Source organism: Schistocerca piceifrons, chromosome 3, assembly GCF_021461385.2.
Source record: "Schistocerca piceifrons isolate TAMUIC-IGC-003096 chromosome 3, iqSchPice1.1, whole genome shotgun sequence".
Lineage (NCBI taxonomy): Eukaryota > Metazoa > Arthropoda > Insecta > Orthoptera > Acrididae > Schistocerca > Schistocerca piceifrons.
In genome coordinates, this window is record NC_060140.1 from 808,828,483 (window position 1) to 808,972,661 (window position 144,179).

The 144,179-nt window shown below is 41.2% G+C and overlaps 2 protein-coding genes across 3 annotated transcripts; one reads left to right on the top strand and one right to left on the bottom strand.

The window, feature by feature from the left end:
* Positions 1-9,267: 9,267 nt before the first annotated feature.
* Positions 9,268-47,661, top strand: LOC124789080 (piggyBac transposable element-derived protein 3-like). The gene is made up of 3 exons (XM_047256370.1): positions 9,268-9,456; positions 9,778-11,352; positions 47,600-47,661. The coding sequence occupies exons 1-3, from the start codon at positions 9,327-9,329 to the stop codon at positions 47,659-47,661; spliced, it is 1,767 nt and encodes a 588-aa protein (XP_047112326.1). The 5' UTR covers positions 9,268-9,326.
* Positions 46,420-93,414, bottom strand: LOC124789797 (sodium/hydrogen exchanger 8). Of its 2 annotated transcripts, XM_047257274.1 has the most exons (6): positions 92,070-93,414; positions 85,248-85,559; positions 79,542-79,684; positions 67,437-67,517; positions 55,829-55,972; positions 46,420-50,078 (listed from the first exon to the last, which is right to left on the bottom strand). In XM_047257274.1, exons 1-6 carry the CDS (start codon positions 93,340-93,342, stop codon positions 49,965-49,967), a joined length of 2,067 nt encoding a protein of 688 aa, XP_047113230.1. In that variant the 5' UTR covers positions 93,343-93,414; the 3' UTR covers positions 46,420-49,964. The 2 variants fall into 2 exon arrangements, with proteins under 2 accessions (XP_047113230.1, XP_047113231.1); XM_047257275.1 differs by lacking the exon at positions 85,248-85,559.
* Positions 93,415-144,179: the final 50,765 nt, after the last annotated feature.

Consider the following 144,179-nt stretch of genomic DNA (forward strand, 5'->3'; position numbering starts at 1 on the left):
AATAAACTTGCTCTTCACCATAATTGGGATTTAAAGATCCACTAATAACTAAATACAAGGTGTCCCTCCCACCCCCCCCCCCCCCCCTTCCCCCAGGTGATTTGTATAATGCGCCCCACTACGGAATTCATCTCCTCTGTCAACCCGACCTGGTACGGATCCCACACTGATAAGCAATACTCAAGTATAGGTTGAACGAGTGTTTTGTAAACCACCTCTTTTGTTGATGGACTAAATTTTCTAAGGACTCTCCCAATGAATCTCAACCTGGCACCCGCCTTACCAACAATTAATTTTATATGATCATTCCACTTCAAATCGTTCTGCACACATACTCTGATATTTTGCAGAAGTAACTGCTACCAGTGTTTGTTCCGCTATCATACAATAAAGGATCCTTCTTTCTACGTATTAGCAATACATTACATTTATCTATGTTAAGGGTCAGTTGCCACTCCCTGCACCAAGTGCATATCCGCTGCAGATCTTCCTGCATTTCGCTACAATTTTCTAATGCTGCAACTTCTCTGTATACTACAGCATCGTCCACAAAAAGCCGCATGGAACTTCAGACACATCTACTAGGTCCTTTTTTATATATATTGTGAAAAGCAATGGTCCCATAACACTCACCTGTGGCATGCCGGAGGTTACTTTAACATCTGTAGACGTCTCTCCATTGAGAACAGCATGCTGTGTTCTGTTTGCTAAAAACTCTTCAATCCAGCCACACAGCTGGTCTGATATTCCGTAGGCTCTTACTTCGTTTATCAGGCGACAGTGCGAAACTGTATTGAACACCTTCCGGAAGTCAAGGAAAATTGCATCTACCTGGGAGCCTGTATCTAATATTTTCTGGGTCTCATGAACAAATAAAGCGAGTTGGGTCTCACACGATCGCTGTTTTTGGAATCCATGTTGATTCCTACAGAGTAGATTCTGGGTTCCCAGAAATGACATGATACGCGAGCAAAAAAACATGTTCTAAAATTCTACAACAGATTGATGTCAGAGATATAGGCCTATAGTTTTGCGCATCTGCTCGACGACCCTTCTTGAAAACTGGGACTACCTGTGCTCTTTTCCAATCATTTGGAACCTTCCGTTCCTCTAGAGACTTGCGGTACACAGCTGTTAGAAGGGGGGCAAGTTCTTTCACGTTCTCTGTGTAGAATCAAATTGGTATCCCGTCAGGTCCAGTGGACCTTCCTCTGTTGAGTGATTCCTGTTGCTTTTCTATTCCTTGGACACTTATTTCGATGTCAGCCATTTTTTCGTTTGTGCGAGAATTTAGAGAAGGAACTGCAGTGCAGTCTTCCTCTGTGAAACATCTTTGGAAAAAGGGGTTTAGTATTTCAGCTTTACGCGTGTCATCCTCTGTTTCAGTGCCATCATCATCCCAGAGTGTCTGGATATGCTAATTCGAGCCGCTCACTGATTTAACGTAAGACCAGAACTTCCTAGGATTTTCTATCAAGTCGGTACATAGAATTTTACTTTAGAGTTCACTGAACGCTTCACGCATAGCGCTCCTTATGCTAACTTTGACATCATTTAGCTTCTGTTTGTCTGAGAGGTTTTGGCTGTGTTTAAACTTGCAGTGAAGCTCTCTTTGCTTTCGCAGTAGTTTCCTAACTTTGTTGTTGAACCTCGGTGGGTTTTTACTTGGCACGTACCTGTCTAAAACCCATTTTACGATTGCCTTGAACTTTCTCCATAAACACTCAACATTGTCAGTGTCGGAATAGAAATTTTTGTTTTGATCTGTTAGATAGTCTGAAATCTGCCTTCTGTTACTCTTGCTAAACAGATAAACCTTCCTCCCCTTTTTATATTCCTATTCACCTCCATGTTCAGGGATGCTGCAACGGCCTTATGATCACTGATTCCCTGTTCTGCACTTACAGTCAAAAAGTTCGGGTCTGTTTGTTATCAGTAGGTCCAAGATGTTGTCTCCACGGGTCGGTTCTCTGTGTAATTGCTAGAGATAATTTTTCGGATAGTGCACTCAGTATAATGTCACTCGATGCTCTATCCCTACCATCCGTCCTAAACATCTGAGTGTCCCAGTCTATATCTGGTAAATTGAAATCTCCACCTAAGACTATAACATGCTGAGAAAATTTATGTGAAATGTATTCCAGATTTTCTCTCAGTTGTCTGCCACTAATGCTGCTGGGTCCGGAGGTCGGTAAAAGGAGCCAATTATTAACCCAGCTCGGTTGTTGAGTGTAACCTCCACCCATAATAATTCACAGGAACTATCCACTTCCACTTCACTACAGGATAAATTACTATTAACAGCGACAAATGCCCAACCACCAGTTGCATGCAATCTATCCTTTCTAAACACCGTCTGTGCCTTAGTAAAAATTTCGGCAGAATTTATCTCTGGCTTCAGCCAGCCTTCTGTACCTATAACGATTTCAGCTTCGGTGCTTTCTATCAGCGCTTGAAGTTCCGGTACTTTACCAACGCAGCTTTGACAGTTTACAATTACAGTACCGATTGCTGCTTGCTCCCCGCATGTCCTGACTTTTCCCCGCACCCTTTGAGGCTGTTGCCCTTTCTGTGCTTGCCCGAGGCCATCTAACCTAAAAAACTGCGCAGTCCACGCCACACAACCCCTGCTACCCGTGTAGCCGCCTGCTGTGTGTAGTGGACTCCTGACCTATCCAGTGGAACCCAAAACCCCACCACCCTATGGCGCAAGTCGAGGAATCTGCAGCCCACATGGTCGCAGAACCGTCTCAGCCTCTGATTCAGACCCTCCACTAGGCTCTGTACCAAAGGTCTGCTGTCAGTCCTGTCGATGATGCTGCAGATGGTGAGCTCTGCTTTCATCCCACTAGCGAGACTGGCAGTCTTCACCAAATCAGATAGCCACCAGAAGCCAGAGAGGGTTTCCTCCGATCCATAGCGACACACATCATTGGTGCCGACATGAGCGACCACCTACAGATGGGTGCACCCTGTACCCTTCACGGCACGGCATCCAGAAGGACCCTTTCCACATCCGGAATGACTCTCCCCGGTATGCACACAGAGTGCACATTGGTTTTCTTCCCCTCTCTTGCTGCCATATCCCTAAGAGGCCCCATTATGCGCTTGACGTTGGAGCTCCCAACTACCAGTAAGCCCCACCCTCTGCGACTGCCCGGATCTTGCAGACTGAGGGACAACCTCTGGAACAGGACAAGCAGCCATGTCCGGCCGAAGATCAGTATCAGCCAGAGACAGAGCCTGAAACCGGTTCATCAGACAAACTGGAGAGGCCTCCCATTCCAGCCCTCCGGAATGTCTTTGGCCCCCCTGCCACACCTCGAGACGACCTCCCACTCCACCATGGGTGAGGGGTCAGCCTCAATGTGGGCAGTATCCGAGGCACCCACAGCCGTAGTCCGATCGGGGGATGCGTGGGACTAGCTGGCCGACCCCGACAAACCCCCATCCGGACCCCCACAGTGATGCCCATTGGCAACAGCCTCAAGCTGTGTGACCGAAGCCAACACTGCCTGAAGCTGGGAGCGAAATTATGCAAGCTCAGCCCGCATCCGAACACAGCAGTCACAGTCCCTCTCCATGCTAAATACTGTTGTGCAAAGAACGTCTGAACTAATCTACAGAGAGCACAAACAATTCGACACAAAATTGAAACGGTTATTAAAATACAGGATTGCCTAGTAAATGCAGTAATGCTGCTACTTGCGCACTGCTGACACACTGCTCGGCGGCAGGAGGAGACTACGCGATTTTACACTATTCAGGTACTAAAATGCGATGCTACAACTTTCAAATACTATAATACAGCCGAAATTTATAAATTAAACAATGCAAGTGGAAATTGTAAAAGCATTACCATTCCATTCACAGTAATACAAATGGAATAAGGGTACATGAGGATTGCTCATATGTTTCTTTCTTGTATGTGATTAAGTGTGTTCTGTTGTCACTTTCTTTAGTATTACTTCTCTCTTCACCTTTTATCAGATACATTGACTGCAGTACTTACAGACGAATAAACTGAGTGGAACGATTTATTCAGTTTACAATTAATAGCTTGTAAAGGATCTTGTATCCCAACAGTCAGATATCGACAACTGAAGGGGGCTGGTGGTTAGCTGTGTGTCAGTGATGGTTAATTGTTTTAAAATTCACGTAATACAGAAGTGGAAGGGGGGGGGGGGGGAGTGTTTCCAATGGAACAGATGTTGAAGCAGCAACTGGATTGTTGTTAGAGATGGTTTGGATTGTATGACACCAGTTGTGTCTGTAATATAACTGGGTAGACAAAAAAATCTACTCTCCAGTGGCAGCAGGAGAAGACGCACAAAAAAGTGAAGGAAATGTGCCAGCTTTTGAAGCAAATGGCCCCTTCTCCTTGTAGAAAGATTGAAGGTGAAGGAAGAGGGATGAAGGAAAAGGACTGGTGAGGTTTATGAAATAGTAAGAATTCAAAAAAGTTGCTTTGGAACCCAGGTCAGGGGAGACTTACTGAATGTGATGAAAAGGAAAGATGGATTTTTGGGGACTGGACTTGAGAACCTGAGAGCTTCGAGAAGGAAGCTTTGAGAAGGAAGATACAGTAATAAGCAAGAGAGAGATTACTGCCAAAACATTGTGACAAGTTACGAGCAGAAATCTAAGTGTGTTATATGTGTAGACAGGAAGAGGGTGAGGATAAATAGATAGGCCTAGGTCAGAAAATAAAACATACAGAAAGCTAAAGAGAGCAAAGAAAAGAATAGTTATTGAAAAGAAATAATGAGACTGAAGAAGTAAATGTAAATTAAGGCCAGGGGAGAGGCAGGAACCAAGACATGTTGTAATTCCAGTTCCCACTTGTGTTTTAAGAAACTGGTTTTCGAGAAGAAATTCCAGTCGGTACATATTGTAAAGCAGGCACAAAGGTCAGGACTTTTGAGTTGTAGAATGTAGAGCTTGTTCTGCAACAAGACAGTGCATGTTGCCAGTATACACTATCTGTCTATGCTCTTAGTGACTTGGTGGTAGTCACACCAATGTAAAAGGCCGAGCAATATTTATGTAACAGCTGGTACACTGTGTGTCATTTCACAGGACTTGTATAGTTTGTGGTAGGAGGGTGCATAGTGCAAGTCTTACAGTTGGAAGGATCACAGGGGTAGGAGCAATTGAGTAAGGAAATGGGTGCAGGAGCAGCTTAGTGTCTGACCAGGATATTACTGAGATTTTTTTTTTTTTTTGGGGGGGGGGGGGGGGGGGGGTGGAGAAAGAGCTGTTCTTGATGTGTGAAAAAGATCAGACAGAGAATGGATGTCATTTCAGGGCTTGATTTTAGGAAGTCATATCCTTGTTAAAATAGCTGATTGATATATTTGATGTCATGACAGTACTGAGTGACAAGCAATGTTCTCCTGAGTTGCTTCTTTCTTTCTTGCTTTCTCTTTCTTTTTTTGTTTTGGGATCATCAGTAATAGAACTGGATGTGATAGCTGGGGAAATCTGCTTTTGAATAAGGCCACTGGGGTAATAATATGCTGTAAAGGCTGAGGTGAGAATGGTGGTGTATTGCTATAAAGTGTCTGCTTCTGGACAAATATGTTTGCCTCAAATGCCAGAGTTGTATGGGAGGAGACATTTGGCATGGAAAAGATGGCAACTGCCAAAATGTAACTACTGTTGTTATTAGCTTTAATGTGAAAAGAAGTGTTTAGCTTATAACACTACCGTCTGCTACTGCTATACCATAACCTCGAAACTGGAGGCAGTTTGCAAACAGAATTATTATGTTAAAGTAATTATGGTATAACGCAACAGAGCAGTGTTACCCTCCGAGAGGAATTTTGCTAGGTTGACCGTGCTGTACCTAACGGGACTGGCTTATCGAAAATGAGTCAGAATTACGTAAATATTTGAACAGTATGAACAAAATTTTGCCTATCTGTACTGTTCAACTGATAAAGAAAACGGTTGCCAGCCTAACTAGGCAAGAGAATGTTAACATTCTCGTTTAAGAAAATAGTTATTAGTAATTTTAACGAATAAACACAACCTATACTTGGTCACACGCGAGTGCAATGAACTCTGACATACATATGTTTACGGTAAGATTGCAACTAACAGTTAGAGCAGCAGAAACTATTTGCAAAATATAAGAGATACCGAAACACCCTATTACTTTCAGGCTTTAAAGAAATTATGGTTTTTTATAATTAGTGGTCTTTCCGTTACTAATTACCCAGCATTAATACAATAGACAAACTGTGGATCCTGTTATATTATTAATATGCACTTCCTATACACAAGAGAGACATACACTTAACAAACATGAGTATATAACGTTTCACAACTGCAGTTTTCCACTTTTACTACAGTGAAACACAATGTTGACAAAATTGCAAGAAACTGACTCACCTTTTTGAATTTACTACAGATATCAAGGTGATCATTTGCTAAGCAAAACTTTAGAAGCCTCAGTCTTAAGAACTTTTAGTTTTGCAGTTGGCAACAGCACTTTAATAAGCAGTTTTAATAGGAAAATTAGTTTCAGCAAACAACATTTACTTTAACTCACTCTCTAGCCACATTAACTTTAACTTTCTTTTTACTAAGTTCAAGAGGCATTAATTAGTATAACATTGGTCATAAATGTTCTTTCAGTAGGGACACTCGGTAATTACTTTAGTTCAAATGGAAAGGAACCTGAGAGGTGTTATGATAAAGAGAAAAATCAAGGTAGGTACATAAATTCAGATATAAATTACCTTATATTTGAGCACAATAACACATCCATTAAGCTGATCCTTCACTGTTATAGCATTCCGATGCAATGATTGCGCAATATGTTGGCAGCTGCATGTTGGTAGGTGGAATTGCAGGTAGAATTGCTGGACTCGGTCATTTCTTGGTGGCGACGACAGATACAAATTCCAGAATAGTTCCAGCTATTTATCCATCCATCCATCCGAGGCATTGGAAAGCGGCAGGAACAGCCTCTCTTGGAAACAGCACGATAGGCAACATTTACATGACAGTGCACAGTTTTGTAGCTCGTCCCCGACTGGTAGCTCGTCCCCGACTGACTATCAGTTCCACCTTTTCTACATAGGCCAACCACAATTTGCGCGCTACACAGTTCCGTTCCCAAGGGGAACCACTACACCGTTTACATACAAACTAACTAAGAACCCTAAGTGAGGATCAGCAATTTACATAACAGCAACCAAATGCATTAAATAAAACAAAACATTTACACATATTGACATCTCTACAAAAAATTATTCACACAAAATTACAATTATATACAGTAAGTTTTGTTCCCTCCAAATGGGACAAAGAGTTTAAATGAAAGATACACTACTTTGCATTGAACCAAACCATGACATCAAAGTTTGCATAAAGAAAGCAGTATACAATTTTGTGTTATCTGTTCAAACAAACATATTTACAGAAGCTCAACGATGTAATATTAAATAAAACAAAAGCAAAATAAATCAGTAGAGTATTAGAGCTATGGTGTTACAAGCTGACCCTTGGTGAGGTTGAAGTCAGTGTCAAGGAAATTGGCTTGGGATTTGGAATAGAACCATGTGAATTTTAATTGGGTGAATGTATTTAGGTTCCAAAAATTTTAACAGGCCAGCCTCACTTTGAGTCTATTTTGCAAAGATGTCATCAAAATACCTAAACCAAACCAGTGGCCGAAGGCTTGCGGATTCCAGGAAAGCCCCCTCTAAGCGACTCGTGAAAAGGTTGGCATAGGAAGGAGTGGAGCCTTCCTTGTTTCCATGGCCGTGCATGTAATCTGTTTGTATGCCTGCTCCTCAAAGCTAAAGTAGTTGTTCATAAGTATAAAGTTGATTGAGGTGAGTAGGAAGGACAACATAGGTTTGGAATCAGATGGGCACTGGTGGAGGTAATGTTCAGCAACAGAAAGACCATGAGCATGGGGGATGTTGGTACTGAGGGAGGTGGCGTCAGTGGTGACAAGCAAAGTGTGTGACGGGAGTGGGATGGACACAGATTTCACATCATCTTTGAAATGGTTGTCTTGAATGTAGAAGGGGAGTTTCTGTACTATAGGTTGCAGGCAGGCGTGTGTTCACTGGGTGCTGTGAAGCCAATAACTATGGGATGACCATGGTGATTGGGCTTGTGGAGCTTACGAAGATGGCAAAATGTGGGAGTGCATTGTTTTGGGAGGAAGGGGGTGACAAGAAGTTCCATGGATTGAGATGTTAGTCCTTGTGAGGGACCTGTGGTTTTAAGGTGGAACAGAAGGTAAGTTCGCATCATAGTGATGGGATCTTGATGCCAGATGCTGTAGATAGAAGTCTCTTCGCTGGTGTAGCTTGTGTGTTCCTGTCAGTCAAGTACCACAGTGGTAGATCTTTTGTTTGGCAGGAGGATAATAATGAAGTCATGTGGACTCTCCCTTACTGTTTCTCAAGTACCATTAATGGTAGATCCGTTGTCCACCAGCAGGTTAATGATGGCGTCATCTTTATTTACCCTCCTGACACCAGTTTCTCAGAACTCCACAGGTGCAAACTGGTGTTGCAACATGTCACTGGTTCTCACCACCCACCTGGCCTGAATTTACATTAATTTCAGTTTCAGAATTTATTTTCAGTAACTATTCCTTTCTTTGCTCCCTTTTAGTTTCCTATATATATTATTTTCAGACATGTCGGTTTTTCGCTGCCCCCTCCCACATCTATCACATACAGTGCACTAAGCTTTCTGCTCTTTTTAACTCTTGCATGATGTTTTGTCAGTAATCTCTGCTTTCTTGTTACTCTATCTTCCACCTCTAAGCTCTAAACTTCTATGTGTGTTTTGTCTTCCACCTGGTGAGTATATTGTTTTGTCCATCCAATTATAAATTTTCCAAGGACATATGTAGGGTGCAATCTTCTTAACCCTCTATTGCACTGTGTATATTTAAATATACATATTTTCAGAACTCTGTACTGGCTCATATAATGTAACTGTGCCACTGACGTGCACTGTATACTCAGATGTACATCTGTATTTTTCGTGTATCACGTCAGATGGCAGCATCTGCTTACGGCAGTTGAGTAAAAGTTTGCAGAACTGTTGGTATGTCTAAAAGGCTGTGGGTCTCCGGGCGTGCGATTGTTTGTATTTATTTATTCATGAGTGACGTGTCTTTTGAGCTTTTCTTTCGTCGTGTTTCTATTGGAAGAATCTACAAAAGCTATAAACGTATTGTTTCTTTCGAAATAATTGTTTCTTTGCTTTTTATTCAAACTTTTGTGTGTGTGTGTATCTGAATGAACAGTGTGCAGTAAAGGTAAAAGTGGACAATTCGTGAAGGAAACATGGATACCCGTTTATTTTACCGAAAAAGACAAGGGAGAAGCTACATTCCTCCAGAAAGCAGTGACGAGGACTGTTTGGACAGTGATGACAGTGATCTGGATAAAACCTACGTTCCTGAACGACTTACAGGTGAGTTAGAAATTGACTAGCAATTTTCATAAAAAAATCATGTAAAGAGTTACATCAGTATAAGAAGTTGATTGGATTTTCGCTACAGTGGCAACTTTTACTTGCTCTAATATACAACTCTTTACAGTTCTTTTCATGTGTGTTCTTTTTCTCGTGACAATATATCAATTGTTGTTGTCCCAAATGTGTTTCATGCTTTTTATCTAAAAAATTGTGACTGTGACTTAGACCAGCATTGTAGCCTAGTCAGCTTTATATAGTTTCCCAGCACCATCTCTTGTTCAGTTTCTGATGACAAGTAATTCACACTCTACTTTTCAGGCTCACAATCAGGTGACAGTAGCAGCAGCGAAGAAAACTGTGATGAGCCAGATGAAGTGGGAGTGCCTTGTGTTTCAAACACAGAGCAGATAGTTGAACCTGAAGTTGGTGATAATCTTCCTCAGGCACAATCTCCATCTCGTTGTAATGTGCCGAAATTGAACCTTCTTTGGAAGAGGAACACGGTAAAATCTGTATTTCCTTCTCCTGTTTGGACTGGAGAAATTCCACCATCTACAGAAGTATTTTCACCACTAACGTACTTCAAAAAGATTTTTGACTCAAGTATCATTGACTACATATGTCAACAAACGAATCTGTATTCGAAGCAGTGTGATGTGGCCAACACCTTCAGTGTTACCTCTACCGAAATTGAACAATTTATTGGTATTGCATTCTACATGTCACTGATTGCTATACCTGGGAACAGAAGATACTGGAACAAGAAATGTGGTGTGAAACAAGTGTCTGATGTAATGACACTACGCAGATGGGAACAAATAAAGAGATATTTACATTTTGCTGACAATACTCAGCAACATTCTGCACCTGACAGACTGTTCAAGGTTAGAATGGTAAGCGACATGCTGCGAAAAAATTTATCAAAAATACCAATTGAAGAACACCTTGCAGTGGACGAACAAATTGTGCCATTCAAAGGTCACAGTAGCTTGAAACAGTATAATCCCAAGAAACCAAAAAAGTGGGGCTACAAAATATATTGCATAGCAGGTGCCAGTGGTATTATTTATGATTTCGAAGTCTATTCTGGACCTGTCAATCAACCCAGTCATCTTCCTAATGTAAACGCCAGTGGAAATGTAGTGCTCAGATTGGCTGAAAGAATACCAAAGTACAAAAATCATAAACTGTTCTATGATAACTGGTTCTGCAGTCCAGAGCTTCAAGTTGAGCTGGTAAAATGTGGTATTCACAGTCTGGGAACAGTACAATCGAATAGAGTGAGAAACAATAAGATGCCTTCTGATGCTGAAATGAAAAAGCAGGGAAGAGGCACATCTGTTGAATCCACTGCATCTGTTTCTGGATATGACCTGATTCTTGTGAAATGGCAAGACAACAGGTGTGTCAGCCTTCTGGGCACCTTTTCAGGTACTCACCCAGAAAGCCAGGTTGCAAGATATGACAAAAAAACAAAGCAACGTATCCAAATAAAATGCCCAAAGATTGTGAAGGAGTACAACAAGTTTATGGGAGGTGTTGACACTATTGACTCCTTATTAGCTCTGTACAGAACGAAAATCAGGTCAAAGAAATATTACATGAGACTGTTCTTCCATTTATTGGACATGAGTTGTGTTGTTGCTTGGCTACTTTATAAGAGAGCCTGTCATGAAGATAGTATTGAAGAGAAAACCCAGATGGCTTTGTTTGATTTCAAGCTTGATATTGCTGAATCCTTATGCTGGTCAGGAAAACCATCCAAGAGACAGTCGCTGGATAGCTCACCAGGCAGTGGCACCAAAAAGAGAAGGCAGCCAAATACAGCAAATGCTGACATCAGGAAGGACAGAATCGATCACTGGCCTAACTACTGTGAAAAATCTGCCAGATGTAAATATAATAAATGTCAAAAAATAACAAAAATAATGTGTACCAAATGTAACACCAATTTGTGTTTTGTACCAGATAGAAATTGTTTCTACAATTTTCACAATGTATAAATTCTGGAAATATGTAACTGCATAGTAGTGACATTTTGCTAACTGATGTATACCCAACTTTTATAATGTTTTTTTATTTTTGTTTTTTGAATAAAATTTAATTTAAAGTCTTAATTTGTGGATGTACCATAAATTTTGAACTGTGTTCTCCAAAAATTTAGTACCTTATACGAACTAATATAAACGTACTCATTACATCCGTATTTGCGCAGTGTATATTTGAACATACAGAGTGATATTTTCCAAAATATATATACTAGAAAGTTTATCATCTATTTTTCATTCATGGGCACTATGAAGTATAAATCCAAAGTTGTTATTTGAAAATTCTTAGTTTTACTGTTCTTGTGCAATAGAGGGTTAAGGAGTAAGGAGGGCTTAGGGGTTATCTGGGATTTCGCATTGATTGGGTTGTGGGCAGCTTTAATCTTTATCTTGGGCCATAGTTGTGGATTTTGATGATGTGGGTAAGAGTGGGTGCCAACTGGATACTATGTCTGGTTAATAGTGTATGATAGATTTGTTGTTATCGTTGAAACAAATTACAATGAAATAAATTTCCAATGTAGCTGAGGAGAATATGTTAGAAATAGTTAAATATTAAGATTTTATGAAACATTGCATTAATTACCTATTTTCAGTTACAGATAACACAGTACCCACAAGCTCGAGGTCATGTTCCCATGTGACCTCTGACATTTTCAGTGAGAGGACAGCATCCAGTCCATCATCAAATCAGCACACTGCTTCAAAGGCTACAGCAGAGAAGAGTCCTGAAATAAGCTCTACATCCGTACAGGATCTTCTTTCAGCACAGAACGTTAGTGCAGTTGACATTGATCCAGCAGTAATTATGTATTCAAAACCATTCATGAAGGATGCGTCATGTCAGACAATTGTGACAGGAGACATCTTGTCTTTGAATTTCTTTCAAGGCGATGGTTGCTTGATGGATAGAGAATGGACATCATTTAGTGATGTATTTTCTGTTCTTATGAGAAATGGAAATTCCGATTTGTATATTTGACAGTTGTTTAATTAAAGATAAAAATATTTCTCAGTTTTCACTTTAATGCAACTATGAATGGAGTATTTTTGTGGTAGTTGAGACATGTTGTGACATGTTGAAGATTCCTATATTTTATTGGATATTTAATTTTAAAATTTGAATGATACCAAAAGTCATATTCCTGTTACGTGACTGCCTGTTCGCTAATACTGTCATTATGGCTGTGATTTCGTGAATACAAAGTTTTCTAACTATACTTTTTTTACTGTTTATTGTACTGAAATGATTAAAAGTGTATAATGCTTTTGTAAGAGGATTGGGCACAAAAGCATTTTCAGTACATCTGCATTTTCACAAAGTTGTTGTAATTTAGTAGTGTGGTGCAGCATACCATGACCTGTAAGAGAGGAGATTGTGTCTAATATTTTTCTACTTAAATGATTCACAATAAACTGTTAACAAGCATATTTCTCCTGCTTTCATTTTTATGCCTTTTTCTTGGAGAAACCAGTCAACATTTAAACTGACATCAGAAACACCCAATTTAAGAGAAGATGTATTTTAGGAAAGACAACATATTTTGGGAAACATGGTGTAACATTATAGCCTTTCGTTTTTTCTTTGTTTTATATGAAATCTTGTAAATAATGTTAGTTTAAATTAAGTAAAAAAAATCACTATCAGTAAAATTGAAGCTGTAACAGCAAAAACAATTCAGTAGTGGACTAATTATGCTAAGAAACGAACTATTAGATTTAACAGTTAATAGGCCTCTGGTGGGAAGTACCTTTACCTTCACCATCACCTGGAATCAAGCACTGGCTGCCATTAAGCTAAAACAGAAGAAATAAGAACTTCTGATTTATGACTTGATGCAGTGCGGTGCTGAGATTTAATTCAGCTGTTAACACAGGAATGTGTGGCAGCATAGTCATTGCCCACAACACTCACATGGAAGGCCACCCCCCTTGACCCCCACCCCATACTAAGATTCAAGGTGCGCTCTGTAACAGGCCTCCATATGGAGCTAGTGACAGCCATCTATAAAAAGTAGATCACTTCTAAATATCTCTCATATAAATAATTTCACTGTCAATAATTATACGTTTTCACTGGCAACTGTCTCTGGTTGGCTTTTGTAAAGAATTCTATACAAAGAAAGCCAAATATGAACTAAAAAGAATCCTAGCAAAACTTGACAGCATAAACTTTTGATTCATGTGGAGTGGAAACATAACCATTGTGGTGTCCACCAACAATGAGCGTGTATCTTTTTAGCCATCACTCACCACTCTGTGCCCACTGTCATCAACCTTTGACGGTTCATTTCCTGGAAGAATGCCCTTTTTTTAACCACATATGTACTAATGTTTGCCGTCAGAGCTGTTGGCCATTTTAGCAAAAAACGCATAGGCTGTTGACCACATTTTACTTTTTATTTATGATAGTGATATGGAGAAGGACACTTTCATTCGATAATCGCATTATCCATGACAACCATGTGCTCTTCTATGCCTCGTGCAGACAACGTATCCTTACCCCCTCCACGCAGACCCCTGGCAATGCACCACTTCATGGGTCTGCAGCACCTCTGCCATCGCCACACTGCTACTCACCTTTCCTGTGATGCGGCAACAGGTGCCTGTTGACGTTTTCCTTGACTGCTGCCCCAAAATGTGGTTTGCCTTGATTGATAACCTGTAGGACATCCATTGAACTCTGTCAATACACACTTTGTATGGTTGTTTAGCCACATAAATGACGAATCAGACCTCATTAGCAACCTGCTGCTGAATATGCTCTCAAAACATAAATATGCAACAGCTCGGTCCTGCAATATCGAGTGCCTGTTGTGCCCTCCTGCTTAATGTAAAACTGCAGGATCATACTCCATCTCAATTATTGTATCATCTCCACACCAAGGTAACGCCCAAATGGCTGTCTGATGTTGCACTCTGGACCCTATGGCTAGTTAAATTGCGGTCTGCTCTTCAATACATCTCCTGTCTCACAAATTTGATGTTTTACAGGAGAAACTGAGCAGGTGTAGAGTATTATTTGGCATCGCCAGCTCCTCCCTCCAGTAGCACTCATGTGAATTTAGAGGTTGGCAACACGCCTCCAGACCCAGTCCAGGTATTGCCTCGCCTGGCAGTTAGAGGTTGTGCTCATGGTATGCGCTTCCAGCAGGTACCTCACATGCCACCTGACAATTAACCTTCTGCACTACCTGTGCCACTGGCACCTACTCCCTGCTTTTCTCCTGTGGCTGAGCAAGAATGCAGGGCGTCCTGCAACTCGGTTAATGTGCAGTGGATGCCACATCCTCCATACCTATTATGTTGGTACCGCCCTACATTCGGTGAGATCTCACTATCTTGTCCTCCATTTGCATACCAAAACTCCAGCCACGACTTTTAAATGCTGTGGCTCTTGGTGACACTACAGGGCTCCGTTCCACTACTGTCATCTGACATGCTGGCTCTGCCCCAGAGCATGGTCTAAATTTCTGATCCCACTAGCACTCGCAACTTACTCATCAGCACTGGTAACCCCCTGCGGGTCTGGGGATTACAATAGGTCCCAGGTATTCCTGCCTGTTGTAAGAGGCAACTAAAAGTCTCACATGTTTTGTCCTTTATGTGATGGTCCTCAGTAGGGTTTGACCTCCATCCTCCTAAATTTTCCCGAAGAGTGAGCCAATTGGGGAAGGGCACCTTACATGGTGCATTGTGTCCATCATGCGCTGAGACCTCTCGCATCCTTCATCAACGTGGATCTGCACTTCTCCAGCTGTTGGGTGAGGTCACCCTCCTGGATGCATTTTCCTCCATCCACTGTGCAGTATAGCTTTCTGCGCTGACGTCGATAATGGACTACTTAGCTCGTTTGCACCTGATATCCAGCATGGTAGCCAGTCCCTTGTGGTGGGTCCGCCATGTATCCTGTTGGTTGTAGCCCCCCTACCACACAGGGATTGTTCTGCTGATGCCTGCACCATTAACTCCCCACGTATGCCAAGGAGTAGATGCCTGATTCCCTAGGGCATTGGGACTCCCGGTAATGGCCATCATGCCAGGTGGCCTTTGCTGTGGATGGGTGGTGCCTGGGGAGGACCCTTGGTCAGAGTGGATTGCATCGGGGCAGATGACATGCAATGAAGTGTAGTACATCTCTTGCTGGTGGTCAAACAGCAGCAGTCTCTTAAGCATATATGGGCTCAATTCAGTGCACAGAAGTAGACCCCAAATCGTTCCCCTCCCTGGACACACCATGGGAGGAATGCCAGGCTAAGGATGGCAGCGCATCTTATTTGCCTCGGTACCTTGTATGTTCGAGAGCTGATGGGGATTCTTTCATGATGATGAAGCTTCAGTTTTTTGTTGAGCATTTAGAGCACAAGTTTGGGGAGGTTGAGGGATTGTCCAAAATGTGATCTGGGTCGGTCTTCATCAAAACAGCATTCTCTGCACAGGCACTGGCATTACTCGCTTGTGACAAGCTGGGGGATGTTCTCCGTTTCCATCACACCCCATAAGAGATGAAATATGGTCCAGGTATCATATTTCACAGGGACCTTCTTTTGCAGTCTGACAATGAGCTGCGTGCCAATTCAGAGTGGTAGGTGTTCATTTCAACCAGCACGTCAATTGGGGTCTCAGGGATAATCGGGTTGCCACCGGTGTCTTCATCTTGGCCTTCGAGGATGACACATTAACTGAGAAGGTCAGGGTGGTGGTGATCTGCCACTGTGATGTAAAGCAATATATGCCTTCCCCCAATGTCGTGCTTTAAGTGCTGGAAGTTCGGCCATATGTCTTCCCGCTGTACTTCCAGCACCACCTGTTGGGATTGTGGACGTCCTTCACATCCCAATACTCCATGTGCCCTGCCTCCCATCTGTTTCAGCTGCGGAGAGTACCATTCGCTTTGCTCACCAGACTGCAGGATTCTCCAGAAAGGTAGGAAAATAATGGAATACAAGACCCTGGACCGGCTGACGTACACTGAGGCTACGAGGAAATTTGAATGCCTACATCCTGTATGTATGACATCGTCTTAAGCCGCAATTACAACAGTTCTACTCCCTAGGGGGCTCGCAGTCCTTTCATGACTATGTGTGTGGTGAGCATGGGGCCCCGAGCTATTGCAGCCTTCCTTCTTTCCCATTCTGCATTTCCTTTCCCTTCCCCTCCTTTCCTGCCCTTGCTCCTTCCCCTCCGCCCTCGCCTCTCATCTTTGTGTCCTTGCTTATGTTGACCCCGCTATTGTCCTGGTTGTGTTGACTTTGCAATTTGATTTTGTTGAATGATTACCTCATCATTTTGGAATCCTCTGGTCCCCCTCTGGGTTTGACCTCCATTACTAGATTTCTATCCTGTAGTGTGAGCCATTTAGGGAAGACCACCTTACCTAGTGTCTCCCACACGTGCCCTCCTAGTTCCTTCCATCTTTTCCTTCACGTTATTGTCTGATGCTAGGGTGCATAGCCAGCACAGTAGCCAGCCCGTGTGGTGGGTCCGCTGTGTACCCTTTTGGTTAAGCCCCTTGAAAACACAGGGTTCACGTTTCTGATACCTGAGCTGTCACCACCTCATGTAAGCCTTAGGAGTGGTTGCTTGTCATCCTGGAGCACCAGAACTACCAGCAATGGGTGCTGTGCCAGACAGCCTTTGCCGTGGCTGGGTGGCACCCATGGGGAGATCCTCTGATCGAAGTGGGTGGTATCAGGGCGGACACTATGCAAATGAAACGCATGCGGGTCCAGAACTCTGGCCGTTCTGCTACAGCCGTCTCTTTGAATGGAACTGATTCTTTTAGTGCTCCTTCTGGCCCTTTGGCCTTCCGTTCATGGCTACCCACTGGGAGGAGGGTCAGGCTCGTCAGCTAAGGGGCGAAACCTTTCCCCCGCTATCTGGTTTGCATCAGGACTGATGGGGATACTTTCACCAATACCAAACCTTTATTTTTTGTGGAACAAATAGAAGATAAGTTTGGCGAAGTGGACACTCTGAGCAAGATGCGGTCGGGTTCATTGTTGTTCAAAACTGCTTCAGCTACCCAGTCTGTGGCCCTTTGTGCCTGTGACCATCTTGGCACAATTCCTGTTGTGGGGCGGCTGGTAGTAAATTTACTGTTGTATAAAATGTTTTGTGATGTAGAAAAGATGCATTTCCCGGCCGATTAACCATATGTGCGGCAGCGGGTGGAATTATTGTTGTTAAATGTTCCTATTATTTATGCTGTCTTTTGCCGTTCTCAACACTGGCGCTCTAACTATAATACTGGCAACCAGAAAGTGATTAGCAAAACATGAAGCCTGTAATTAGAATTCCTAGTGCCCACTTCATCTGAGAAACACACTTATAGCTGCAGCTTATAGCTCTGAGAAATTAGGAAATTGTCTGGGATTCATAATCAAAAACGATTTTCTAAAAATTCTCTGTATTCTGAAAGTCACAGATGAAAAGAAAAAGAAAAATCCACACAATCTAACAGAGCCGTTCAGAGTCTATGCGCTGATGCAACTATAACTGTTCAAATTAAATGTTTAAGTGAATGCTCGCCACAATTTGATGATAATGTCTGTCCCGCAGCGGCACGTGAAATTTTGACATACGCAAACTGAAGATAGATAATTAAAGTCATCCCAGAATTAACACTTCACTCGAAAATGATTTCATGGTTACGCGTATCCCGAGTAACTTATTACGGCATCCGAGGCTGTTTATAGCAATGATACCGACGCGACGCGACTCCCAGCGCAGGTGGTTCACTAATCAGCGTCTGGAGAGAACTGGGGCCTTTTTCTCTTGCGCTGCGTTCTTATATATTAAGCCGCGGTGCGGACGGCTAAGGGAACGCCTGATCAAATCCGCTCTCCCGACTAGCCGCTGGGCTAGTAATGCACCACTTTAAATTATCGAATAAATCATTGCTTCCTTTGCTGATGGCCGATGAAGCTCTCAATTTAAATGTGCATTCAGCACACAGGTAAGTAATCATAATAAAAGTTTGACATGGCTAAGTTAAATATTTTGGGCGAGAGAATTAATTTAATTACACTGCACTCAGTAGACGAGCTCTGAGCGTGCCCTTTGGAGATACGCTATCGCTTCCTTTGCTGATGGCCGATGCTCTCAATTTAAATGTCCATTCAGCACACAGGTAAGTAATCATAATAAAAATTTGACATGGCTAAATGTCCATTCAGCACACAGGTAAGTAATCATAATAAAAGTTTGACATGGCTAAGTTAAATATTTTGGGCGAGAGAATTAATTTAATTACACTGCACTCAGTAGACGAGCTCTGAGCTTGCCCTTTGGAGATACGCTATCGCTATAGTTTTATAGTTACTCAAATGAAACTTCTCACATCTTTATGGTTATAGCGGATCTCCATTCTACTTAAATTTAAACATCCTAGCTTTATTTATTCGCCTACTTAATCTATCTTGCTTCCTTAATTTTTAAGACAAAAACCAGAAAATCATGAATTTCAACTAAAATCTTAATTTGTGAGATCCAGAAGACTGTTTGTATTAAATTATTATGAAAAAGGAATCTAAACATAAATTTTTAAGTCTCTAGCTCTTTTCTGTTGCGCCAATGATTTTTACAGAAAAAGTCCAAATTTCGAAAATGGTTAAAGTTATCGAACTGATATTCAACACACATTAATTTAGTATTATTCCTGACATGCTAGAAACATTTCACATTATTTACTTGATTTTTAAAGTATTGCGGAACATTTATGACGTCAGAGCTAGTTACAGCGGACTAGGCTGGCACACATTGGAAAGACTGATGTGAAATTACTACGGCGTGAGTAGGCTGCTTCCCTACACTGTGTCCATTACCCTCCACCAGTCTTTGAATATGGTTCAAGGTGTAATTTTTCACAGGTACCTCTTCCTTCAAACTGACGAGGAACTTAAGGTCAGTCTAGGATGGCCAGGTGTTAACGTCGTTCGGCCAGAAGGGCCCGAAGGACAATCGCATTGATACTGGTGCCTTTATTCTGGCCTTTGAAGGGGATACCCTCCCTTAGAAGGTCAAGATTATGGTTTATCGATGAAACGTGAAGCCGTACATCCCACCACCTATGAGATGTTTTAAGTGCTTGCGCTTTGGACACGTCTTCCCACTGTTCGCAGACCCCTCTCTCTGGTGACTGTGGACGTCCACTCCATGAGGGGAGTTCCTATGTCCCCCCTCCTGTGTGTGTTAATTGTCATGGCAATCATTCTCCATGCTCACTGGATTGCCTGGCTTGTAAGAAGGAAAATAAGATACAGGAGTGTAAGACCCTTGATCGTCTGATCTACACTAAGGCTCGTAAGAAGTATGCACCTCTTCATCCTGTGTCAATGACATCTAGCTATGCTTTAGTTAAGTCTTCCTCCCCCTTCCTTACCCCAGTCCCGAACACTTCTCCTCCCCCCTTCCCCTGCAGTTCCCACACCCTCCCCTCCAGGCGCCGCTCCCCCTCCCCCCTCCTCCCCAGCTGGAGAAGTGTCCCACTTCTTTGGAGTCTGCTGATCGAGGGCGCCCCTCTCGGGACCCCCCCTCCCCCCTTCCCTACACCTTCCAGGCCATAGGTCTGCTGCCACATGACAGTCACAAGAACTACGGTCTGTGGGCCACAAGGTCACCCGCTCTCTTTCTGATCAAGATCTTCCTGCAGCTGACTCCCTTTTGCAGTGCAGCCCTCCTTAACCCCAAACAGAAAAGAAGAAGAATCATCATAAGTCTCAGGACAAGGAGCCTCTGGTGTCGCCCGTCCCCACCTTCGCAACCTGACTCTGACTTGCTGTTCATGGATTTTGCCTCCTCCTTGTCGTTGGTGGTGGATGGTGACCCGGTGGCATGACTGGCTTTAGCCTGTTCACCCCCCCCCCCCCCCCCCCCCCATTTGAATCATCGTTCTGTGGTTATCCAATGGAATTGTAATGGATATTTGGATATTACCATCACCTTCCATAGATGAAATCCTTTATTTTTTTTACTCTGCAGCTTGTGTGGTTCTACAGGAACCTCATTTTACTGATGATTACTCACCGATTCTCTGTGGGTTCCGTGCTTTCTGCCGAATTCGGGTTAGACCCCTACGGGCCTCTGGTGGTGGTTGTACGTTGGTCCATACGGACATTGCTAGCACGTGGATTCCTCTTCAAACTACATTGGAAGCGGTTGCTGTTAGGGTCCACCTGGACTCTGGGGTCACAGTTGGCAATCTTTATCTCCCTCCTGACAGGACTCTTACACCTGCTGCCTTAACTGCCATTCTTCAGCAACTTCCTCCTCCCTTCTTCCTTCTCAGGGATTTTAATGCTTATCATCCTTTGTGGGGCAGTGCATTTCCGTCTAGTCGGGGTCTTCTCATAGACCAGTTTCTTGCAGACCACGACTTGTGCCTTCTTAATGATGACTCCACTACCCATTTCAGTGCTGGTCATGTTGCCTTTTCTGCCATTGATCTTTCTCTTTCTTCTCCCTCCTGCCTCCCTTCATTACACTAATTGCCACACGACGAAATTTGCGATAATGACCATTTCCCGTTGATTCCCTCGGGCAGGTTTACCGATTGGGCTTCGCTGTGATTTACAGCTTCCTTCATTGTCCTGTCTCCCATGTTCCCTCCCCGACACCCCCCCCCCCCCCCCCCTCACGGTTAGTTCCTTGGCCCTGGATTCGGATGGATCCCCGTCAAGGTCCAAAAGATTCTGTTCCCTCAATGGTGTTCCATTGTTTTTTCCGCCACATTTTGTTACATACAGACTCCATGAGTGGCCATCACGCTATTGATAAGTATTTTTCCCACCATCCCTTGGTCTCGGCCATCTATGACAGTCTTGCTGATCTTCACCACGCTGCTTGTTCCGTTGATTTCCTTTGGGTCCCTGGCCATGTGAGTATCCCAGGTAGTGAGCTCGCTGATCGTTTGGCTGGGGGAGCAGTCACTTACCCCTCCCCTTGCCCCGCCCCCTCCTCTGTAACCCCTCCTGCAGCGGATTTACGGCTTCATATCAATCCCACTTTGCACAATCATGGGCCAACTCTTGGGAGGCTACCTATCTGTCTAATAAACTTTGTGTGATTAAGGTGACACCTGTCCCATGGTGTTCTTCCTTCCACCTCTCCCAGAAGGATTCGACCACCCTGTGTCATCTCTGCATCAGCCATACCAGGCTGACCCACGGTTTTCTTTTGTGTAATGAGCCACCCCCACTATGTGGTTGTGGAGCCTTCCAATCAGTAGCCCATATTTTGGTGGAATGCCCCCTTCTTTTGGCTCTGCGTACTAAGTACAGACTTACCTGCACTTTACCTTTAATAGTGGATGACAATCCTGGACGGTTGAACTGGTTCTCGGTTTCCTCCGTGAAAGTGGTTTTTATTATCAGTTCTAAGGTTTTTAATCTCCCTCTGGAGTAGGGGCGGGGCAGTGAGGGTTGGGGTGTCTCTCACTGTAAGCTGTGTTTAGAGATTCCCAACTTCCGTCGCTGGCCAAGATCCTCTTTTTCCCTCCCTTTTACTCTGTTTTTATCGCTTTTCAGATTTGGTTAATCTCCTTTTACAATACGTACTTTTACATTCTAGCGGTTGAACACTCTTGAATAGCAGGTGGTCTTGCCTGTACTGCATCAGAGGTGGGATATTTCCTGCCTCTAGCATAGCCTGGGGGGTTGCCCACTTGCTGACTTCCCTCCTTTTGCTTTCGCCATTGACAACATGACTGCACTTTTACTTTTTTTACCTTCTATCGTTATGACTCTTCTGAGATGTAAATCCATCCGAATGGACCACCTTTGACGCAAGGGACTGATGACCTTGCTGTTAGGTCCCTTAAACCCCAATCAACCAACCAACAACAGTTCTAGCCATATCAAATCCACAAACTCCAGGCACCTCTCAGAGCCAGGAGACTACACCTGTGCCCCCTTGATGGTGGGGGGCACTTCCCTCCCTGTTGCTCCTGCATCACCTACTTCAGGAGCACTACCCCCCCCCCCCCCCCAACCATCGGGGACACCTGTCCGCACTTCTCAGCTGGAGAAGTGTCAGTCTTCTTCAGCTCCTCTCGCTAGGAAGGAGTTCCTTGTGTAACTCCCTTCCCAGGTTTCTACTAGTGGGAAAAATGACACCCCGCCAATGGCTGAAGTGCCCAAAAGCAGCTGGTCATAGGGCTTCATGATCATCCTCAGTCCCGGAGACTGAATCAGTGAAGCCCTCAGCCAGACAAACCCAAGGAGCAGCAAGAGAAATCAAAAAAGAAGACCCCCAAGACCAAGGGAATTGCGGTGGCACCCACACCACTGCTACCTACAAGCTCAGCATCTGAGGATGAGGTGAAGATTCTGGCATTCGCAGAGGACCTAGATCTCGCTGGACCCTCTCGGACACAATGGGTATAGACTGCTCAGGAAATAAGTTGGTGGTAGCAGGTGAGGCTGAGGCATAAACTGCCTCACTGAATGTTCCATGCCTTCCCAGCCTCTTGATCATGTCATCCTCCAGTGGAATTGGGCGGTTTTTTCTACCACCTGGATGAACTACGGCAACTGTCAAGCTTTACTGTTGGTTTCTGCATTGCCCTCCAGGAAAACTGGCTCCCAGCAATGTGGAGCCCTACGCTTCGCCGCTACAGGGGATATTACAGATTAGATTAGATTAGATTAGATTAATACTAGTTCCATGGATTATGAATACGATATTTCGTAATGATGTGGAACGAGTCGAATTTTCCAATACATGACATAATTAGGTTAATTTAACAACATACTTAAGTTAATATAACAACTTTATTTTTTGTGTTTTTTGTTTTTCTTTTTTATTTTTTTAATTTTTTTTCTTAATTTATATCTAAAAATTATTCTATGGAGTAGAAGGAGTTGTCATTCAGAAATTCTTTTAATTTCTTCTTAAATACTTGTTGGTTATCTGTCAGACTTTTGATACTATTTGGTAAGTGACCAAAGACTTTAGTGCCAGTATAATTCACCCCTTTCTGTGCCAAAGTTAGATTTAATCTTGAATAGTGAAGATCGTCCTTTCTCCTAGTATTGTAGTTATGCACACTGCTATTACTTTTGAATTGGGTTTGGTTGTTAATAACAAATTTCATAGGAGAGTATATATACTGAGAAGCTACTGTGAATATCCCTAGATCCTTAAATAAATGTCCGCAGGATGATCTTGGGTGGACTCCAGCTATTATTCTGATTACACGCTTTTGTGCAATAAATACTTTATTCCTCAGTGATGAATTACCCCAAAATATGATGCCATATGAAAGCAATGAGTGAAAATAGGCGTAGTAAGCTAATTTACTAAGATGTTTATCACCAAAATTTGCAATGACCCTTATTGCATAAGTAGCTGAACTCAAACGTTTCAGCAGATCATCAATGTGTTTCTTCCAATTTAATCTCTCATCAATGGACATACCTAAAAATTTGGAATATTCTACCTTAGCTATTTGCTTCTGATTAAGGTCTATATTTATTAATGGTGTCATACCATTCACTGTACGGAACTGTATGTACTGTGTCTTATCAAAATTCAGTGAGAGTCCGTTTACAAGGAACCACTTAGTAATTTTCTGAAAGACAGTATTGACAATTTCATCAGTTAATTCTTGTTTCTCAGGTGTGATTACTATACTTGTATCATCAGCGAAGAGAACTAACTTTGCCTCTTCATGAATATAGAATGGCAAGTCATTAATATATAATAAGAACAACAAAGGACCCAAGATTGACCCTTGTGGAACCCCATTCTTGATAGTTCCCCAGTTTGAGGAATGTGCTGATCTTTGCATGTTACGAGAACTACTTATTTCAACTTTCTGCACTCTTCCAGTTAGGTACGAATTAAACCATTTGTGCACTGTCCCACTCATGCCACAATACTTGAGCTTGTCTAGCAGAATTTCATGATTTACACAATCAAAAGCCTTTGAGAGATCACAAAAAATCCCAATGGGTGGTGTTCGGTTATTCAGATCATTCAAAATTTGACTGGTGAAAGCATATATGGCATTTTCTGTTGAAAAACCTTTCTGGAAACCAAACTGACATTTTGTTAGTACTTCATTTTTACAGATATGTGAAGCTACTCTTGAATACATTACTTTCTCAAAAATTTTGGATAAAGCTGTTAGAAGGGAGATTGGACGGTAATTGTTGACATCAGATCTATCCCCCTTTTTATGCAAAGGTATAACAATAGCATATTTCAGTCTATCAGGGAAAATGCCCTGTTCCAGAGAGCTATTACACACGTGGCTGAGAATCTTACTTATCTGTTGAGAACAAGCTTTTAGTATTTTGCTGGAAATGCCATCAATTCCATGTGAGTTTTTGCTTTTAAGCAAGTTTATTATTTTCCTAATTTCAGAGGGAGAAGTGGGTGAGATTTCAATTGTATCAAATTGCATAGGTATGGCCTCTTCCATTAACAGCCTAGCATCTTCTAATGAACACCTGGATCCTACTATATCCACAACATTTAGAAAATGATTATTAAAAATATTTTCAACTTCTGACTTTTTGTTCGTAAAGTTTTCATTCAATTTGATGGTAATACTGTCTTCCTCTGCTCTTGGTTGACCTGTTTCTCTTTTAATAATATTCCAAATTGTTTTAATTTTATTATCAGAGTTGCTGATTTCAGACATGATACACATACTCCTGGATTTTTTAATAACTTTTCTTAATATAACACAGTAGTTTTTATAATTTTTGATAGTTTCTGGGTCACTACTCTTTCTTGCGAATATAATAGTGTCAGGTGCAGTTTGTGTCTAAGTACTGAACTCGGTATGTAGTGAATCTGTGCCCCTTCAAACTCCTCTTGAAGCTTTGGCTGTCAGGAGATGGACAACACAGGAAATAACTGGCTGCAACATGTATCTCCCACCAGATGGTGCAGTACACGTGAACGTATTCGCTGCACTGATTGATCAACTCCCTAAACCTTTCCTACTCTTGGGAGATTTTAACGCGCATAACCCCATGTGGGGTGGCACTGTGCTGACTGGTTGAGGTAGAGATGTCGAAAATTTACTGTCACAACTCGACCTCTGCCTCTTAAATACAGGTGCCCCCACACATTTGTGTGTGGCACATGGCACATATTCGGCCATTGATCTCTTGGTCTGCAGTCCTGGCCTCCTCCCATCTGTCCAGTGGAGAGCTCATGAAGACCTATGTGGTAGTGACCACTTCCCCATCTTACTGTCACTCTCCCGGCGTCATGCCCACAGACGCCTACCAAGATGGGCTATAAACAAGGCAGACTGGGTAGCCTTCACCTCTACTGTCACCGTTTAATCTCCCCCACATGGTGCCATGGATGTTGTGGTTGAGCAGGTCACTACAACTATCGTTTCTGCGGCAGAAAATGTGATCCCTCGTTCTTTAGGGTGCCCCCAGCGAAAGACAATCCCTTGGTGGTTACCGGAAATCGCTGAGGCAATTAAAGAGCATCGGCATGCTCTACAGCAACATAAGCAGCACCCTTCCCTGGATCACCTAATCACCTAGTGGCTCCATACCCGCATTCACCAGCTTATAAAACGATGGAAATAGGAGTGTTGGGAGAGGTACGTGTCGACCATTGGGGTGCCATACATCACCTTCCCAAGTGTGGACAAAGGTTTTTGGGTGCCAGACCCCAACAGGTGTCCCTGGTGTTAATATCAATGGCGTGTTATCTACTGATGCAAACGCATTGCCGAGCACTTCGTTGAGTGCTATACTCGAGCCTCTGCATCGGACAACTAGCCTCCAGCCTTTCGCACCCTCAAATGGCGGATGGAAAATCCTCTCGTTCACTACATGCAACAGTGAATCCTATAACGCCCCATTTACAGAGTGGGAGCTTCTCAGTGCACTTGCACATTGCCCCGACACAGGTCCTGGGCCGGATCAGATACACAATCAGATGATTAAACATCTCTCCTCTGACTACAAACGATATCTCCTTGTCATCTTCAACCCGATCTGTTGCAATGGTGTCTTTCCATCACAATGGCAGGAGAGCACAATCATTCCGGTGCCCAAACTCGGTAAAAACCAATGTGATGTGGATAGCTACTGGCCCATCAGCCTCACCAACGTTCTTTGTAAGTTGCTGGAATGTATGGTGTGTCGGCAGTTGGTGTGGGTCCTGGAGTCACATGGCCTATTGGCTCTATGTCAGGGTGGTGACTACCACCAGGGTCGCACTAAGACTGATAAACTTGTGTCTCTTGAGTCTGTCACCTGAACAGCTTTTTGCAGACACCAACACCTGGTTGCCATCTTTTTTGACTTAGGTAAAGCATACAACATGACCTGGCAACATCATATCCTTGCCACATTGTATGAGTGGTGTCTCTGGGGTCCGCTCCCAATTTTTATCCAAAACTTCCTGTCACTCCAGACTTTCCATGTCCAAGTTGGTGCCTCCTATAGTTTCCCCCTTATTCAGGAGAATGGCGTTCCACAGGGCTCCATATAGAGTGTCTCTCCATTTTTAGTGGCTATTAACGGTCTAGCAGCAGCTGTAGAGCTGGCGGTCTCATCTTCTCTGTATGCTGATGGCTTCTGCATTTCGTACTGCTCCTCCAGTACTGGTGTTGCTGAGTGGCACCTACAGGGAGCCATTCACAAAGTGCAGTCATGGGCTCTAGCCCATGGCTTCCAGGTTTCAACTGCAAAATCGTGTGTTATGCACTTCTGTCGGCATCGCACCGTTCATCCAGAACCAGAATTTTATCTTAATGTCGATCCACTTACTGTAGTGGAGACATATTGTTTCTTAGGACTGGTTTTCGACACCCGATTGACTTGGATACCTCACCTTTGTCAGCTTAAGCAGAAGTGCTGGCAGCACCTCAATGCCTTCCGCTGTCTGAGCAACACCAACTGGTGTGCAGATCGCTCTACGCTGCTGCAGCTCTACAGAGCCCTTGTTCAATCCCACCTTGACTGTGGGAGTCTGGTTTACAGTTCGGTGGTGTCCTCAGCATTGCACCTAGCGACATGAGCTTTTAGAACAAGTCCAGTGACCTCCATTGCAGATCTGACATGCACAGCTGCTCGCCAGTTATGTTGTACACATTTACAGTTCTTCTGAGCGTCCGAGTTACCGTCTCCCTTTCCCCACCCGTGGCAGTTCGTCTTCCTCACCGGCGGCCCCCACCAGGGCTAACGATTGTGGTTCATGTGTGATCCCTTCTGTCTGAACTGGAGTCCTTCCTTTTACCACCTCTACTTGAGGTCCATTCGCGTACACCTCCATGGTGTACACCTTGGCCGAAGCTTCGTCTGGACCTTTTACATGGCCCTAAGGATTCTGTTTACCCCGCTGTTACTTCCTCTCAATTCTTGACATGTTCCAGGGCTCTGAAGTTGTTTACACCAATGGCTTGATGGCTGATGGTAATGTTGGCTTCGCCTATGTCCACAGAGGCCATATCGAACAGCATTCCTTGCCCGCTGGCTGCAGTGTATTCACTGCAGAGCTTGTGGCCATATCTTGTGCTCTTCAGTACATCCATTCCTGTTCTGGTGAGTTGTTTCTTCTCTGTTCTGACTCCTTGAGCCACTTGCAAGCTATCAACCAGTGCTACCCTCGCCATCCTATGGTACCGACCTTGCAGGAAACCATCTCTGCCCTGGAATGGTCCAGTCATTCAGTGGTGTTTGTGTGGACACTAGGACACGTCAGAATCCCAGACAATGAACTTGTTGACAGGCTGGCCAAACAGGCTAAGCAGAAACTGCTATTTGGAGATGGTCATCTCTGAAACTGACCTGCATTCTGTCTTATGCTGCAAGGTTTTTCGGCTTTGGGAGACAGAATGGCATAACAGTATGCACAACAAACTGCATGTGATTAAGGAGACTATGAATGTGTGGAAGTCTTCCCTGCGGGCTTCTCACAGGGAATCAGTTGTCATTTGTTAGCTCCGCATTCGCCATACGTGACTAACACATGGTTACCTCCTCCATCACGAGAACCCACCTCAGTGTTGCTGCGGCTCACAAATGACGATCGTCCACCTCTTGGTGGACTGCCCTCTTTTAGTCGCTCTGTGACTTTCCCAGCACCCTACCATTGGTGTTGGGCAACAATGCCTCAGCAGCAGCTTTAGTGTTACATTTTATTCATAAAGGTGGGTTTTTATCATTTGATCTAAGTTTTAGTGCATGTCGTTTGTCCCTCTGTGTCCTCCACCCATGTGCTTTCAGGGTGGAGGTTTTAATGTACTGCAGAGTGGCTGGCTTCTCCTTTTTATTCTCATGGACAGCCAGCCATGGTAATCTGCTTTCTTGTTTTAATCTCTTCTATCTCTTTCTTGCATATGTCTGTGGTTTTCTTGTACTCTTTTGTTCTTTGTAGTGTTGTCTTTCTGTCGTTCTTGTTGTATTTCCTTCCTTTCGGTATTGTGCTCTACATCTCGTTTTTCTTCTTTCCCCTGTGCGATTGTTTTAACAGGAACGAGGGACTTATGACCAAGCAGTTTGATATCTTTCCCCCCTTTTAAACCAACCAACCAGCCAGCACTGGTACCAATGCCAGCTTCATCTTACTGTCATGTGTTACTTCGAGCCTTGTGCCTGCATCACTGCTACTTCATGCAGCCAACAACTCCGACATACCTGTCCACAGCTCAGCTGACCTTCATCTCCAGCTTGTTTCTGTCCTACTCTTTCTTTGGGTGTGTCAGATTGCTGACTTCAACAGCCACATACTTAGGATCGATTTTCTGAAACATTTTGCACTCTCACTGACCTTCAATTGGCCGCAGTGTTTCACCACGCATTGCCTCGTGCATTCCAGATACCTTTGCCCCCCTCACCACCCTCCTCTTGACATTTGAATAGTGCTACATACCTTATGGTCTCAAAAATGCCGTGCACAAATGGCAATGTTTTAATGACTACTTTTTGTTTTTCCCTCATTTTGCTGTGCATCCACTCCTCCACTGGAGAACAGAAGCTCCATTTATCTTGAATTCTCAAAGCACTTACGGACAATGGTGGTTACATAAACTATAATAAATCTTAGCACGTGCTACCAGGTGCCATACTGTCTTCGCTGACTCTATTCACCCCAAGTCTTGTGGCATCGCATTCATCTGCAATTTGCCATTATGTAAGACATTCTGTGACATTCTTCATTTTCTTGGAATGATTAATTTTTTCAGGCATCATATTTCACATGCTGCATCTTTGCAAGCCCTTCTGATAAACACCTTGGCAGGCAAAAGCACTTGTGGCACCTGCCCCCCAGGGGCTCCCAGTTCTCTTGTGAGTTCATGCGTGGCCATCATGGGTCCCCGAGCTATTGCAACCCATTCGTCCTTCCCAGGCTGCATTTCCTTCAAAGTGCCACTACCTCCCTCCCCATCCTGGCTCCTTCCGTCTGGCTCCCTGTATTCCACGCAGTTTTGTTCCTTTTGCCTGTTCTTTCATCCTTTCTGGCATTTTTGGTCCCCCCTTGGGGCTTGACCTCAACTTTTAAATTTTCTGTCCTTAGTGTGAGCTACTTGGAAAAGAACTTCCTCCCTAGCTTCTATGGCATGGATTCCTCTCTCCCTTTCTTCCCCACCATAGGTCCCATCTGCTCTGCTAGTCACCAGCATGTGTAGCAATTCCGTGTGGTGGGGCTGTTGTGTACCCATCTGGCTGAGCCCTCTAACAACACAGGGATCATACTACTGATATCTGAGCTACTCCCTTCCCTTGTATGCCAAGGAGTGGTTGCTTGTCATCCTGGAGCACTGGAAGTCCCAGCAATGGCCGCCATGTCAGACAGCTGTTGCTGTGGCTGGGTGGTGCCCATGGGGAGAGGATCGGGTGGTATCAGGGCGATGCTTGGTGCATGAAGTGTATCAAGCTGCAAAAATCTGGCTGTTCTCAATCGACCATTTCTTCAAGTGGTAGCGGATTGTTGAATGCTGCTTCATAGGTAGCCTTCTGTGGCTACACCCTGGGAGGAGGGCCAGGCTCACCGTCTTGGGCTGAAACACTTTCCCCGCTACCTGGTTTGTATTAGGACAGACGGGGACACATTCACCACCACAAAGCCATTGTTTTTTGTGGAGAATATCGAGAAAAGTTTGGCGAAGTGGAGTGCCTCAGTAAGATGTGGTTGTGTTCCCTGTTGATCGAAGCTTCTTGTCCCACTAACCTTCGTGCTTGTGACCCCTTTGGTGATGTCCCTGTGTCTATTACCCGTCATCAGTCTCTGAATATGGTCCAGGGAGTGATTTTTCATAGGGACCTCATCTTGCAAACTGATGAACTCTCGGCTAATCTGGAGCAACAAGGCATTAATTTTGTTCGACATGTGCAGAAGGGTCATGAAGACAACTGCGCTGATACTGGCACCTTTATTCTGGCTTTCGACGGGACTACCATCCCTAAGAAGGTGAAGGTTGCTTGTTACTGCTGTGTCAGGAAGCTGTATGTCCCACCATCTATGAGGTGTTTTCTGTAGTTGCATTCTGGGCATATGTTTTCCTGCTGTACGGCGGACCCTCTGTGTGAAGACTGTGGTTACCCACTCCATGAGAGAAGCCTCTGTGTTCCGCCATCTGCGTATGTCAACTGTCATGACTGCCACTCCCTATACTCACCAGATTGACCAGTTTACAAGAAAGAAAAGAAGATCCAAGAGTAAAAGTCCCTGGATCATCCACCTTATGCTGAGGCTTGCCAAAAATACGACTGAGTCCACCCAGCAACGACTTCTTCTACTCTTGCATCTATTACACCCTTTCCCCTCTTACCTCTTCATTACCCTAGCCCTGTCCCCCTGTCATCTCCCCCTCCCCTGGGATTCCCACACCCTTCCCCGCTGGGTGCTACTCCCTCCCAGGTCGAAGAAGTGCCCCTCTTCTTTGTCATCCGCTGGTGATGGGGATGGAGCTTCCACCCCTCCCCGCCCCCCCCATGACCCCCCTCCCCCCCCCATGAGCACTCCTCCCGCTGTCTCTCAGGCCGGAGGCCTGCTACCACAGCTTGGCCATGGTATGCGCTGTCTGTGCACCCCAAGGTTGACTGCTCTCTTTTAGTTTTGGATCTTGCAGAAACCTGTTCTCACTCTGTGCCCTGCCCACCTTAACCTCTGAAAGAGAAGAAGAAGAATAAGAATAAGAAGAGAAAGAAAAAGGAATGTAAGTCCCAGGACAAGGCCCTCCTGGTGCTCCCAGAGGTGCTGTCTCCCTCTTTGCAACCTGAGTCCAACATTTTATTTATGGATGTCACCCCATCCTCGTCAGTGACTACCACTGACCCAGTGACATGATCTCACAGCTACTTTATGTCTAACATGGACTCTTGCCACACGATAATCCAGTAGATTTGCGATTGATATTACCATCACCTACCAGAAATACAACAATTTATTTCCTCTTACTCTGCATTCAATTTTGCTCTATAAGAAATGCACTTCTGCGATGACCACTCTCAAACTTGTTGTGGTTATCGAGCATTCTGTTGGAACCGTACTGGCCCTGGGATAGCGTCTGGAGAGGTCTGCACTTTGGTTTGCGCTGATGTCGTTAGTGACTGGAGCTCCTTTCATATCAATATGGAAGCAATAGCAGCACAAGTGCGAATGATGCTAGCAATCATCATTTGCAGTGTCTACATCCCTCCAGGTAGGCCACTTCCTTATGTTGACCTCCCTACTTTAATTCAGAAACTCCTGCCCCACACCCCCTTCTCATGGACTTCAATGCAGACCACCCCTGTGGAAGAGTGCCACTTCAACAGATAGGGGTGTTCTAGCTGACCATCTTATTACGGTCTTTGATTTGTGTCCTCTCAATAATGGTTCCCTACTCACTTCAATACCACTCATGGCACATTTCCTGCATAAATCTCATGATGTCCTCCCCTGGTTCTATGATTTCCCTACATTGCTCACCCCCTGATGATATTTGTGACAGTGACAACTTTCTGGTGATTCTGTCATTCCCCTGCCACCGCCAGGCAGGCAGGCCCCCATGTTGGGTATTCCACAGTGCCAACTGGCCTTTTCATGTGTCTGCTGTGTGCGTAGACACCTTTCTCTCGAATTGCATTGATGCAGTTGTGCAAGATGTCTCTGCCACTATTTTACATACTGCTGGCTGGCACTGCTATCCCCCTACTGCTTGTGGGTGCATACATGGATGAGGTGGGTAGGGCAGATAGGTACAGTTGTGAGGTTAGACAGAAAGGGGGGTTGTGGAAAAATACAGAAGTGGCTGCATTGCTGGAATAGAGGGCTGTGTAGTGCTGGAATGGAAAGAGGCTAGATGGATAAGGACAATGGCTAATGAGGGTTGAGGCCAGGAGGGTTATGGGAACAGGATATATCGGAAGGATGAGGCCAGGAGGTTTAAAGGAATGTAGGATATATTGCAGGGAGAGTTCCCACCTGCGCAATTCAGAAAAGCTGGCATTGGTGGGAAGGATCCAGATGCCACAGGCTGTGAAGCAGTTATTGAGATGAAGAACATCATGTTGGGCAGCATGCTCAGCAATGGGGTGGTCCAGCTGTTCCTTGGCCATAGTTCGTCAGTGGCCATTGATGCGGACAGACAGCTTGTTGGTTGTCACACCCAAATAGAATACGGCACAGTAGTTGCAGCTTAGCTTGTAGATCACGATTGGTTTCACAGGTAGCCCTGCTTTTGATGGGATGGGACAACACTTGCATTTAGGTCTATTGCAGGGATATGAGCTATGAGGCAAGGTGTTTGGAACAGGGGTTGTGTAGGGATGGATGAGAACATTGTGCAGGTTTGGTGAACAGTGGAATACCACTGTGGAAGGGCTGGGAAGGATAGTGAGTAGGACACTCCTCATTTCAGGGCATGATGAGAGGTAGTCAAAACCCTGGCGGAGAACGTGATTCAGCTGCTACAGTCCTTGGTACTACTGAGTCACAAGGAATGCTCCTCTGTGGCCAGATGGTGGGACTTTGGGAGATGGTGAGTGACTGATGAGGTAAGGCATAGGAGATCTGTTTCTGTACGAGGTTGAGAGGGTAATTACATTTTGTGAAGGCCTGAGTGAGACCCACGGTATATTTTGAGAGGGGCTGCTCATCACAACAGATGCAACAGGTGGCTAAGCGTTAGGGAAGGGACTTCTTGGTGAGGAATGGATGGCAGCTGTCAAATTGGGGGTATTGCTGGAGGTTGGGAGGTACTGCTGTAACCACTTTTGAGGTGGAGGTCAATGTCAAGGAAGGTTGCTTGTTGGGTTGTGTAGGACCTGGTGAAGTTAATGGGGAAAAAGTGTTGAGGTTCTGGAGGAATGTCGACAGGGTGTCCTCACCCTCAATCCAGATCATGAACATGTCATTGATGAAACCGAACCAGATGAGAGGTTTTGGATTCTGAGTGTTTCAGGAGATTTCCTGTAGGTGTCTCATGAACAGATTGGCATAGGATGGTGCCTTGCAGGTGCCCATAGCCATACCCATACCCTGAATTGGTTTGTAGCTAACGCTTTCAAAGAGAAGTAATTGTGGGTGAGGATATAGTTGGTTATGGTGACTAGGAAGGAATTGTAGCTTTGGAATCTGTTGGGCGCGGGGAAAGGTACACTATGTAATCAAAAGTATCTGGACACCCCCAAAAAACAGAAGTTTTTTCATATTAGGTGCATGTGCTGCCACCTACAGTCAGGTACTCCATATCAGCGACCTCAGTAGTCATTAGACATCATGAGAGAGCAGAATGGGGCACTCCGCAGAACTCACGGACTTTGAACATGGTCAGGTAATAGGGTGTCAGTTGTGTCATACATATGTACACAAGATTTCTACACTCCTAAACATCCCTAGGTCCACTGTTTCCGATGCGATAGTGAAGCGTAAATGTGAAGGGACACATACAGCACAAAAGCGTACAGGCCAACCTCGTCTGTTGACTGACGTTCGTTTTATATTAATAGCATATAATAAATAACATAATTATCTCTAATATATTTATTATATCATTTAATCTTTGTTTATTGGTATAGAAAAGAAAGATTAGATAGAAAGATATAATATAATACATTTATTGGTATGCAGGTTGAATATTTATCTTCGTTTATATATATTGGAGAAGTTGTTGTGGTCATGAACAGGCGTGCGGTTCTTATTATTTGCCCCAAGTTGAAGACTGTCGTAATGCATAATAGGGAGACATCTAGCCAGACCATCACACAGGAATTCCAAACTGCATCAGGATCCACTGCAAGTACTATGACAGTTAGGTGGGAGGTGAGAAAACCTGGATTTCATGGTCGAGCAGCTGCTCATAAGCCACACATCATGCCAGTAAATGCCGAACGACACCTCGCTTGGTGTAAGGGGCATAAACATTAGATGACTGAACTGTGAAACAATGTTGTGTGGAGTGATGAATACTGGTACATAATGTGGCGATCCAATGGCAGGGTGTGGGTATGGCTAATGCCCAGTGAATGTCATCTGCTAGCGTGTGTGGTGCCATCAGTAAAATTCGGAGGTGGTAGTGTTATGGCATGGTCGTGTTTTTCATGGAGGAGGCTTGCGCCACTTGTTTTGCATAGCACAATCACAGCACAGGCCTACATTGATGTTTTAAGCACCTTCTTGCTTCCCACTGTTGAATAGAAATTCGGGGATGGGGACTGCATCTTTCAACAGATCGAGCACCTGTTCATAGTGCATGGCCTGTGGTGGAGTGATTACATGACAATAACATCCCTGTAATGGGCTGGCCTGCACAGAGTCATGACCTGAATTCTATAGAACACCTTCTGGATGTTTTTGAATACTGACTTCATGCCAGGCCTCACCGACCGTCATCGATACCTCTCCTCAGTGCAGCACTCCATGAAGAATGGGGTGCCATTTCCCAAGAAACCTTCGAGCACCTGATTGAACAAATGCTTGTGAGAGTGGAAGCTGTCATCAAGGCCAAGGGTGGGCCAACACCATATTGAATTCCATCATTATTGATGGAGGGCTCCACGAACTTGTAAGTCATTTTCAGCCAGATGTCCAGATGCTTTTGATCACATAGTGTAGTTTTCAATAGCAGTAAGGCCATGGGCATTAGGGATGTTAGTGTAAATGGAGGTGGCATCAATAGTGATGAGCAGGACATTATGTAATAAAGGAACAGGAACTGTGGAGAGTCAATGGAGAAAATGGTTGGTATCTTTTTTATACGTGGGTAGGTTGCGGGTATAAGCTGAAGGTTTTGGTCTACGAGAGCAGAGATTCTCTCAGTGGGGACACAATAACCTGCCACAATGGGGTGTCCTGGATGGTTGGGTTTATGGACTTTAGGAAGCATGTAGAAGGTAGGAGTGCAGGGAATGGTAGGGGTGAGGGGCGAGATGGGCTCTGGGGAGAGGTTCTGGCATGAGCCTAAGGAGTTGAGGAGAGACTGGAGATCCTGCTGGATTTCTGGAATTGAGTCACTGTGGTAGAGTTTGTTGATTGATGAATGTGACGGAGTGTAGGGTCCTCCTGTCAGGAAATCCTTGTGCTTCAAAACAACAGCGGTGGAACATTCGTCAGTAGATGAACCATGGACCTTGTGTTGGTGGGGAGGCTTGTGTGCCTCAGCGATACAGATGGCCGTACTGTAGGTGCAACCACAACGGAGGGGTATCTGTTGAGAGGCCAGACAAACGTGTGGTTCCTGAAGAGGGGCAGCAGCCTTTTCAGTAGTTGCAGGGGCAAAAGTCTGGATGATTGACTGATCTGGCCTTGTAATGCTAACCAAAACGGCTTTGCTGTGCTGGTACTGTGAACAGCTGAAAGCAAGGGGAAACTACAGCCATAATTTTTCCCGAGGGCATGCAGCTTTACTGTATGGTTAAATGGTGATGGCGTCCTCTTGGGTAAAATATTCCGGAGGTAAAATAGTCCTCCATTCGGATCTCCGAGCAGGGACTACTCAGGAGGACGTCGTTATCAGGAGAAAGAAAACTGGCGTTCTACGGATCGGAGCGTGGAATGTCAGATCCCTTAATCGGGCAGGTAGGTTACGAAATTTAAACAGGGAAATGGATAGGTTAAAGTTAGATATAGTGGGGATTAGTGAAGTTCGGTGGCAGGAGGAACAAGACTTTTGGTCAGGTGAATACAGGGTTATAAATACAAAATCAAATAGAGGTAATGCAGGAGTAGTTTTAATAATGAATAAAAAAATAGGAGTGCGGGTAAGCTACTACAAACAGCATAGTGAACGCATTATTGCGGCTATGATAGACATGAAGCCCACGCCTACTACAGTAGTACAAGTTTATATGCCAACTAGCTCTGCAGAGGATGAAGAAATTGATGAAATGTATGATGAGATAAAAGAAATTATTCAGGTAGTGAAGGGAGAAGAAAATTTAATAGCCATGGGTGACTGGAATTCGAGAGTAGGAAAAGGGAGAGAAGGAAACATAGCAGGTGAATATGGATTGGGGTTAAGAAATGAAAGAGGAACCCGCCTGATAGAATTTTGCACAGAGCATAACTTAATCATAGCTAACACTTGGTTCAAGAATCATGAAAGAAGGTTGTATACATGGAAGAATCCTGGAGATACTAGGAGGTATCAGATAGATTATATAATGGTAAGAGAGAATTTAGGAACCAGGTTTTAAATTGTAAGACATTTCCAGGGGCAGATGTGGACTCTGACCACAATCTATTGGTTATGAACTGCAGATTAAAATTGAAGAAACTGCAAAAAGGTGGGAATTTAAGGAGATGGGATCTGGATAATCTGACTAAACCAGAGGTTGTACAGAGTTTCAAGGAGAGCATATGGGAACAATTGACAGGAATTGGGGAAAGAAATACAGTAGAAGAAGAATGGGTAGCTTTGAGGGATGAAGTAGTGAAGACAGCAGAGGACCTAGTAGGTAAAAAGATGAGGGCTAGTAGAAATCCTTGGGTAACAGAAGAATTATTGAGTTTAATTGATGAAAGGAGAAAATATAAAAACGCAGTAAATGAAACAGGCAAAAAGGAATACAGACATCTCAAAAATGAGATCGACAGGAAGTGCAAAATGGCTAAGCAGGGATGGCTAGAGGACAAATGTAAGGATGTAGAGGCTTATCTCACTAGGGGCAAGATAGATACTGCCTACAGGAAAATTAAAAAGACCTTTGGAGAAAAGAGAGCCACTTGTATGAATATCAAGAGCTCAGATGGAAACCCAGTTCTAAGCAAAGAAGGGAAAGCGGAAAGGTGGAAGGAGTATATAGAGGGTCTATACAAGGGTGATGTGCTTGAGGACAATATTATGGAAATGGAAGACGATGTAGATGAAGATGAAATGGGAGATACGATACTGCGTGAAAAGTTTGACAGAGCACTGAAAGACCTATGTCGAAATATGGCCCCGGGAGTAGACAACGTTCCATTAGAACTACCGACGGCCTTGGGAGAGCCAGTCCTGGCAAAACTCTACCATCTGGTGAGCAAGATGTATGAGACAGGAAAAATACCCTCAGACTTCAAGAAGAATATAGTAATTCCAATCCCAAAGAAAGCAGGTGTTGACAGATGGTGCACCATCAATGTGAGGAGAGAGAAGAGGTCTTATTAGATCAATAAGGAAGAAATTAGTATTTATTGGACCTCATTTACATGATGCAGTTCATCACTTGATACTTCAAGTAATGCTATGTGCCAAGTCAGCTACAATAAATGCTACAATGGAGATACTTGTCCATACAGTGAACTATATTCAGCCACACAGATTGGTACATCATACACTTAAGGAATCGTTGGCTGATGTTGAAGTTGAACCTACCATTGTTCCATACCACTCTAGAATAAACTCGTTAAGTCACATACAAGCCCCTAAGAGGTTCCTTAATATGCAAGAAGGGGTCACAACATCTCTAGAGATGAGTGACAAAAAGGACAAGCATCTCTGTGATTCTTTGTTGAATTGCTGACCTTGCTATTGTGATCATCACTAATTATATGAATCCAATAAGTCTCTCAGCACAAGAGAATGATCACTTGATATGAGATATGGCATATAAGATTGATGCTTTTCAACAAAAATTAAACCAATGAAAAAAGAAAGAAAAGAGCTTCAGGTTCATGACATGGAGCATTTCCCAGAACTCAAAGCAGTCAGTTGTGGACCAGACATGACTGACAATGTTTCAACAATTGAAACACTTCATACTAAGTTCTCAAATAATGATGATGTTTGGTTTGTGGGGCACTCAACTGTACAGTCATCAGTGCCTGTACAAGTTTACATTCTGTACACAGTCCAATCTAGCCACTTTCACAAATGATGATGGAATGATGAGGACAACACAAACACCCAATCCCCAGGCAGAGAAAATCCCCAACTCAGTCGGGAATCGAACCTGGGAGCCCGTGATGCAGAGGTAGCAATGCTAGCCACTAGACCACAAGTTATGCACTAAGTTCTCAAAGAGATTGCAAGACATTACATCACTGAATACTGAGTTTCAAACAAAGAGAACTCCAGGCTGATGTATCAACAATATTAGGAAAAGGATAGAGTGCTACTCACCATAAAGATGACCTGTTGTGTTGCAGATAGGCACAACAAAAAGAAGGTTACACATATAGCTTTTTGCCAGAGCCTTCTTCGGCAAAGAAAACACACACATGTTCACACAAGCAAATGCACCTCTTGCACACTTGACCACTACAACTACCGCTCTAAACAGTCAGAGCTGCCATTGCTAGGGGTCATGTTTTCATGAGGTGTATTTGGTTGTGTGAATTTGTGTGCACTTCCTTTGCTGAAGAAGGATTTGGCCGATACCTGTAATGTGTAATATTCTTTTCATTGTGCCTGTCTGCAACTCAGCATGTCATCTTTACACTGATTAGCCATCTATCCTTTTTCTGCTGAAAAGACTGCTGATGCACCTCATCACTTGCAACTTGAGCTGATAGACCTACAGTGTAGCACCAAGTGCAATGGTCTGTTTGTCCAATTCAGGAATTTACAAGGCATTTATAAAGTGTTACCCTAAGAACGACATCACTGACTGCACAGACAATTTGCAAAAGTTATTTCAGTGTTCATTTCAACATGTGTGCAAGCATTCTTTCTGTTATGAAACTGACAGTCCCACTAATATTCAGGTTTAACAGTTTTTTAATCTGTATTACTCTCTCCATCATGATATATTACATATTATAAAACTGTTGTAGGAAAGTTCTCATAGAATGACCATGGCATTGCCGCTATCAAGCACTACCTCTCTAAATGCCCTTCATGCTTCAAACCCACCACCTTATTTCTTATACATGTTACCAACTATATCCTGACATGCAACTACTTTTCCTTTGAAGGGAAGGCTCACAAACAAATTCACGGCACGGCCATGGGCACCCACATGGCACCCTCCTGTGCCAACCTATCCACATTCCTTCACAACCTCAACACCTTTCATCCCATCTGTTTCACGTGATCCTCTTCTACCCAACATGCCACCTTCCTGAATGTTGACCTCAATCTTGCTAATAGCTCCATCCCCACCCCTGTCCACATCAAACCCATGACCACCAACAGTACCTGCAGCTGCCATCTCTTCTACTCCAAAAAATCCCTCCCATATAATTTGTCCACCCATGGACAACATATCTGCAGTGATGAGAATTCCCTTTCCCAGTATACCTAAGGCATCACATAGACATCCATAGACAGGCAATACTCCCCAAACCTAGCCAACAAACAAGTTTCCCATGCCATATTCTCACACACCCCTGAACCTCCCACAAGCTCCAAGAATCAGTACAAAGGAGCATCTCTCTCAAAACCTAGTATTACCCTGGATTGGAACAACTTAACCGTATCCTTCACCAGGGCTTTGATTCTCTCTCATCCTGCCGTGAAATGAAGTACATCCTGCCCGAGGTCCTTCCACCCCTCCTAAAGTGGTGTTCCAACACCCAGCTAACCTACATAACATCCTAGTCCATCCTTATCCCACTTCCACTCCCAAACCCTTGCCACAGTGAACATATCTTGTGGCAGACAAAGGTGCAAGACCTGCCTAATGCACCCACCCAAATCCTCATACTCCAGTTCTGTCACAGGCTTATCCTACCCTATCATAGGCCAGGCCACCTGTGAAAGCAACCAAGTTGTATACCAACTCTGCTGCAAACACTGCACATCCTTTTGTGTTGGTGTGACTATGAATCAGCTGTCCAGCAAGATAATTGGTCACTATCAAACTGTTGTCAAGAACGAAGTTGACCACCTGATGGCACAACGTTCAGCAAAGCACAACATGCTCAATTTCAATGGTCGCTTCATAACCCGAGCCATCTGGATGCTTCCCTTCCCCAGCTTTTCTGAACTATGCAGATGGAATTTATACCTGCAACACATCCTCCTAGCTTCAGTCTCAGGTAACCCATTGACCCTGCACCATCCATCCAACAATTAACCATTCCCATGGCCTTTCACATCTCCTGGTTCATGTCCCCATGTAGTCTTCAGTGTCTACCTTTTCCTCCTGCATTCCTAGCAGTCTCTCTCCTTACCTACCACCTCCTTCTCCTCTACCCATTCTGTCAATACAACCCCCCCAAAAACCAACACATCTGTCACAAAACAGCATTGGCACTGACATTGTAGCTGGCACCATGTGGGGGCATAGTCATGTGTCAAAGGGTAACTCGAAAAGCTACCATGTTTTAACTCTTGTGTGTCTGCCTATCAACGACTCATTATCATAAAACTGAACTGTATAAGAATTTATAAATGTCACAACTTAATGATAAATGCCTATATAGCATCTTCAGATTTTGTAGTCCTGTCATCCACTGGTGCATGCAATAATACAGTATGTTATTACTTTGGAACTATTTAATTGTAACTGAGTAAGTCTCAATTTTTGTGCCATATGTGTGTCATCTTTATTGCTTACAAGATGTCTTCAGTGGTCTGGAATACATCCATATTTTTGTTTACACTATTTAGTTTACATTTAGGACATTGTATATTGAGGTTATAAGCATTTCTTGCTTATCTATTACCGGTATTTATAGCATTTTGTTTAATAAAAAGAATGTGTAGTTCTTATCATATTAGCACTATCTAATGTGGTTATTTGAGTTAGTAATAAAGTAATTGCTGTGCAGAAGGAGAAAATGGTGAAAACAAACACTAGTGATAAAATACTGCTTGTAAAAGTATGCTGCAAGCCCCTTTGAATTAGTCCCACTGTGTTACATACATGTCTTCCTATGTTTCCTGCTTGTGCAGTCTTCAGCACATAGCTGTATTACTCACAAACCAGCACAAAGCACTGTAGAGATCGAAGTCAGAATGCTGGGCAGACTTAGCAAGGGCTGACTGATACCTTCAATACCTTGTGTGGTATTACTTATGAAATATCATTATTTTCATTATTAACTACCTGTGTTTCTGATTCATCTCTTCATCTATACAATAATTTAAAAAATGCTTGAATGTTTGAAAAATTCTCTTTTGTTTGTTGCTCTGGCATCTGTCATTTTAAGCTATGAAATGTGTTGTCTACCCAACATATACTTCTGTCTTGTTTTCTTTATACTGTTCTAGATTTAAAGTGCTTCTCATGGCAGAGTTTCATTTTGTCTCCTTGAATACATTTTTCATTAGTTTTACTTGATTCAATATATCATATTCTTGTTAATGTTTGCTTACAGCTCTCACCTTCTTCTTTAGTAGTTGGCACATTGGAGTTTTTCTTTTGCTTTATTTGAATCTGGGACATCTTTCACTAATTACACGAACACCTTCATTACGTAACTTACACTTTTTTCTATGCCTATAACATCCTCAGATTTTAGGAAGTGTCACTTGTTGCTTGATTTAGCCTGCTATGCTTTCCTGCAATTAAAAGCTCTGATAATCTATATTTCTGATTTTCTATTATATGCTTCATCATTTACCAGTTTTGTATCTAATTCTACTGTTTATCGCACTAGTCTACGTTCTTCGGATATTCTAAAGAAATTTAAGATTAACATACTTTATAGTTTCTTTCTTGTCTGATAAAATTTAGTTAGTTTCATTTTTAGTTTCCAACATCATAAAATAAAAAAAAAAAAAATTGCTACTCACGACATAAAGGAGGTCTCAAGTCACAGGTACATACAATGAAAAAAATAAATAAAATAAATAAATAATGATAATAATAATAATAATAATTTCTAGAAACATTTCAGCATTTAGACAAAGTCCTCCTTCAAAAGTAGAAAAAAATATTTCCTCAGAAGTAGAAAAAACACACACACACACACACACACACGGCCATTGTCTTCAGGTGCTAAGGCCTGACTTTTTCTATCCCACCAGTGCACCTTCAGCATTTCCTCCCCAGCACAGCCTTACAATGCTGCAGCCCTGTCCTGTCCCTGCAGGCTTCCACAGGGAGCACTTGTATCTTCTACCATCCCTACCCTACTACCCATCCCCATCCCTGTCCTATGCGTCTTTCCCACTACCCACCCCAGCTAGACTGGTGCTCACATCAGGCACAGTTCCAGTTGAGCAGTGAATTTGTTTGAGTTTTCTACTTCTAAAGGATTTTATTCAAAAGCTGAAATATTTTTAGCATTCTGCCTGTCTGCGACTCATTTATAGATCCATTTGATCTTTGCCAAATCCATTTTCTATTTGTACTGTCCTGGAAGAATGTGTTAAGGACAGACATTGGAAAATCTGGGATAGAATGCAACAATATTGTGAAAAGGAAAGTTGCTACTCACCATATAGCGGAGATGCTGAGTCGCAGGTAGGCACAACATAAAGACTGTCGCACATAATAGCTTTTGGCCAGTAAAGCCTTCGTCAGAATTAGATGGCCAGCACACACACAGGTTGGCACAGGATGTTGCCATGAGGGTACCCATAGCCATACTGTGGATTTGTTTGTAGGCAATGCCTTCATGATGTTTCATGGGTCGTCTAGAGGAATCCTTCCTAAGCACCCAGAATCCTAAACCCCTCACCTTGTTCAGATTCATTGATGATATCTTTGTTATCCGTACAAGGGTGAGGACACCCTATCCACATTCCTCCAGAATCTCAACAACTTCTCCTCTATTTGCTTCATGTGATCCTACTCAACCTAAGAAGACACCTTCCTAGATGTCGACCTCCACCTCTCAAAGATGGCTACATCAGTATCTCCATCCATATCAAACCTACTAACCACCAGAAATATCTCCACATTGACTGCTGCCACCCATTCCATGCTAAGAAGTCCCAAGTCCCTTCCATACAGCCTAGCCACCCATGGTCATAACATCTGCAGTGATGAGCAGTCCCTCTCGAAATATACTGAGGGTCTCACTGAAGCCTTCACAAAAAAAAAAACCCTCCCATGTCTCATCTTTCCAGTCTCCCACCACCTCACAAAGTCCCACTGTCCAGCCACAGAGGAGCATTCCTCGTAACTCAGTACCACCCAGGACTGGAGCAACTGAATTACATTCTCCGCCAGGGTTTCGAGTACCTCTTGTTGTGCCCTGAAATGAGGGATGTCCTGCCCACTATCCTTCCCACCCCTCCCACAATGGTATTCCACTGTCCACCCAACCTACACAATATACTTGTTCATCCCTGCACAACCCCTGCTCCCAACCCCTTACCTCATGGCTCATACCCCTGTAATTGACCTAGATGAAAGTCCTATCCTATACATCCTCCCACCACTGCCTACTCCAGCCCAGTCACAAACATCACCTATCCCATCAAAGGCAGGGCTACCTGTGAGACTAGTCATGTGACCTACAAGCTAAGCTGCAACCACTGTGCTTGCTGCTTTTTTGTTTGGGGATAACAACCAACAAGCTGTCCGACCGCATGAATGACCAACGACAAACTGTGGCCAAGAAACAAGTGGACCACCCTGTTGCTGAGCCCGTTGCCAAACATGGCATCCTTCATTTCAATTACTGCTTCATAGCGTGTGCCACATGGATCCTTCCCACCAACACCAGCTTTTCTGAATTGCCCATGTGAGAACTTTCCCTGCGATATATCCTACGTTCCCATAACCCTCCTGGCCTCAACCATCATTAGTCATTGTCCTCTCCCATTCAGCCCCTCCTCTGTTTCCATTCCAGCACTAGACAGCCTTCATTCCTCCATCACATGCAGTCTTTTTACTTCTCTCCTTTTGCGGTATCCCCTTCATCTCTCCGCTCCCTCCATCTAACCTCCCGACTACACACAACTGCTCTACCCTCTTTCCACATTGTCCCTCCGCACTCTGCAACAGCATGTCGCTGTCTGCCACCCAGTCGCCACTCCCATCATGCACCAGTGCTGTTGCTCGCAGGGTGGCCTCAATTGCCTGAGACTGCACGTGTGTGTGTGTACGAGTGTGTTTGCTGTCTAATTTTGATGAGGGCTTTACTGGCTGAAAGCTATTATTTGTGACAGTCTTTTTGCTGTGCCTGTCTGGGACTCAGCATCTCTGCTTTCCTTTTCACAGTACTGTTAAGGACAGACATGTTGTTCTTGGAAATTTCTACTAATGTGTGACATTGTGTCCTTTCTAGTGTCCATTTGAAGACTCATTCAATCATTTCTGTCTTGTCAAATTAAACTCCCACCATATTATATTGTAATGTGATGTCTTGCTCATTTCTGTAACTCTTTGACGAGGTCTTTACCTCATCATGGATGCTTAGGAATAATGAGAAATGTCAGTCAATCACATGTAGGTAAATTCATTGTAATGTATCTACAAAAAATGTATCAAAATGACAACTTGTCACATGTGTTGAACGAAATATGCTTCATAAAATTATGTCTGGGTTCCTGTTTTTCTTCCTGTGATTTACATTTAGTACAGACATTTCTTATAGATTGCTATGTTCGTTAAAAATTGAAACCTCTTTGGAATTATATACACCTGCTTCCACAACTCTAGCAAAAGCTAAATAAAAATGAATTTCCATTTCATAACTAGCTTTGCAGATATCTGAACATAAGTCAGTGAAAATTTTTTCCAGAAGACACAGGATCAATGATAAGGAAGGAAATAACACAAAATTTCATCACGGTCTGAATAATTTATTAGCTTCCAAAAAATAGTTTGTTGAATTCTCAATATATGGATGATGCTGAATCTTTTACAAATCTTTGAAGTGAGCTGATTTTCAGTCAGCAAAAATACAAATAAATAACATTTATTTTCAGTAATTTAAAATAAGTTCCTTTTGTTCAGTCATCGACAAATATAATACTGATATTCTTTGTATTTTAGCAACAGAGAGAAGTTGTATTAACTGTAAACAGTTTGGCAGATAGGAAACATTCACAATATTATTAATACTCATTAATTTGTTGTAATAACCAACAAATAAACTCAAGCTTTACACTGATGTTTACAGTTCTGCATTATATGGTAATAAAATAATATGTGTCTCCATAATTAATGAAACACTGACCAGCAGAACAAGTAGAATATGTCAAATAACATTTTATAACAGCATGAATATAATAGAGGGAAACATTCCACGTGGGAAAAATATATCTAAAAACAAAGATGATGTAACTTACCAAACGAAAGTGCTGGCATGTTGATACACACACAAACATACACACAAAATTCAAGCTTTCGCAACCAACGGTTGCTTCATCAGGGAAGAGGGAAGGAGAGGGAAAGACAAAAGTATGTGGGTTTTAAGGGAGAGGGTAAGGAGTCATTCCAATCCCGGGAGCGGAAAGACTTACCTTAGGGGGAAAAAAAAGGACATGTATACACTCGCGCGCGCGCCCACACACACACACACACACACACACACACACACACACACACACACACAAACACAAACACACACAGGTGTGTGTGCGCGAGTGTATACCTGTCCTTTTTTCCCCCTAAGGTAAGTCTTTCCGCTCCCGGGATTGGAATGACTCCTTACCCTCTCCCTTAAAACCCACATCCTTTCGCCTTTCCCTCTCCTTCCCTTTAAGCTAGAATTTTGTGTGTATGTTTGTGTGTCTATCAACATGCCAGCGCTTTCGTTTGGTAAGTTACATCATCTTTGTTTTTAGATATACTTTATAACAGCATATAGACACTGTTTAATACTAGGTAATGAGTGTTGATACTGCAGAAATTTTTAAACCTTCTACAAAACAGTTATTCACTGATCAGATGACAGTATATTTTGAATTCATATTGTGACTAAATGATTCTTTATATTTTGTGGTAGTGACCCCCCAACAAAAATTCCTGACCTATCCAACTCTTCTACACAAGAAAGGAACTATTAGTTTCAAAAGCTAGAAAGTTTATCACTTTCATATGTATCAATATGCAGTACTATACATTTCAAATGTTGAAGGTTTCGATTGAATTTTCCTTTGATACAATTAATCTCAGGAATGAATGATCTCTAGGGCACAACTCATTTTGAATAGTAACAGAAATAATGAGGAAAGGCATGGTGAGGTAACAGTTCATTATCCTGTCTTGGGTGAACTGTGCAACTATTGCTCCACATAATACAAGCTGAATGCTCATGTTCTTGAGGAGGAAGTGATAGTGGTTGAATAGGAGTTACAGCACTGACAAAATAAGTAAGTACTGAAAATCGGATACAAAGAAATTATTTATTGCAGTGTGACAAACAGCCTGCTACTTTGGTCTTACCCTATGAAGTTCAGTTAATTACACCATTTGAGAAAATTTTTGGTGACTACTATTCTGGGAAACAATTTGATTACTTCTTTGTCATTTCCCAAAACTTATTCAGTTGTAAATTGAGGTGGGTTTCTAATACGAACCATATGTACTATTTACCTAATAAATTCTTTCAACTATTTATGATAAGTTTGAGTTAAAAAAACTGTAAATATGGAGCTACAAAAAGAGGCAACAAATCATCTTACTACCTGCTAACTCTTCTTGTTGCCACGGTGACTTATCCTTTCTCCCATTACCTTTTTCTATTTTATGTACATTTCCATGTTGCTCTATTTACATACATCTACAGAAAGAAAAACTCTTGATTTCAAAAGTTCATGAATGTTTCAGATTACTGTTTGCACTATGGCTACTTCTACCGGTAGGAAGAAAATTGTTCTGGATAAATGATAAAACATAACATTACATTGGCAGTGGAAGTCCAGATCATCATACTGGATTCCAGGGAACAAAAGAGAAAGAGAGTGAGTGAGTGAGTGAGTGAGTGAGTGAGTGAGAGAGAGAGAGAGAGAGAGAGAGAGAGAGAATATCCACCGAAGGGGTTACACACTACAAGCCTGAAGTCTTTTGCTTTAGACTGAAATACTGAGTGGTAATGGAAAAGTGAAGGGATAATATTTTGTCTACTTATTTTCTATATCTTCTATGTATTTTTAATTAATTATTTACTTTATTATCAAATAAATTTGTATATGTTCACACAGATATAATTTAGTCACCTAGCAAATGACACTAAGCAGCAGCCTGAGATACAATAGTATATAGTTTAATTTCATGGTATTAGACTTGACAGCGAATTTTGTTTTGATAACATTTACTTATACTTTGGCCAATATGTTGACATAGAAACAACAACATTTGCATATAGTTACATATAACAGTTTGATAATCCATTTACTTATTTTAAGAAAAGGTAATAAAGTTGAAATCATGGTCCCTCGATTCACATTTAGCTTCTCATATTAATATGTGCGCACAAGACATCACAGACTGAATTATAGGCACTATAATTAATAAAATACCTGCAGTAATCTATTAAAGGTGTGCTTCCTTGCCCACTTCCTACAAAGCAATTACAAAACTCAATACATTTACAGTACTAAAAATGACTGCACACTTCACATATGAAAATAGCTACACTCTACAGAAGCAAGAAGATTGTACAGATCTTTCATATCACACTTTTGTTGTAGCAAATATTGCTAAATTCCAACATGTCTCTCTGCTTTTCTTAAAACTACTAGACCTAGATAAACATAAATATTCTTTTAAGTACTGCATAAGGTTCTTACAAAAACACATGTTCATAAATACTGCAATCATGTTTTATACCTAAGTGACACTTATTGTAAGAAATTTAACATGTCTGATGTAAACATGTCAATCACAGAATTTTTGCTGTAAATATTATGCCTGTGCACCATCTTAATTTCAGTGTTTGCGTAGTAGTTTCAATCTGAGCTTGTTGTTCTGCTGAAGTATTTGAAAACAAATATCTGTCTCTCTGATCTGAAGCACTCTTTGTGGCACAGTAACATTTCTGAAGATTGAGCTATCTGTCTTTCAAAAATGTAAATACAACTATGCTTTTTAGATAGTAATAGCAATGTGGAAAGGATAGATTCCTACTCATCACATAGAGGTAGCACTGAGTCAGACAGGCAAGTGAAAAAAGATGCTAGAATATTTCTAGCATTCTATTGTATTGTGCCTGTCTGACTCAATACCTCCTCTATGTGGTGACTAGCAATCTATCCTTTCCACATACTTATTTTCCTGCCCTGGACTTTCCATTGTTTGATTTTTTGACTTCATGTAATGATCCATTTGGAACACAATTACAAGTGAGCCCACAATCAATGAAAGTTGTATGTGGCTGGTTAAACAAAAGGGATATTTTGTTTGGTTGGTTTAGTTACAGAAATTAATTTACTGGAAAGACAGTGGTTTAGACTGAATTTTCAAAGAGATGTTTACTAAGAACTGGAGAAAATTTATTTGTGGTCAGTAATGCTCTTCAGTTTTTTTTTTTTTTGAGTTTACTCTCAAGTGTCAAAGAGATGAATCAGATTGTGAGACATCTGTTTAGCAAAAAATGTGGAAAGTAAAAAGATGAAGATACTGTACACTGAATGGTTCCCACATTTTAGCACTATTGTTTGAGCTTTAACAATGTCGTTTACTTCAGTTTATTTTCTAGAAAGATTCATAGTAATATTTCATCCACACAGATTTGTAAATCTTGTCACACAAAAGAAAATAAATAATGAGATTTTCGAAAACAAGTGGGAGCAGATTTGTTACACATCCAGAAAAGGAATTTCCTTGTATGATCTGAACCAAATTAATGGTATCACTTTCTGCAATTAGTGATGTATTATAAAACAAGATGCAGAATCCATATATAACACCATAGACAGAAATTTTACCTTAAGCATTTCAGTCACACATATATAAATAAAACACTGAACAACACAAAAAACATTCACTTTCTGGTAACTATCAAAAATCACAAAAAAGAACTTACAATAGAGGAGTACTGAAAAGTCTATTCAGTTTCAGAAAACTGTGTTCAGGTGAGACCAAGTTCTACTCTGACAACGTGAAAAACAAAGAAAGTAATTCATAGAACTCGGGAAAACAGTGACAACTTTACTCTCTCATTGCACACACTGTTCAATGCCTATCAGTTTCTGCTAAATAAAAATCTGCTCCTGTACTGGAATTTCTGTTTTATATATACAAGAAATACAATTATGATGGCATTATACAGGAAATTTTACTGCCGTGATGCCGTAGTAGATTCATCATCTGTTTCTGTGGGCGATATACGAATTGCTTGATACCACTGATTTGTTAAATCTGTCATTTGACTTTTGCAGTCCTTCAGCTCCTGGAAATTGTTGAGTTCATTAATACATAAACTATGCTACAAAAAGTGTTTGTAGGTATTCTTGCTTTAGCAGAATAGCAAGCAAAATAAAAATGACAACAGCAAACTATATTTTTATAAATTGCACCAAGTGGAAAAAAGTTCATTATTAAATGAGAAACTTAAGGTCTAAATAACAATAATTTCACACACACACACACACACACACACACGGTAAGAGGGAGAGTGGGAGGGTGTGGAGAGGGACAGATGGTGAGGTAGAGAGAAGGGGTTGGATGGAGGGGAAGGGTGGGAGGGGCACAGGTAGGGGGAGGGTGGTAAGGGCACAGGAAGGGGAAGGGTGGGAGGGGTGGGGAGGGTGTGGGGAGGGGTGGGTGAGGAGGGGTGGGTGGGGGTGGGGTGGGGAGGGGGCAGGGCGGGAGGGGTGGAGAGGGGGCAGAGAGGGAAGGGTGGGGAGGGGGCAGGGAGGGAAGGATGGGGAAGGGGCATGTAGGGAGGGGGCAGGGAGGGAAGGATGGGGAGGGGGCATGTAGGGAGGGGGCAGGGAGGGAAGGATGGGGAGGGGGCAGGTATGTGGGGTGGGAGGAGACAGGGAGGGAGGGAGGGAGAGTGGGGCAGGGAAGAGTGGGGAGGGAGGTAAAGGGAGGGTGAGGTGGAGGGGGAAGAATGGGGGAGGGCGGGAGGAGGATGAGGGGTGCGCACGGGGGGGGGGGGCAGGAGTGGGTGCGCACGGGGAGCGGGAGTGGGTGCGCACGAGGGGGGGATGGGAGAAGTAGGAGAGGAGGAGGGGGCAGTGATTGGCGTGAGAAGAGGAGGAGGAGGGGTTGGTGGAGAGGGGGAGGGCGAGAGTGTGGATGGACGCGGGGGGGGGGGGGGGAGGGAGGAGGGGTAGCCACTGCTGGCTGTGAGATTGAAACAATGCCTCATTTATTCAAGGTAAAGTGGTAATTGTTCCATTCTACAATTTTCTTTATTACTTGCAAATGATTCATGATGTCAGCAAAGCCTGATCATTAGACTGTGCATCCACTGGTTGGCAGAAACGGGAAAGCTCATCGGTTGAGTGGCTAAAAGCTATCAGATGGCAGGAGGGAAATAAAATACCTTCTGTGGATCAAGGCTGGAGGAAAAAGAAAACTCGGTTATCAAATTCAAATCGGGAGATTCTCAAACATATTCAGGGGTGAGATTCAGGGCTGTGGTGCATGTTGTTGGGGCATGCATCCGAGACACACAAAACTGGTCAATTGCAAGACTAGGTGTCCAAGGATTGCTACAGCAAGTTTTCAGAAAGTAATCAACTGTAAAATTGAAAGCCAAATTTTATACTAATTAAGAGACACTATATGAAAAGGAAGATTGAAAAGGCCATCACATTCCCTAAAGCAAGAATATGGATGCGATAAATGCTAGTGTGTACTTCTTAAATGATGGCAAAATGTGCAGCATTCTGTCATTACAAAAAAGTGCATATTGCTATCTGCATTATTGATACTATGATGGAATGTACTGCTGAATTAAGCATGATTATAGAAAGATGTTGTAAATATATGCTGAGTACAAGTAATAAAATGAAAAGAGACTATGTAAAGGTGGACTGAGGAAAATTTCAAACTGATTTCAATGGAACAGGCAAAAGTAAAAATGAAGTCTGAATAATATTGGGCAAACACGTGAGCGATAAAGTGGTAGAAATATTCTTAAAGAGTGACCTGCACAGCTGAGTAACGATGTGTCCCTTCTCTCTGGCACTAGTCATGAGGGCCACTGAGACCCTGTATGGTCCCTTGAATACATTGATTCCCTACTCATATGGCACTAGTGGTATCCTGATCAATGCAAGCAGCAATGAATTGATGTCTCAGTAGGGGTGTGGTCTTGCCACCATGCTGGTAGACGTTACTCTTTCTTACATGAAACGTAACATGGTCTTGTCACAACCTGCCAACATAAAATGTGATTTTTGAATCAGAAACCTACTGCATAATTTTTATTTACAGAACGAGTGCAGATGATGTTACTTTGCCCTACTTTGTGTGGTAGTTTTGGAATGCTACTTATTTGCATATACAAGCATGTAGAACACTTGTCGCCAATTTGAGATTTGTTGCATACCACCTATGTGCTGTTTCAATTTTGGTCAACTGCGTACATGTGCCTTCGGGCAGTACTTGAAATTTTGCATCCTGGTAATAAGTTTTAGCCAGCCATTCTCTCCCCTTTAATATGCATGAATGCACACATACAGGAAACTGTCAGCACTGATATATGGAAATACAGAACTATTTGAAAATAATTCCACATATTGGATTGCACCTCAATAAATAGCAGTAACTGCAAAGCAAGAGGGGAAAATTACATTTAGCTTTATTAAAGTTTAAGTCAGGTGTGTCCAAGCTACGGCCCATGGGCTGCATGCAACCCAAAGCAAGTATTAATCTGGCCCAAGAAGTGAACATTTCTCACACAACTGGTAACAAAAATAAATCCATTTAGTCAAGCTATGATAAATTGAAACATTATCATAAAGATGGGATGAAATACACTGTCATACTTTTAGACTTGATGCAAGAAAAAAAATTATTTCAACATTTTTCAAAAAATACTCAAAATTTTTGTATTTAAGTGATACCTTTTACAAACAATATATCCCTCACTGCCAAGTCATGTGTTACACATGTCATCTTTTTTTTTTTGGAAGCACATACATGTGTGAAGAGTTATTTTTAGGAGTAAAGCACACAAAGAGTACAAACAGAAGCAAAATCTCAGACAAACAAGTTGGGAACGCCTTGAAAATAGCAATACTTCTATGATTTGTAATTACTTACATGTAAAATTATTAATGAAATCTCATAAATAAAATGCCAAATTAATTGCATCTTGCTTGTTTAGAATAAAGAATCATAAATTAATAAACTCTAACTTACTTAAATGTCGTAACTATATATCTCTGACCAGCCTTTTTTTCTGGTTATTGTTAGTGTTAAGTATATTATGTGCAGCCCAATACTCATCTTTCAGTGTGGCTCAGGTAAGCTAAAAGGCTGGATCCCCAGGCGTAAGTATTATACCTCTGGAGTCAGTGCTATTGAAAAAGTCCAAAGAGGTAACATCTACAGTATGTAAGTGGAAACACTGGTTTATTGGGCATTCCTGGAAGATGTAACAGGGCCGGTATTTTTGGAAAATTCATTTTTTTTTAATGATTAGATGTATATTTAAAAGGTTTTCAAGCTATGTGCCTGAAACTGTGTTACTTTTCTTTCTTTTTTTATGAAGTGTGGTGATCAGGAACTATGTGACTGGATGTTTACTTTTGCAGAAACTTCAATAATTTTTTTTTTTTCCAAAGTGGTTTTTTTTCTCTTTCTTTTTGCTCTATTTTATTCTGCTGAGAAGCAGCAGCATTCTTGTGCAGGTGAACAGATTGCTTTGTTGATTTAAAGTGGTTTTTTTTTCATTTTTTTTCTTTTCCTGCCCAAATCAATAATTAAAAAAATTGCAGAACATTGATATCTTCCTTTCATGGGCATTCATAACATTCCAACCCATACTCAACAACACTACTTATACAACCAATAAGGTACTTACATGGAAGTAGAACTTAAATTAGTCTATTCACATGTTAGGGGAAGACTTTTGGTGTGACCAAAGATTGACAGGTTTTGTTACCCGGAGTTTAGTGCTGAGTGTGAACACTATAAACAGGCACTTGGCCATGAGTGTAAACAAACTAGAATTATGACCACTGGAGGAGGAGGAGGAGGAGCAGTGAGGAGAAACATGCCCTACCCCCTCTCATAAGATAGACAGTCTTCACTTGTGTTGTATGTTTCTGCAAAAGAAAATTGTCAAACAGTCATAGGAATCGCAGATCCTTTCTGGTGTTTAACAATCATAACAGAACTCTGTGATGGACCAGAATTAGTCTCTTTACTCATTTCAAAAGTGGAAGACAATGATCAATGCACAACAGAAAGCTTTCAGTAATGGCTGCCATGTAACAGCTTGCTAAGGTTGGCTCTGTCAAACATGGTAATTGAGGTCCGACCTCCACCAGTATTAGATGCACTTAAATTCAAAACACTCAACACCTAAACCTGCCATTTTAAAAGCATCCACATTATACTAACTTCTGAACTTCAGAAATCAGACAAAAGTACATGTTTCTTTATACTAAGACACTAGGTCCCATGGCAGAGTCTTATGTTACATTTGGTGGAGATTATTCAGCTGGATACAACTGACTTGGCACCAAAGCATAAAACACACTGACCCACTGTTGTATATGTGCACTTTTTTTCTGCAAACACATTCTTGTGCACATTATCTTTCCAACGTGGGCTGCACCAGATGATGTGCAATACCAGTAACTATAAATTGATTACATTTTTGATACTTATATACAGAAAATAAAGCTATTTCAGACTATCTTTGTTGAAATAGTTTGTCTGCATACATTTCTCTATGAAGTAGGTTTTATTTGGTAATTTTACATTTTGTGACAGAGTCCACAACTATATTTGCATTTATCACAAAAAGTGAATTTTTCAGATTACTAGTAATGATTATTATTGGAAAATTTACAACAGAATCTTTGAACAAAAGACTGTTCTTCGCATTAAAGTTTGTTGATTGAATTTAGACAAATGGTAGTTGAGATAGCCTATAGAATATTTTTGTTGGCTCTACAATATTCTGAAAAGGATAGTTGCTACTCACTACTAGGGTGTCCCAGCTATCTTGTCCACCCAAAATATCTCTGGAACAATAACAGCTATTGGAAAACGACTTTCACCAGTATCAATGTAGGGCTGGGGCCCATGAATGTACATATTTGGAAACATTCTAAAACGAAAGCATGTGTGTTTTTTAACACAAACTTATGTTTTCTAAATGGACCTCCTATATTTTTTCTTCAGCAATCCATAGCATGACAAAGCACATACACAATGGCGTCGATTGCATCGCAATATTCCCATTACATCCCAATACACTGAGACACGAAGTTGACGCTTGAAACACCCGACATGCGCTGCTAGCGCACGTCCTGAGGCTCAGGCGTGAACCCCATGCTGCCCGTAATTGCGATAGTGGAGAGGCTGAGTCACAGACAGGCACAACAAAAAGAGTGTCACAAAATAAGCTTATGGCCAATAAGGCCTTTGTGTGTGTCTCTATTTTTGGCACACACACACACACACACACACACACACACACACACACACACAACTCACCACAGTCTGTGGCAGCTGAAGTCACTAAGTCACTGCCTGAGAATGTGGTCGTGTGTTATTTTTCCATCGAGGATTTTCCATTGTTTCATTTTGTAGGCTCTATTATATATCTTGTATGGAGACAATTAGTTAGGTTAGGACACATACAGCGGCATACAATCACTGATTCTTAAACCATCCCATTTTCACACGGGACAAGAAAAGAGGGGAGGGAGGGGGGGGGGGGGGAGAGAGAGAGAGAGAGAGAGAGAGAGAGAGAGAGAGAGAGAGAGAGAGAGAGAGAGAGAGAGAGAGTAGTACAATGTATGATCTGTCCTTCAATAAATAACAGTGATTGAATGTATACAGAATAGTGGATACAGATGAAGACTAACATCCACAGTATGTCGCTTTGTCGACCTCCACACAGTTTGTTATTGTCTGTGCTATGTTAAATCAACTTAGTACAACACATACAGGTACTATTAAGAGTTTACAATAGCAGAATAAGAATAATGTAAAAGCAATTACCTGTTGAGTGAATCTCCGAGTGAAAAATGGAATAAAATATTTTATGTCACATTTTGCAAACCCTTTTATCCTAGACTGAATGAAGCTAACTTCCATCTCTTCTTCTGTGTATTCAGATAAATGTTCTGAATCAATTGTTTGCCCCTGAAAATTTTTAAAAAGCTTAGATTATTGTTTTCCAAAATACGAACACACACACACACACACACACACACACACACACACACACACACACCCTCTCTCTCTCTCTCTCTCTCTCTCTCTCTCTCTCTCTCTCTCTCGATATTTGTCACATATTTTTACATTTCATCAAATAGAGGAGATGGTTGGTTAGCAATGCCACCATACTGTTCCACAATGTATTCAAATTACTTTTATCTTATTACTTCATATTCTTTTGAGAGAAAAATTTATTACATTTTTCATTGTATAATTAAATCTGCATAATTTAGAATTACCTCTTTTTATACTCAGTGAAGCTCATGTTTGGTATTAGAACAATGGAAATAACTAGACAGAAAAATTTTTCATACCCTAATGATAGACAATCACTCACTAGCAGATGAATTGTGCATGATGCATATCCACACACAGATAAGGTAAAGGCTTAAGTCATACTTATCTGATCTGTCTGCATGCTCAGTCACCACCAATGATTTACCTATGACAATTATATGGAATTTTACAAATAGCAAAAAAGTTCATTGAAGATAGTTCCACCTCATACTACTATGCCAGCTCCTTTTCCATTTCTCTCACTACACACCTGGGGCACTTTTCAAATAAATGTAACATGCTAGCTGGTTACTGCCTGTACTGTCTCTTGTCACTTATTTCCCTTGAACATCTATGACTTAACTAAATTATCTTAATCAGTAAGCCATTATATGTGCAGCTTACTGAGTTATTAATACTGGACTTTAGAAGAAAGTATCATATATCTGTTGCATTTATAGTAACATTAAACTAACAGTTTGTTGAAAGGTCAATTGCATTACAAGATGAACAGAAGAAGAAATTAAGTCCCACTATTAAGCGGACAAAGGCAGGAGGGAAGGAGGGAAGATTAGTGTTTGATGTCCCATCTACAATGACGTAATCAGAGATGGAGCACAGGGTCAGATTTGTGAACAATTGGAAAGAAAATTAGTTGTTTTCTATCCTGTCATTTACCTAAAGTGATTTCCCTAAATTGTGAGAAACCTATGTCTGGATGGAGATTTGAATGATCATCTTGAATGCAAGTCCAGTGTGCTAACCACTGCGCCAACTCACTAAGTCTCAGTGAAGAAAGTGTCATTTCATGCTTCGGCTGACTTCATCTTATGAACCCATTGTACTCATTAATCAGTGAACTAAATCAATCTGACAGTCGTTTTTGTTAAAATGAGGCAGAATAAAAGTAGAAGACAAGACCATCCATGTGCTAACGAGATGCTGCCCTACCTGAGGTAATGCAACCTATGTTTCTGATTAGAACAACAAATAAGTGCATAGATAAATGTTGTTGTTGTTGTTGTTGTTGTTGTTGTTGTTGTTGTCTTCAGTCCTGAGACTGGTTTGATGCAGCTCTCCATGCTACTCTATCCTGTGCAAGCTTTTTCATCTCCCAGTACCTACTGCAACCTACATCTTTCTGAATCTGCTTAGTGTATTCATCTCTTGGTCTCCCTCTACGATTTTTACCCTCCACGCTGCCCTCCAATACTAAATTGGTGATCCCTTGATGCCTCGGAACATGTCCTACCAACCGATCCCTTCTTCTGGTCAAGTTGTGCCACAAACTTCTCTTCTCCCCAATCCTATTCAATACTTCCTCATTAGTTATGTGATCTACCCATCTAATCTTCAGCATTCTTCTGTAGCACCACATTTTGAAAGCTTCTATTCTCTTCTTGTCCAAACTATTTATCGTCCATGTTTCACTTCCATACATGGCTACACTCCATATGAATACTTTCAGAAATGACTTCCTGACACTTAAATCAATACTGGATGTTAACAAATTTCTCTTCTTCAGAAACGCTTTCCTTGCCATTGCCAGCCTACATTTTATATCCTCTCTACTTCGACCATCATCAGTTATTTTGCTCCCCAAATAGCAAAACTCCTTTACTACTTTAAGTGCCTCATTCCCTAATCTAATTCCCTCAGCATCACCCGACTTAATTCGACTACATTCCATTATCCTTGTTTTGCTTTTGTTGATGTTCATCTTATATCCTCCTTTCAAGACACTGTCCATTCCATTCAACTGCTCTTCCAAGTCCTTTGCTGTCTCTGACAGAATTACAATGTCATCGGCGAACCTCAAAGTTTTTATTTCTTCTCCATGAATTTTAATACCTACTCCGAATTTTTCTTCTGTTTCCATTACTGCCTGCTCAATATACAGATTGAACAACATCGGGGAGAGGCTACAACCCTGTCTTACTCCCTTCCCAACCACTGCTTCCCTTTCATGTCCCTCGACTCATATAACTGCCATCTGGTTTCTGTACAAATTGTAAATAGCCTTTCGCTCCCTGTATTTTACCCCTGCCATCTTTAGAATTTGAAAGAGAGTATTCCAGTCAACATTGTCAAAAGCTTTCTCTAAGTCTACAAATGCTAGAAACGTAGGTTTGCCTTTCCTTAATCTTTCTTCTAAGATAAGTTGTAAGGTCAGTATTGCCTCACGTGTTCCAGTGTTTCTACGGAATCCAAACTGATCTTCCGCGAGGTTGGCTTCTACTAGTTTTTCCATTCGTCTGTAAAGAATTCGTGTTAGTATTTTGCAGCTGTGACTTATTAAACTGATAGTTCGGTAATTTTCACATCTGTCAACACCTGCTTTCTTTGGGATTGGAATTATTATATTCTTCTTGAAGTCTGAGGGTATTTCGCCTGTCTCATACATCTTGCTCACCAGATGGTAGAGTTTTGTCAGGACTGGCTCTGCCAAGACCGTCAGTAGTTCCAATGGAATATTGTCTACTCCGGGGGCCTTGTTTCGACTCAGGTCTTTCAGTGCTCTGTCAAACTCTTCACGCAGTATCATACTCCCATTTCATCTTCATCTACATCGTCTTCCATTTCCATAATATTGTCCTCAAGTACATCGCCCTTGTATAGACCCTCTATATACTCCTTCCACCTTTCTGCTTTCCCTTCTTTGCTTAGAACTGGGTTTCCATCTGAGCTCTTGATATTTATACAAGTCGTTCTCTTATCTCCAAAGGTCTCTTTAATTTTCCTGTAGGCAGTATCTATCTTACCCCTAGTGAGATAGGCCTCTACATCCTTACATTTGTCCTCTAGCCATCCCTGCTTAGCCATTTTGCACTTCCTGTCGATCTCATTTTTGAGACATTTGTATTCCTTTTTGCCTGCTTCATTTATTGCATTTTTATATTTTCTCCTTTCATCAATTAAATTCAATATTTCTTCTGTTACCCAAGGATTTCTACTAGCCCTCGTCTTTTTACCTACTTGATCCTCTGCTGCCTTCGCTACTTCATCCCTCAAAGCTACCCATTCTTCTTCTACTGTATTTATTTCCCCCATTCCTGTCAATTGCTCCCTTATGCTCTCCCTGAATCTCTGTACAACCTCTGGTTCTTTTAGTTTATCCAGGTCCCATCTCCTTAAATTCCCACCTTTTTGCAGTTTCTTCAGTTTCAATCTGCAGTTCATAACCAATAGATTGTGGTCAGAATCCACATCTGCCCCTGGAAATGTCTTACAATTTAAAACCTGGTTCCTAAATCTCTGTCTTACCATTATATAATCTATCTGATACCTTTTAGTATCTCCAGGGTTCTTCCATGTATACAACCTTCTTTCATGATTCTTAAACCAAGTGTTAGTTATGATTATGTTGTGCTCTGTGCAAAATTCTACCAGGCGGCGTCCTCTTTCGTTTCTTACCCCCAATCCATATTCACCTACTATGTTTTCTTCTCTCCCTTTTCCTACACTCGAATTCCAGTCACCCATGGCTATTAAATTTTCGTCTCCCTTCACTATCTGAATAATTTCTTTTATTTCATCATACATTTCTTCATTTTCTTCGTCATCTGCAGAGCTAGTTGGCATATAAACTTGTACTACTGTAGTAGGGGTGGGCTTCGTATCTATCTTGGCCACAATAATGCATTCACTATGCTGTTTGTAGTAGCTTACCCGCATTCCTATTTACTATTCATTATTAAACCTACTCCTGCATTACCCCTATTTGATTTTGTGTTTATAACCCTGTAGTCACCTGACCAGAAGTCTTGTTCCTCCTGCCACCGAACTTCACTAATTCCCACTATATCTAACTTCAACCTATCCATTTCCCTTTTTAAATTTTCTAACCTACCTGCCCGATTAAGGGATCCGACATTCCACGCTCTGATCTGTAGAACGCCAGTTTTCTTTCTCCTGATAACGACATCCTCTTGAGTAGTCCCCGCCCGGAGATCCGAATGGGGGACTATTTTACCTCCGGAATATTTTACCCAAGAGGACGCCATCATCATGTAATCATACAGTAAAGCTGCATGCCCTCAGGAAAAATTACGGCTGTAGCTTCCCCTTGCTTTCAGCCGTTTGCAGTACCAGCACAGCAAGGCCGTTTTGGTTATTGTTACAAGGCCAGATCAGTCAATCATCCAGACTGTTGCCCTTGCAACTACTGAAAAGGCTGCTGCACCTCTTCAGGAACCACACGTTTGTCTGGCCTCTCAACAGATATCCCTCCGTTGTGGTTGCACCTACGGTACGGCTATCTGTAATGACAACAAAATAAGAAAGCGAGTAACGCTTCATCTCTGACAATTAGTCATGAGCTATAAAAGATGATAAACTCCACTCTGAACACGTCACAGAAGATTATTTGCAATTTTTCCAGGTAACACCATCAACATCAATACAGCAAGCAACTGTTTGATATGAAGTGCAAGCAGTTTACAAATAAATACTGCACAGACATTGCTCACGTGTATGAGAATGTATACATAAATTATTAAAAGAGCACTGATTCAAAAGCTAATAAAGCCTCTGTGCTGTTACATTTTTCTATGCATCATGCATCCAGCACTGGTTCATAAATCCACATTTTTGTGAAGGTTACAGCTGAGACTAAGGTATTCATCAATTTTTAAAGATTGTTTAATTTTCACTTCTTTAATTACAAAAACCCCTCTACTGATTGCAGTAATAAAGGCATGCACTAGTAAAATTAATTTTTTCTCATAAAATTCATAATTTTTTAGAAATAAGAAATGAAGTTTGGCAACATGTATGTAACCAGCAATGGTTCAAATCTTGAAGGGACATTTGTAGCTATTGGGATTTCAACACCTAACTTTATGGCATTTTTATTTGGAGAAATAATATCTTCACATGATTTTTCGCTGCTTGAAATATGCAACAGAAAAAATACTTCATACCGTTAGTTTGTTTTTCATTTTCCTTCATTACTTCTGATTTTCTTTCTTATAATATGCACCAGATAGTTTCTTTTTCTCAGGGATATTTTTGTCAGTTGTCAGGAGCCAACACAAATTTAAAATGACATGCGTAGCACTGATATGACATCAGACGAAAATATTTGCCTCGAGCAGTGAGCCACACAAGATTTATAATTTAGTTATCACTGAACATTATAATAAAAATATATATTAGGGCAGATCACAATTAAAAGAGAAAACTGACATATGAGAAGGCATATGGTAACAGAAACAACAAAGTTCTAGTAAACATGGATTTACACATGACCCATTTTTTCAAAAAATTATGACTGTGTGGCTAAGAGTCACCACATGAAACGTCCTAGTTAGAACAAATAGATTTGAAATGTAAACTTTTTTCTTAAGTCCCCATATACTGGTAACTGGGTTCAAATTTCAGCCATGGCCTATCTTACCTTGCGTATCATTGGAAACTGAGTTATATGCATGATTGTGTACTGGCAAGTTTTGCTGCTGATGTAAAAAGCCAGCTAATGCAGCAATATGATCCATGATGGACATGTCAAGCACAGCCCATTCCCTGACCTCCAAAGTTACCTGACCACAGTCCTCTGGGTTTGTCTCAAAGGTGGAGTGTAATACATTTTAACAGGGGCAGTGTACACTGCAGTCTTGTCAAGATTTATGATGTAATCTGGGCTCTTTGAAAAATTCATAATGCACTGCAGAGATGAGTGCAGTAGTGCCTCCAAATGTGAAACAACACATGAAACACCTCCTTTAACAGGTGTAAGTGCACAGTAAACTGTAACATATAACATGCTGAGGTAGTATTGTACATCTTGTTGAAGTAGGCCATGGGTGAAATTTTAACCCTGTTACATTGTACAGGGTGTTTCAAAAATGACCGGTATATTTGAAACGGCAATAAAAACTAAACGAGCAGCGATAGAAATACACCGTTTGTTGCAATATGCTTGGGACAACAGTACATTTTCAGGCAGACAAACTTTCGAAATTACAGTAGTTACAATTTTCAACAACAGATGGCACTGCGGTCTGGGAAACTCTATAGTACGATATTTTCCACATATCCACCATGCGTAGCAATAATATGGTGTAGTCTCTGAATGAAATTACATCTACATCTACATCTACATTGATACTCCGCAAGCCACCCAACGGTTTGTGGCGGAGGGCACTTTACGTGCCACTGTCATTACCTCCCTTTCCTGTTCCAGTCGCGTATGGTTCGCGGGAAAAATGACTGTCTGAAAGCCTCCGTGCGTGCTCTAATCTCTCTAATTTTACATTCGTGATCTCCTCGGGAGGTATAAGTAGGGGGAAGCAATATATTCGATACCTCATCCAGAAACGCACCCTTTCGAAACCTGGCGAGCAAGCTACACCGCGATGCAGAGCGCCTCTCTTGCAGAGTCTGCCACTTGAGTTTATTAAACATCTCCGTAACGCTATCACGGTTACCAAATAACCCTGTGACGAAACGCGCCGCTCTTCTTTGGATCTTCTCTATCTCCTCCGTCAGACCGATCTGGTACGGATCCCACACTGATGAGCAATACTCAAGTATAGGTCGAACGAGTGTTTTGTAAGCCACCTCCTTTGTTGATGGACTACATTTTCTAAGCACTCTCCCAATGAATCTCAACCTGGTACCCGCCTTACGAACAATTAATTTTATATGATCATTCCACTTCAAATCGTTCCGCACGCATACTCCCAGATATTTTACAGAAGTAACTGCTACCAGTGTTTGTTCCGCTATCATATAATCATACAATAAAGGATCCTTCTTTCTATGTATTCGCAATACATTACATTTGTCAATGTTAAGGGTCAGTTGCCACTCCCTGCACCAAGTGCCTATCCGCTGCAGATCTTCCTGCATTTCGCTACAATTTTCTAATGCTGCAACTTCTCTGTATACTACAGCATCATCCGCGAAAAGCCGCATGGAACTTCCGACACTATCTACTAAGTCATTTACATATATTGTGAAAAGCAATGGTCCCATAACACTCCCCTGTGGCACGCCAGAGGTTACTTTAACGTCTGTAGACGTCTCTCCATTGATAACAACATGCTGTGTTCTGTTTGCTAAAAACTCTTCAATCCAGCCACACAGCTGGTCTGATATTCCGTAGGCTCTTACTTTGTTTATCAGGCGACAGTGCGGAACTGTATCGAATGCCTTCCGGAAGTCAAGAAAAATAGCATCTACCTGGGAGCCTGTATCTAATATTTTCTGGGTCTCATGAACAAATAAGTCGAGTTGGGTCTCACACGATCGCTGTTTCTGGAATCCATGTTGATTCCTACATAGTAGATTCTGGGTTTCCAGAAATGACATGATACGCGAGCAAAAAACATGTTCTAAAATTCTACAAGAGATCGACGTAAGAGATATAGGTCTATAGTTTTGCGCATCTGCTCGACGACCCTTCTTGAAGACTGGGACTATTTGCGCTCTTTTCCAATCGTTTGGAACCCTCCGTTCCTCTAGAGACTTGCGGTACACGGCTGTTAGAAGGGGGGCAAGTTCTTTCGCGTACTCTGTGTAGAATCGAATTGGTATCCCGTCAGGTCCAGTGGACTTTCCTCTACTGAGTGATTCCAGTTGCTTGAAACCTTTGACAACGTGTCTGGCGGAATGGCTTCACATGCAGATGAGATGTACTGCTTCAGCTGTTCAATTGTTTCTGGATTCTGGCGGTACACCTGGTCTTTCAAGTGTCCCCACAGAAAGAAGTCACAGGGGTTCATGTCTGCCGAATAGGGAGGCCAATCCACGCCGCCTCCTGTATGTTTCGGATAGCCCAAAGCAATCACACGATCATCGAAATATTCATTCAGGAAATTAAAGACGTCGGCCGTGCGATGTGGCCGGGCACCATCTTGCATAAACCACGAGGTGTTCGCAGTGTCGTCTAAGGCAGTTTGTACTGCCACAAATTCACGAAGAATGTCCAGATAACGTGATGCAGTAATCGTTTCGGATCTGAAAAATGGGCCAATGATTCCTTTGGAAGAAATGGTGGCCCAGACCAGTACTTTTTGAGGATGCAGGGACGATGGGACTGCAACATGGGGCTTTTCGGTTCCCCATATGCGCCAGTTCTGTTTATTGACGAAGCCGTCCAGGTAAAAATAAGCTTCGTCAGTAAACCAAATGCTGCCCACATGCATATCGCCGTCATCAATCCTGTGCACTATATCGTTAGCGAATGTCTCTCGTGTAGCAATGGTAGCGGCGCTGAGGGGTTGCCGCGTTTGAATTTTGTACGGATAGAGGTGTAAAATCTGGTGCACGAGACGATACGTGGACGTTGGCGTCATTTGGACCGCAGCTGCAACACGGCGAACGGAAACCCGAGGCCGCTGTTGGATCACCTGCTGCACTAGCTGCGCGTTGCCCTCTGTGGTTGCCGTACACAGTCGCCCTACCTTTCCAGCACGTTCATCCCTCACGTTCCCAGTCCGTTGAAATTTTTCAAACAGATCCTTTATTGTATCACGTTTCGGTCCTTTGGTTACATTAAACCTCCATTGAAAACTTCGTCTTGTTGCAACAACCCTGTGTTCTAGGCGGTGGAACTCCAACACCAGAAAAATCCTCTGTTCTAAGGAATAAACCATGTTGTCTACAGCACACTTGCACGTTGTGAACAGCACACGCTTACAGCAGAAAGACGATGTACAGAATGGCGCACCCACAGACTGCATTGTCTTCTATATCTTTCACATCACTTGCAGCGCCATCTGTTGTTGAAAATTGTAACTACTGTAATTTCGAAAGTTTGTCCGCCTGAAAATGTATTGTTGTCCCAAGCATATTGCAACAAATGGTGTATTTCTATCACTGCTCGCTTAGTTTTTATTGCCATTTCAAATATACCGGTCATTTTTGAAACACCCTGTATTTCAAGTAAGTGTATACTAAGTAGGACAGTATTTGATACTGAAGTCAGTGCTGCCCATAACCACACACTTGATAACTTTGCAAACAGCTCATTTTTTGGACCCATGTTAAACTGAAGGTTAAGCTCCTATTATTGTATATTTTAACCCATATCAGTTGTTGGTACAACTTGTGATTTAGTCTGTAAAAAAATTTGCACTTGGACACCTCTGGCACCCCTCTCAGTTTGGCACCCCCAAATGGCTGCTTGTGTCTCTTGGACCTTAACCCTTTGTTGCCTGACGGTACTTAAAAGTACCAGTAAGTTTTGACTCTCATTATTTTCTCGTGGTGCAGTTTCGTGATCTGAGAGCCTGTTGGTACGTAACAGTAACTCTGCTCTACTGTTTCATAGATGTTATTGTGCAATACATAGACCTCTCTGGCGGTCCGAGCTAGAAATTGTTTTTCGCGCGCTGCTGTGAAAACAGAAGATTGTATGTGCTTGTTTCCATGCTGTTGCCTGAGTTTGTGCGCAATTTATTGAAACTTCCTTTGAGTTTTCCATTGTACGCACTTAGCTTCTTTGTTTTTTTATAATAGTTTGAAGCATTACGTTACAAGTGAATGAGATAAAGTGGAAAATATAAGGCGGACTTATTAGTACTGTCAGGTTGTGCAGACACTGGACTCGCATTCGGGAGGATGACGGTTCAATCCCGCGTCCGGCCGTCCTGATTTAGGTTTTCCGTGATTTCCCTAAATCACTCCAGGCAAATGCCGGGATGGTTCCTCTGAAAGGGCACGGCCGACTTCCTTCCCCATCCTTCCCTAATCCGATGAGACCGATGACCACGCTGTCTGGTCTCCTTCCCCAAACCAACCAACCCACCATCAGGTTGTGCGAACACTTTATTGTAGTAACAATGCGTTACCTCTCACTAGTTGTTCTGTCAACTTTTTCTCACACAGAAATCGGTAAATACATTTGCCTGTGGAACAATTAGAACAAACAGGAAAGGTTTGCCAGGGAATTTACCTAAAGAAAAATGTCTAGATCAAATCACAGAGAGTCATCTTTAGACCTAACAGTATTTCAATGGAAGGAAAATAAAGTAGTGTATTGTGCGTCAAACTTCCATGGCACTGAACAGAGCGTAGTGACAAGTAAACAGAAAGATGGAACTAGTATGACTATACCATGTCCAGTTATTGTATGTGATTACAATAAAAACATGGGTGGTGTGGATCATGCAGACAGATTACGTTCAACTTGTGGTCTTGAAAGGCGATCAAAGAAATGGTGGCACTGTCTCTTCTGGGGAGCAATACAAATTGCTTTTGTCAATGCTTACGTCATTTTCAGTGATCTACATGGGGCACTGCCACTGCTGGAATTCAGGCGTGCTGTGGCACTAGGGCTAATGAATAAATATGAAGTGCCAAATCTCAGAAAGAGAAACTCTGGTAAAGATGAAATAACTCTCCCAAAGAGAAGGAAGGATAACTTTTCTGTTCCGAAGGATGTACGTCTTGGAAACCGAGGAAACCATTTTGTAGTGTTCCGTTGTAAAAGAGGACGATGCGAAATGTGTGCGAAAAATAAAATTCAGCCGAGACCACATTCACAATGTAGTACATGTAAAGTGTATTTGTGCTGCAATGAGAAAAAGAACTGTTTCATACAATTTCATGAGGTATCACTAAATATGTGATATGTATATACTGTCAAAAATGTATAGCTAAGTTACTATGTATTGTGAAGTTGCTCTAGAATAAATTTATGCGAAATTAAAAAAAAAATTCAGAAATATCATATTTCTGTTAACTAATTTTCTAATGTAAAAACATTTAATATTTATGTGGAATAAAGTACAAGTTACAAAAATTGGAGCATTTTTCTGCGCATGTTGTGATTCAGTCCGTGGAGTCTGACGGTACTTCTGAGTACCAGGAGAGAAAAGAGTTGTGAAAAATAAAATAAAATTTTACAAAAAATCCTACCATCATTTAAGGCCACAATAGTATAAATTCTGCAAAGAAAATGTTAAAAAGTAAATTTTTTCTTATGTCAGGAAACAAAGGGTTAAACTAGCCCTGTAAGCATCAGTCAGTAAGTGGTGAATTTACTCATTCTCTTTTAGGTTTATTTTTACTGTCTACATGCTGGAATTTCCACTAGTCCACATCATGAGTGATTTACCATTGCCTAATATATATAAATTCAATAAAGAAAAAGAAAACAGCATACCCATTCTCTTGTTTTGCTCAGAGTAATTTCTTTTTCACGGCGTCGACGACGGCTTCGACCCTTCTTACTGGCAAGTAGTAACTGTAAAATTTAAAACAGAAATATATAACATTGAGCAAAATAATATTTCAGTAGTCTTTTATGGGTACAGGCGAAAGGGAGTGGAAGAGTTTTCTGAGAGGGGTATTAATTATCTAGCCGAAGACACTATAGTGTTTCAGGAATAGCTTCAAACTGTGTGTATTGAAGGATTAAATAAAATTTAGTGATACTATAAAGAAGTATAATTGGAATAACTAAAAATGTGTTGTTTAATATTAGAGTGCAGGCCCAAATAGTTTCATGCTCTCGCACTCACCCATAAAATTATAAAGTGTGTATAAATATCTCTGACTGTATGATTCGATTCTGTAATATGTAACATCTTTGGAATAAATAGCATGACATTTTTTGTTGTGTTTAGCAATTCAAAAAACTTTTCTTTTCTTGCAAAAAACCACACACATTTTTTCACACATACTGTCAGAGAAAAACAAAAGCTTAATTGAAATTTAAGTTATTATTACCATATTATTATTATTATTATTATTATTATTATTACAAATCAAGGTAAGGAATAGCACCAGCAACAAAGGAGTACATGTACACATGTTTACTAATCAGCAAAAAGAAACAACAGGGGCATGACAAATAAAAAATTTAAAATATTTTGAATGAGAGGGAGAAGAAGTATACTGAAACAATTCAGAAATAAAGCTGGTCAACAATCGATACCCAAATTTCATAACAGAAGGGACAGAGAGCTGTCAGATGTAATCTCTCAAAACTGAGACCTAAACTTTAAATAACTGAAGAGACAAGAATGCAAAAGACAGAAAAGCAAACAAAAAAAAGTGTAGGGTTAGGCCATTTAATGTTGAAAGCAGACCCCAAGATCATTTTGTCAATAACCTTTTTTATTCAGAAGTCGCATATGACCAAGATTTTCACATACAAAGGGTACTATGAAAGTTTTGCTAATACAGCTTTATTTATTTAACTGTTTTGAAGTAATTCCTGCCACACTGAATACACCTCTCCATCCTCTGACACCAATCCTTCAGTCAGTTCTCCCAAGTTTCTGTAGGGAGTAAGGCACAATCATCCTAAGCCTGCAGATGGTCCTCATTGCTTGAAAACTGCATTCCTTTCAGCTTCATTTTCACATGCGGGCAGGGGCAGTGGAAAGAGTGTGTGTGTGTGTGTGTGTGTGTGTGTGTGTGTGTGTGTGTGGGGGGGGGGGGGGTGTTATGGGGGGTATAACCCCCCCCCCCCCCCCCCGCCAATGAAGCATCATATTACACTGGATAAAATGACTTTAGAAATCAACGAATATATTACTTCAACAGATTCATTCTTTTTTTAATAATTATGTAGCAATATAGGTTGCAATATATTTGAAACATATTTTAACAAAAGAATAAGAGCAGCAAATAGTTTACTATCTAAACCCATAAATATCATTTAACTTAAAATGGGTGTCTTATTATTTATTAATACACATTTTTTACCCTGAACTCCAAAACCAGACACTATCCCCTCTCCCCATTAGCTCCCCCTTGACCAACTTCTAGAATCGCCCCTGCATGTGAGAACAGTGCAATGCCACAAGGAGCAAGGTCTGGGCTGTAAGGAAGGTGCTGAAGAAATTTCAGTTCTGTACCCCACAAATATTTGGTGCATGCTTTGGTGGGATGAGCTGGAGCATTGTTGTAATGGAGGAACCAAGGTGAATGCCTCCAATAGCATAATAAATTCCCCACTGGCCTGTGTCTGTGGTGTGGTGCGTGTTTCAAGCTGTTATTCACCTGGATAATTTTGTATCCAGACACAACCATTGACCTGGTGTGACAGAGACATGATTCATCTGACCAGGTGACATGTTTCCACTGACCTGTGGTCCAGTCTCTATGATCCTGTGAGCACAGCAGTCATAACTGATGATGTTATTGGGTCAACATGAGAACACACAGAGGTAGTCTGCTGTGGAGTCCAATATTAAACAATGTGTGCTGAACAGAATGTTCTGAAACATTTCTGCCTATGCCAGCATTATATATTGTCATCATAACTGCTACAGACTGCTATGTATACTGCTTTACAGAGAGAGCAAGCCTCCAACTTCCACATTCTGTGATGAGATGTGGACATCCAACATATTTCTGCCTACTCGTGGTTTCTCTGTCCTTCAACCACTTCCACAGATGTTCATTGCAGTAGCACTTGAACAGCTACTCATCTTTGCTGTGTCTGAGATGCTCCTTACCACATACTGGGCCATAATCTGTATGAGGTGTGCTTTGTGTGTGTGTGTGTGTGTGTGTGTGTGTGTGTGTGTGTTCTCTCTTATAAAGGGGGCTTTGACTGAAAGCTTGTACATCTGCAACTCAAGTGTGCCATCTTTACAGTGAGTGCCCATCTATCCTTTACGTAATATTGTTGCCCTTTGCCCAAGTTGCTTATGTCAGAGGATTTCCCCATTTGTGGCCTATATTGTCACTAGGATGATTCCCCACTGATCTTTGCTTTCCTTAACATGTTTAATTCTCTCTGATGCCTCCAGGTGGCACCCACTCTTGGAGTGGGCAGTAGTCATAGTGTGTTGGCTCCTCAGTGTCTGTCTCTATTTATATACCAATTATTTTAAGTTGGCATTGAAAATTAAAAGTTGGCAATAAAAAGAATTGTTTGAATGACAGAAAATTTTGCTCGATATCAACAAAAATAAGCAACAAAAATATGATTGATTAATAATCTTCAAAATGGAGGAAGGAAAATAAACTTTAAAAATTCACTTATGGAAACTGGTACCATATGTAACATTGAGTTTGTTCACTAAACTTTACATCACATGATGTTAATGTAATGCAAGTAGGTTGATAAAAAAAGGTATTAAAGTTTGCAAGCTGTCAGAGCCAGTGGCTCCTTGTGCTGGCAGAAGAGTTGAAGGGGAAGGAAGAGGGGTGAAGGAAAGGAACTGGTGAGGTTTAGGAAAAGGGGATAGAGTTTGGAAAAGTCACTGGTGTAAGACTTGCCCCATGCACCCTCCTATCACAACCTTTACCAGCCCTGTAACTGGCAAAACATCCACTATCAAAGGAAGAACATCCTGTGAAACAATATGTCACATACCATCTCATCAGCCTTTTACATCGGCATGACTACCATCGAGTTGTCAGTAAGGATGAATGGGTATGGACGGAGGGTGTATACTGTGATCACATAATATCCTGCTGTACAGAATGCTCTACAACATGACAGTCATGACCTTGATGCCTGTTTCACCACACATGCTACCCCCAGACATCAGTTTCTCAGAACTGTGTAGGTGGGAACTGGTGGTACAACATGTCCTTGGTTCTTGTCACCCACCTGGCCTCAATTTATGTTTATTTCTTTGGTCTCAGCAATTTTTCACAATAATTATTCATTTTTTCACTCCCTTTTAGTTTTCTACATCTTTAATTTTCTGACCTTACTATTTTTCACTGCCCCCCCCCCTCCCTCACATACAATGCATGTAGCTTTTCACTCTTAACATCTCATGCACGAAGTTTTATCAGCAATCTCTGTCTTCCATATTACCCTATCTTCCACCTTTAAGCTCTTAGGTTTTCAAATCTCGTGAAGTAAGTCTCCCCTGATCTGGAGACCTGGGTGACTTTACTGAACTCTATCCCTTTTCCTGAACCTCACCAGTCCCTTTCCTTCACCTCTCTTCCTTCCACTCCAACCCTTCTGGAAATGGAGTCACTGGCTCCAAAAGCTTACCTTTTATGTGTATGTTCTCCTGACGCCACTTGATGAGTACATTTTTTATCTATCCACTTACATTATACATTAAAAATTGATTATTAATATGTTGTTAATGGATTTATTTTGTGTCTTCTATGTTTTTATTGCTGAATAGCATACTTAAAACTGAGGAAAATGAATTATGAAAGTTTTAGGTTTATTTTGCACAAAGTGTAACCCACGATAAGGGCTCAACTAAATGAATATAGAAAAGCTCCCAAAAATACTTTTCTCGAGTAGCCACAAGTGCCAGAACGAAGAAGAAGAATGCAACACCAGAAAAGGCAGTGAAACAATGTTGGCCAATGGTGCGCTGATTAAGATCGCGCCGCACCAGGAGTGACCTCTGCAAGAAGTGAATATAAGTGCCACTTCTGGCAGCCTTGGCCGGACATGAGTGGACAGGATTCACAGAGCATTATCAAGGCCTAGCAGAGAGTGCTATGAGAACAGTTGTCAGTGAGATGTGTCAACTTGCAGGAACACTGTGTATAGTAAGGACTAAGATTTATGTTGTATGTTGCCCACTGCTTGTGACACCTTTGTACATTAAAGTTAAGTACTGTCAATCTGCCTTATAGAAATAAAACTACTAATGTTATTTGCTTGAATTGTTGTAGAGCATTCTGAGAATGCAGCATCCCTTAGGCACCCTATACGAGACGAGTGGGCCAGACCCAACAACTGCAATGAGAATCCTCCGAACCCAGTGCCCGACGGCCACGAACTTTTCATTTATATTGTGCTGGCGCCTTAGTTTTCTCTTGTGTTTACTTTGCTTTTGTCTTTACTTTGCTTTAACAGTTTCTTGTCATTTTTGCTAATTTGTGTTTTCAGGTGGGTGTTTCAGAAAATTTCTTTGTATATATTTTTGTCTGTTTGTTGCATTTGTGTCTTTCAACATGAGGCTCCCCCCACCTGTCCCGCCCCCTGCTCAGGCACTGCAGCTGCAAGCATTAGTTGCCACGCAGTTAATGCAGATGTATCAGTTTCAGACACAGCAAATATCTACACTGCTCGACATGATGCAGCGACTACTGGCCGACGCTGCATGCCCAAAGAACAAGCACCACCTACTACAGCTGCTATACCACCTTTTCAACAGTTTTGTGACCAAGAAGAGGAATGGCTCAAGTGGTTATCACAGTTTGAGGCACATTTACTAGCACACAATGTTACAGATACTGTGAAACTACCATATCTATCATCCACGGTAGGAAGTGCAGTGTTCAGATTAATTAAAAAACTCTTTCCTAGAGCCACTCCAAGTGAACCAGCTTACGGCACAGTGGTAGACTCACTATCAAACTATTATGAACAGCAAGTGAATGTGGAAGCAGCTAAGTAACAATTCTTTAATCACAAAAAATGGCCAGAACAAACTTATCGGTAGTGTGTAACAGATTTGCAAGGTATGACACAGAAATGCAAATTCAAATGTACTTGCGGTGCTTTATATTCCCATGTTATGTTGCATGATGCGATTATGTACAGTTTACCTGATGTCAGACTCAGATAGCCAGCCGGAGTGGCCGTGCGGTTCTAGGCACTTCAGTCTGGAACCGCGTGACCACTACGGTCGCAGGTTCGAATCCTGCCTCGGGCATGGATGTGTGTGATGTCCTTAGGTTGGTTAGGTTTAAGTAGTTCTAAGTTCTAGGGGACTGATGACCTCAGATGTTAAGTCCCATAGTGCTCAGGGCCATTTGAACCATTTTCAAACTCAGATAACAAATTCTGAAACAGTCTGATCCATCATTTCAGCAGGTAGTGCAAATACCAGTTCAGCATGATTCTGGTGCCTTTTCGGCTCATACATCTGAGCAGCCAGCTATTTGTCTGGTCGAGTCCCTTGCTTGTGATTGCCCCATTCCACACCAGCGGCTTGTGCTAGCCACAATGAGTAAACAACATTCCGTGTTGCATAATCCGCTCGCTAATCAGGTGGCTATACAGGCGAACAGAATTAAGTCTTGCCCTTGGTGTTACTCATGGCACAAATGCCAAAACTGCCCCTTCCGACAGGCTCAGTGTTACACTTGTGGTAGGAAAGCACATGTGCAATCTGTATGTTTGCAATGGAAAAAACATAAAAATTCGGCTCACTCACAAAAATCTAGTCACAAGACCCATGTCATTAATGCAGTATATTCCAAGTCTGCAGCTAGCAAGTGTGCAGTTTCTTCAGTGATACGCCAGTCAAACAAACCTATTGTTCATTTGCTTATTTGTGAGAACTGTGTGAAATTTCAGTTGGATACAGGTGCCTCTGTCACATTGCTCAATTGTCACACATGTGAACTGCTAGGCTCCCCACACCTGTCTAAAACTAGCATGCAACTGACGACTGATAATGGACAAGACATTCCCATTCTTGGAAAGTGTACTTTGCCTGCCATGTATCACTCACATATGCAAACAGTGATTTTCACAGTGATTCAATCACGCGACTGTGAGAATGTATTTGGTCTTGATTCTTTTGATTTGTTTGGCTTTAACATTCAGTACAGTGTGTTGTCAGTGTCTGTACTGAATGCAAAAGACAGTGCAGCTAGCTTGCTGAAAGAATTTCCAGAAATCTTTTCTGGAGGTTTAGGAAAGGCTAACAATTTTGTAGCACATATTACTTTAAAAGACTATGATCAGCCAAAATTTTGCAGGGCCAGAATTGTTCCCATTGCATTGTGGGACAAAGTCATTGCTGAACTTAAAGAATTGCAAGGTAATGGAGTTATTGCACCCATATCAGCTAGTCCCCATCAAGTCCACTGGTTTTGCTCCCCAAACCTTCAGGTCACAGTCGCCTCTGTGTTGACTTTAAGTCTACAGTTAACCCACAAATTGTCATTGATACTTATCAATTGCCACACCCAGAGGATCCCATGAACAAATTAGGCCTGGACACTACTTTTCAAAAACTGATTTGTGCGATGCATATCTTCAAATACCGCTCAATAAAGAATCTCAGAACGTGTTTGTAGTAAATACTAACTTGGGCTTGTTTAAATATGAGGGTGGTTTGAAAAGTTCTCGGAATCACCACGAGAGATTAGCAGTAGCGCAATGAGTTGTTCATGTGATATTCATTGGACTGTTGCCTGTAAACACCTGCCACATCAGTGCTCTTGGAAGAGAGCTGTGGCGGTGATGCGGCTCTGAGGTTGTTCCTGTGTAGAGATTTGCGAAGATGGGGCATATTCACCTGTTGCCAAGTGGAAAAATGAATTTAAATTTGGTTGGGAGAGCTTAGATGATGATCTGCGCAGTGGTTGGCCAAGATGTGTCACTACTCCAGAAATTGTTACAAAAGTGCACAAAATGGTCATGGAAGATTGCCGATTGAAAGAGCGAGAAATTACTCATGCTTGCCAGATGTCATCTGGAAGTGTGTACCACATTTTAACTGAAAAATTAGAAATGGAAAAATTATCTCCAAGATGGGTGCTGCAACAAGACAATGCGTGCCTGCACGTATGTGCTGTCGCAATGGCAAATTTACACAAACTAGGATATGAATTGTTGCTACACCCACCTTATTCACCTGATATGGCTCTGTCAGACTTCCATCTCTTCCCGAAACTGAAAATTTTTCTTGGTGGACAAAGATGCACTTCAAATGAAGAATTGATAGAGTTGACAACTATTTTGCAGGCCTGGAGGGAACTCATTTTAGAGATGGGATGAAGGCACTGGAACATTGTTGGACCAAGTGCATTAATCTACAAGGAGACTACATTGAAAAATAAAAAAAGTTTCAGTGATGTAAGTACTTTTTTTCTATTTCGTTCTGAGAACTTTTCAAACCACTCTAGTATGTGCATTTGCCTTTTGGCAGTGCTTCTGCACCCGCCATTTTCCAATGGTATTACGAACAGCTGACTGCACAAGCGCCAAACTGTCAAACTATTTGGAAGATATTGTAGTAGCAGGTCGTACACCTGAAGAACATATTGCAAATTTACATGCTTTGTTTAGTGTGTTGTCTGATAACGGAATAAGATGTAGACTGGACAGGTGTGATTTTTTTAGACCCAAGTTGCAGTATCTTGGTCATGTCAAAAAGTCAAGGTGTACATCCTCTCCAGTTGCATCTGTTAGCCATATGAGATTTGCCAGTTCCTCGCAATGTCACAAAATTGCAGTCAGTCTTAGGGAAAATGAACTATTATATATGGTTCATACTGAAGGCTGCGCAAATAGCAGCTCTATTGCATCGCTTGTGTCGCAAGAACGTCCCCTTTGTTATGATGGATGAGGGCCAAGTAGCTTTTCAAAAACTTAAAGATGCATTGCTTAGTGATTGATGCTTAGTTCACTTTGGTCCTACCAAAACAATTGTATTGCAAGTTGACACTTCATCTTAAGGAAACTGTGCCATGCTTTTGTGTATTGGTATTGAAGATAGATCTATTGCTTTCGCATCAAAAGTGTTGTCCAAAGCTCTGTGTAATTATTCACAAATTGAAATAGACGCTCTGGCTATTGTGTATGGTGTCACCAAATTTCACCACTATTTGTATGGCAGAAAATTCCTTTGCAGTCCTTGTTTCATCCAACGAAATCAGTTCCTGTACAAACTGTCCAAAAATTGCAAAGATGGGCTTTGTTGTTGTCTCAATACCAGAACAAGATTGTATACCATCCAACAGCTCAACATGGTAATGCGGAGGCACTTTCTCATCTTCCGATTGGTCCTGATATAGACTTCGACTCTTCTGCTGCATCTTGTTGTCATACTGATGCACAGGAGTCTGAATTGCTTCAGTCTTTTCTGTTGAACTATAAGAAAATTGCTGAGACCACGGGTGCTGATCCAAATTTGAACATTTTGCTCCACTACATACACACATCTTGGCTTCCTTCCTTGCACTGCATAAAGAACTCTGTAGTGCGTCTATACTTTGCACGTTGACATAGCCTCGCTGTACAGAAAGGTGTGATTCTAGTTCAAAATGAAAGTGGACATCCAGCTTTGCAAAATGAAGTGCCGCAGTTGCTTCACCAAGGACACTGGGGGGTTGTACATACGAAACAGTTAGCGTGTCAACACTGTACTTGGCAGGATGTGTACGCCCAAATAGGAAAGATAACATCACAGTGTCACACATGTGTGGAAAATCAGTCCACACCGACACAAAAGTTCTCTGCTTGGCCTAAGTCACAATCGCCATGGCAACATATGCACACAGACTTTGTGGGACCTTTTTGGAACACCTGCTGGTTGATTGGGGTTGACTCATATATCAAGTTTCCTTTTGCAGTGCCAATGAACTCGATAACATCACATAGCACAATTCAGGTGTTGTCATCGATTTTTTGGCTAGAAGGTTTACCTGAAGTAATCATGTCCGACAATGGACCTCAGTTCACATCAAATGAATCTGAAACGATCTGTGAACACAATGGCATACAGCATCTCACTAGCGCACCGTTCCATCCACAGTCAAATGACAAAGTGGAACATTTTGTCAGAACCTTCAAGCAGCAGATGGCCCAACTTCACTCCGTACACACTAGGGATCAAGCACGGCAACTTTTTCTCGCCTCATATCATTTGCACCCACGAGATGAACCATCGCCAGCTGCCGCCATTGGACACTGCTCCACCTTCATTAGCATCCGGCACCGAAGGAAGGCTACAAGTATCGCTTTGCGGTGTATGATATTGTCTTTTACAGGGTTTTTAGTGGCAGCAGACGGTGGGCACAAGGCAAGATCTTCCGTCGACTTGGCGCTTGCATGTTTCTTATTTCAGGTCCCGATGGCTTGCAGCACTGCCATCAAAATCAACTTCGCCTCTGTCATGTAGGTGTTGATCTTTCAGTCTCTCTTCCCCCAGATTCATGGGTTCAGATGGCAGTGTGGCCACAGAGGGTATCATCATGAGACACGACACCGTGGGACGACCCCATGGACACGAGGCCTTTGCCGCCTCTTGTCCTACCAATGGAGCTGAACCCATCCACACCACAGCAGTCATTGCCTTCTTCATCTGGTTCACGGCAGTAGGAGGTGGACGCGTACCCTTATGATCATTTTCCATGGGACATTTCTGCCAGAATGCAGGCCAGATGGAGGGGTATGGCCGGAAGCTTGATGTCCCCTGCAGCCATAGCTTCTGGCCCGATGATCCACCCACACTTCTGCATCCCCCGCCTTTGTCGCACTCCCTACAATGGCGGTCCGTTCCTTTGGGGGAGGGAGGGGGGGAAGAATGTTCTGGCGTAATCACAAGTGCTGGAACGAAGAAGAAGAACCCAAAATCAGAGAAGGTGGTGAAAAGACATCGGCCAATGTTGCGCTGATTAGGACTTCGCTGCGTCAGGAGCAACCTCTGCAAGATATGAATGTAAGCACCACTCCTGCCAGTCTTGGCTGGACATTAGTGGACAGGATTTGTGGAGTATTAGCACAGCCTAGCAGACAGTGCTACGAGAACAGTTATCCATGATGTGTCTCAACTTGCAGGAACATTGTGTATAGCAAGGACTTGGATTTATGTTGCATGTTGCCCATCACTTGCGACACCTTTGTACATTAAAATTAAGTATTGTCAATCTGGTTTATAGAAATAAAACTACTAATGATATTTGCTTGAACTGTCATACAGCATTCTGAGAATGGAACATTCCTTAGGCACACTACACAAGACAATGGGCAAGATCCAACAAACACCCTTAAAATAACTGACTGACGGAACTGATTCAACAGGCTAGGACAGAACCAAGATGGACCTGTTCCCCTAATCTGACATGTCACTCTGCAGTCATGCAAACTGGGTTGCACAATTTGTAGCTGTATGATAGCAAGTTTTGCTGTGTTGAGCTGCATGAAATTCGAGACAATGCAAAGTCCTGGAATGTATACTTCTTTGAAATTTCAAAATTTTATTCTTTTTCTGTCATAAAAATTTTCTTTGTAGCTGTTGTCCTGGTTCCACATGGATGAGCACACCTAGGATACAAAATGACAGAGTCATTTTGAGTCTACTAAAATTGCTCTGATACCTAAAGCTGAATATAGTCTCACCAGGCCACCACAGTTCCTGTTTATGCATGGAGAAAAGAGTAACTACTGTTGTGACCAATTTGTGCAGCAGGGAGAAGGGGCATGCCCTTGTGGAAATTGCAAACAGATGACTAACAGGTAGATTATGACAATGTTTATGTTGAAATGAAAAGGGATGAAGGGAATGTCCAGCGAATTTGTAATAGATTCTGACACTCTGTAAGAGCTGTACATGAAGTGGTAGATAAAAGATGAGCGTCGCTATTTCAGAACTGTGGTGTGAAAGTTCTCATCAGTATAAACTGCAAGACAATGTCAAAAATGCTGTTGTTTCAAGGATAGATGATTATGACAGAAAGTATGATACTCCTCAACATCTAAGACACCACTCACACTTTCCCTAAAATAGATGCAGAAACTGGCTGGAAACTATTAGCCAACTATTCACATTACCACAGAAATTGTGCCCAATATTGTATGTGGGTTTAATCTAAGTACAAATAGTTGTCATGTCTCACAGGCTACAGCTCAATTCAGATTTGGGGATCCTAGAGAAAATATCTCAACTCAATTTTTATAAAATTTTATATACTGACTACTGGTGTCTTCCACAGTTGTAGTTAACTGCTACAGCCATTGTCAACTGTTATGTCTCTGATATTATCAACTTACGTAGAAAATTTGAGGCGCAAGCTTCTTTATTGCTTATCTGCAGTTGACTCTGATATCAGTATGATGGCAGAGCCACAGGTATTTCTCGTTTGCTGTAAATCTACACATGACATTTCCATACATGACTTTCAGTCCAACATCAGTGCTATTGCTGGTGCAACAATATTATATAACAACCTCAAAATTCAACTAATGGAATTTAAATCAGGGCTATCTTGTTCTTTGATGCAAACCACCAAACCACATCAGCAGCAAAAATATCTTTTTAAATTCTTTTCTGGGTCCTCAGCAAAAACACAATTTTCAGAAAGTGGACATTATTCGACTGCTGGCTGATTTTCTAATCTCCTTTCTTGCTACTGACAGTTTTAACTATATTAACTCATTTTCTCACTTAAAACACATACCACACAACACACGAATAAAAATATATATATATATAAAAATTCTATGAAGTTAGCAAATAATAATGGGGAATGGATAACACTTGTGAACTATGAATACACTTTGTGAAAAATACAGTATACTATGTAGATCCGTAAAATGGACAAAAGTTATACATAAAGATATAGAAGGCTGAATGTGACTCACCTTCATTAGAGGCATAGTTGATCCTCCAAAGACAAGTGTTGTAAAGAGCACTATAATGAGAGTAGTCGTCACAATAACATGTCTAGTCTCATCACTGAACTGCAAATGTAATGAAAGTGCATATGCAATTGCACCACGTAGACCTGACAGAAATAAAACAGAAAAATAATAACAAAAAAGAAATATATTAAAATGGTATGGATTTCAGCAGTTTCCATAGATAATAGTTGATTTTCATGTAAATACAAATATTTACTTTTAAGAAAAATGTTGTTGTAAGTTCAATTAATAATGTATTAGAAGTACCGTATTAGCTGTAATGATTCTCCAACAGGCATAATACATTTTTGAGAATGTTACAGTAGGAATATTTTGAACAAAAATAAATGTTTCCATTAGGAGCTGAAGAAGAGAAGGTTTGGGTCTGACATTCCATTACATTAAACTTGATAGAAATGAACATAAGCTTACCCAACAAGAATGGATCTGGAAACAGACATCTGAAGGACTGAACTAGGCCCTACTAGAAGTGATTTAGGGAAAATCTAACTCAGGATTGGCTACCTAGGCACCGTATCACACAAAATACTAACGAATTGATTGTAAGAATGTAATATATTTAGCGTTTTGAGGGATGAGACCAGACTGTGAGGTCATCGGTCTTTAATCTATTTACTAATGCTTTTACTAATTCAAACAATTTCAGTAGTTTAAATTAAGACACTTTTACCTTCCTCATTATGGTATGTGTCATCCCCGAATGAAACAATGAAACGTGGACTTTTTCATTGGTGGAGAGGCAATACAGATAGTCACATACTGTATACTGTAGGCATAACCATAATGGAGGGATATCTGTTGAGAAGCCAGACAAACGTGTGATCTCTGAAGAGGGGCAGCAGCCTTTTCTGTAGTTGAAAGAGCAACAGTCTGGCCTGTTTAAAATAAATAAATAAATAAAATGGCCTTGCTGTGCTTGTACCGTGAACATCTAAAAGCAAGGGGAAACTACAGCTGTATTTTTTCCCCAGGGCATGCAACTCTACTGTAAGGTTAAATGATGATGGCGTCCTCTTGGCTAAAATAGTCCCTAATTCAGATCTCTGGGCAGGAACTACTCAGGAGGATGTCATTATCAGGAGGGGGAAAAAACAGGCGTTCTATGGATCGGAGTGTGGAATGTCAGATCCCTTAATCGGGCAGGTATGTTAGAACATTTAAAAAGGGAAATGGATAGGTTAAATTTACACACAGAGGGAATTAGTGAAGTTAGGTCGTAGGAAGGACGGGACTTCTGATCATGTGAGTACAGGGTTATAAATACAGAATCAAATAGTGGTAATGCAGGAGTTGGTTTAATAATGAATAAAAAAATAGGAATGCGAATAAGCTACTATGAACAGCATAGTGAATCCATTATTGTGGCCAAGACGGACACAAAGCCCACACCCTGCACAGCAGTACAAGTTTACGTGTCAAATATTTCCGCAGATGATGAACAGATTGAAGAAATGTATGATGAGATAAAAGAAATTATCCAGATAGTTAAGGGAGACGAAAATTAAATAGCCATGGGGGGACTGGAATTTGAAAGTAGGAAAAGGTACTTACTTACTCACTCACTCACTGGTCATACCAAACTCAAGAGTCCATTACCGCAGCAACGTATTTTCGCCATCTGTCCCTGTCTTGGGCTATTTCAATCCATTCACCTTCAATACCTAGGCTCCTCAAATCAGCCTTCACATTGTCCTCCCATCTACACCTCGGTCTCCCCACAGGACGTTTTCCTTCTAGGTGCCCTACCAGTACTCTGCGCGCTGCCCTGCCCTCATCCATTCGAGCTACGTGACCTGCCCATTGCAGCCTACGTGATTTAATAATACTGATTATGTCAGGGCTTGAACAGAGTTCATGAACCTCTTCGTTATGCAGTTTTCACCACTCTCCACTAATGTCATCCCTTTTTGCTCTGAAAATTTTCCTCAAAATTTTGTTTTCAAATACTCGAAATGGCTTTTCATTTTGCACAGTGAGAGCCCAAGTCTCACACCCATACAGCATAACCGGTAGAATAATAGTTTTGTATATTCTAATCTTTAAATTCCTAGACAATATCAGTGATGAAAGTAATCTATTCAGTTAGAAGTAGCATGCATTTCCCGCCCGTAATCTCTTCTTCAGTCGGACTCTTAACATTTCCTGATCTACTGCTGTTGGCATTCTAGTAGTAACCAGATATTTGGTTTTGTCTTTACTTATCCTTAGACATACATCTTCACTAGCCTTGATTAACGCATTCGTATTTGCTGTTACAGATTCTTTCCTATCGCTAATGATGTTGAGATCATCTAAAGCAGGAAAAGGTGGAGAAGGAAAAGTTGTAGGTGAATATGGACTGGGGGAAAGGAATGAAAGAGGAAGCCGAATGGTGGAATTTTGAACAGAGCATAATTTAATCATAGCAGACACTTGATTTAAGAATCGTGAAAGGAGGCTGTATACATGGTAGAGTTCTGGAGACACTGGAAGGTTTCAGACTGATTATATAATGGTAAGACAGAGATTTTGGACCCAAGTTTTAAATTTTAAGACATTTCCAGGGGCAGATGTGGACTCTCACCACAATTTATTGGTTATGAGCTGCAGACTAAAATGGAAGAAACTACAAAAGGGCAGGAATTTAAGAAGATGGGATCTGGATAAACTGAAAGAACCAGAGGTTGTAGAGTGTTTCAGAGCGAGAATCAGGGAATGATTTACAAGAACAGGGGAAAGGAATACAGTAGAACAAGAATGGGTGGCTTTGAGAGTTGAAATAGTGAAGCCCGTGAAGGATCCAGCAGGTAAAAGGACGAGGGCTAAAAGAAATCCTTGGTTAACACAACAGATATCAAATTTAATCGATGAAAGGAGAAAATATCAAAATGAAGTAAAAGATGCAGACAAAAGGGAATACAAATGTCTTAAAAACTAAATCAACAGGAAGTGGTTAGAGGACAAATGTAAGGATGTAGACACATATATCACTAGGGTAAGATAGATGCTGCCTACAGGAAAGTTAAAGAGACCTTTCAAGAAAGAGAACTACCTGTATGAATATCAAGAGCTCAGATGGAAAACCAGTCCTAAGCAGAGAAGGGAAAGCTGAAAGGTGGGTCTATACAGGGGAAATGTACTTGAGAGGAAGTAGATGAAGATGAGAAGGCAGATATTATGCTGCGTGAAGAATTTGATGAAGCACTGAAAGACTTAAGTTGAAACCAGGCTCCAGGAGTAGACAACATTTCACTGGAGCTACTGATGGCCTTAGGAGAGAGAGCCGTGACAAAACTCTTCCATATGGTGAGCAAGATGTATGAGACTGGTAAAACACACTCAGACTTTAAGAAGAACATAATAATTCTAATTTAAAAAAAGGAGATGCTGACAGGTGCGAAAATTATCGAACTATCAGTTTAGTAAGTCACAGTTGCAAAATATTAAGATGAATCCTTTACAGAAGGATGTAAAAGCTGGTAGAAGCTGACCTCGCAGAAGATCAGTTTGGATTCTAGAGAAATGTAGAAACAAGTGAGGCAATACTGACCATACAACCTGTTGTAGAAGATAGGTTAAGGAAAGGCAACCCTACATTTATAGCACTTGTAGACTTAGAGAAAGCTTTTGACATTGCTGACTGGAATACTCTCTTTCAAATTCTGAAGGTGGCAGGGGTAAAATACAGGGAGTGAAAGGCTATTTACAATTTGCACAGAAACCAGATGGCAGTTATAAGAGTCGCGGGGTATGAAAGGGAAACAATGGCTGAGAAAGGAGTGAGACAAGGTTGTAGCCTATCCCTGATTTTATTCCATCTGTATATCGAGCATGCAGTAAAGGAAACAAAAGCAAAAATTGGAATAGGAATTAAAGTCCAAGGAGAGGAAATAAAGACTTTGCGGCTTGCTGAAGACATTGTAATTCTGTCAGAGACAGCAAAGGACTTGGAAGTGCATTTGAAAAAAATGGACAGTATCTTGAAAGGAGGACATAAGTAAAACAAAAGCAAAACGAGAGTAATCGAATGTAGTTGAACTGAATCAAGTGATGCTGAGGGAATTATATTTAGAAATGAGACACTTAAAGTAGTAGATGAATTTTGCTATTTGGGAAGAAAAATAACTGATGATCACCAAAGTAGGAACGATATAAAATGTAGAGTAGCACTGGCAATAAAAGCATTTCTGAAGAAGAGAAATCTGTTAACATGAAGTCTAGATGTAAGTGTCAGAAAGCCCTTTCTGAAAGCATTTTTATGGAGTGTAACCATGTATGGAAGTGAATGAAACATGGACGATAAATAGTTTAGACACCAAGAGAATAGAAGCTTTTGAACTGTTATGCAACAAAAGAATGCTGAAGATTAGATGGGTAGATAATGTAACTAATGAGGAGGTACTGAATAGAACTGGTGGAAGAGAGATTTGTGGTACAACTTGAGTAGAAGAAGGGATCAGTTGGTAGGACACATTCTGAGACATCAAGGGATCACCAATTTAATACTGGAGGGAGGCATGGGAGGTAAAAATTGCAGAGGGAGGCCGAGAGATGAATACATTAAGCAGATTCAAACGTATGCAGATTGCAGTACTCTGAGATGAAGAGGAAAAACCAGTCTTTGGACTGAAGACCACCACAACAACAACAACAACATAGTACGTGCAATTTTTCTGAGGTTTGACTTGCACTGCCATACTTCTTACACTGTGCAAGCCTTTCATGAACCACTACGTTAAATAATACAACCTGAGTGTTAAGTCTGAAAGCTATGTTCCAAAGTTTCAGAAGAAACAGCTGTAGTTATGGGGGAAGGGGCTAGCTGTAGTCTGATCATGACTGCCCTGTATTTGTCTCTGCTTACCATCTATGATAGGTCACTGCAGAAGCTCTGTCATACTGGAAGTGTTCAAGTTTGTAGCTAAAGAAATTTATAGCATTGTGTTTCAAAGTTCTTTTTCTAACAAACCTACTTACCAACATTAACTGTGTAAAACTAGGCATCACAAAACCTCAAATGTCAATCACTTTGCACCAGTCATTTAGAAGGAACCAGCTGAAAATTTCTTTAAAAGAATCATAAAGTCATTCATTCATTATGTCCTTCATATCCTGTCAAGACGCTAATGCTGTCATGATTGGAGTCAGCTTTACTGACTACCAGTGTCATTAAAATTAACTGGCAGTGAACAATGACATTTGGAACATTCCTGATTATTTAACTTTATCTGCTTTGCGATCCACTAATTTCAAATACTACTTTCTCTTGCCAAATCTTCTAATTTATTCACTGTCTACTGACAACAAAATATTCTGTACATCATTTCTGACCAAATCACTGTTTTATATGTTGCACCCAGAAAGAACAGTGACACAACTCAAAAAATGCAGTATTTAAGAGAACTCAGCTCATATAATTAATTCTATAAATCTTATATTGAAATGATATATGTTTCCTTCAAATTTCAAGTAATTATTGTAGGCTGTAAATTCCATTATATTTTTAGTGGAAGTTGTGGCACTTCACTAAACATTGCCTTTTTCGACCTGTGTCATTTTTCTTGTCAGTGTGCAATGTGTGACACACATAATTCTTTCCTGCTATTTCGTCTCTACTGTTTAAGTTTTGAAGGACAAAGACTGTAACAGGCAACACACGACACTCACCACTGAACCACATAATGAACATCATCTTCTTCGTGATCTGATGTTCACGGAAACGATTGCACAATACAGCCAGGGGAAAAATATTACAAGCTCGTCCAACAAGGCAAAGCACTATGCTCCAAACGACAAGTGCAGGCTCAACACGGTGTCTGAAGCTGAATAACGCAAGACCCAGGTAAGCAAATACACATGTTTCTGCAATGAAAGCCAATGTGCGCATGGTCTGCTGCATTGTTATCTGAGTCACAGTGGATAAATTGTAGTGGGTGTAATGTGACATAACAATCCCACAGAACAGTATTGCCATTATACCTGTAAGAAAAAGTTGCAGTCAGAAAAACATTTCTTAAAGCAGTTTTTTTTTTCATTCTTAGAACATGCTTTGTCCTGATGATGTAGCCATCATGTATCTTAAAAAGTTTATAAGCAAAATATAAAATTACCACATTTTAAAAAAAACCATCTCAGATACCCAACAGAAAAACTGAAGTTTTCACCAACAAACACAAAAATCAAAATGTCAAGAACAATGAACCAGTGGCTATGCATATATGCTGGGGATCAGTAACAATTCTCAATCAAATTCTGATGCAAAATTCTGATGGGGTAATGAAGATGTCAAAACAATATAAAATTACTTTTGAAGGGTGAAGAAGTTATTTCAGATTGTCCAAATGTTACACAAATATCCAGAAGTACAATGGCTACAAGACACAGAATGTAATATCTGGGGCAATTCAGTTTTGCAGTTTAGTATAATGGTAGCCCTTAAAGATTAAATCTATGATTGGATTATGCTAAGTAAGAAAGTTTATTTTCAGAATTTGTAGAACTGTACACGTGCTCTCTTAAGTCCTACACTCTATCAAACTACAAGGGGAAATATAGTCCAACAACACTACAGCGATAGTATCTATCAGACACCAAATGTATCTTACAGAAAATAAAACTGAATCTCTACATATCCTAAATGCTGAAAACAATAAAAAGTAATAACAGCCATACACACAATTGAATGCTTATATAATTATTTTTCTAACAATTTCTGGGACTATGCACGCCAAAGCAGTTCAGTCATGGAAGTAGTAATTAATCACACAATACTGATAGAAAATCAAAAGATATAAAAAAAATTAGTGAGAAAAGAAATGAAATGCATTCCATCTATATAACTGGATAACATGCTACACAGGAACAACTGTGAGGAACTATCGTGAGAAGTGCGTCACAAGACAACTTTTTAACTTCTTGGAACTCTATGATTTATACTTCAAATTTTTCGGTTGTGGAGGAAGCCTATCAAAAATAAAACTTGCATAACTGTTCATCAAATGCAAGGTGCAGTTCTCTTTAAATTACTCTATATTATTAATCACACATCTAATGATAGAAGGCAGAATAAAAATTCAGAGGTAATTGAACAACAGCCTGCACAAAGTTTGTAAATTGACAACAAAATACTGGAACTGCCATTCTGAGGGCTAAGCACAAAGGGATCATGAGGATAAGATTAAAATAATTACTGCATGCACAGAGGCATTCAATCATTCTTCCTGTGCTCCATAGGTGAATGGAACTGGAAGAAACCCTAATAACTGGTACAATGGGATGTACCCTCTGCCATATGCCTCATGGTGATTTGCAGAGTACAGATGTAGATTGTGAATGCAGATAGTTGCCCCAAAATATGTTACCATTGGATACAACAGAGTGAAAACAAGTAAAGTAAATAAGCTAAATTTAGTACTGGATGTTAGTCTACACTGGGATTTCGGTGCTGTTGGGGAGCATTTCTCTTTCTTTCATTTGGCAAGGACATTATTGACTATACATATGCACCACATGCATCTTGAATGAATTTCTATCTTCTGCATTGGAAATTCATTTGGCATTGATATTCATCCTCGTTACATCACCCCAGAAGCTGTACTGTCATTAGCTTCTGGATCTTTCTTGTGTTCCATGTATTTTTCTAGAGAATGCTATATGGGGTATGCTACTCTCTGGTGTTCTTACCATATAAGCAACACAGCATAACTTTCTATTTTAGCAATGTGGAACTTTTCACTGTTGAATAGCTTCTGTAGTTCATCTTTTCCGATCCTCCGTTCTCTTATATCTTAATCACTTACAGATCAAAACTCTGAAGTTTTGATTTCTAATATAAATAGATTTTCCTCAACTTTTTCCTGAATGTTGAAACTTCAAACTTCAGTAATACTACCATCATTACAGCAGACTGATGTAAATAAGTTTTGATGTTGGCGTTAAGCTTTATTTTCCTTAGGCTTCTAAATTTGTTATGTTAACAGCTGTAAGGTATGCATCTGCACATATACACCAGTTCTGACTGAAGAGACATTAAAAGTACTTAATCAACTCTGTTGAAGGTAATTCATTTACAGCCAAGGGTGCATCAACCATGTTTGTCTTTATTTGCCACAGAGTCTGTCTTCTCTTCATTAGCACTTAGTCCTGCTTACTTAGCAAATATATAATGTAATAGTTGTGTATCATTCTGTTTATACTTGTCTTGCAATTGCCTATTCATCTTACATCATCCACACAGATGAGTATAATTCGTTAGTTACTTGTCCCACAGATCAAAATCACCATTAACATTATGATTTGGAATGTGCCAGGAAAACACACACAAAACATTTATACGTAACTAAAAAAATAAAAGAAAACATATATACTACTACAAGCTGGTGGCCATTTACAGTTTCTTTTTCTTTCTTTTCTTTTTTTAAGATCAGCTGTCTCTATTCAATAATTCCTCTATAGTTTAGAAGGAGTTGTCAAGGAGGAACACCTTTAATCTACATCTAAAAAAAAACTTCTGCTATCTGTCACACATTTTATTTCCATAGGTATATTCTCAGAGAGCTTTACAGCTCCATATTTTACCCCTTTCTGTGCCAAAGATAGATTCATTAAAGGACAATGCAGATCATTTTTCCTTCTAGTGTTGTACTTGTAAATACCTCTGTTACTCTCAAACTTAGGTGGATTGTTGATAATAAATTTCATAAGTCAATAAATGTACTGTGACACTATGGTTAAATATTATTAGCTGCTCAAAAAGATACCTGCAAGGTGTAAGTATGTGAACTCCAAACATAATTGTAATTACTTTCTTTAACAACAAAGGAAATCCCTGGACAGAAAAAGAATTGAAATTAGGGAAAGACAACCACTTAACTACAGAGAAGCTTTTGCTATTTTTCTAGTAAGAGAACACCCATTCACACACACAACCACCGAGGCACGAAATGTCTGTGGGTACGCACATCTGGTGTCTCTCTGTGCGAATGTGTATACGCTTGTTAGAAGAAGTACAATAATTCAATGGCTAGTGTTAACTGTTTTCTACTACATTTTTCTATGTGCCACATATCGGTTCTCTACAGGTAAGTAGTTGCCTTTCTCTAATTACTTTATTCGGTGCAATTAATACATTTTGCCTAAGCAAAGAGTTACCCCAGATCATAATCCTAAAAGAAAATATGCAAAGTTCATTAACTTACTGACTTTTATATCCCCAAAGTTGAAAATTCTCCTCATGGCAAAAGTATCTGAACCTAAATGTTTTATCAGGACTATTGTATGGTTTTTTCCTTTTTAAGTTCTGGTCAATCTGCTCAACCAAGACCTTACAATTTTCTATACTGTTTACATTATTGTTTGATGGTATACTAGTATAATAGGATGTGGGATATTTTTTGAAGATACAAAACTTGATGAACTGTATTTTTTTCATAGTTTAAAGCTAGCCCATTTGTGCAAAACCGTTCAGTAACTTTCACAAAAACATCACGTACTATTTTCTCTGTTGATGCTCTTTTTCTCAGCTTCACAACAATGCTTTTATCATCTGCAAACAGGATTATTCTACCTCATGATTCAAATAAAATGTCAGATAATTAACATAAAGTGAGAACGGTAGCAGGCTAATGATCGACTCTGTGGGACTCCCATTGTAATTTCTCCCTATGCAGATGATACGGTGTTCAGGGTGAGCACAAAGTCTTGCCCTGATTATAGCAATTTATTACAGAATAACCGTTTGACATAATAAGTCACATTTGATGCCATTACATAGGTTAGTGTTGCTAGTTTTTTTTTTTTAAGACCACTTATGTCAGTAAACCTCAACGTGTGCTCCCTTGGTAGCTCTGAGAATATCGAGGCGGTATTCCAGTTCCCACCAGGTGTTTCGTAATGTGTTCTGTCGCAGTACCTACAGCAGCTTGTATCCTATACTTCAGATCGTCGACGTCAGCAACTATTGTGTTGAAGACTGTTGAAGACTCTGTCCTTGATGTAGTCCCAGAAAAAAAGTCAAGGGGCATAATGTCTGGAGAGGGGAGTAATGTCTGGATTGGTGGATTGGAAGGAACGGTCCAACATCCTGGCCACCCCGCTCTCCAGACATTACGGCCCTTGACTTTTTTTTCTGGGGCTATATCAAGGACAGAGTCTTCGTCACACCAGTTGCTGACGTCGACGAACTGAAGGCTAGGATACAAGCTGCTGTGGGTACTGTGACGGAACACATGTTAAGAAACACCTGGCGGGAACTGGAATACCCCTCGACATTCTCAGAGCTACCAAGGGAGAACACGTTGAGGTTTACTAACGTAAGTGGTCTTAAAAAAACTAGTAACACTAACCTATGTAACGCCATCAAATGTAACTTATTATGTCAAACAGTTATTCTGTTATAATTTTTTATAATCAGTGCAAGACTTTGTGCTCACCCTGTATATCTGTATTATTTGCACAGCCTAGGGTAACTTTCTGCACTCTGTTTGTAAAATAAAACTTAAACTGGGTATTTGATGAACTATTTATTCCATAAAAACTTAACTTCCATAATAGAAATTATGACTAACACAGTCAAATGCATCGCAGTTGGATTCCTTTCAGGACCAGTTTTAGCAAATACTGCATCAGTCTCCTCTAAATCTAAATAACACTGATGAGATGGCAGACCCTTGTCTCAAAACAGATACACATTTGAAAAAGAAATGTAGCATTCCAAAACTAGTTATGCAACAAATGAAAACATTACTAAGTGTGGGTATTAGAAGTGAATTTATTCTAATTTCTAATACTGTAATATGACCGCAGTGTCATTAGTGTGATTATGTCAATAATATCTCAACTGCAGCTCTATGAATTGAAGAGTATCATACCAGTTTCCCAAACTTTCCAAGGACAAATAAGTATTGGTACTAAATGATGATGATTACAGAATGCAACGAATAAAGGAGTTACAATTTCAATTAAAGCCATGACAGGGGCACAAATAGATTCTTACTACGAGAGAATTATATGAATAGTGCACTCAAACCTAGTCCACAGATTTCCTGTGCCCTATCCTCACCCTACTCCCTCCCCAATACTCCCCCCCCCTCCCCCCCTCCCAAGAATCAGCTACACATAAACAACCCTCTCACCACCCACCATCACTCTGGACTGGAATAGCTGAACTATATTCTTCGTCAGAGTTTTGATTATTTCTCCTAATGCCCTCAAATGAAGGACATCCTATCCAAGATCCTTCTCACCCCTCTTAAAGTGGTGTTCCATTATCCACCCAACCTACACAATATCCTGGTCTTTCACTATGCCACTCCCACTCCCAACCCCTTGCCAAAGGGATCTTATGCCTCTGGCAGAGCAGGGTGTAAGCCCTGCCCAGTCCACCCACCCAGCAACTACTATTCTGATCCTGTCACAGGCTTATCCTACCATATCAGAGGCTGGGCTGCCTGCAAAATTACCCCTGTCATAGACCAACTCTGCTGCAAACACTGCACAGCTTTTTATTTTGGTATGATTACCACCAGCTGTCCATCAGGACAAACGGCCACTGCCAAACTGTTGCCAAGAGTAAAGCTGGCCAATTATTGGCACAACATGCAGCCGAGTATAACATACTCAATTCCAATGGCTGTTTCGCAAGCCAGACCATCCAGCTTCTCTGAACTGCACAGATGAGAGTTACCCTTGTTACACATTCTTTGCTCTCACGATCATACTGGCCTCAATATCCATTAACCCAATGTCTCCACATCCTCCACCTACAGTTTCTCCTTCTTCCTCCTTGTTACCTCCCCCAGTTCACACCCCCATGTCATCTCCAGCATGCACCGCTCCCCACTGTCTTTGACAACTGTGCATCAAATGCCTAGACCATGTACCTGCCACTTCTCCCTCATGCATTCCTAGCCAGCAAAGCAACTGCCTCTCTATGAGCTGCTCACTACCCATCACCAACCCCTTTTCCTACCTCCCACCTACCAACTCCTCTCTACCCATCCCAAATAACACCGTCCCACTACAACCTAGACCACCTGCCAAAATGCAGCATTGGCAATGTTTGTCCAGCTGGCACCATGTATGGACATAGGCACTTGCAGGTGTGTCTCGAAAAAGGATTACTTCAAAAGCTAGCACGTTCTATCTCTCTTTCTGTGTGTGTGTGTTTTCTGCTTTCTCATTTAAAAAAAGCAACCTTACACCCAGAATGCTGAACCTGTTCAGGGCAGCTTACTACAATTCTTAGGAACTAACAAATGTAATTACAATATGCTTAGCAGTATTACCTTGGGTTATAATGTTTTATCTAATATAGCAGTTTTGCTCTGCAAAGTGAAATGTAGCTCCATACTCTCATTTATAGATGACTGCGTACAGAAATTAAAAAGATATTGCGTGATGAAATTCAATGGCAACCTGCACTCACTAATCATAATATCTAGATATTTATTTTAAAACTAGAAAAAATAGGACAAATTAACTGATACATACCTGACAAGTGAATTCCTTCAGCAAGAGCATATGGTGCATAAGTAAAAACCAACATCATTCCAAACTCAAGAGATGGGTTCTTCCGTAAATCAATATGCTTCAAGAGTAGAGCACTCACAAGTGCAAACACGACACCTATTCCTGCAGATGCAAAGAACATCAAACAAAATCTGTTGATTCCTGTTAGGACAGCTTCTGATGATGTCATTGCTGGATTGTTTGATTCCAAAATTGATGTTGTTAACACAATGGCAACAGCATCATTCAGAATACTTTCACCAAAAACCAACATGTTAAGAACAGGATCCACATCCAGTGCATGGAAAATTGCTACAGTTGCCACAGGATCCACAGCTGATATTAAAGATCCAAATGCAAAGCTTTCAACGAAGCTCAGACGGTATGCCACTTCTGCTAGTCCGAGCAAGTAGACTCCTGCACCAATAACAAGTGCAGATATAGTAGTACCAAATATTGCAAAAACAAGAATGGAACCTATGTTTTGAAAGAAATTTCCTTTGTGCAAATTGTATCCTGATTCAAATATAATTGGAGGAAGTAAAACTAAAAAGAAAGCAGTTGGTGAAAATGCTTCTTCTTTTCTCCAGTTTGCAATGTTTTGATTTGACATCAGATTGATTATAAGGCCTATCAATGCCCCAAGAAATACAATAGCGACACTTTCTGGTAAGTACTGGAAGTTGAATTGCAACATAAAATGAATCAATAAAATACCTAAGGCTAGCACGCAGAGCACAAAAAATATTGACATTGAGCTGTTGTGTTCTTCCTCTGCAGAACCTTTGTCGGGGAGAACAGGTTCACCAGGCGACTCTGTGGAACTAACCGTCACATTAGTTGCATTCGTTGGTGCTTGCATGGGTGGCATCGGCGGCATACTGACATTTGCATTTGGTGGTCCCTCTGTCGAAGTAGCGTTCGAGGTTTTAGTGCCATTTGAGCTTTTAAGTAGCGTATCTCCTGAAACAGAATTTTTGTGATTCTCCGTTTTTGCCTCAGACACTGCCGGCTTCACATTACCGTCCTTCTCATCACCAGTTTCCCTTTTCCGCACCACACTAGTCTCTGTTGCCACAGACTGAACGAAAGGTACTTCACCAAATACACAGTTTATGGTCTCACATTGATGTTTTAAATTTGTGTCCACTTTTTGTGCATCGACAGCATAACAATACAAAATCAAAATGACAGGTATAACAAACGCACGGAACAGGCTAAATGCCCTCGTGTTAAATAAACTTGTTTGCTTCATGTCTGAATACACATATTTCCACGTCACACTAAATAACAACACCAAACTGATCCCGCAGATGTGTTCCACACAGCAGACATTACGCAATTGACAACTCACATGTGTTCTGCTACGCCACAGCCTTCTAGACACATGATTTTGAGTTGTACTGTCAAGTGATGTAATCTGACGCATTCGTGACAGAACCATCGATACCTTCTGAGCTGGTGATATGAAATATAATTCTACATCTCTAAGATTTCCAACATAAAGAAGCAACTCCTTAAACGAATAAAAACACTGGCAAGTATTTGAACAGCTGTTTGCGGTGCATAAATGAAACAGACGGAACGTTAGATCATTCCATAATGAATTTCAAATGACTGCACTTTCACAAGCCGTCAACAGAACGGGACGGAACAGTACATCAACGTCATGTTTCCTCGGGAAGAAAGTTTTGACGCTGAAGGCGGATTTCCACATGCAACAAAAGTGACACCATAGCTAGTCGCATGACGCCTAATACAGCAGGGGGGCCGTGTGGAACTGTTTCCACAAGCTCCTGTTTAAATTCTTGGGACTCTATTTTTCAGGATAGCGTTAACATGGGTTATTCGTATGGACACTTGTTTTGTCACTGAGGTTATGGTGTTAGAAATGAACTAAGAATCCAGAAAGAAATAGAGGAAGCAGAAATGTTGGAATTGAAGTGAATCTTATGCAGAAATAACACAGCGGCATTAAACAAACTTATAAAGGCAGCAGCACTCTTAAATCAAGACACTCGTGATTCACTTAAGAATAACAAATGCCAATTTCGAATATTTGTAGATCTCACTATAGTCTACGTAATCGTCTTGAGAGAATTCAGCAAATATATACGAGTTGATACTTAAGATAATGTTCATTTATTGTTCCATCTCAGCTGCACATTCTTTATAAAATTCGATTACATGTTTCGATCTCACTGGATCATCTTCAGATCTAAGTAATTGCATCAGCAACCCGTTTTGTCTACTCAGAACTACATATATTCTGATATGTTATGCTACGTAGACAAGATGGGTGGCTGATGCAATTACTTAGATCTGAAGATGATCCAGTGTGACTGAACATGATATCGAATAAAAAAGTGTGCAGCTGATGTGAAACATTAAATGAGAATTATCTTAAATATCCACTTGTAGATCTGTGACTCGGGCTGTATTAGAAAATCCGATACATTACAGATGCACTCCTCGATCAAGTGCAGCTAGAAGTGACACTACAATATTTGATATCTGGTAATTACCTGTCGACTTTCCAACGTTTATGCTGCATTATGAAAAGCACAATTTCAAAGTTCTCGTGTAATGTGTTGAATACTATTTACAATGCCCTAAAGACTTGTGGAAGTAGGGTACTAAGGCACATTAGAACCACTGCCATATGATGCACAACACAGTTACTCATGAATCGTTCTATTGCACAGAGTGAATTTAAAGATGGTCTACACGCTTACAGCGTCCAAAACGTGCTACTAATCTCGTCCGGAGACCGTCTCCTTGGGATGTTAGAGAGATTTCGACTTCTCGAAGCTTTTGATGTTCCCAAAGAACAGGGACTGCAGAGCACATTGAGTTGAGTCGATAGTTGGTCATGGGCGAAATCACCAGACCGACCATGCTGTGGCTGACGCGTTAGCAAGACACGGTTGGACAGTTTCTCGTTGAGGCGTGTGTTGGATAGCTGCTGTATGATAGTGGGGAAACACGTTTCAGGCCTCCAGCATGTGTATGTATTTGTTGTCTGCCGTTGAGGGGGAGGAGAGTGTTGGCGAACGGTGTACAGATGACATTATGCTAGGTGCTGAGGCAGCTGTCTGATGCAGCCATAACGCAATTTGAAGGTGACGCCCAGTGCAGGTGACAGCAGTGGTAAGTCTGTGAGAGGCTGACAAGGTCGTGCTGGTATCTGGGTTGAGGTTGTTGGTGTCAGCATGGTCAGTATGCCTATGTGGGAATCGGGTATCTGAAGTCTGTCAGGGCATAGTATAGTCGTCCTGCAGAACACATGCAGATTTGAGCCTTGCATGGGACACTGCTGTTGGTGTGCCACACACTGATAACATCAAACATCTGTTCACTGTGAGACAACACTTTGCGAGGTCCTGTGTCAGGTGGCTGGAGAGTTGGGCATATGATGTCATCGTGTATCATTGTGAACTTACAGTGGCAGAGGTCCTTATGAACGAATACTTTCAGTTGCATGTGTGGTGATAATAGCGGCATGCATATGTTCTGAATGTGTATGTGAACTCGGTCCACTAATGTTGGCAGGCCAGTGTGCACTGCATTGAATATATGCTGTGCAAAGTCCAAGAGAAACAATAGGGTTTCCCCATATAGGATCTTGGCAAGTGACGTTTGGAGGTCATCTTTATATGCCAACTGAATGCACCCATGGCAGTGCCATGAATCAGGATCCACCACCATCTCATGACCAACCCATTGCTTTGGGGTGCTAAGATGTGGTGCATGTGCAATTAATGCTGCACAGGTGGCACAGGGCTGTGAAGATGGTTGAATCAAACTGCCAGCCCTCATCTGTGGTGATCTGTTTGGAATTCCAAAGTGCAAGGTCCACATTTCTATAAATGTGCTTGCCATTGTTTCCGCTGTAATATTGTGGATAGGTTCCACCATGATTCATTTCAGTCTTCTATTGATGGCTAAAAGCAGGAACTGGAAGCCTTCTTATGGAGTAAAAGGTCCTACAACATCGATATGTACATGTCTTAAACGTTCTTTGGTTGTAGGAAATTGTCTGTGGCTGTGGCTGAGTGTATTGGTTGGTTTTATTTCATTGATAGGCTAGGCAGCCCTGTACCCAGCTTCTGCAGCTTTGCTTAAACCCGTGTTTTACGAACCTGTCTGTGATAAGGCTTGTTCTGGTTTCTGGGTAGCTCAAGTTGTGTAGCCTGTTGAACACTTCCCACCACATACTGCGCGGCATGATGTGGCATATCCTGTCTTGGGGCATGTCGCATAGCTGTGTTAGCTCAGTGTTGGATAAGGTTTGACATTAGATCCGGATTGGTCATCCAATATGTCATGAGTTCCTCGATGGAAGGGCCATTAGCTTGTTCTGTTGGCTTAAGTTCATAGCAGTATTTTAACGAAAGTGCTCCAGTCCATGAGAAGTAATATGTGATTAAGTTGTCTGCCCCTTGGAAGCTGCGAAAATGGCGCAGACTCATGTCTTGAGACGGGTTCTTGATTGTGCCCACAAGCAGCTTATGGTCAATGTCAACGATTACGTAGCGCCCTTCTACGTCCTCTCGAAAACGTTTGATTGCAGAGTACTTTGCAAGCAACTCATGGTCAGAGGAGACCACTTAGATGAGAGAGACGTGAGCTTCTTGGAGAACGATCTAATTTGTAAGCATAGAATTGTAACGTTGACAATCGATAGTCGCCTCTCTGCCGGGCACAGAGCAACAGTGGGGAGTCGTCGCGTAGCTTTCGTGGAACGTGAGTGGAGTGTTGTTTTGATGCCGTGGCTGCAGCACGTACCTTACGAGTTATGGTGAAGTAATTAAAAATGTTTGCCACACAGGTTTTGAGTTTAATTTCGGTGTTCACGGCGCATTATCAGTGTTTATCAAAAAGGTGATGCTTCTCGGTTTCGTGTGTCGTGTCAAGAGAACAACAATGGCCACGAGGAGTGGCCCCGCGGTTTGAGGCGCCATGTCAGGGATTGTGTGGCCCCTCCCCCTGGAGGTTCGAGTCCTTCCTCGGGCATGTGTATGTGTGTGTTGTTCTTAGCAAAATTTAGATTAAGTTAGTTTAAGGAGTGTGTAAGTCTAGGGACCGATGACCTCACCAGTTTGATCCTGTAGGAATTCACACACATTTGAACAACAATCAAGCGCGTTGCGGCGGTTATGGAAAAATAATGTGGACTGGTATGATCCTAATTGCAAGTTCTAAGTGAAAGAAACACATATCGTTTTGACTGACTGAACATCGTGATCGCAGGTACTTTCTCGTTAGTATATCGTACCTGGAATTTTATGGGGCATCCGCGTCGTGATTCGGTCACGCGTACGATCGTGTTATAAGTTATTGAGTTTTTAGTACTGTTGGAAGAACTGTGCCAATAGTCGACTGATAATATATCCGTTGAACAGTGATTATTTTGTGTTCTATGTACTGTGTTTTTGTATTGGATGCTATCATTTCGACAGCAATCTTATACATCACAAAGGACACGTATTTGGAGTACAAATACTGATCACGTCCATTGGGCAATAATGTTAATTGTGAAAAGTGCAGCCTCACCCTGTGCGAGTGTTAAACAGAATGCAGTGTATTCTACCAGATCAACCTTGGTATTGTTGGTGTGAGTGACTTCTCTCCCTGCTAGACAATAGTTATTACAGGACACATCACAGCAGGCAGTGCAGAGAGCAGCAGATCAACTGCCGCAGGAAGGACCAGGTACATAGGTTTAGGCACACGGTCGTTAAATATCCAGTCCCATTCCTGTGTCTAGTGAGTGTTGTATAGTCTCAAGGGCTAAAGGCTAGCTTTTATTAGTACTGCATGACGTTAAACACTGTGGTGCACGTAACTTGTACGTTACGAACTGGGTAGCTGTCATGGATTATCCTGGAATTAAGAAACCTGTTATCACCACTGAGCTTCAGGGTGCCATATTTTTGGGGACAAGTTTGATCCTGGAGACCCATTGACTATCTGACAGCTGCATGATTACCAATTGAAGCTGTTCATTAACGGCGTTCTTCATGATCTGCTGATCTGCTAGACAGAGGTGGAATGGTTTGTGATGGCTGGGTGGACCTTCTGTCATAACAATGCCATGCATTGTACCATCTTTAACTCTGTATGTGGGTGATATGCGGAGGAAGGTGGGGGTAGCGGAGGCAAGCACTGTTTGTCAACACCGTATGTTGCCTTGTACTAACCTGGGTGCGACAATTGCCCAGTGGCGACAGTGTTGATGGTGGTGGGGCAGCTCCATTGTCGTGAGTTTAGCTGGCTGGCAGCCCATTTGATGTAACCATCTGCTGTGAGGATAGTGACCGCAGGTGGTTCTGTGTCAATGTAAGTGCTGCAACAGTGGTTTTGATATGACGTGAATGTGAAGAATTCTCGCACCATAGGTTTTGTGATTGTGATTGACATTTGAGAATTTGCTGGTGGGTCATTTGGATGTTTACTGTGTGAGTGATGTCATGAAGAGTCTCTGAATATGCCTCATCGAAGATGTGATGTTCTGATAGGCTGGTTGCATCACATTAGGTCGTAGGTGGAGAGGATGCAATGGCACCACCCACACGATATCCTGTCATATGTTGTGTGAACATGGCTCACATGATGTCTGGCAAAGGTTGATTTTCATGCAGTAAGTCAATTTCCAGTATCAGCTCTGTAATGTCAGTTACGCAGAAGTCCCACTCACATGTAATATCTGTTACTAGATGAATGGTGGTTGCCATTGTGCTGTGTACCTGGATTTCAGCGTCGGTAGCTTAGTGTAGGTATAAGGTCTACGATGAAATGATGATGTGCTACTGAAGGGTGTGAGATAATGTCTGCTCTTGTATCCACAAGGAAGCACATTTGGATGGTGAGGTCAAGGATGAAGAGAGAGTCATGTGGCAGTATTGGTATAGTGTCCTGCATCAGTGCGATACCAGAGTGGTGTTGAGAAGTTTGGTCCATAAACAGCTGGAAGTTGTGTTGGCTACTGTCGACAGGCTCCAGGCTGTTGTCCTGCGCCACAGTGACATTGGGACACCTGAGGCTAGTGCTTTGGCGCCTCTGGAACCCGTAGCATCGCCTGGGATCTCTGATACCACTGCGCCCTCGGATTCGGACGTCCTTGCCGGTCGACACTTGCCTGACGGTGATTGGCGAACCGTGGCGGGGTTGCGAATCCCTGCACGGAAGGCTAAAGTTGGTTCTGGCCTCAAGGCTGTACCCTTACGCCTCCATAACAGGTTTGAGGTACAGCCCACTGCTGAAAGTACATCTGAGCCAGCAAGGGCGGCCTCGCCTGTTGCGGCAGTGGCCGGTGTTCCTGAGAGGTCCGGACAAGTGCAGAAGGTGGGATTGCTTGTCATTGGTAGCTCCAATGTTAGGCAGGTGATGGAGCCCCTTAGGGATGTGGCAGCTAGGGACGGGAAAAAAGCCAATGTGCACTCCGTGTGCATACCAGGGGGAGTCATCCAAGATGTGGAAAGGGTCCTTCTGGATGCCATGAAGGGTACAGGGTGCAGCCAACTGCAGGTGGTGACTCATGTCGGCACTAATGACGTGTGTCGCTATGGATCGGAAGGGATTCTCTCTGGTTTCCGGCGGCTGTCTGAGTTGGTGAAGACTGCCAGTCTTGCTAGCGAGATGAAGGCAGAGCTCACAATCTGCAGCTTCGTCGACAGGACAGATTGCGGATCTTTGGTACAGAGTCGAGTGGAGGGTCTGAATCAGAGGCTCAGACTGTTCTGCGACCGTATAGCCTGCAGATTCCTCGACTTGCGCCATAGGGTGGTGGGGTTTCGGGTTCTGCTAAATAGGTCAGGTGTCCACTACACACAGGAGGTGGCTACACGGGTAGCAGGGGCTGTGCGGCGTGGACTGGGCGGTTTCTTAGGTTAGACAGTCTTGGGAAGGATCAAAAAGGGCTCCAGTCTAAAAGGGTGCAGGGCAAAGAAACGACGAGAATCGACCAAGCAACAGTCGGTATTGTAGTTGTAAACTGTCGTAGCTGTGTTGGAAAAGTACCAGAGCTTCAAGAAAGCACTGAAGCTGAAATCGTAATAGGAACAGAAAGCTGGCTAATACCCGGAGCTAAATTCTGCGAAAGTTTTACAGAGGCGCAATCCGCGTTCAGAAAGGATAGATTAAATAAAGTAGATGGTGGTGAGTCTGTGTCTGTTGGTAGTAGTTTATCCTGTAGTGAAGTTGAAATAGATAGTTCCTGCGAATTACTATGGGTGGAGGTTATACTCAACAGCTGTACCAAAATAATAATTGGCTCCTTCTCGCGTTCCCCTGACTCAGATGCTATAATAGCTGAACGGTTCAAAGAAAACTTGAATTTCATTACAAATAAGTATCTCACGCATACAGTTATAATTGGTGGAGACTTCAATCTACCCTGCGAAAATACGTGTTCAAAGCCGGTAGTAGACGGAAAACATCTTCCGAAATTGTACTACATGCTTTCTCTGAGAATTACTTTGAACAGTTAATTCATGAGCCCACACGAATTGTAAATAGTTGCGAAAGCACACTTAACCTCTTAGCCACAAATAATCCTGATCTAATAGAAAGCGTCATGACGGATACAGGGATTAGTGAACACAAGGTCATTGTAGCGAGACTCTAAACCATATCATCCAAAACCACTAAAAATAAACGCAAAATATATCTATTTAAAACAGCAGATAAAAATTCGCTAGATGCCCTCTTATGAGAGAGTCTCCATTCCTTCCAAGCTAATTATGCAAGTGTGGCCCAGATATGGCTCAAATTCAAAGATACATTATCGTCAGCAACGGATAGACTCATACCGCATAAGTTAATAAGAGACGGGATGATCCACCATGGTACACAAAACACGTCAGAACACTGTTGCAGAAGCAACGAAAAAATCATGCCAAATTCAGAAGAACGCAAAATCCCCAAGACTGGCTAAGTTTCACGGAAGCTCGAAATTTAGTGCGGACGTCAATGCGAGATGCTTTTAATAGTTCCCACAATGAAACATTGTCTCAGAATATGGTAGGAAACCCAAAGAGATTCTGGTGGTATGTAAAGTACACCAGTGGCAAAAACAGTCAATACCGTCACTGCGCGATAGCGTTGGAAATGTTACCGATGATGGTGCCACTAAAGCAGAGTTACTAAATACAGTTTTCCGTATTTCCTCCACGATAGAAGATGAAGTAAATATTCCAGAATTCGAAACCAGAACAGCTGTTAGCATGAGTGACGTGACATAAAAGTAGATATCTTAGATGTTGCGAAACAACTCAAATCACTTAAGAAAGGCAAGTCTTCTGGTCCAGATGGTATACCAATCAGGTTCCTTTCAGCGTATGCAGACACAATAGCGCCTTTCTTAGCAATCACATACAACCGCTCACTTGACGAAAGGTCTGTTCCTAAAGACTGGAAAGTAGCACAGGTCACACCAATATTCAAGAAAGGAAATAGGAGTAACCCATTGAATTACAAACCCATATCACTGACCTCAATTTGCAGTAGGATTTTCGAGCGTAGACTGTACTCGAACATTATGAAACACCTTGAAGAAAATGACTTATTGATACATAACCAACACGGATTCAGAAAATATCGTTCTTGAGAAACACAGCTAGTTCTTCATTCCCATGAAGTAATGAGTGCTGTCGACAAGGGATCTCAGATCGAATCCATATTCCTGGATTTCCAGAAGGCTTTTGATACCGTTCCTCACAAGCTACTATTAATCAAATTGCGTGCATATGGAGCATCGTCTCAGTTGTTGACTGAATTCGTGATTTCCTCTCAGAGAGGTCACAGTTCGTAGTGATAGACGGTAAATCATCGAGTACAACAGAAGTGATATCTGGCGTTCTGCAAGGTAGTGTCATAGACCCTCTGCTTTTCCTGATTTACATAAATGATCTAGGTGATAATCTGAGCAGCTCCCTTAGATTGTTTGCAGATGATGCTGTAATTTACCGTCTAGTAAAATCATCAGACGATCAATTCCAATTACAAAATGATATAGAGATAATTTCTGTATGGTGGCAATTGGCACTAAACAAAGAAAAGTCCGAGGTGATCCACATGGGTACTAAAAGAAATCCGATAAATTTTGGGTATACAATAAATCGCACAAATCTAAGGGCTGTCAATTCGACTAAATACCTAGGAATTACAATTACGATCAACTTAAATTGGAAAGACCACATAGATAATATTGTGGGGAAGAAGGAACAAAGACTGCTCTTTGTTGGCAGAACACTTAGAAGATACGACAAACCCACTAAAGAGACAGCCTACATTACACTTGTTCATCCTCTGCTGGAATATTGTTGCGCGGTGTGGGATCCTTAGCAGATAGGATTGGCAGAGGACATCGAAAAAGTGCAAAGAAGGGCAGCCCGTTTCGTGTTATCGCGCAGTAGGGGTGAGAGTGTCACTGATACGATACGCGAGTTGGGGTGGCAGCCACTGAAACAAAGGCGGTTTCCTTTGCAGCGAGATCTATTTACGAAATTTCAATCGCCAACTTTCTCTTCCGAATGCGAAAATATTTTGTTGACACCCACCTACGTAGGGAGAAATGATCATCATAATAAAATAAGAGAAATCAGAGCTCAAACGGATAGATTTAGGTGTTCCTTTTTCTCACGCGCCATTCGAGAGTGGAATGGTAGAGAAGTAGTATGAAAAAGGTTCGATGAATCCTCTGCCAGGCACTTAAGTGTGAATTGCAGAGTAACCACGTAGATGTAGATATAGCAAATGCTGGGCCATTTAATTCGTCCTGTGATTGGTGTTTGGGTAATATCTGCAGGAGGTGGGGAGGACCTTGTGCATGGCTTACTCAAACTGGTGATGAAACCAATAGACTGAAGGTGTCTGTTGATATGACAGCTGCATGCTGTGAAGGCGCTGGTGGTCAATAAGGACACGGAGCCAGAGGTGGGGGCCAGGTAGTGTTGCTGTTGTCAGCCATTGTGGAAGTCTGGCACAGTTCATTTGGCATTGAATGTAGAATTTGCTGTGCTTTGTGTGTTAATGGCGTGGTGATAACTGATGACTGAAGACAGGCAGTCTGCGATTAGGAGTCACTGCTCGAGTGGTTCAATAGCGTGTGTTATCATGGCGAGATGCAGGTCTGTCAGCAGGCTGATGAGCCATGGGGTCCACAGAGCTGTGTTGGATAGTAAGTTAGTACCAATGCTGATTCGTAGCTGGCGCCAGTACTGTGAAGATTTATCGAGTTATGAATGCTGGCTATGCTATGCATCGCAGAGTTGTTGTCCGTGAGTGCAGGAAAGTCGCTGTAGCAAGGCCACTTTAGAAGCGTCGTATTTTTTCGTCTGTAGAGGTGCCAGGATGACATCACTGATCAGCTCTGCCTGTTCGCCCAGATGACGGAGGATGTTCGCTATTTTGCAGTGTTGTTGAAGATTCTGGATGTCACTTTTAGCCATAGCAAACCACATTGTTGGGCGGTCTTTGTCGAATGGAGGCAGTTTCCTGTAGTTAACACTCCTTGAAAGTGAAACTCCTGGGACCGATGTATGTGATTTCAGTGCAAGTGACGACTTCGATGCTAGTTGTACATAACTTTAACGTAGAGAGGTTTGGGCCTGTATAGCATTTGTGCGCCTTGATTGATAGAGTGGTCGCTGTCTAGTAAAAATGATGCATGCCTCGTTACAGCAAAGCAGAACGTGGATGATCTTATCCAGAATGCGACACCGTAGGCATGGGTGGCACCAAATCAGCAGTTGCACTGAGAACTGCAGCAGAAGTGATGAGTAGTGTAGCCCGGCTGATGGTAGTCCATAGTACAAAACAGGTTGGATGATAATAGGATGCGATTGTTTGTAATTTAAGTGCGGCGCAATAGATGCAGATGGTAAGACCCTGGCACATGAACTGTGTAGGATAGCATGCTGGTCGTCCCACTGTCCAAGTGAACGTTTTCCCGGGCACTGTGTAATAAGCACAAGGCACATGGTAAGATGCCTGCCTAGTGTTCCTTCAACACATAAGGACGTTTTGGTGCAGAGTGCAGGTCCTCATATCCAGTACATGGCACGGATGACATGGAAGGATGAGTTTTACACTTGATGTATGGTGTGCGTTAAACTCATTCAAAGTACGGTCTATCAGTGTATCCACCTTGAAGTCTTCTTAAGAAATCCATTGTTGTGATTCGTCGTTACACTGTTTGCTGTCATGTTATCTTCATGAAGATAAACAGCGCACACAGTTTTCAGTATGTAATTAGCACAAAAACGATATTGTTCTTCATAGATTGTACGCACATTGCTGATATCATATGGCACCAACGTGATGGTTACTGTAGATTGTATTGGCCCCATTGTCATGGTGTGATCTAACTGAAATCGTCGAACAGCGAAATGTCGCGTATTTAGAGGGAATGTAGAAGTGGGGTACTAAGGAATGCCAAAACCACTACTGAATGATATAAAACACAGTTGTACATGAATCGTTTTACTACATGCAGCGAATTTGCAGAGGTTCTACAGAGTTACAACGTTCAGAATGCACTGCTAGTCTCCTCCGCAGATCCTCTCCTTGGGACATGAGAGAAGATACGATCTTTCGAAGCTCTCGATGTTCCCCAGACCAATGTATAAGATCATACTGTCTCCCTTACACTCCGTATTAGTCAAATAAGACACTATATTAAAGTCATAATTTGGTTGTGAAAGCGTGTTAAAAGCCACTGTCATATAGTTGGCGATTTCATTTGTGGGAACAACAATATTGCTGACCAGCGAGAGGTACGATGCTGACTCTCTCTGACCAGGTAGTTTGGTCTGTGACTTTGCAGAGCACACCTGTTGATTGATACGTGTACCATGTCATGTTATAAAGTGATTTTTCTAGTCCATACCTATGGTGCTCTTTATTACCCATCAACATCATGTAGCAGAGTTTTACAATTGGTGACCCCATCTACTGTGTGCTGTTCATTCATGTGAATTCGTTTATTCCGGTCTGACAATGGGGCCTCCCTGCACCCACTGTGTCATGAACCTCAGGAATCATGACACTCTTCCATATTCTTTGCTAACAGCAAACACGGATGGTGTGCCCTGTGCTTCATGAGTGATAAAAAGTGACAGTGACACTCCATATATCACCGTATCGCTGGAGGACGTGATTGCACAACAGTGTGAACAGTCGACAATCCTCTTACTGATTTTGCCGCAGAACGCACCTCTGGTGTGATTTCTGCAGTATAAATGAACATTCGTATTGGAAAGATCCGATTAATCTTCCAACCGCGTTTTATTTTCATTCGCATGAACTAGATTCGTGCTCACTTGCCATTTTCACTGACAGTTCAACTTCACCAAACAGAAATAACATTCTTAGGCCATGCAGTAAAACCTCGGTCATTCGACACACCACCAGTGCACCGAGTTCGTTCACTACCTACTTCCACCTACCACTTACCACGTACTTCGACATTCCCTATAAATGATAAATTTCTGCTGTTGCCATCTACAGACCCCCTCACCCAAGCTCTAAACAGCAAGAGCTTATGTAGGCGTTTGAACACATCAAGGACACCCTTCTGCATGCCATCACCTTGTTTCATCCAGTCCTTGACGCTCAGTTCTCAATTACTGCAGATGCTAGCAACCTGTCCATTAGCGCTCTTCGGCAATAGGAAGTAAACGGCTCCCAGAGGCCCCTCTCTTCTTTCCGTGCAAATTCAAACACCCCCCGTGCAAATGGTCCTTTTATGACAGGGAGCTCTTAGCAGTTTATGAAGCTGTGAACTACTCTTGAGAGGACATTGAAGGACGTCCTCTTGTTGTGTACACTGATCACTGACCACTCGTAGATGCTATTCACAACCCTCCTGAAGACGAGTGCCTTAGGCGATACAGACATTTAGAGTAAATTGTACAATACACAACCGATGTACGGCACGTAAAAGATGCAGGCAGCATTGCAACTGATTATTTCTTGCGCAATGGCACTATTTCCACTCACAATGATTACGAGGAATTTGCACAAGCACGGCACAGTGACCAAAAGCTGAAAGAATTTCTTAATGATCCTACGATGAACCCTTGCATCGAACTCAGGCTCATACAAGGTGTGAATCGTCGGGTTCCCTGTGACACCTCATAGAACCTGGCTCACCCGCTTGTCCCTCAATCTTTCCGTCACCTGGTCCATGAGCAGTATCACAGTGTTGCACGTCCTGGAGTGCAACTAACCACGCACCTAATACGAAGCATTTTATTTGGCCGAACATCAAGACAGATTGTAAGCTGTGGAACAGAGTGTGTTTTTCCTGCCAATGAAGCTAAATCTTACGACACAGCCAGCCATCTCTGGGCCACTCTGAAGTACTGAAGGGTCTGTTCCAGCGTACACAAGGTGAGGCACTTAAATCCAGGCAAATTTCAATTTGTATTTCCCACCATATCGTAGTTCCGCTGGATGCCGCGATTGGTGTTCTTGAGAGCCATAGGCACCTGGTAAACAGTCAGAACCTCAAAATGGCCGAGATGTTACGGACAAGTGTGGAGTACAACCGAAGAGCCGAGATAATCGAGAGTGTCAGCGCTGGGCGTTCGCCCACTGAAGTAGTTCGATTCTTCGGGTACCCGAGATCAACTGTTTACGATGTTGAGGCCACGTATAATGCTTCAGAGAAGTCTGAGGAAGGTTCCGCTAACCTGGCGAGGAATCCTCATTCGGGGAAACGCGTGTCATGAACTGCACCAGTCATCGAAAAGGCTCAGGCGCTAATTTCGGAGGACCCGGGGCAATCGCTGAGGAACTTGGCGTCAGTAATGAATGTCAGAGCGCGAACAATGCGTCGGATGGCAGAGGAAGACCTGATACGAGCTGTTTAGTCCAAAACTGGTTCTTGGATAACGCTAACATGTTCTGGTCAAAGGAGTTCTGAATCCTGAATAGCCCGGATTTAAACCCCCTCGACTACTATATTTGGATTGTAGTCGAAAGAGTTACCAATAGGACGAGGCACCCTAATGTCGCATCTCTACTCACCACTATCGAAGCAGCACTAGGGGATATGGACAGCGCTGTTTTAAAGAGTGTGTGCGATCACTTCAGAACAAGACTGGATGTGGTCATTGGGGCTGAAGGGGGTTAAATCGAATAATGCTACTCCTGAAAGACATGTAAAAGAATTTTGATTTTGATTTGTATTTTGCTTTAATAAATTTGCTTTAAGAAAGATTCATTTGTTCAGATTTAAGCGCTGCACTGTGTACACGTGGACCTCATTGGGTCCCTGTCTCTCTCAGTAGGCTAACGTTACATCCTGTTGGTCACTGACTACATGACATGATGGATAGAGGTGATCCCCTTCCAGAGACTGTTGTGCAGGATCTGATGTCTATTGGTTTGCTAGTTTTGGATGTCTCTTAAAAAAAAGTGGTTCAAATGGCTCTGAGCACTATGGGACTTAACTGCTGAGGTCATCAGTCCCCTATAACTTAGAACTACTTAAACCTAACTAACCTAAGGACATCACACACATCCATGCCCGAGGCAGGATTCGAACTTGCGACCGTAGCGATCGGGCGGTTCCAGACTGTAGCGCCTAGAACCGCTCGGCCACTCCGGCTGGCTTTGGATGTCCCTCTTCCATCATCACAGACCAAGGCAGATTGTTTGAATCTCCCTTATTCCTCGAAATTCGAAATTTGTGCAGAATCACTCACTACAGAACGACTTCATATCATCCGCAAAGCATAGCGCTCGTTGAGAGATGGCACCATACCCTCAAGACAACCCTAATATGTCACAGAAGTGAGTGGTCCGACGACCTCCCCTGGGCACTTCTTGACTTGCTCACGCCTCATAAACGTGGACTGGAAGCTCAACTTGCCTAGCTGCTTTATGGTGAGATGTTGTCACTTTCGAGAGATTCCATTTTGCACCAACCTCTCCCCATGACAACTCCTCTGCCCACCCTCGCTGACTGAGTGAGAAAGCAGATCTCCTATCACAATATACCTTCCCCTCCTGTCACACTACCCTGAAGTTCTTCCTGTTCAAGGAGCTTGCAAACTGCTAATTTGTCATGCTTAATGTCAAAATGATAGGTGCAGCCCTTATCCCCCTTTTTTCAACCCCCCCCCCCCACAAATTGCTTCATCGCAGAGCTGATACATTTGATATCTTGTAACATGGTAAGCCTGTCACTGTCTCACTCAGCAGACTCAAACTGGCTTGAACACTCATTAACGAACTTGTTGCTATTGATGCCTCATCACCTGCTGCATGCCCCTTGTCTAATGTGAGACTTTCGTCAGACATTCTCACTACCCACTTTCACCTTCTCTGCTTGCTTCAGCAACGACAGCCATCTCGCCATCATTGTGTCATGCTTTCCACCCCAGGGCCACGAGCTTGCCTTGGTACCATCAGGTCCTGATGCATGTACCAACATTCCCTCTTCCCTGCCAGCCACAGCATTTTCTTGCACCAGCTGTGCTATCCATTTACCTGCATATCTGCATAATTATGAACTCTGTGCCTTACAGTCTACACCTACTACTTATGGTGACATCTCCCAGCCATCAGCTTACCATCACTTTCTGCAATATAAACTACCATGCAGGGAGGGGGGGGGGGGGCTCTGTGGGAACAACAATATCGCTGACCAGTGAGAGGTACGATACAGCCTCTCTGACTTGGCAGTTCAGTCTGTTACTATTGATACTCATGTATCATGTTGTGCTTAATAAAGTGTCTTTTGTAATCTGTACCTATAGTTCTCTTTATTATCTGACGTCATTATGTACCAAAGGTCAACACATTTATTAAAAGCTAAAGTGAAGCTGGAATTATATTGCCACCAGAAACCTCCATATTCCCTTTCTAAAAGCCACAAAGTGTTTAAGAGCATTGAAGTTGTCAATACTAGACTCTGAATATACTCTCAGTATTGCATTAATTTTAACCATTTATGAAATTAAGTGAGCTATTGTGAAATAAAGAATCATGCTTCTCTAATTACTCAATAGTTCTTGCTTCCTCACATACAAATTTTATATATACATCATATAACACAAACACCAAATACTTTAACCACAAATTAACCATGATGTGCACATAACTACAGTGGAAGAACCTTTAATTACTAGAAACCTTAAATGCAGAAAGTTAATATAATGTTTCTGTTAAAATACAACCATGTTAAGATGGTTCATGACCCATACCACATAGAATAAAAAACGTACACATCATGTTCTCAGAGTTGCTTGGTATTCACCATACATAATGGTATCATACTCCACATCATTTTGTTGTCATGGTAGCTGTCCACTAACCATATAGCATAACATGATCAATTTTTTGCACTGGTTTAAGTACAGTACTAACATTGTCTTTATCGATCTTTCACAATTATCTCAACTGTATTTTTTAAGAAATGTAGAGTTTTTTTGTAAGTACGCATGAAAGAAAGTAATAAGGTTTTCAAGTAGTCTATAATTTATCTCATTTACAACTATACAGTCGCTACGTAGTTTCCAGAACTCAGTCTTTTTGGGTGCCAGATGGACCTGCAGGTTGGACCTTTGTTGTTTCCATTGATGCAGGTTTTGTGTATGCACCTTGTTTTCACTTTTTCAACACATAAATCACAACTGTGAACGTTTTACCACATGCCAACCACAAGTTCAATCATTGCTTCTGTAGCGCTTGGTTTCAAGTTTAATTGCTCACTGTACCATTCAATAAACTGTACAGTTGATGCTAACAACTGTTTTTAGACACCATTTAGTACTGAAAAACATACATGCAACAAAATTACAAACACAGAAATCAAAATATTTCAGTGATGCTTCTAAATTTAGCTATGAGGTGGCAGTCTGATGACACTAATTGGTGGTGGGGGAAGGAAAGTGGTGTCACAAAGTTGAAGTGACTGTAGATTTTTGGCATGGCTAGAGGTGACATCACTCAAGTGGTGCACCAGGAATTTGGGTGTTTACACATGCAACTTCAGTGATGCCACTCAAGTGGAGTCACTTTTGTTGCATGTGAAAACCCAGCTTGATACTGGGAGGACAGTGGTGTGTCGTCTGCTAACATCGGAAGCTAACCTATTGCCACCACACTCACTCGTGTTTAACAGTGCATCTTGTGCTTTTTTCCCTTCTTAATCTTTACTTTATTGTTTGATTTGTTTTCATGACACATTGCAAAGTTCCCTTGTGGACTTGGTTATGTTTCCTATGAAGTTCAGTTCACATTTACAGAATGGAACACCAAAATATTCCACAATGCATTTTAAATCGCAGCATTCATACAGGCTGTCAACAGACTGGAATGGGACAAGACAAGATGTCAGCATCAAGGTTTCTCATGAAGAACTTTTGACATTGTACTGTATTGTATATGTACCAGTCCAAGTTAAGCACACAGAACAGATTGTATGGGTGCATTGATTAGGTGAAAATAATGTAACATGTCACCATAAGTACATAAAGGGGAAATATTATTAGCAAAAATCTGGAAACGTTCTTCACCAATTTAAATTAAATTACTACACAATACTGTAATAAATATTTGGACAGACATACTCTATATGTTTTTTGAATCAAAAATGTACAGATTTTCTGTCAAAACCGACTGTGAAAAAGGAAATGCTGTACTATGCTTGGTGTGAAAATATGCAGTTTGTGATGTACCTTTTGCACTTCTTGCTTTTATGTTTTCGTTTTCTTCAAAGGCAAAGAGAAAATGTGAAGCAGTAGCCCAGTGTACAGCCTGCACCTACCGTCATGTATTTTTATTTTCAAGTATTAAAAATCATAAGATGCTTTTCCTGTTCCTTGGTCAGAGGAAGGTCTCGCTCTCTGCTAATGAACAATGGTAGACTCACGTTATTTTAGAGCGAAATCGGCGGTAGCCATTTTGGGTATGAGAATACGAAAAAGGTCTGTATTTTTGATGTGTGTAGAAGAAATAATACAGTCATATTTCAAAAGTGAAAAATTGAGTTATTATTCCAAGTAGTACTGTAATATATAAAAACCCAGGAAGGCCACCTGTGTACTTTGGAGTTATTATGAAGATCCGATTATGAAAGGAATGATGGGCACGGTCAAGATTTTGTAGGTGGATACGGCGAACGGACGTAGTATTATTAATTGGAAAGCATAAATCTACAAGAGAAAGACTATTTTTTCCTTGTAGAACTAATATAAGAAAATTCTTTACCCATTTACAGGCATAGCCAAGCTTATTGCGCTTGTCTGACACATGGAAAAATTATCTCATTATTTCCATATATCTAAACCTTATTATATTTTTTTATTATATTACAAAGTGGCGACCGTGACAGGACTGTATACTGTCGGAAATTAGTCTCTTTATTTAGGGAGACAGTATAGGTTTCACTGTCTTCCTCACAGTCGGTTTTAATTATGATGGCAGGGCATTAAAACAATTATACAGATTGTTACTCATATACATTGTTTCTCCACATATGTAATTGTAAACAAAAATTCTTATACAACAATGTGCCGTTTTGTTTTCTTCTTTGCGGTTGGTTTCAACAGAAAACCTGCATATTAGGAAAATTGTATCTAGGGGTTATTGGTTAATGATTAGAATATTACTACACAATCTGCATCATTCCAAACTTTGTAATGATATTCTTTTCCATGTTTAACTATTACAAGTAATGTCATTGCAGCTAGTATTCTCACGGATCCAGCAGCTGGAGAGGTCTGTTTTATACCCCATATACTAGTGATCCCAACTGATTTACCAGTTAGATGTAAGCGAATCAAGGAGTTGTTTGGAATAACACAAACAGTTGCTCAGTATTGGAAAAGGAACAATACCACACGAGCATGGCTGTTTATCTGTTGATGAGAAACGTGGTAACATAATATGGACAACTGATTCTCTAATTTGTAAATTTTATCCTAACATCGATGATCTTTTACAAGATACACATAACTGGTTTTGTGAAAATTTCTGTGTCAGTAACATACAATATTATTTTGGAAAAAATAACAGTCATATGTTCAACATGGCGGCCAACGTGAAAGTTCGACCAGTTTCTTCGTGGAAAAGATTTAATTTTGCCGTTAAAAAGAAGGCGTGTGCAAATTGTAAATACGAAATCACGAAGTTAAACAAAAGTGTGTCCAAATTATAATTTATAATCAGTGCTCTGAAAGTGGATATTTCGAATTTTCAGCTTGGAAAAAGTGAGCCTAATACTCGGCAAGTTCCGCAAAGCATCGCGCCTGCTGGCGAAAAGTTGATTAAAGTCACTTACAAAAACAACACGCAAGAACTACAAAATAGAGTAAACGATAAAAGTACCGATACACGACCTTTGTGCCCGAAAACCCTTTTGAAGTGATTTCAGCTGTAGACTGTGATATCTCAGCGAGCTGCATCGGACCACATGGAAAGAAAGACATGAGATACTAAGAATGACAGAGTCACTTTCAGTTACAGGAAAAAAAAAAACAAAAAAACAATTCAACCGTGAGTGTAGTCGCCGACAGTGAATCTAAATCAAGTGTTCCTCAAGATGGATTATCGACTAATACACACAAAAAAGACAAAACAAACAGTGCCATCGCGCAACAAACAGCGCAACCGCGCAACATCCAAGTACCGGCAGGCCTAAAAACAGTTATCATCAACCAGCAAAAACGTGTAGAATAAACCTATTTGTAGATAGTCAAGGACGGAACATAGCAGCAAAATTTCAATCTAGAAGCGGTCACAAAATAACTAGCATAGTGAAACCAGGCGCAAAATTTCAGGCAGTGACTTCCAAGAGCTATGACATGGAAACAGGAACAACAAGTAACGAATTTTTCGTGTTCTTAGCGGGAACAAACGACATAGCAAAAAATGAAACGAAAGACATAGTGATCTCACTTAAAAGAAGGCTACATGAGGTGAGAAGCTCAAACGTGATCGTCTTCTCTGTTCCACATCGACATATCTTGCCAGTCTGGTCGTGTGTAAATAAAGAAGTGCGAAGCGGGCAAATAAACAGATCCTAAGTAGTATAAGCACGAGATTCGAAAATGTTGCATTAGTTGCATAGGAAGAAGATTCCACACATCCCATGGCTTACATCTCAACAGGCTGGGGAAGGACTTAGTTATACAACGGTTTCAGGAAATAGTGAACATTGAACGTGCAGTGTTGTGCTACAGAGGCCATCCCTCTCAAGGACAAAAAAACGAATGCTTGGGAGAATCAACCACGAAATGCCAGGTCAGTAAAACAATACATCAGCAGGACAAGAGCGATGTTTTTTTAAGACAATAAAACTTTCCGCCAGCGCAACACCAGATGCAAGTGAATGTGTTTGATATGTGCCTCAAAGAGATATTAGTCCACACGAGAATAATTTATCACTTTTGCATTATAATGCAGATGATTTTGAATCATTTATTGCAGGACTATCTCTACAGGTAGTAATAGTTACAGAACACCAGAAAACAGTGAACAACATTCAATATTGCAAATTGGAAGGCTACAACATAGCTACATTCTACTACAGAACACACAATAAAGGTCGTGGTTCAAAATGGTTCAAATGGCTCTGAGCACTATGGGACTTAACATCTGAGGTCATCAGTCCCCTAGAACTACTTAAACCTAACTAACCTAAGGACATCACACACATCCATGCCCGAGGCAGGGTTTGAACCTGCGACCGTAGCGGTCGCGCGGGTCCAGACTGTAGCGTCTAGAACCGCTCGGCCACTTTGGCCGGCAAAGGTCGTGGTGTTGCCATCTATTCAATAAAATTTAAGTTCATAAAAATGGTTCAAATGGCTCTGAGCACTATGGAACTTAACTGCTGTGGTCATCAGTCTCCTAGAACTTAGAACTACTTAAACCTAACTAACCTAAGGACACAACACACATCCATGCCCGAGGCAGGATTCGAACCTGCGACCATAGCGGTCGCACAGTTCCAGACTGTAGCACCTAGAACCGCTCGGCCACTCTGGCTGGCTGTAAGTTCATAACCACCATGGAAAACAATTTCATTGTTGACAAAGATTTCGAAACTGTAGTTCTTAAAATCACATTTTGCACTGTTCCTTTCTACGCCATAGGTGTGTATAGATCTCCCTGTGGAAATTTTCATGCTTTTCTGAAATCACTTGATGGAATTTTAAGTAAATTAATGTGAGGCTGTAGAAGTGTAAATCTTGTCATACTGGGAGATCTGAACATCAACACTTTACATGATGGTCAGGAAAGCAAACATTTTACAGATTGTATCCTGCCTTATGGGGCTGAAGATCTTCTTGAACCAGTAACCACCAGAATAGCTAACACACATAGTAGTTTAACTGATCATGTTATCACAAATTATGACCACATCATCTCAACAGACATAATAAATGGTCACCTCTCAGATCATTTAGGCCAAACACTAGTGCTGAAATGTAACACCAAATTAAAACCAAGAAAAATGTATGAGCACAGGCGAATATTATCTGCAAACAACAGTGCTACACTAAGACATAGTTTAAGACAGGAATCATGGGAATCAGTAACGACTACCATTGGAATCAACAATAAATGTAACATGTTCACAGAAATTATGACTGAGCACTTAAATAGAGCCATCCCATTAAAAAAGTGAGTATTCAGAAAAATCAACCTTCAAAATAAAAAATCTGTGCCATTAGATTTTAAAACAAAAGATGTGAAAGAAAAAATGGAAAACATGTATAGCTTACACAGTCTGACTATCACAGAGTTACATGAAGAACTCTGCAAGCAGTACAAATATAAGTACCACAAAGAAGTCAGGAGATCAAAATAATAAAGAATCAGCCAACAGATATGAGGTTCAGATAATGTTTAAAAGACTTGCTGGTCCATTGTAAATAAAATCAGAAACAAGGAAACAGAAACTAAAATTAATAATGTACAATTAACTGTGAATGATGAAGATATCTCTGATTCCCTTCTAGCAATATTTTTAATAATTACTTCATGGATACTGTTGAAAATGATGTCTCTATGAAACAGGATAGACAGCACTCAGTTCAGTCCTGTACCAAACAGAACTGCAGTACATGCAGTAAGCACATATGACGTTCTTCAGCTTATTGATAATCTCAGAAACAAAAAAATCAGCAGGATTAGATGAAATTTCTCCATATCTATTGAAGAAATGCAAACATGAACTAACGAAATCACTAGTTCATCTAATAAACTGTGTTCTCGAAGACAGCATGTTCCGTGACAAGTTGAAACTTTCTGTAGTGAAACCAATACACAGAAAGAGGCAAATAAACGTGTACAGAACTACAGATCCATTGCCTTAATCTCAACTTTCAGCAAACCGATAGAGAAAAAAATATTAAAAAATCTTGTAACATTACAACAATCCTGCCATATTAGGTGATTTCCAGCATGGTTTCAGAAGAGGTCAAAGTAGCATACCTGCAGCAGTACAATTTGAGCACAATGTACCTGAAAAAATAAATGAAAAATCCCAAGCAGGAGGAGTCTTCCTGGACCTCTCAAGGGCTTTTGATAGAGTTCACCATGACACGCTCTTATGAAAAATTGCGAAGAGTGGTGTCATTGGAAAACTCATACAATTGCTAGAAACATTATTAAAGGGTAGACAACAGTGTACAGAGATTATGTACTCTAATGGAGAAATACTGGAGAGGAGAAGGTCAATTATAAGAAATATACATTTTGGTGTTCCTCAGAGCTCCATTTTAGGTCCAGTCCTATTCGTATGCTATGTAAATGATTTCCCAAGTTCTCTTGACAATAAGCAATTGATCACTATGTATGCAGACAATACATCTGGTGTCTGCTAAGCAGACAATGATATCAGCATAGTTGAAGAGATATATAACTTTACTGGAAAGGCAAGAACTCACTTTGAAAGAGAGGACCTAAAAGTAAATATAGAAAAACTAATATTATTCATTTTAAAACAAGTGTCCAAGCAGACAAGATACTGTGATTGATGAAATTCTACCAACAACCTGTGTAGTGGGACGAAATTAAGCGTCACCCATCCACCAAAGTCAGCCCAGTTTGCAGGTGACTATAAGTTTAATTTAGTTTGTTTATGTGTTTTCTTATTATTTGTAATAAGATGTGAATTATCTAAAAGTTTGTATTTTTTTTTATGTGTTTCATGTACGGAGAGATCGGCGCAACGAACGGGGACAGCATCTTCGTTGCCGCGACCAGAGAGGAAATTGCTGGCCGCTATACGTCGAGGGTCGACAGCCAAGGAGCAACAGAAGATCCTGGAACCGAGTTGTTGCGTCGTGTTTCTAAAAATTAAAAATGAATTTTTATACTCTTTTTGTACAACAATGACATCATAATGAGCTTAATCTTATTGAGATGTTAGTCACTGTCTGTCAACGCTCAAGTTCACATCTGTATGTGTAGGAAGCTAATAAAATAGTGTATGCTATTAAAGTTGAAACACGTGTCTTGAAGATTTATTTATGAAGAATTGTGTGAACGGATTAATAATATATTTGACAAGATTATTGAGTCAGACAGCGTTGGCCGAAACTTTGAATCTAAAAAGTTTATTTAATGTGTGATTCTGATATCGATTAGATCAAGATAACGTGTGTCGATATAATTTTCTGAGGAGAAACAAACGAACTTTAAATTCTAAAAGTTACGAAAACCAATTGGCCCAAGTGATGTAATTCTCTGCACACGACTCAACTGGTGTTCTACAGTTTCGTTCAAGAACCATTCTAGGACAATTTAAAAAAGAATATAAATAATTTTGAAGTGAGTGTAACTGACGTGGGTGACGAAGTCTGCACATGGTCATATATCAAACGAAACCTAACACGTCGTTACACCGCACCGTGGCGACCTTAGAAACAGGACTTGTGTGCAATTAAGGCACACAGGTACGAAACAAAACATCAAGAGTCCTTCGGAAGTCAACGCGAGTTTCGTGGAGCCTTCACCAGCCAGCGGCGACTTCGCGGGTGTGGGCATCTGACGGAGCGCAGCCAAGCAGTACGGTCACGCAGTGGTTCCACGAGAAGGCGCATCTGTTGGGCAGCAGCTGAACGCTGCAAACCCCGACAACCTTTTTTCTCCCTAAACTAATAGGCCCAGTACGTCAGCTGCGGGGCGTTCCTCCGGCTGGTATTAGAGGTGTTGCTGAGGGCTTCGCCTGTCTACGGCGGTGCCGGGCGTGGTTGCAGCCAGCGACGTTTCCGGTGTTCGACTCAGCGTCCGGCCGGTTGCGGAAGCGGGGTCGCAGCATCTCAGCGGCTGCATCGACGGCTGTTACATCTGCAGCCCATAGCAGCACACTGATCATCGAGAACTACAAATTACAATATTAGTGTCCGGTGAGTTTGTTTCAAGTTGGAAGTGGAGTGTTGTACATAGGAAGTGTGCTTTTACAGGATTGTTGATTACAAGTTTGCGTGTGTAAATAGTTAATATCTTACAATAATGTCGGGAAGTGAAATGTCAGACGAAGAGCAATCTATGTCCGATAGGAGCATGAGATCCCTTTTTAGGGCGATCGCTAAATTGAAACAATCTAACGAAGAATCTACTGCTAGATTAAAAGAGGAATTGAAACAGGCTAACGAGGAATCTACTGCTAGATTGAAACAGGAATTAAGACAATCTAACGAGGAATCTACTGCTAGATTGAAACAGGAACTAAAACAGGAATTAAAACAGTCTAACGAGGAATCTACTGCTAGACTTAAAGGGGAGCTAACAAAATCAACAGACAGGTTGCAGGAATATCTTAATGAAACCAGTCGAGAATTAAGTGATAAAATAGAGTCTTCTAAAGTTGAAATGCAGGAAAAATTAGTGGGACTTAGTAATAAGATTGCTGATAATTGTAAAAGGTTAGAAGAACATATCCAGGAATCGCGCGAGGAAAAAGCTCGCATGCGACACGATATTACTGACTTATCCGAGAGACTAGATAGTGTCAATATCTTAGTTGTAAATGAAATACAGAAAAATAACGATATGTTACGAGATGAATTTTCTATGCAAACAGAAACTGTTCGCAGAGAATTATTGGAATCTATTAAAGAGGTCTCTACCAAACCTGTAGAGATTTCTTCAATAGATAATGTAGAATTAGAGACATTAACTCATCAAGTAGAAAAGGACCATACCGAAATCGAAAACATGAAATCTTTAATTACTGAAATATGCAGTAATCTTGAGACTGCCAAAGATAATAATATTGACGAAGGTACCGAGCGTTCACATCGTGAACACAGTGAAGAATCGATATTAGCTAATCGCGTATCCAATACAGAAATGCGGATACAGGAAATTACGAAACGGTTATCGGAATTAGATAATAACGAGAACATTTCAGGTAGCAGAGGTAATAACATAATCAGAGACAACAGTCGCATCGAATTTGCTAGCACGGATGGCAACAATATGAATAAGGCAGTCACGGCAAGCCAATCCGATGCAACTCCGTCTCTGCCAGCTAAACAAAATCCGACTATTTCTCTCGCAGAATGTCTGGATGACATAACAACAAATTCAAATGTAGCAAGTCGATTTCCTGTATTCAAACCAGGAGGCGAACTGCACCCTATAATCTTTATAAAAGCTTTTGAAACATCATTATCTCCTAAATGGAGTAATGAAAAACGCATTCAATTTGTAATAGGACATTTAGAAGCAGAAGCTGCGGAATGGGCAGTACTGCATAGAAATGAATTCAGGGATTGGGATGATTTTGTTAAGCAGTTTAAACAAAATTATTGGTCAAGGGGAAAACAACAACACTTAACTTTAGAGTTGTTAGACCCTCCTCCATATTCTAAACGGTGGGGAGGTTATAGGAATTATTTTGAATGGCATTTAAACCGTGCTAAATTAATTGAAGAACCAATTATTGAAAGTCATTTAATACGAGTCCTAATTAGTAGGTTACCGTATTACGTAAAGGAAAGAATGATAGAAAGAGAATGGTCACGGCCGTGCGAATTGTTAGGATATTTAGAGCAGTTAGATATACTTAATAGAGAAAGGGAAGACGAGAAGTTTAGATTTGGTAGAAATGACAATCCTCGAAATAATAATAATAATAATTCAGAACCACGAAAAGCTAATAACAACAATCATAGCCGGTTCTGTTATATAAAACGTCAATCTAAAGATAAAGAGAGCCAACAAAATCGTGGTAATAACCCTAAAGTGCGGAAATTACACAGTAACGATCATGAGATAAATCATCCTCAAGTAATTAATGAAGGTCAAGTGGTAGGTGACGTCATCATAGAAAGTTCGGAAAACTAGTAAAGTCCTTTAGTACGGGTCAACTAAAGGGAACTATTGGTCAAGATTATCCAAGACCCAATTGCAATTTATCATTAAGCTGCCAAAAGGACGACGACTGGCAACAAGATTTACTTCAGGAAGACAATCAGATAAGGGAGAATGTAACATATAAACCCGTTATTAAAGGTTATATTAAAGATACCGAAGTAAATATTATAGTTGATTCGGGTAGTGAAGTGAGTATTTTATCCAAAGAATTATTTCAGCTTAAAAGGAAATATTGGAATTTCCCGACTTTACCTGTAACTGGGGTGAAAATTATAGGAGTTACTGGTAAAAGAAGTCAAAATATTACTGAAGAAGTTTATGTAACTTTTGAAATTGCTAAACAATTAATTGCTCACTCTGTACTCGTCGTAGCCAACTTAAATGTGGCCATAATTTTAGGTATAGATTGGCTGTGTAAATATAAAGCTATATTAGATTTTAAAGATTCTTCCTTAACCATCCATAAGGAGGCATGTACTTTTAAAGTGAGGTTCTCTAATAGTCAAGTACCTGAAAATTGCTACGAGTCCTTACAGATTAAGTACGCACCGACCATGAATCTATTAACAGATTTTAGTGATCTTGGGTATGCAGTATACCAATGTCAGGCTAGTAATAGTATCGAAACCGAAGTGAAAGAAAAATGTTTATCTACGAATTGTCTATCCGAGCAAGAAAAGGAAGAGTTGGAATCTTTGATGTTAGAATTTAGAGCCGTCTTCTCAGATGAACCGGGGAGAATTAAAGATTACGTTTGTAAACTTAAGATTAAAGATAAAAAACCATTCTTTAAGAAACCTTATCCCATTCCAGTACAATTCAAAGAACCGGCTAGTAGAGAAATAAGTAAGATGCTAGAACAAAACATTATCGAACGATCATGTAGCGCTTTTAACAGTCCGTTGTGGGTAGTTAAGAAAGCTACTGGTGGGGTACGACTGGTTCTGGATGCCCGTGAATTAAATAAAATTATAGAGATGGAAAGAGACAGACCTATTCCTATGGAGGACGTACTTCTTAAGATCGCTGGTTCTCGTTATATGAGTACAATGGATCTAACCTCTGGCTACCATCAAGTAACATTACACCCGGATTCACGGCAATATACGGCTTTTCTTTTTGAAGGCAGATCATATCAGTTCCAAGTTTTACCTTTTGGACTTAATATATCAGTGTCAACTTTCATTAGGGCATTAGATTCTGCTTTGGGTCAGCAATTGTTACAAAAGATTATTTTATATGTAGATGATATTTTGGTAGCTACTAAAACGTGGGAAGAACACGTAACGATATTACGGGAATTGTTTAACCGTTTAATTGACAGAGGAATTACTTTAAAATTATCTAAGTCTTACTTCGGAAAGGAGGAAGTGAGATTTTTGGGGCATATAGTGGACAGTAAAGGTATTAGGCCAGACCCAGCACGTATTGAAGCTATTGCTCGATGCCCGAGTCCTAGAAATCGGAAACAACTGAAATCATTCTTAGGAATGGTAGGATTTCTAAGAAGATTTCTTCCAGAGCAGGATATTGTTAATCCTAAATTACTAGATTTATTGAAAGAGAAGTCAGTATGGCTCTGGGGACAAGAGGAAGAGGAAGGTTTTAATAAGATAAAAGGAGCGTTAACCAAAGCCAAAATGTTATACCACCCAGATTTCGATCAGGACTTTGGTATGTGTACGGATGCCTCTGATTATGGTGTGTCTTGTGTAATATTCCAAGGTGATCTGACCAATGAAGAGGGATTATATCGGCCTATTGGATTCGCTAGTCGAACTTTAAATAAACATGAAAGAAATTATTTTGTATCCGAGAAGGAAGCTCTCGCAGTGGTATGGGGTTTTCAACGATTTAGAGGATTATTAATGGGAAGAAAAACAATTGTATATACTGATCATCAGGCTTTAATCTTTTTGAACAATTGCCGGTTACTTCACCGTAGGCTATTACGTTGGGTATTATACTTGCAAGAATTTCAGTACGAAATTAGGTATATAAAAGGATCTCAGAATGTAATTTCAGATGCTTTGTCAAGGCTTCCCGTAGGAATGGAGAATATTAATATTGCAGAAGAACCAGGAACAAATTATCATGTTTATTTCCTTTTGACTAAGGAGAACGAACGTAAGGTTAAACGGATAGTAACTGCTGTTAGATGCAATCAAAGAAATGACGATCAATATAGGGACCTTATACAAAACCTTAGTAATGGGGACGAAACAGTTAACACCCGGGGTGTGTGGTTATATTTTAACGACTTGTTGTATTGGAAAGCACAGAGGGAACACCAGAGATGGAAAATCTGCATTCCGAAAACTGTTGTGGACGAGTTAATTACTTATATTCATGAAGGTTACGGGCATTTTGGAATTCATAAATGTATTAAACATCTAATGAAGTATTATTATTTCAAAAATATGTCACGTATTGTGAGAAGTATTATTAGGGCTTGTGAAACCTGTCAAAAGGTTAAAGTTAATAACAAATCCAAGCGTTATAAATTATATGCTGTAATTCCTCGAGGTTTGTGGGATCTACTATCATTAGATTTTTTCGGCCCTCTGCCTCGGAGTTCAGGAGGATTAACATATGTGTTTGTTGTAATGGAATGTTGGTCCAAACATGTGAAACTGTATACTTTGAAACGAGCGAATACAGCAAGCGTTATACGCTGCCTCACCCGAAATTACTTTGTTAACTGGGGCATTCCTAAACGACTTATGTCTGACAACGGTAGTGCCTTTATTAGTCAAAGATTTCAAGATATGATAAGACAATATGGAATCAAACATATCTTAATTTCGAAATATCATCCTCAAAGTAATTTAGTAGAAAGAGTCATGAAAGAATTAGGACGATTATGTAGAACTTATTGTGCACATAAACATACTCGGTGGGCCAAACTAATGCCTGAATTCGAAAATATATTAAATGAATTGCCTCACCTAACGACGGGATTATCACCTATAGAAATTTTAGGCAAACGAATTATAGGTGAGGCTTTACCTTGGCCACCAGTAAATGAGATACAACAAGATATTCCAGACGAAAAAGTTTGCGAACAGATTGTAAAAAATGCCGAACGGAGAATTAAAAGTTATAATCAACAGGCTGTAGAACCCTCATTTCAGGTAGGAGATCTTGTGTTAGTACGATCTCATCCTAAAAGTTCTAAGATCGATAAGGAATGTAGAAAATTCTTCTTTATCTTTGAAGGTCCATATGTTGTACACAAGATTGTACATCCCAAAGCATTACTTCTTATGGAACCTTCATCAGGTGTAATTAAAGGATTATATAGTGTTGATCAAATGAAACTCTTCATTCCTAAATAAGTTAATATTTAGTATATGTTACACACGGAAGAGCGTTCATAGTTTATTCATGTGAAGTTTTCGTGATAGTTACGTATTATTTTAAAGAATAGAACAGAAAGCTTAAACAAGTGTTCTGCAATAATCTACTGGTACTTCAAAAAGAGAAAGATAACCAAAAAGGGGGATTTATATGGAGGAAATTTTGCTCTTAGGTCTAAAGGAATTTTGCGTATTTTAAATTTACTCGGATAGTAGGAGCCAAAGGGGATGGTTAATAGTTTTAGGGACCATGGGCGTCCAGAGCTATATGGCTCACGAGAACATAGCAGAGTGCCTTTAATAGAGGTTTGCAATAGTGTTAATATAGAACACACCAAACGGGGCTCTCTCGCTTGTTTCTCCTAAATAAATGGCCATTACCCAACAAGGTGTCCGAAGGTAAAGAAAGCCGTGCCGAGATTCTAAAGAGAGTTTTGCTTGATTTCTTCTTGACCTCAGGCATAAATAAGGCATTAGGGAAGAGAATGATGTAAAGTAAATAGTACTATTAGTTATTGTGAGAAACTTATTAGTAATATACATTCTTGAAAAGAATAACTCTAGTAAATAAATGAAATTGGAACTAATCTATCACAATTTGAACGCTCTGTCCTAATGTACAACGTTAAAGAACGTACTAAATTAGTATTTATTAGCAACTATTAACTGAAGAGGAGCAATCTCCCTATATTCGGTTACGAATTACCATAAGAGCACAATTAAGAGTAAATGACAAATAGTCACAACGGTATCGTGTTAAAAGGATTAAATCTATCTAATAGCAAGGACTTGAGGTTACGTAAAATGTGAGGAAAATGTATTAACAGTTAAATATTGTATATTGAACAGTTTTAATTCCGGTTAAAACCTGACAAACTGAGCTTGTGGGTGGGGTATGTAGTGGGACGAAATTAAGCGTCACCCATCCACCAAAGTCAGCCCAGTTTGCAGGTGACTATAAGTTTAATTTAGTTTGTTTATGTGTTTTCTTATTATTTGTAATAAGATGTGAATTATCTAAAAGTTTGTATTTTTTTTTATGTGTTTCATGTACGGAGAGATCGGCGCAACGAACGGGGACAGCATCTTCGTTGCCGCGACCAGAGAGGAAATTGCTGGCCGCTATACGTCGAGGGTCGACAGCCAAGGAGCAACAGAAGATCCTGGAACCGAGTTGTTGCGTCGTGTTTCTAAAAATTAAAAATGAATTTTTATACTCTTTTTGTACAACAATGACATCATAATGAGCTTAATCTTATTGAGATGTTAGTCACTGTCTGTCAACGCTCAAGTTCACATCTGTATGTGTAGGAAGCTAATAAAATAGTGTATGCTATTAAAGTTGAAACACGTGTCTTGAAGATTTATTTATGAAGAATTGTGTGAACGGATTAATAATATATTTGACAAGATTATTGAGTCAGACAGCGTTGGCCGAAACTTTGAATCTAAAAAGTTTATTTAATGTGTGATTCTGATATCGATTAGATCAAGATAACGTGTGTCGATATAATTTTCTGAGGAGAAACAAACGAACTTTAAATTCTAAAAGTTACGAAAACCAATTGGCCCAAGTGATGTAATTCTCTGCACACGACTCAACTGGTGTTCTACAGTTTCGTTCAAGAACCATTCTAGGACAATTTAAAAAAGAATATAAATAATTTTGAAGTGAGTGTAACTGACGTGGGTGACGAAGTCTGCACATGGTCATATATCAAACGAAACCTAACACGTCGTTACACCGCACCTGTACAGATTGTAAATTCTTGGTTTTATGCATAGATGATCGACTTTCATGGGAGCAGTAAGCTGATTATGTCTGTAAAAAAATAACTCCCTTTCTATATGTATTAAGAAGATTATCACTATATCTTAATTCTGAAACACTAAGGACTGTATATATTATAGATTAGTGTATCCATTCCGGTGTATCCTTTCTGATTAGCTGTGATGAGTGTGTATTGTCGTTTACAAGTTTTTCAGTGTTACAGTAATCATAGTTCGTTTTATTATGTTTGAAATAAGTTGTTGTAGCTTTCTTTCAAGTAGTGTAAGTTGCAACACAACTTATGATGGAGCTACAACCGATTATTTCAATTGTAAAACATGTTACGGACCTATTTTTCGCCTGCAGCATGCTGCAACAAGTTTGTTTTGTTGTGTCAAAATTATTGAGTTTGTAACGTTCTTTTGAAAATAAAGAATGCTTTAAGATTACGTTGAATGAATGTCTGAACTGTAGAATGGGTATAAAACTCGGGTTATCATGTAGGGTGTTGTAACTGCAAGTGGCGTGCCTACTCAGTGTTATTGTTAGCAAAATATTATACGAACTGGTTGAGCAATGCAACTCCCAAACCAATAAACTAATACAGTCACTGTAAAATACATTCAGCCCCTTAGGCACTGAATCATGTGGCCCTGTTCAAAACTGATAACTTTGGTCCCTGTGCATTTAACAAATAAATTAAATTGTCTTACCTCTAGAGCAGCAGTGGAGGAATGCGATATATTCTGGTCTCCCACAAGAATGTAAATATACTCGCTACAGGTTCAGCAGTGTGCAATCCGGGCTATAATACTTGAAATACACATGGAATTCTTTTGGCAGTCTACTCCTTTCACAACTCTCCAGGGGGGTTTAACAAATTTGACACATATTTGGAAGTACTTTGTACAACAGATGTGGGGTAAATTTACCTAGCTGTATAACATCATTAATATTGAAAGAATTGATAGTGCTCAGGCTCACTAGTATAAATCATAATCTGGATATATTATGAGTAAATTGTCTCATAAACAAAGTTGCTGACAAATAAATCATCTAAAGGAGAATCAGTATACAATCCTAATTGTTAAGGTAATGGTACAGGATTAGGAAAGGGAAAGAAAGAGTCATGGCTGAACCTATGAGCATGTTGAAGTGACTGCATCTTAAAGTCCATTTCTTTTTGTTTCGTGCGGGTTCAACAACTTAGTAGTGACGAATGTGTACTGCATTCAGTGTACCAGTACATCTGAACTACATATTATTTCCTTCAGTAATGTGCAAAGATACAAATTGCCAATAACCATAGTTGGCGATTACCATAATATCAGTAATGTGATGAGTGGCGTCATCACTGCTCTTCATGGGAGAGATTCTTCTGAGATCCAAACAACATATATAGTCAGTTATGTTGAATAGCAGTAGTAAATTGCTCCAATATCATGAGCAGAGGTAGGAGACTAGATAATGGAAGGTACAAAAAAGTTGCAAAGGTAAGGTAATTCAACATGACCATTTCTACCTATGTCAGCATCAAGTAATCCATCTGATCAGAAAAAGTTCAGTATCCTAAAGAAGTTACAGACTGGATGAAGCAATAATGCTTTACATCAGAGTGAATAGACAAAATTGAAAGTGAACTCTGAATAAAACAACATCAATAAGTGTGGCATTAGGCTGTCAATTAGACATAGAATAACCTAACATGACAGAGAACATCACTAGTTCGTAATATTATACTGTGGCTCTCAGTGGCCTTGTATATGCAATATTGTGATATAATTACATAAGGAAACCTAACAGTAAAATCAAGAACTGAAAGACTCCAGGTGGCCTTGTAGTTGAAATACATGCAAATCTTAACCAATAAAACAATTGTAGAGAAAATCTCAATCAGATGCTCCAACTGGCCTTTCTACGTACATAAAAGCTGATCTTAGTAGCCATAAAATGAGTGGGGCTTGAAGTGGCCTGTTTTACATGAAGTAATTGCTGACCTTTATAACTAAAAGTAACAAAAAATCTTCTTTGAGGCTCTTAGTGGCCTGGTTTTACATAAAATAATTGCTAACTGTTAATCCTAGCCGGTAATGCCACCCGAGCCCGCTGCCAAAAGGTTGGCAGCATCAAAGTCCGGACGCCGTCCGCATAAGCAGCGCCAGCGAGACAGGAAATCGCCGCAAGTCTGCGCGCGCCACCGCTGGCTTCTGGCTTCTTAAGCGCTGGAGTCGCGAGCGCTAGGACAGTTCTGTATTCGCCGCTCAGTTGTATACTCGCCACCGAATTGTGTACTTGCTAGTCAGTTGTGTGTTCATCGCAGCAGAGTTGTTGTTTGTCGTCAGCCGACGTCGACCTAGCCGCTCCGACTCGAACTAGACAGATCTCTGTAGACACGGAGTTCACTATTGTGTTTCTGCATCTTCGTCAATAAAGATAAGTACCGACTTTTATTTAATCAGAGTGTTTGGGTTTTCATCTTTCTGTTCACTGTTCCAGCGGACTGGTCGGCCCGCTATTAAAAGTGTGGCAGTGACTTCGTAAGCCGTTTCTACCGCGAATTGTTTGTCGCTACGAACACCGCCACAAAACTAACCTTAATAGCATATGTGACAGAAAACATCTTTCTGGCTCAAGGCAGCCTAGTTTTACAAAGCATAAACATAAAGCTTAGAAAGTATCATAAAATCTCATTTACCTATAACTTCATATGGCACTCAGAGGCCTATGCATAATTCATAATGAGAATACATAACCCCGCACGTCTTTTACAAGAAAGAAGTGCATAAATAGCAGTATTATATAAAACTACAGCTCTGTATGGCCTGTATGAGTACATATTAGACAAGTAGAATCATAGGGTCACAGTATGATATCATGTGAGTAACATCACAATATTTTCAAGTTGTGTAGCACCCTCAGGGCTTCATAAAATTATCTGTTAAGTGACCTGTATCTCTACCAATACGCATATCTACAGCAAAGGATAATGGCATGATTGATAAAGAAAATGATTAACAGTCAATCGTCATTCATCTTGAGTCAAGAACTGCTATGGCCAAACCAAAGAAATAATGTGATTGTAGTATATGCAAAGACAGGAGTACTAAGTGCAATATAGCTTAGTGGCTTTAGTATTTACAGTAAATCATGAGACAAATATGCAAAGATGCAAATGAATTACAGGAACAGTGAACCTGGAAATATGATTATTAACCTGAAAAAAAAGACTGTCATGCATATTAACATAAGAAGGCAGTATCATATGCGGTCTCATAAGGAATGGTGGAGAAAAAGCTTCTCTGACACTCTCATACAAACACCTCCAATTATTTGACACAAGGTAAGACAGATTTTCCTAGAAGGCACACATCATACACAAAATACGTATTACCATTATACAGTAACATTATAGAAAAATCATCAATATATCAACATAATTATCATTACTGGAGGGCAGCTCATAGCATGAACACTCATTAAACATCAATATTCCGTCATTATTCCAAAAATTTGGTGCAGCTCGCGGCATGAACACTCATCTAACAATACTCTTATACCTAACACAAAATGTAGAGAAAAATATCCTTATTCCTAGATCTTTACAGGCAATCAGTCTAATTTACCTAGTACATTAATAGGAAAATGGTTATAAAAGCCTGCTAAGAAACAGTGTGAGAAGTGTCAATGGTATTTAATATTCCATACAAGTTGCTTATGTCATGCTTTCTATGTGCTGCATTTCCTGCACTTCCATGTGCTTCTATTTATGAGCAGAGTGTCTCATTTGGACACAATGAGACTTGGGAACATTGGTTCTGCAAAATATAGGAAATGGATGAGTATATGCAATGGACAAGAGTTACATAGTACATTGATTTCTTAAATCTACGTAGGTGAAACCAAGTAAACTAGTCATCATCAAGTACAAGAGATTTATAGCAATATAGAGCAAAAGACTAGACATAAATGAAACATGGCAAATTATAAATTACAAAGAGTGACTAACCCAACAAAAAATGTAGTAATAATTCATAAGACAATAGCATAAATTTAAGCATTGCGTCATAAAAGTTCAGACATACATTCAATGTAATCTTAAAGCATTAATCATTTTCAAAAAAACGTTACACCACTCATAATTGATTCACAAACAGTGAGATTTAAGCAGCAGATTTTATCTACCTTCACTAATCCAACATAAATGCAAATTATCAAATTATATGTAGCTCTGTTAACAAATCTTAGAAGCATTACAAAATGAAATATCTAACTAGCCTTTTTATCAAAACGGTTCATGTACATTCTGGGGTTACTCAACAATTACAAATATCAGCCAACTCATCTATACCAATGCACTGGCAAAAACAGAAATAATAATTACACACATCAAAAAAAGTTTTGCATCACCTTGGTTCCGAGAGTTCTGGAACCTGTACAGGAAATTGGAATAGAAATCAGCACAAACATCATTTCCGCCCTTTTATTGCTCATGAAAACCACACATTGTATGTTGTACCACCATACAGTGAGACCTTCAGAGGTGGTGGTCCAGACTGCTGTACACACCAGTACCTCTAATACCCAACAGCATGTCCTCTTGCATTGATGCATGCCTGTATTCGTCGTGGCATACTATCCACAAGTTCATCAAGGCACTGTTGGTCCAGAGTGTCCCACCCCTCAACGGTGATTCGGCGTAGGTCACTGAGAGTGGTTGTTGGGTCACATCGTCCATAAACAACCCTTTTCAATCTATCCCTGGCATGTTCAGTAGGGTTCATGTCTGGAGAACATGCTAGCCCCTCTAGTCGAGCGATATCGTTATCCTGAAGGAAGTCATTCACATGATGTGCATGATGGGCGCGCGAATTTTCGTCCATGAAGACGAATGCCTAGCCAATATGCTGCCGATATGGTTGCACTATCGGTCGGAGGATGGCATTCACGTATCGTACAGCTGATACGGCACCTTCTATGACCACCAGCGGCGTACGTCTGCCCCACATACTGCCACCCCAAAACAACAGAGAACATCCACCTTGATGCACTCGTTGGACAGTGTGTCTAAGGCGTTCAGCCTGACCAGGTTGCCTCCAAACACGTCTCCGACGATTGTCTGGTTGAAGGCATATGCGACACTCATCGGTGAAGAGAACATGATGCTAGTACTGAGCGGTCCATTCGGCATGTTATTGGATCCATGTGTACTGCGCTGCATGGTGTCGTGGTTGCAAAGATGGACCTCGTCATCGGCGTTGGGAGTGAAGTTGCGCATCATGCAGGCTATTTCGTGCAGTCTGAGCTGTAACACGACGTCCTGTGGCTGTACGAAAAGCATTATTCAACAAGGTGGCGTTGCTGTCAGGGTTCCTCCGAGCCATAATCCGTAGGTAGCGGTCATCCACTGCAGTAGTAGCCCTTGGGGGCCCTGAGAGAGGCATGTCATCGACAGTTCCTGTCTTTCTGTATCTCCTCCATGTCCGAACACCATTGCTTTGGTTCACCCCGAGACGCCTGGACACTTCCCTTGTTGAGAGACCTTCCTGGCACAAAGTAACAATACGGACGCGATCGAACCACGGTATTGCCCATCTAGGCGTCGTTGAACTACAGAGAACACGAGCTGTGTACCTCCTTCCTTGTAGAATGAGTGGAACTGATCGGCTATCGGACCCTCTCCTTCTAATAGCTCATGCATGGTTGTTTACATCTTTGGGCGGTTTTAGTGACATCTCTGAACAGTCAAAGGGGCTTCGTCTGTGATACAAAATCCTCAGTCAACATCTATCTTCAGGAGTTCTGGGAACCGAGGTGATGCAAAACTTTCTTGATGTGTGTATTTAACATCTTTACCTTGAGTACACGAAGACTTCTGCTTCCATGTTCAATAATATTGACATACCCAAATAAATCTAACACTTGGTGGCTTCACAGAGCACACAACTAAAAACTGCTTATTTGATCGTCTTTCCCTCACAGACAGACACCTACAACTGAGCGCCAAGCGCTCTTTTACTCCAACACTAGCAGTATCTCTGGGTCTGCGACATAAAGCCTATCAAAGACATACATCGTTTATAGAATCATATTCGGGTGTCACATACCAATGTGCCCCAGTATACTACATTCAAGTTGAGTGACGCAGACATATTAAATTGAGTAATCACAGATAACACGAGACCGTGCTGAAAAGTAATGTCTCCAATTTTTTTTTCTTAAAGCTTTTTAAATGAAACAAACGTTATTAACATCCTACATCATTATTCTTCATGTCTACATATTTGCAGGCCTCTGATGCTAGAAGGCTACAAATTGTAGCGTATAATTTGTCTGTGTATAATGTAAGTATTTCGGAGCATCAGAAACGATGTTCTTTTATCAGGTTTCCAATTCGAAGAGTTCGTTCACACATGGAGCACCCTCTGGTTCAGCATGACAATGCCACACCACACACGAGCACTGCGACGTCTGCAGCAATCTGATGCAATGGTTTCACTGTCATTGATCATCTTCCATGCAGTCCCAACTTGGTCCCATCCGATTGTGATCTGTTTCTAAAGCCTTTAGAACAACTTCAAGAACTTCACTTTGATAGTGATGAAGCCGGTGCAAGCAGAGGTGAGGTTGTGGCTCCGTCAATTATGTCAAACTTGCTACACAGCAAGGGTATCAAGAAACTTGTCACTCGTTAGGAGAAGTGAGTTCGTGATTTTGTTGAGAAATACATTTGTAGGCATGAAGAATAAAGATGTAGAATGGTAGTAACATTTGTTTTATCTAAAAAGCCTGAAGGTCATTTTGTCGAAAATTTTCAATTTTTTGTTTTTTCATGCTGAAATATTATTTTGAATTTGCTGATTAATTTGGTGTGCGATTTATTAAATTTGTTTGACTGGAAGTATTTTTAATAGTATTTAATCTAATTAGTTGCAAAGGACTTTTTTAGGATTTCGTAAACCATTGGTCAGCTAAAACCTTGTATCTCAAGAACCATAAGGTCTAGAAGGCTGTGATTTGATTTAATTTGTAGTGGAAACTTTGTTGCGTTAGTTGGTAGGACTTGCATGATGGTTGCGAGTCTTGCTTGTGTTGTGCATGCGATATTGTTGGTGTAAAGTTCGTGAGTACTTTATTCTGTTTGCTGTTGTGTTAGTTCACTCTTGATGCTGTAAGCTAATTATTACATTTGACAATGACAAGAGCAAAAAGAGTTTTCAAGACAGTAAAAAACCGAGGAAATCGGCACTGCAGAACTTATTCTCATGTACCAGAGGTTACAAGTGAGGTTAGGAATGATAGTTCAGTCAATACAGGTACAACCCCACCCACTGCTACACCCTCAAGTTCCTCTTCCAAAAAGAAACTTGCGAAATATGATGAAATGTATTCAAGTAAGAGAAATGTGAATGATAAAGACGTCAACATCATTAAACATATCAGTATTCTCAGTTCCGTGTTCACTGAATTTACAAATTGTAGTTTACGTGGCGGAAAAATAAACGTCACTGAGGATGCCTCAAAGTGATATGGTTTAGTTTGTAGCTTGACAGTTTCATGTGAAAATTGTAAACTTCAGAAACAATTTTTTACTTCAGAAAAGTGCAAACATAACGAATTATTTGAGACGAACAAAGGTATTTTATGGACTGAGGTGCATTGGAAAAGGGCCTACTGCTGGGAAAGTATTATGCAGTATAATGAATCTGCCACGCCCCACTACAAGCATCTCAAAACACAGAGACATTTTACTAGACGAAGTGGAAAAAGTAGCAGAGGAATCAACGAAAACCACAACACAGGAGGCAGTCGAGGAAGATAGGGACAGTGAGACACCTACAAACATAACAGTTGCATTTGATGGTACTTGGCAGAAGATGTGCCACCAGTCTCTAAACTCCTGTGCACCTGTCACACGTATTCACACAGGTGAGATCCTAGATGTAGAAATTTTATGCAAACATTAGCATGGATGCAATATTGCTAAGTAAAATGTAGACAAAAAAGAGGCTGCACGAACGAAAGTGCATCAAGAATTATACAGGCTCTAGTGGAGGAATGGACAGTACCTCAGCTGTAAACATTTTTCATCACTCTGTACAAAATCGAGGGGTTCGCTATGTGCAGTTCATTGGAGATGGTGACTGTAGCTAATTCAAATCTGTTGTTGATAGCAGACCTTAAGGCAACAAGATACCAGAGAAGTTGGAGTGTGTCAACCACGCACAGAAGAGAATGGGCGCATGACTTCCACGGAGGAGATAGGAGTTGTTGAACACACCGCTGTCTGGTGAGAAGACTATTTGGGGCCGTCTACTAGACGAAAACATCAATCAGCTATCGGAGTACTATGGTGAAGCCATAAGAAGCAATCAAAATAACCTAGATAGTATGAAAAAGGCTGTGTGGGCAATCTTTTTCCATAAAATATCAATGGATGACAATCCGATCCACAACCTTTGCTCAGGTGAGTGGTGTAAATATGGAAAAGCTGAAGCAGCTGGAACTTTAGATAAGTTTACCCACAGAACTCTTTACCTGAGGCTATCATGTTGGCTATAAAGCCAGTTTATAGAGATTTGGCAAATCCAGATCTATTGAAGAAATGTCTAACAGGGGAAAAAACAAAATGTGAATGAGTCATTCAACAATGTAGTGTGGACAAGAGTACCTAAAACTGTATTTGTGGGATATCATACATTGAAGCTTGGTGTGTTTGATGCTGTTATCACATTTAATGATGGTAATGCTGGTAGACTAAAAGTCTTAGAGGAAGTGGGAGTGAAGACTGGTTGGAATACACAAGACATACTAGAGGAACTGGACAAGCAGAGAGTCATGAACGCTGAGCTACTAGTTCAAAAAGTGTCCAAGGAGGCAAGATCTCTGAACAGGAGGAAGAGGTTGCATTCTGCCAATGTAGATGAAGATAAAGACTATAGTGCTGGTGCATTTTAGCTGTTGATTCTATTTTAAAGCGAGTTTTATTTAAAAATAATTTTCACTTGCAATTTCTGAAAAATAAATTTTTCTAAGACAATTGACCCATTTTCTCAGTAACTGTAAAAGACAGACTCTTCATTTTTTTACAGTTAATTTGAAATACCCTTATTGTATTAGACCTCTAGAATGTTAGAGATAACTTGCACATTTCTGTCAAAATGCACAAAAATGTATAGAAAATTGTAATAAAAAAGTACAACAGAGAAAAATTTCTATATTAACTTATGTAATATATACTTCAATCAAACTAGAGGAGTAAGTACTCAGAGAATGTATAAGTAACCCACAAAAGTTTCATAATGTTGCATGAAGTAGTTCTTGAGTGTCATTGTTTAGCAAATTTAACATTAGTAGGATAGGCCAATCATACTCCCCTGAAGATTTTCACATAAAAAATTCGAAGGCATTACTTTTCAGGACACCCTCGTCTTGGTAACAGCAGGCATGATACAAAACTAGGCCATCGAGCTGCACAGGCAATCGAAGATTACATATGCCACTGCTGTAATCAACTGCTTTTGCAGTGAAGTTTGCCCAGTTGGACGGGAGACAGCGTTATTTCAAAATTTTACAATTTCATTTAAAGCAACTAAATTAATCAGCAAGTGTAAATATTTATTTCCGTGAAATATTTGATTCCTTAATAATTCAATGTAACGAAATATTATAGTTGAGTGAGTTGTCGTTGCCATTCTCGGCCGTGAGTTGCATGTTTCCCCACATCGATTGGCACATTTTTCCCCATTTCGATTCGGCAGTATTTGGAACCAATAGCCGTACCGTAGGTACAACCACAACGGAGGGGTATCTGTTGAGAGGCCAGACAAACGTGTGGTTCCTGGAGAGGGGCAGCAGCCTTTTCAGTAGTTGTAAGGGCAACAGTCTGGATGATTGACTGATCTGGCCTTGTAACAATAACCAAAACGGCCTTGCTGTGCTGGTACTGTGAACGGCTGAAAGCAAGGGGAAACTACGGCCGTAATTTTTCCCGAGGGCATGCAGCTTTACTGTATGATTAAATGATGATGGCGTCCACTTGGGTAAAATATTCCGGAGGTAAAATAGTCCCCCATTTGATCTCCGGGCAGGGACTACTCAAGAGGATGTCGTTATCAGGAGAAAGAAAACTGGCGTTCTTCGGATCAGAGTGTGGAATGTCAGATCCCTTAATCGAGCAGGTAGGTTAGAAAATTTAAAAAGGGAAATGTATAGGTTAAAGTTAGATATAGTGGGAATTAGTGAAGTTAGGTGGCAGGAGGAACAAGACTTCTGGTCAGGTGACTACAGGGTTATAAACACAAAGTCAAATAGGGGTAATGCTGGAGTAGGTTTAATAATGAACAGGAAAATAGGAATGCGGGTAAGCTACTACAAACAGCACAGTGAACGCATTATTGTGGCCAAGATAGATACGAAGCCCACACCTACTACAGCAGTACAAGTTTATACGCCAACTAGCTCTGCAGATGACGAAGAAATTGAAGAAATTTATGATGAAATAAAAGAAATTATTCAGATAGTGAAGGGAGACGAAAATTTAATAGTCATGGGTGACTGGAATTCGAGTGTAGGAAAAGGGAGAGAAGGAAACGTAGTAGGTGAATATGGATTGGGGCTAAGAAATGAAAGAGGAAGCCACCTGATAGAATTTTGCACAGAGCACAACTTAATCATAGCTAACACTTGGTTTAAGAATCATGATAGAAGGTTGTATACATGGAAGAACCCTGGAGATACTAAAAGGTATCAGATAGATTATATAATGGTAAGACAGAGATTTAGGAACCAGGTTTTAAATTGTAAGACATTTCCAGGGGCAGATGTGGACTCTGACCACAATCTATTGGTTATCACCTGTAGATTAAAACTGAAGAAACTGCAAAAAGGTGGGAATTTAAGGAGATAGGACCTGGATAAACTGAAAGAACCAGAGGTTGTACAGAGTTTCAGGGAGAGCATAAGGGAACAATTGAAAGGAATGGGGGAAAGAAATACAGTAGAAGAAGAATGGGTAGCTCTGAGGGATGAAGTAGTGAAGGCAGCAGAGGATCAAGTAGGTAAAAAGAAGAGGGTTAGTAGAAATCCTTGGGTAACAGAAGAAATATTGAATTTAATTGATGAAAGGAGAAAATATAAAAATGCAGTAAATGAAGCAGGCAAAAAGGAATACAAACGTCTCAAAAATGAGATCGACAGGAAGTGCAAAATGGCTAAGCAGGGATGGCTAGAGGACAAATCTAAGGATGTAAAGGCTTATCTCACTAGGGGTAAGTTAGATACTGCCTACAGGAAAATTAGAGAGACCTTTGGAGATAAGAGAACTACATGTATGAACATCAAGAGCTCAGATGGAAACCCAGTTCTAAGCAAAGAAGGGAAAGCAGAAAGGTGGAAGGAGTATATAGAGGGTCTATACAAGGGCGATGTACTTGAGGACAATATTATGGAAATGGAAGAGGATGTAGATGAAGATGAAATGGGAGATATGATACTGCGTGAAGAGTTTGACAGAGCACTGAAAGACCTGAGTCGAAACAAGGCCCCCGGAGTAGACAATATTCCATTGGAACTACTGACGGCCTTGGGAGAGCCAGTCCTGACAAAACTCTACCATCTGGTGAGCAAGATGTATGAAACAGGCGAAATACCCTCAGACTTCAAGAAGAGTATAATAATTCCAATCCCAAAGAAAGGAGGTGTTGACAGATGTGAAAATTACCGAACAATCAGTTTAATAAGCCACAGTTGCAAAGTACTAACACGAATTCTTTACAGACGAATGGAAAAACTAGTAGATGCCGACCTCGGGGAAGATCAGTTTGGATTCCGTAAAAATACTGGAACACGTGAGGCAATACTGACCTTACGACTTATCTTAGAAGAAAGATTAAGGAAAGGCAAACCTACGTTTCTAGCATTTGTAGACTTAGAGAAAGCTTTAGACAACGTTGAGTGGAATACTCTCTTTCAAATTCTAAAGGTGTCAGGGGTAAAATACAGAGAGCGAAAGGCTATTTACAACTTGTACAGAAACCAGATGGCATTTATAAGAGTTGAGGGACATGAAAGGGAAGCAGTGGTTGGGAAGGGAGTAAGACAGGGTTGTAGCCTCTCCCTGATGTTATTCAATCTCTATATTGAGCAAGCAGTAAAGGAAACAAAAGAAAAATTTGGAGTAGGTATTGAAATCCATGGAGAAGAAATAAAAACTTTGAGGTTCGCCGATGACATTGTAATTCTGTCAGAGACAGCAAAGGACTTGGAAGAGCAGTTGAACGGAATGGATGGTGTCTTGAAGGGAGGATATAAGATGAACATCAACAAAAGCAAAACGAGGATAATGGATTGTAGTCGAGTTAAGTCGGGTGATGCTGAGGGTATTAGATTAGGAAATGAGACACTTAAAGTAGTAAAGGAGTTTTGCTATTTGGGGAGCAAAATAACTGATGTAGACTGGCAATGGCAAGGAAAGCGTTTCTGAAGAAGAGAAATTTGTTAACATCGAGTATAGATTTAAGTGTTAGGAAGTTATTTCTGAAAGTATTTGTATGGAGTGTAGCCATGTATGGAAGTGAAACATGGACGGTAAATAGTTTGGACAAGAAGAGAATAGAAGCTTTTGAAATGTGGTGCTAGAGAAGAATGCTGAAGATTAGATGGGTAGATCACATAACTAATGAGGAAGTATTGAATAGGATTGGGGAGAAGACAAGTTTGTGGCACAACTTGACCAGAAGAAGGGATCGGTTGTTAGGACATGTTCTGAGGCATCAAGGGATCACCAATTTAGTATTGGAGGGCAGCGTGGAGGGTAAAAATCGTAGAGGGAGACCAAGAGATGAATACACCAAGCAGATTCAGAAGGATGTAGGTTGCAGTAGGTACTGGGAGATGAAGAAGCTTGCACAGGATAGAGTAGCATGGAGAGCTGCATCAAACCAGTCTCAGGACTGAAGACCACAACAACAACAACAGCCGTGCTTCCAAAATCCTTAGGCACATGATCACGCGGTAATGTGGTTTATCTGATCGGAGTGTGGCGAACGTTACAAGTTCCATACCAATACTTGATACGAGCAGAGACTTATTTATTAGAGAAAGTTTTTTTCACCTGCAGCTATCTGTTTCCCATACCGTCTTTGCTCCTGATATACCGTTCAATGTAGCTTTCACACAGGAGAATAATTCTATTCATTCTACCAATGTATCGTCCTAAATTTTGATTTGAAGCAACTCCTCTCGAATAGCAAAAGGAAACCGTCTATTTTAGCGTCTCTATTCTACGGCAGGATCTCCATCAATAGCTCAACATGCTCTCATTCCATCAGACAGATATCGTGGAGAAGTACTGATTTCACCCCAGGCTATTGGCGCGAAATCTGGTGATCAAGTATCTCTTTCCCTTCCCGGCCCGATACAGGTGGTTCCAACCAGTTACCTCCTAATCGAACATCACTGCACTGCACACTGCGTTCGTGACCTCAGGCAAAAATATATTCACTGTCTGTCAGCGCCCTTAATTCACTGGAACGTTCTCAAACGCTTTTATGGCTGCGCAATTTAATACCGTTTCTGTCATACTAATGTTTATTCCTGTTGTTACCAGTAGTTGAAGGGACTTTATCGCTGATTTACTTGAAAAGTCCTGCCAGATCGGGGCTCGAACCCGGAACCTTGCCTTTGGCTTGCAACGTTCTTACCGGCAGAGCAACCCAGGTGTGACTCACAATTCGCCCCAACAGCTTTAAATCCGCCAGTACCTCTCTTCTAGTTCCCGACCTCATAGTTTTGCATATCTTGTGGGACTAGCCCTCGTGGAAAAAAGGATATTACGGTGAAGTGGCTTAGTCACAAGCTAGGGTATTTGTTATAAAGTGAATCTTTCACTCAGCGTCAGAGTGGCAATAGGAAAACTGCCCGGTGCATCAGGTCTCGAACCCGGTTTCGAATCTCATTCCGGCGCAGAATTTTAATGTCAGAGAATTAGAAAACAGTGAGTACTTCGTTGTAGAGTAAGATATTAATTCTGGACTAATTTATTTGTTTCAAGCGTCAAAAACACTATTCAGGTTCAGATGTGTGTCATGGTTGAAGAAGTTCCGTAAAGTACGGTTTTCATTTCACGTTTAAAAATGAAACACGTGGCTTGACGATACTCATTTTTCTAGACGATCAGCAACTCAATGGGTCCTCCACTTGCTGGACTAGCATCAGGCACGTTGCTGTTTCCTGTAATGCTCATGCCACTAGATATATGCAGGCACGTAACGGAGTTAACCCTCGCCAGAGTTGCCATTGTATCGTTTTAATTCTCTGTTTACACTAGTAGGTAAGAACCGTGGGTCATCTTAGATGGTTACATTTTCATGGTACACTGTCACTAATGTAACGAAAGCAAAAAATTACAGTGCTGGAGAGCATCACTGTTACTCAGAAAGAATGTAGGGAAAGTAAAAATAATTAATTCTCCGATGAAATGACATAAACATCCCTCAATGATATGCATTAATGGACGATCTTCATGGATTTGTTGCCTTTATGTTCCGCATGTGCCTGTGTACTCTTTCTTATTTGCCAACCAGAAGTGCTGTAGTTATTGTTTACAAAATGGAAATCTCACCGGAAGGGGAAAACTTCTGTGTGACATAATCTGCGCAAACAGAGGCGGTGTCTCAGAGTGCAGAGACATTTTTGAAAACAATATCACAAGAGATCATGGAGTCGGGAAGACGTGACTTGTCAAAAGCATTTAAATCCAGTTCATAGTATTCTCCTCCAGAAGCCCAAGTATTGTGGTATCAGAGATCTTACCGGAATAATCACTACAGATGTGGCACATGGATGAACATTGGATCCGCTGTTGTTCTTGTTATATATAGGTGATTATAATCATGCCTAATGGAGGAAACCTTCTTGAAAATTAATAACTGATTCTTTGAATTGAAGTTATATAAACGAAATACCTTCAGTCTAGTACTGAAAAGTGCAAGCCTGATTGCACCATTATGAATAATACGCGAGGGTAAATCGATGAATGAAACGGGAATATTCTAAATACACTACTGGCTATTAAAATAGCTTCACCTAGAAGAAATGCAGATGATAAACGGGTATTCATTGGACAAATATATTATACTAGAACTGACATGTGATTACATTTTCACGCAATTTGGGTGCATAGGTCCTGAGAAATCAGTACCCAGAACAACCACCTCTGGCCGTAATAACTGCCTTGATACACCTGGGCATTGAGTCAAACAGAGCTTGGATGGCGCGTACAGGTAAGGCTGCCCATGCAGCTTCAACATGATACCACAGTTCATCAAGAGTAGTGACTGGCGTATTGTGACGAAGCAGTTGCTCGGCCACATTGACCAGACGTTTTCAATTGGTGAGAGATCTGGAGAATGTGCTGGCCAGGGCAGCAGTCGAACATTTTCTGTATCCAGAAAGGCCCGTACAGAACCTGCAACGTGCGGTCGTGCATAATTCTGCTAAAATGTAGGGTTTCGCAGGGATCGAATGAAGGTTAGAGCCACGGGTCGTAACACATCTGAAATGTAAAGTCCACTGTTCAAAGTGCCGTCAAAGTGAACAAGAGGTGATCGAGACGTGTAACCAATTGCACCCCATACCATCACGCCGGGTGATACGCCAGTATGGCGATAACGAATACACGCTTCCAATGTGCGTTCACCGCGATGTCGCCAAACACGGATGCGACCATCATGACGCTGTAAACAGAACCTGGATTCATCCGAAAAAATGACGCTTCGCCATTCGTGCACCCAGGTTCGTGATTGAGTACACCATCGCAGGCGCTCCTGTCTGTGATGCAGCATCAAGGGTAACCGCAGTCATGGTCTCCGAGCTGATAGTCCATGTTGATGGAAACATCGTCGAACTGTTCGTGCTGATGGTTGTTGTCTTGCAAACGTCCCCATCTGTTGACTCAGGGATCGATGGTGGTGGTGGTGGTTAGTGTTTAACGTCCCGTCGACAACGAGGTCATTAGAGACGGGGCGCAAGCTCGGGTTAGGGAAGGATTGGGAAGGAAAGCGGCCGTGCCCTTTCAAAGGAACCATCCCGGCATTTGCCTGAAACGATTTAGGGAAATCACGGAAAACCTAAATCAGGATGGCTGGAGACGAGATTGAACCGTCGTCCTCCAGAATTCAGGGATCGAGGCGTGGCAGCACGTTCCGTTACAGCCAAGTGTATAAGATGTCTGTCATCTCGACTACTAGTGATACGAAGCCGTTGGGATCCAGCACGGCGTTCCGTATTACCCTCCTGAACCCACTGATTCCATATTCTGCTAACAGTCATTGGATCTCGACCAACGCAAGCAGCAATGTCGCGATACGATAAACTGCAATCGCGATAGGCTACAGCCGGCCGCGGTGGTCTCGCGGTTCTAGGCGCGCAGTCCGGAACCGTGCGACTGCTACGGTCGCAGGTTCGAATCCTGCCTCGGGCATGGATGTGTGTGATGTCCTTAGGTTAGTTAGGTTTAAGTAGTTCTAAGTTCTAGGAGACTGATGACCACAGCAGTTGAGTCCCATAGTGCTCAGAGCCATTTTTTGATAGGCTACAATCCGACCTTTATCAAAGTCGGAAACGTGATGGTACGCATTTCTCCTCCTTACACAAGGCATCACAACAACGTTTCACCAGGCAACGCCGGTCAACTGCTGTTTGTGTAGGAGAAATCGGTTGGAAACTTTCCTCATGACAGCACGTTGTAGGTGTCGCCACCGGCGCCAACCTTGTGTGAATGCTCTGAAAAGCTAATCATTTGCATATCACAGCATCTTGTTACTGCCGGTTAAATTTCGCGTCTGTAGCAAGCCATCTTCGTGGTGTAGCAATTTTAATGGGCAGTAATGTACTTTGGTGCTTCTATTCACAAGATCCTGAACTGGCAGTCGCATCTTACAGATCTTAAACGTCTATGCTCTGCAACCTTTTTGTGTCGGATAACATCTGATTTTGTAGATTGAATGTAAAAGAGATTACTTGCCTGTCCTCCTTTCATTCATTAATGTCTTACGGCATCATGTTCTACGGATAACTAACCGAGAAAGAAGGTGTTTGACAAGTGTGATAAGGATAGTATGTCGTGACCAAATAGAATTTTTTGGAGACAGCTCTTCAAACAAGCACACTGACAATAGTGACGTTTGTTGTCAACAATCAATCACCGTTAGAAAACAACAGTAACATTCGTAATATCTTGCAGCTCTCACCAGCAGGTAGAACGGCCACCAGGGCGTATTACTGTTGCTCGCTTTTAGTATTAACGGGTGACCGGGAAGTAAGGACGAATTTGAATTTTACGCTGTATTGTCATATGATGGTTGGCAGCCGTGATTTTTTCATGTTTGTTATCTGCGATCCTTCCCATTAGTAGCCTGATGGCTTTTGTGTTGTGAGCATTGTTGTTTGATATTTATTTTCATCCTGGAGCAGATGACTACTGATCAACGTATCCAACTGATAAAAAGTTATTACAAAAACAGTGAAAGTTCTACGGCAAACGTTCGTGAATTGCGTATGACACTCGGACGTAACGCAGCTCCAACAGAATCATCACTTCGGAAGTTGATCCGGATATTTGAGACCATGGGTTCTGCTTCAAACATTACGTAAACAGGACGACCGCGTTCTGTTCGAACACAAGAAAACATTGCTGACAATGTGACCGTAAGCCCCAGAAAATCGGTTCGCCGACGAGCTCAACAATTGAATTTATCACAAAGTGCACAGCATGAAATCCTTTCAAAAGAGCCGGCCGTTGTGGGCGAGCTGTTCTAGGCGCTTCAGTCCGGAACCGCGCTGCTGCTACGGTCGCAGGTTCGAATCCTGCCTCGAGCATGGATGTGTGTGATGTCTTTAGGATAGTTAGGTTTAAGTAGTTCTAAGCCTAGGGGACTGATGAACTCACATGTTAAGTCCCATAGTGCTTAAAGCCATTTGAACCATCTGAACCTTTCAAAAGATCCTAAAATGCATGCGTACAAGATTCAACTTACACAGGAGTTGAGGCCTGCAAACCATGGAAAAAGACATCGGTTTGCCCAATGGGTCAACAAGCGGAGAACGAGAACTTCACAAAAAGAATCATTTTTGCAGATGAGTTGCACTTCCATCTCGGTGGGTACAACAGTAAGCAGAATTGCAGAATTTGGGGTAACGAAAATCTGGGAGTAACTATGGAAGATGAGACGCATTCACAACGCACGACTGTGTGGTGTGGGTTCTGGGCAGGAGGAGTGATCGATCCGTACTTTTTTGGACATGATGAGGGAGATGCCGCCACTGTGACCGGCGACCGTTACCGAAATACGCTTTTGTAATTGGTTTTACCCTCTTATTGATGAAAAGAACGATTTTTGGTTTCAACAAGGCGCTGCGGTAGGTCACACATCCCGCGAAACGATTGCTCAGCCGAATGAAAAGTTTTCTCAAAAAAATTACCTCTTTGCATGGCAACCAGGAATGGCCTGCCAGATCACGCAACCTTACCCCTTGTGAATTTTTTTCTGTGGGGATTGTGAAGTCAAAAGTCTACGTGATCAAACCACAAATAATGCACCAATTGGAGGATGAAATTAAAAGTGTTATTAACGGCATCCCACCAAGTGTTTGTCAACGCGTCATCGATAACTCGAAGGACTGCATTGCTAGTTGCCGCACGGCCTTGTGTGACAGTATGGAAGATATAATTTTTCATACATAAATGGGAGAAGTTGCTTAATGTCTCTGTAAAAAAATTACATTTTCAGTAAATTTTGTATGTTCTATAGAACGTTAATATTCGTCCCTAACCTGTCGGACAGCCTCTATTAGCAGACGTGGCGGAGTGTACATGGTGAAGAAAAAATCCTCATATACTGGGAATACAAAAATGTGTGTCACAAAATTTCGTCCTGCGCCTATTTCGGGAAGTAAATGGACGTTAAAGATTGGCAATCTGACGACACTGTAGTCACATGTACGGAAACTACCTCTGTCAGCATCTGTATCAATTCTGTGCAGGTGGTGCGTTAGATAGGATTTTGGTTCAGCATGCAGAAAGTTGGGGGTTCGATTGTGGTTCGAGGCTTATTTGTTTTTATTTTTTTAAAAGTAGTCTGGGTGTACGGTATCTGGCGTCTTATTCGTCGGCGCTTAGAGTGGGTCCGCTACAAAACATTTGCAGTTACGTACTACGAACACAGAAATGGAAGTACAATCCTTTTCATTAGTCACCTTTTAAGGAAGCCTTCTGCACGTCGTGGACGCGAATTGTTTCAGCCACTGCTTCTATTACACTACATTAAAATTGCTATACGAAGAAGAAATGCAGATGATAAACGGGTATTCATTGGAAAAATATATTACAGTAGAACTGACATGTGATTACATTTTCACGCAATTTGGGTGCATAGATCCTGAGAAATCAGTACCCAGAACAACCACCTCTGGCCTGGGCATTCAGTCAAACAGAGATTGGATAGCGTGTATAGGTACAGCTGCCCATGCAGCTACAACACGATACCGCAGTCCATCAAGAGTCACCATTGACCAGATGTTCTCAACTGGTGAGAGATCTGGAGAATGTGC

Excerpts from the sequence above, each read along its gene's own strand:
- LOC124789797 (XM_047257274.1), bottom strand. The coding sequence starts at position 93,342 with ATGAAGCAAACAAGTTTATTTAACACGAGGGCATTTAGCCTGTTCCGT. Across the intron at positions 67,518-79,541 it reads CAACTATGCCTCTAATGAAG|TTACTACTTGCCAGTAAGAA; the intron begins GTGAGTCACATT and ends TAAATTTTACAG. Across the intron at positions 50,079-55,828 it reads CTCGGAGATTCACTCAACAG|GAGCTGAAGGACTGCAAAAG; the intron begins GTAATTGCTTTT and ends AACAATTTCCAG.
- LOC124789080 (XM_047256370.1), top strand. The coding sequence starts at position 9,327 with ATGGATACCCGTTTATTTTACCGAAAAAGACAAGGGAGAAGCTACATT. Across the intron at positions 9,457-9,777 it reads CGTTCCTGAACGACTTACAG|GCTCACAATCAGGTGACAGT; the intron begins GTGAGTTAGAAA and ends TCTACTTTTCAG. Across the intron at positions 11,353-47,599 it reads CTGTGAAAAATCTGCCAGAT|TGGAAGTCCAGATCATCATA; the intron begins GTAAATATAATA and ends TTACATTGGCAG.